Source organism: Peromyscus leucopus, chromosome 22 (genome assembly GCF_004664715.2).
Source record: "Peromyscus leucopus breed LL Stock chromosome 22, UCI_PerLeu_2.1, whole genome shotgun sequence".
In the NCBI taxonomy this organism is placed as follows: Eukaryota; Metazoa; Chordata; class Mammalia; order Rodentia; family Cricetidae; genus Peromyscus; species Peromyscus leucopus.
Genome location: NC_051081.1, coordinates 3879832 through 4024010, shown reverse-complemented (window position 1 = coordinate 4024010; position 144179 = coordinate 3879832). Strand labels below are relative to the sequence as shown.

Below are 144179 nucleotides of genomic sequence, written 5' to 3'. Positions count from 1 at the left end.
GAGGTAGGAATGTATAGTGAAATATGACAATAATCCTAAATATATATCAATATACAAAATATCCTAAACATAGGCAGAACATACATACAGTATGACAAATATAATTTTACATTTGTATCAATATATGAACATTTTAAATAAAAGTAGAAATATGTGTACATTACAACAATTATAGTTCTGCATTTGTATCAATATACAATTTATCTTAAATAAGAATATAAAAATAATTTACATTTGTATCAATATACAAGAATCCATAACAGTAAAATCTATCTAAGGCTAATATTTTTCTAAATCTAAATTAGTTTACTATTATATACAATAATCTACCTTAATATCCCATACCTATTCATTCTCCTTTTTCTTTTCTTAAGGAGAGTCCCAAGCCCAATATTTTCTTCCACCCCCAACCCTATAACCATTATCCATAACCCTGAGAAGCATGCAACCTTTGAGAAAAGGGGCATTGTTTTCTTAGAATTGCTTCTTGCTTTTCAAGGGATGATGGTCTATCTGTGGGGTCCTGTAAGAAAGCTCAGATAGTTAGGTCTCAGTTGGACTAACTGTAGATTCTGCAGCCAGTCTCAGAGTAATGGGTTGTATGAGATTCTGGCTAGAAGGGTATTATGATGGACCATCTTATTATGGGACTATTTTGGAGAGTTTTCAGTCTTGGATTGATCATTGAGTAATGTTTATGAATACCATGGTGTCATTCTGGACTGGGTAGAGTCATCGTTGTGGGGCCCCATCTTTCTTCTGGAGACTTGAGAGACTGCTGTTGGAAAAGATTTAAATACTACTACATACTACTCCATGTTGCAGTCCATCATTGAAGGAGATAAGGCCAGGAAGTTAATCAGAAATGTGAAGCAGAAAACAAGCTGTTTACTGTCTCCCTCACTCACAGGCTCATATATAGCTAGGTATATTTTTTAATGCAGCCTAGCATCACCTGCTCATGGAATGGTTATGCCTGGATCTTTCTGCATTAATTATTATTCAAGATAATTCCCCCAATTATCTTTGTGGAAGTACTGTGTCAGACTGAACTCAGTAATCCAAAGCTCATGGGGCAGGTACTCTGGGTGCCTCAGTCCAATACCATAGAATTCCTTGTGTGAGACTCAGACCACTAAGTCAGCATTGGTGCTGTATGTGCTGTGTTGGGTTGATGACTGTAAGCCAGTATTTATGGAGGATGTACTGTGGCTTAGTCATGAATGTAATGCAGCACTCATGGAGGATGCAAGAACTATTGGCAGCTCATACATGTACCACCATCTATAGTGCAAGAACTTTGGCAGGATCATGCCTACTAACCAGCAAACATGGTGCTTGTACTGTTGGGTGCTGAGGCTAATAACTCAACAATCATCGTTAAGGCTGTTCTACTCAAGCATGCCTGGTTTATGAAATGTGGAATAGTTGCACCAACACTCATGGTGCATGTCTGTAGAATACTCATGCCTGTAACCCAGCATTTTTCTTGCATGTTCTGTGTTGACCCCATGGCTGTCACTCAAAACTTATGGATCATATACTGTGGGAGAATCCAACCTTAATGCAGCAGTCATGGCTCATGTACTGTGTGAGACTGACACCAGCATGTCAGCACCTATGGTACATGTACTGTCAGAGGCTCATGCCTGTATCCAAATATTTGTAATGCATGTACTGTATGAGGCTAACAGAAGTATCCCAGAAAACGTGTTTTTGTTTTTCTAGGAGGGCTATGCCTACAACCCAGAATTCATGTTGCATGTACTGTGGGGTTCCATGGCTTCAATCTGTCCCCCATGGTGCATGTACTGTGGAGGCTTACATCTGGATCTCAGGATTCATGGTTTTGTACTGTGGTAGGTTTATGTCTGTGACCCAGCACCCATTGTGAATGTATTGTGTGAGACTCAACACAGTAATCCAGAACTTAGGCTGCACTGTACTGTGGGCATCTCATGCCAATAACAGAGAATTCTTTGTAAGTGACCTGTGCAGAACTCAAACTAGTAAGTCAACATGCATGTTGAATGTATTCAGTGGGTTCATGGCTGTAAGTCAGCATTCATGGTGCATGTACTATGCTTTGCTCATGGATATAATGCAGCAACCATGTATCATTGTTCTAGGCTGCCTGGGCCAGCCCTGGTGGTGGCCATGTCCCAGAGAGGGGATAAGGAGTTGGCAAGGGAAGGATGAGTGAGTCACGATGATAGAGAGAATCTTGCAGCCTGACTAGCCAGCAGTCAGAATGCTTCTTTATTTATACAGAATTCAGTAAGTAGGATTAGATTCATGTTGTTCTAAACATAGATCATGTCATATGTTTAACCTTTTCTCTTGCACTTCTAGGGTCATAAGTTTAGTCATCACTGATAAACCATGACAGAAAAAACTTATCTTTTGCAATTATTTTCCCTCAAGTCTAGTCATCATTATCTTTTATAATTGATTATCTTTTATAATATTTTTTAATCATCAATCCCAAAAACAATTTTTTAAGAATACAAAGGCATGTGACAGCCTGTTCTAAGGCTGGTACTTCTTGTGGCTTCAAGGATACTAGACAGAGAAAAAACCTCCAAGCCATGCTGGGAAGATTGCTTTGTCCCAACCAGTGTATCATTAACTCTTAATGACCAGAGTGCCCAAGAAGCATCCTAAGGCCAAAGCTGCTGCAGTTATTTTTCAACATATGGCATAATACAATGTTTTGTGTCTTATATATTCACAGACTTTATGTATATATCTAATCCTGACCTTCATTTGTTCCTTGGTCACAAGATAACACAGTGGCTTTGCATGAGCTAAGTTCTCTAACAAAGGGAGGTCCTGACACTTTCCTTTATCATCTTTCCACACCGTTCTTTGCTCATCAATATAGGTCTCTGTGTAGGGCAGAGGTAACTTCTGCTCATCTAACTTTGTTGCTGTATATGCCACATAAACACCTGAGTGTATAGTAGGAAGGGGCTTGTAGTCTGATCTGCAGCCAAATCCTCTAGCCCACTGAGCCTTGGTGACCTTTTAAAGTTTACTTTGTTTTGATTATCTTGTTTCTGAGTAAGTATAGGGGAAGATGTTTCAAGAATATCTCAGAGCCTCACAAAGAGATCTCTGGCTTCTTAATGTGTGTCATAACCTCCCAGGTGTAAGGAAGACCTTCAAGTAGATAAGGATATCTCTCTAAAACCGGGAGGGGTGGTACGCTCAGGACTTTCCTGGAGAAGCATAGAAGCAGTACTCCTGGGAGAAGGCATAAATGATTCTTAAGAAATTTTCCATCAATCCTATATCCCCAAATTGTGAAAATATTAAAAGTCCCCCAAGTATGCAACATGTGGAGATCAAAACCAAAAATGTCATGGTGGCAATTATCTGACTTTGCTCTGCTGGATCTTTGTCAAGTTGCTGTGCTAGGTTTTTGGTGTTTGCTGTTCCCATCAGTTATGGCTGTGCCAGAAGGCTCATGCCTTTATCCCAACCATCCGTATGAATGTACTGTGTGACAATCAAGCAGTCATGGTTCATAAAATGTGGGAAGCTCATGCCAATAACCCAGTACTCAAGTTGCACACGCTGTGTGAGGCTCAAGATGATAACTCAGCATTCATGGTGCATGTATGGTGGTGGTCCCATGGAAATAACCCAACATTCATGGTTCATATGCTCTGGGATAATTGCAGTACTTATGGTACATGAAATGTGTGAGACTGAGATCAGCTTATCGCTATACATGGTGCATGTACTGTGCAAGTCTGACATGAGTAGCCTAACAAACATGATGCTTGTATTGTAGGAAGGTCATTCATGTAACACAGAACTCTTGGTGAATGTACTGTGTTTGGCTCATGCTTGTAACCCAGTGTTTAATGAGGCTTTCTAGTGCTGGGAAGAGACACCACAAACATGGCAACTCTTTTTAATTTTTAATTTTTATTTATTTATTTTTACAACCTGGCTGCTGTGTCTGCTCCATCCTCTACTCCCAGTCCATCTGCCCCCATCGACTCCTCCATTTCTGTTCAGAGAAGGGCTGGCCTCCCATGGATATCAACCAAACATGGCATATCAAGTTGAAGGCTGGATGGGGTCACACAGTATGAGTTCTGTGTTCCCGAAAGCCAGCAGAAGAGTCAAAGACAGCACCTGCTCTCAGTGTTAGAAGTCCGACAAGAAGACAAAGCTACACAACTGTCACATATATGCAGAGGGCCTGGGTCAGTTCCATGGTGGCTCCCTCATTGTCAGATCAGTTTCTGTACGCCTCTGTGAGCCCAGGTTACTTGATTCTGTAGGGTTTCTTGTAGTGTCCTTGACCCCTCTGGCTCTTAGAATCTTCCTTTCCCTCGTTTACAGGATTCCCTGAGACTTGCCTAATATTTGGCTGAGGGTCTCGGCATCTGTTTCCATCAACTGCTGGTTGAAGCCTCTCTGATGAAAATTTGGCTAGGAACCAATCTATGAGTATAGCAGAATATAACTAAGAATCATTTCATTGATTTTTTGTGAGACATATTTAGTTTTATCCTTCCTTGACTTTGATTTCTGGGTCCTGGGTCTCCAGGTACTGTGAGGGATGGTTTCACTCTGTTGGCATGGGACTCAAGCTGGACAAGTAATTACTTGGCCACTCTCACAATTTCAGCCCAACCTTTACCACAGCACATATTAGAGGTAGGACCAATTGTAGGTTGAAGGTTATGTGGCTAGATTGGTGTCCCAATACCTCCACTGGACATCTTGCTTGGTTACAGGAGATAGCCAGTTCAAACTTCATATCCCAATTGCAAGGAGTCTTAGCTAGGGTCACCTTCAAAGATTTATGGGGATTTCCATTGTACTAGATTTTTGCTTGTCCATGAGATGCCCCCCCAAGTTCCAGTTGTCTCTCCCAGTACTCTATCCCACCCTCTTTACCCACCTAATTTTCCTCTACCTGCCCCTATCACCACCTCCTCCATCCGTGATGTCTATTCCAAATCTTCTTCCCAGGGACATTCATGTACCCACCATCCTTGAGCCTGCCTTGTTATTTAACCTGTTTGGGTCTGTAGATTGTAGCATGGCTATCTTTTACTTTACAGCTAATATCTGTAGTGGGTAGCCATTCCAGCTTGGATCTGGAAATTCCAACCCCCATTGAAACTCTGGCAACTGTCACGCCTATGAGGCGGGGTGAGGGGAGGCACCTGGAGACCTGAGACCTGGATAGGCGAGCACTCTCTCTGCTCCAGGACCCTAGACGGGACAGAGCAGAGCCCCAGAGAACACCACTGGACTTCAATATACCTTCCCCAGACCCCACAACCTACCTTTCTCTTTTTTGTAAGTTACTCACTAAATAAATCTTCCTTTTAACTATGAGGAGTGGCCATAATAATTTCACCAATAAATATCCACTTATAAGTGAGTACATACCATCTTTGTCTTTCTGGATCTTGGGTACCTCACTTGAGATTATATTTTTTAATTCCATCCATTTGTGATGTCATGGTTTTTAATAGCTGACTAATATTCCATTGTATAAATGTTCCACAATTTCTTTATCCATTCTTTGGTTGAGAGGCACCTAGGTGGTTTCCAGTTTCTGGCTATTATAAATAAAGCTGCTATGAACAAATTTAAGCAAACAAATGTCCTTTTGATTTGATGGGGCATCCATTAGGTATGTTTTGAATAGTGTTATAGCTCAGTGTTGGGGTGGATCAATTCCCAGTTTTCTGAGAAACCATTATATTGATTTCCAAAGTAGCTGTACAAGTTTGTACTCCCAAAAGCAATGTAATAGTGTTCCCTTTGGTTCACATGCTCACCAGCATAAGCTGTCACTTGTGCTTTTTACCTTAGCCATTCTGACAGGTGTTAGATGGAATCTCAGAGTTGTTTTTGTTCGCATTTCACTGATGGCTGAGGATGTTGAACATTTCTTTCAGTGGTTCTCAGTCATTTGAGATCCCTCTGCTGATAATTCTCTGTTTAGATCGGTAGCCTTTATTTTAAATGGATTATTTGGTTTGATGATATCTAGTTTCTTGAGTTCTTTATATATTTTGGAGGTCAGTCCTCTGTCAGATGTAGAGTTAGTGAAAATCTTTTCTCATTCTTCAGGCTGACATTTTGCCCTGTTGATTGTGTACTTTGTCTTACAGAAGCATTTCAGTTTTATGAGGTTCCATTTATTAATTGTTGTTCTTATTGCCTGTGCTGTTGTTCTGTTCAGAAAATTATCTCCTGTGCCAATTAACTCAAGGCCATTCCTCACTTTCTTTTCTATCAGGTTCAGTGTATCAGTTTTTTATTTCATCTTTGAGTCACTTGAACTTGAGTTTTCTGCAAGGTGGTAGATATGGATCTATTTGCATTCTTCTACATATTGACATCCATCTAGACCAGCACCATATGTTCAAGATGCTGTCTTTTCTCCAGTGTATAATTTTGATTCCCTTAAAAAAAAATGTTTCCATAGGTGTTATGGAATACGATTTTAAGATGTGTTACATTTGTTTATGGTGTGAATCATTTGTTTTAATGATGCAAATTTGTATGGGGTTCTTTTATGCTGAATCTGTTTAACTCTGTGAAGCTGTGTTACTCTTGGCCTGTCTAAAACACCTGATTGGTCTAATAAAGAGCCGAGTGGCCAATATCAAGGCAGGAGAAAGGATAGACAGGGCTGGCAAGAAGAAAGAATAAATAGGAGGAGAAATCTGGGAAGAAAGGGTAGAAGAAGGGGCAAGAACAAGGAGAGGAGCATACTAGGGACCAGGCACTTAGCCACACAGCCAGCCACAGAGAGAGTGAAAGTAAGATATACAGAAATAAAAAAAGGAAAAAACCCAGAGGCAAAAGGTAGATGGGATAATTGAAGTCAAGAAAAGCTGGGTAGAAACAAGCCAAACTAAGGCTGGGCATTTATAAGAAATATTAAGGCTTCATATATATTTCATTGGGAGCTGGGTGGTGTGTCCTCCCAAAAAGCCAATGAGTAAAACAACAACCAACAACACATAGGTGTGTGGCTTTATGATTGTCTCAAGTTTGATTCCATTGATCAATCTGTCTGTTTTTATGTGAATACCATGAGGTTTTCATATCTATAACTCTGTAGTAGAGCTTGAAATTGAGGATGTTGATATCTCCAGAAGTTCTTTTCCTATACAGGATGGGATTTTGCTATTCTGGATTTTTTGTTTTTCCACTTGAAGTTGAGTATTTTTCTTTCAAAATTTATAAATAATTGTGTTGGAATTTCTATGGGGATTGGGCAAGATGGCCATTTATACTGTTAATCCTGTGAATACATGAGCATGGGTTATCTTTCCATCATCTGATATGGTCTTCAATTTCTTTCTTCAAAGACTTATAGTTCTTGTCATGTAGATCTTTCACTTGCTTAAAATTACACCAAGTTATTTCATATAATTTGTGGCTCTTGTGAAGGGTGTTGTTTCTCTGATTTCTTTCACATCCCATTTGTATATAGGAGGATTTTTTTAAGTTACTCTTGTAGCCAGCCATTATTTGAAGGTGTTTATCAGCAGTTTGCATTCCCTGATATAATTTTTGTGGTCACTTATGCATACTATCATCATCTGTGAATAATGAATCTTTGAAATTTCCATTTCAATTTGTATCCCCTTGATCTCCTTTAGTTTTCCTATTGTTGTAGCTAGAAATTCAGGTACTATTTTGAATAAATGTGGAGAAGGTAAGTTCCTGTCAAACAGTTCTTTCATTTGTTTGGCTAGAGTTACCCCAAGATATTTTATGTTATTTGTGGCTATTGTAAAGGGTGTTGTTTCTCTGATTTCCTTCTCAGCCTCCTTATCATTTGTATATGGAAGTGCCACTAATTATTGGAGTTAATCTTGTATCCTGTCACATATTAATGACCAGTGGTAGTTCATTCCTGTTATTTTTTGGTGGTAGTGTGTGTGGACTTCTCTTCTTTGGGGTTTACTGATGTGACTTTATCTATTGCCTGTGTTTTCGAGGGTGTATCTGACTTCCTTAGGTTGGAATTTTCCTTCTAGTACTTTCTGTAGGGCTGAGTTTGTGGATAAGTATTGTTTAAATCTGGCTTTGTCTTGGAATGTCTTGTTCACTCCGTCTATGATGATTGAAAGTTTTGCTGGGTATGTTAGTCTAGGCTGACATCCATGGTCTCTTAGTGTCTGAATTATATATGTCCAGGTCCTTCTGGCTTTCAAAGTCTCCATAGTGGAATTGGGTGTTATTCTGATGGGTTTGCCTTTATAGGTCACTTGGCCTTTTTCCTTTACTGCTCTTAATATTCTTTCTTTATTCTGTACATCTAGTTGTTTAATTATTATGTGGCGAGGGGACTTTTTGGGGGTCTAATCTGTTTGGTGTTCTATAGGCTTCTTGTATCTTCATAGGCATTTCCTTCTTTAAGTTGGGAAAGTTTCCTTCTATTATCTTGTTGAATATATTTTCTTTGAGTTAGTATTCTTCTCTTTCTTCTATCCCTATTATTCATAGGTTTGGTCTTTTCATGGTGTCCCAAATTTCTTGGACATTTTGGGTCATGACTCTGTTGGCTTTAGTGTTTGTGTTTTCTTTGACTGATGAATCTATTTCTTCTACTGTATCATCAACGCCGGAGATCCTTTCTTCCATCTCTTGCATTCTGTTGGTTATAGTTGCATCTGAAGTTCTCATTTGTTTACTCAGATTTTCTATTTCCAGCATTCCCTCTGTTTGTGTCTTCTTCATTTTTTCTATTTCCCTTTTCAGGTCTTGGACTGTTTCCTTCATCTGTTTCATTGCTTTTTCATGATTTTCTTTCAGTGCTTTATTGTTTTCTTCCAGGACTTTATTGTTTTCTTCTGCTTTATTTGTCCTTTCCTCTAGTTTTTTATAGCATTTTCCTCATTTTTTGTTTGTCTTTTTCCTCTATATAAGCCCCTTCCTTCTTCGTGATGTTATTCATAAGACTGTTTTCTTCTGCTTCTTCCAATTTTTGATGTTCAAGTCTAGATATTGGAGGAGGGTTAGGTTCTGGTGATGCTGTATTGCTCTTCATTTTGTTGTATGTACTTCTGCCTTGATGTCTACCCATCTCCTTGTGGTTTATTCTTGGTCTTATCAGTGCACTTGTTTCAGACAGAGCTGACAGATTCAGGAAGTCTCTCTCTTTTGTCCAGATGGGAGCTCTCTTGTCCAGAAGGGAAGTCCAGGGCAGGATGGGAGCTGGGGGCCAGTCTCTAAGTCTCAGGAAGTGGCTGGGGTCTTGGGCGATGATGGGCATGGGGGCAGGGCGTGGAGATTACAGGGTCTGCTGGGGGTCTTGGAGAAGGGGAGCCTTCCCAGTAGGGGTAGAAGGGAACCTGCCTGGTGGCCAGAACCTAGGGTGAAGTTGGGCAGACCTTCCCCGGAGTGGCTGGTGCCCCAGGATGGGATCTAGGCTGACTGTTTCTGATTCTTAGCCTGTGCTTCCTTATTGCTCTATCATCTCCTTCTGGAAACTGACTTTGCAACTCCGCATGATATGACTCCTTAAAGGAGGCCAAATAATGGAGCAAGGGCCGCTCTCTTCAACCCAACTTAAGAGGCAGTAGCTGGCCATCTTTTTGATGGACCCAAATCAAAATTAAGCTTGCTTCAAATTTAGCTAAAAATTGTGTTAGTAGTCTTCTTATCACCCAATAAGATTAACAGTCCCTGCCTGTGGGATGGGAAAAGTTTGACAGTTTTTGTAATCACAAATTTAATTTGTATGAGAAAATTTCATAGCTTGCCTACTGGGTGATTCCATATCCCTCCATAACAATCTGCAAATGAAATTTGAAAATAATGCAGATCTGTAACACTTTTAACACCTGTTTATTAATTAATGGTAATATAATACAGCAAGGATCAAATCCATATAGTTGTTGACTTCAGGTCTTCCCCTGATTTTCTAATTGAGCAAGAAGAGTAAGGTAAGCAATTAGTATTTTATATCCTTTATGGTGTAAATAAATCTGCCTCGACCTGCACGGCCTGGGACCCAGAACTGGTGAGAGACGTCGAGGTTAAGCAGCACTCAGGACACACCGTGGTTCATCATTCAAAGAAAGCTCTTTATTGACTATCCATCAACCTTATATACTCTGCTACTTCCTACTCTCCATGGGGTAAGGATATGATCCTCAGGTTCCCATCCGCATCCCAGCAGCTCAGCCAAACAGGAAGGCCACAAGCAGAGAGCTTATTCTTGAAACAATGTTCCAGCAATAGCTACATCGTAAACATCCTGTGACTTACTGACCACAGGAAAAGAGGAAGGACAAAAGGGCACCTTAGGGCAATGTAGGGCAAGCAAACAGGCTATGCACAAGGCCTGTTCAGCATCTGCTGCCAACATGTCCCCTCCTTTTCTTTTTTAAAACACACAGATAGCCCCTGTCTTAGGTCACCTGTAGCACCCTGTCTGATTTACCCGTCCTTGGGGAGGCCCTTCTATCCCCTGCCTTAGGTCGTCAGCATGGCACAGGTGTTGCCCGTCTTTGGGTACTATCTTTCCAACATATGTAACCACACCTGAGCAGATTCAGGGGGCTGCATAGCTAATAAAGCTTGCTTGGTTGCCCGTTGGCCTCAACTAAACTGGAGATGCCATCGATACATCATGAAGAATCCAAGCTCAAGACCCAATATACACAGGATAAGTAGGGAAATGGACCCTGACCACCTAGTAACCCATCCATCAATTTTTGACATAGCTTGTCACCAAACATTTTTATCAATAGGAGTGACTCTAGTTTCATTAATACGAACAATGGCATGAACTAATTGCAAAGTAAAATTTACAGAAGTTGTATTCCATGGCCCTCTTAAGTAATCATTCAATTCTTTAACCTTAGCAGATGCATTCACAACAATATGAGGGGTTACACACATTTCAGAAAACCCATAGGCACATAACATATGTTGTCAATTGTCCATTTAAAGTCTGTTGGATGTCCAAAGCACCAGCCACTCTTTCCGACAGGGCATTAATAGTAGTAGCCTGTTGCACTCCCTGGGAAATAGCCAATCCAGCTGCAGTGGCTGCAACAGCCGAAGTTGCAATGGCAGCAATTACAGCAGCAGTTATGCCAAGGTCCCGTCTGCTGTGATGGAGTTGCAAGGGAAATTCTGCTGCATTCTGTTCCAGTGGCATCATGACAAAGGCAGGAATTCTCACCACCACAGCATGTGTGACATTAGGACTCCAGGAATTACTTAGGCTGCAATTCAAAGCTGAACAATTTAACTCCACCCCTTCCACACCCGAGCCATTCCAGAGGATAAAGAAAAAAAAGGTATAATTAAATCCTGCAGTAACGTTTCTAGCAAAGCATAAGGGATTACGTAAATTCATGGTGACATTTATGCTTTGCACATCATGTTTAACATTACTAGCTACAGTTCCGATAGTCCAATTAGAGACAAAGACAGCAGGAAACACAGAACTTTCAATACTTACTGGCAACAAAACTGGAGGATTCTTAACCAGGCTCCGTGAAAGCTCCTGTGTAGACCCAAGGGCTAAAAACCATCAGCACCATCGGAATCATGAGGTTCTTTATGTTGAGATTTCTGTGTCTGTTCCACAGGCCGAACACACCATTCTGGTATCCAGATTGGTTTCTCAGCACCTGGAGGGTATACACAAACTGCTCCCTTCACCCTAGCCAATAGCAACACTGGGGACTGCCATGTGCCTGTGGAAAGATCCTTCCACCTGACCAGAACCTCAGAGGGAGAGGGGCCCGAAAAATGCCGTTGAGCAGCAGTACGCCCATGAACATCCACAAGCAAAAAATTTAAAGTAAATAAAGTAATGGAAAGGAGTAATTGTGGTCCCTGTATATCCCTGTACATCTCACCTTCTTTTGTTTTTTTGGAAAAAAGTCTTTAAATGTTTATGCGCTCATTCAATTATTGCTTGTCCTTGAGGGTTATAGGGAATTCCAGTTTTATGAATTATATTCCATTGTGAACAAAATTTCTGAAAACTTTGGCTGGCATAAGCTGTCCCATTATCTGTTTTAATACACTGTGGAACTCCCAAGAAGAGAAAGCAGCCAACAGATGTTTAATTACATCTTGTGCACGCTCCCCCTTGTGAAGGGTGGCTACTATATAATGAGAATACATGTCCACAGACACATGTACATATGATAAAGTTCCAAAACTTGAAATATGCGTGACATTCATTTGACAGATATCGTTGGGACGTAGGCCACGAGGACTAACACCTAATGATGGTACATGAATAAAAGGAGCACAAGTGGCACAAGTAGATGCAATTTTTAAGGCCTCAGTGCAAGTACAGCCAGTACGATGCTGTAAATTTTGCGCATTGAGATGGAATTTCTGATGTAATTGAAATGCCTGATCAAAGGTGGTGACTACACAAGTGAAATGAGTAGCTATATCTGCAGTGGCATTGCCTTCTGCAGCACCCCTGGAAGACCAGAGTGCCCTCGAATATGACCCACAAACAGAGGGTGTCTTCTAGCTCAAATTAACCTTTGAATGGTCTGTAATTGAGAATGTACTGTGGACTGTTTTCCAGTGTATGGAGTGGTTTCAATACTATGCATCATTGTGGCCACATAGCAACTATCAGTATAGACATTTATTGGTTCTAAAGAGTAAACTTGCAAAGCCAATTGTAAAGCTGTAATCTCAGCTTGTTGTGCAGACATGGAGGGCACTGCCACCCGCGTTACCTCATCCCCACTGATGGCCACAGCAAAACCTCCTTTAGATGCATCAGTAAAAATTACACAAGCACCCTTAATAGGCTCCTGATTTACAATATGGGGAAAAATAAAACTATACAATTTATAGCTTTCTATAAGTTTATGTTTTGGATAATGATTATCTATATAGCCTGTGAAAGTATACAAGGAAAGGCACCAAGCTTCATGTTCTCTTTGCAAATAACTTAACATTTCTTGTGTATAAGGGAGTACAATGCACTCAGGAGACTTTCCAAACAAGGATTCCCCCATATATTTAGCTTTCCATAGGAGTTGAATTACTAATTCATAATATGCATTCAAAGTTTTAGATGGGGATGCAGATAAATGCACCCAAAATATGGGCGCTGTTTGCCAAAATACTCCTGTAGGTGAAAATTCAGAAGGAAGAATTAGCAATAATAAGGGTTTGGTATAATCTATTTGTTGCACTTGGAGTTCTTATAGTGCTTGTTCTACCTTTCCTAAAGCAGCCTTGGCTTCTGCTGATAGGGTTCTTAAGGAAGTCGGAGAAGAATCTCCTTTTAAAACATCATAGAGAAGCTTAAGTTCTCTGGTGGGTATTTGGAATGAGGGGCAAAGCCATTGAATTTCCCCTAAAAAACTCTGCCAATGATGCAATGTCTTTAATTCTGTAATATGAAAATGTAATTTATGTGTAAATATCCCTACAGAATTTATAGTATATTATAGTATATCAATATCAAATATTGATAAGGAGCCATGTTTTGTACCTTTTCTGGGGCAATCATTAATCCTGCAGCTGCAAGTGCTTGTTGCACATCTGCATAAACTTGTAATACACAGTCTTGGGTGGATGCTGCCAACAATATATCATCCATATAATGTATAGTATAAACATATGGAAACTTTGCCCTAATGGGTTGTATGGCTTCTGCAACATAAATTTGACACATAGTAGGGCTATTAGACATTCCTTGAGGTAAAACAACCCAATGATAGCGCTTATATGGTTCTTTATAATTAATAGAAGGAACAGAAAATGCAAAATGCTGGCACTCTTACTGAGCCAAAGGAATAGTAAAAAAGCAATCTTTCAAATCTAGAACTATCATATACCAATCTTTGGGAATAGTAACTGGGCTGGGAAGGCCTGACTGAAGAGCTCCCATTAACTGCATAGTGGCATTTACTGCACGTAAATCTTGTAAAAGTCTCCATTTTCCAGACCTTTTCTTGATAACAAAAATGGGAGTATTCCAGGGGGATGTGGAAGGGACAGTATGCCCTGCCAACAATTGTTCCTGCACTAACTCATGGGCAGCCCTCAATTTTTCTGATGGTAAGGACCACTGATCTACCCACACAGGCTCATCAGATAACCAAGTAATAGGTGTGGGAGAAGGCCGCACACCAGTGACCAATACTAAAAATGCCCTAAGCCTCTCCTATCTCCAGGTAGTCTGGTGACCTCATTGGTGGCAGTAATAGCAGCAACACAACCCTGCTCTGCCTTTCCCAGCCCTTTTCCTGGTGTCCATCCCATATCCATCATTATGTTATTAACGAATGGATTTTGTCCCTTTAGAGCTTTAGTAGTGAGGTCTGCTCCCATGGTTTATAACACATCTCTTCCACACAGGTTAGTAGGTAAACCTAATACAACATAAAGTTGAAAATGCCCTCTGGGGTTGACCAGCCCGTGCATTGATGTGTGCCAGCTCTAAGCATCTTTCATGATTCTCACTTTTCCACAAGAGATAATCTCCTCCAGACAGGGCAGCACAGCATAATTGCTGCCAATCACTAGGTGTTAAATAACTAGCTGAAAAGGACTCAAAAAGTGTCACAGTGAATGGAGCCTGCAGACCATAACTTCTCACTGCTTCTTTTAATTGTTTCTTTTCTTTAAATGTCAAAGGTACATGATTCCTGACGGCTTGTCTGGCAGCATTAACAGTTTCAGAAACGGGATAAGCCTTCACAGTATCCTGCCAGATAACTCCCCTCCATTTCCCTTCCTCCTTATCAACCTGATTGTCCCTATCCAACCAGTATGGATTGTGAGGAGGCGGAAGACAGCAGATCGGAGCCAAAGGCTCTTTATGTTTTACTTTCATTTTCTGCCGCTGCCCTTGTAATTCTTCGATCTCTTTCTCTAACCACTCCTCCTCATCAAACAACTCATATATAGACTCAACGTTACTCTCATCATCCTGAACTGCAAGTTTCTTGCAGGGTTTCATAGCCTTCTCTTCCCCTTTTTCCCCTTTTAAAGATTAATTAGTTTTAGCTTCCTGGGCAGTGGCAAAAGCCTGCTCACATTCTGCTAATTGTTCCTTCAGTTTCACCTTGTCAGTTAATAGCTCATCCTTTACCAGCCTCCAAAGAGAAAAGGCTGCAATAGGAAACTCCTCTGGTCCCGTATCCTGCAATGCCTTCTGTAGATCACGTTTCACCTGTTCCCAATCAGGGATATTCAACCCTCCTCCTGTCAGAAACCATGGGCTAGCTTTAGCTATAGTGTCCACAAATATGAGTGTGGTATTAGACTTAATACCTGTTCCTTGTTTCTGCAACAGCTCTCTCAACTCAGTGGCCAACATTAGCTGTGGAATTCCCCATGGTAGTTACCCTATTTTACTCTGTTATATCCAATCCTCCCCCTTCCTTTATGAAGGTGAGCCTCGTACACTTTACCCTTTCTTTCCAAGTCTCGGTGAGACCTCCACCTGCTGCAACCCACATGGCCTGGGACCCAGAACTGGCGAGGGACATTGAGGTTAAGCAGCACTCAGGACACACAGTGGTTCATCATTCAAAGAGAGCCCCTTTATTGACTATCCATCAGCCTTATATACCCTGCTACTTCCTACTCTCCATGGGGTCAGGGTACGGTCCTCAGGTTCCCATCCTCGTCCCAGCATCTCAGCCAAACAGGAAGACTGCAAGCAGAGAGCTGATTCTTGAAACAATGTTCCAGCAATAGCTACATCGTAAACATCCTGTGACTCACTGACCACAGGAAAAGAAGAAGGACAAAAGGGCACCTTAGGGCAATATAGGGCAAGCAAACAGGCTACGCACAAGGCCTGTTCAGCATCTACTGCCAAAATAAGTCCATTCTAAAGATTTAACCTCTTTTCCTATAGTACCTGTAGAGACAATTTAGTGGGTAAAATAAGTAAGTTTAATAGTGGTGAAGGAGTCTCCAGATACACAAATGTCTCTTTTAATATGAATTTAAACAGCTGTAGTTTTTTTCTTTGCATCTGTAGAAAACATGTAGGGACTTTATAAAGCCACCTCTCCTTCTAAAGTTCTAAATAGATTATTTATTTGTCAGTATGAATATGTATGACATGAAAACAATCCTTTCAATACAACACTATGAAAAGTCAATGTAAGAATAGCTCTGGGCATAGATAAACCAGACTGTAAAGCTTCCATCAGCTACATGGTGGCAGTAACATTCCACAAGTCAGTAAAATATCTGTTTACTACATCTTTCATTTTTTTTATTCATTTTACTTACCAAACACAGATATCCCTCTCATCCCCTCCTCCAAAAGGGTAAATTCTCCCATGGAGGGACACTAAGCCTGGTACATTCAGTTGAGGCAGGACCAAGCCCCTGCTCACTTCATCAGGGCTGAGCAAGGTGTCTGACCATAGGTAATGGTATCTAGAAAGCCATATCATGTAGCAGGGATAGATCCTGATCACACTGCCAGGGGCCCCTCAAATAGACTCAGCTCACAACTGTCTCATATGCAGAGGTTCCAGTCAGGTCCCATGCAGGTTCCACAGCTGTCTGTCTAAAGTTTGTGAGTTCCTTTGATCTTGGTTCAGTTGTCTCTGTAGATTTACTCGTCATGATCTTGACACCCCACCCCACCTCCACTCATGTAATCTGTCTTCCCTCTCCTCAACTGGACTCCTAGAGCTTGGCCTGGTGCATGGTTGTGGATCTCTGCATCTCCTTCCATCAGTTACTGGATGAAGGCTCTATGATGACAGTTAGGGTAGTCATGAATCTAATTACCAGAGTAGGCTAGTTCAGGCACCCTCACCACTGTTGCTAGTAGTCTAATCTGGGGTCGTCCTTGTGGATTCCTAGGACTTCCCCTAGCACCAGCTTTCTGCCTGATCACATAATGTCTACCTCTATCAAGATATCTCTTTCATTGCTCTCCCACTCCATCCCTCCCCCAGCTCACGACCATACTGTTCCCTCATATTCTCATCCCCAAAGATAAATGAATTGTAACATGACTTACATAAGGCTGTAGGACTATCGTTATGCCTTTTGGAACTATGTATTATAATTTTATAGCACTTTGATTTAATTATCACTCATATTTTGAAATCCTATCAGGGTTGAATTTACCCCCATGATAGGCCATGCATTGACCATTTTTCTATAGTTATAATACAGACATCAGCTCCAGCATCAACCAGTCCTGTAAAAGTTTTTCCTCTTATTTTAAATGTGATAATAGTTTAGCATTTTCCTTCAATGAGGTGCTTAATGTCAAGGACAAGGACAGAATCTCTAGTTAGTGGGAAAATACAGACCCCCGATAAGACAGGGAACTAGATCAGCTTATAGTCAGGTTGCCTAGCAACAGAACATTGAGTCAGAGCACTTGACCCTCTCACCCTGTAAATATCCTATACAAACATTCTGTTAGCTTGCCCCACCTTATGCGGATGACAGCTTCTTGCTCCCCCCATCTTGTATAATATTAGTGGAACCAGCCTTAATATTATACATCCCAGGGGCTCAGGAGAGAGAACTACTAACGGCGAGGACTATTATCAGGAAATAAAATCTCAGCACACCGAGTTCTATAGTCCACTTGCTTTAATTCCTCTGGCATAATCATCCTTTATACACAGCTTTAGTTCTGTTCTCATGTCTAGCTCCTTTCTTGCCTGATTTCTCTATATTTATCTACTGTCCCCTCTATGTTCTATCTTAATTCCTTCATCTAGTTCTGTCCCTTCTAGGTTCTCATCTATCTAGTTCTTTCCCCTATCAGCTCCTCTCCCATCTCCTTCTCTCTCATCTGGCTCTTCCTCATCTTGTTCTTCCCCATCTGGCTCTTCCTCATCTTCCATCTCGTTCCTCTAGTCTTCTCTTTTAGCTCTTCAATCTACTTCTTCCCCATCTCAGCTCGTTCCTCTCAAGTTCTTACCCATCTCGTTCTTCCATTCTCTTCTCTCCCCTTGTCCTCTGCTTTACAGTTATATATCTCTCCAAAATCACAATCCTCCCCTCCACCCAGGACACTCAGCCTGAACTTCCTCAGGCAGTGATTGTCCACTATCAGGATCAAATGGAGGGTTGATAAGAATTACAAAGAAGGGCACTAGTTGTTAATTACCATTTGTGACCCAAAGGGGAAGTGACTAATGAATTAACTAAAGGCTAAATATGGGTAATATCTAAGAAGAGGGATCTTACGTGCACAACTATAATCTTAAATGTGTTTGGTAAAGGATGTTAAAAATCTGTAAGTTGCTAGGTCAATGGGAGAAAATAAAACTGTCTTCTTTTTTCCTGTGGCTCCTATCTGTCCAAGCTGTCTGCTGTTTTTCTGCAGGGTGGGGGAAAGTGTGCTCAGTCTCTAGGCAACCTGTGTACAGCTAGATGCCCCTGGTGATAGTTAAAGGGAGATCTGGAACTGGAGGTAAGATTTGGGAAAGGAGGAAGTTAAGTTTAATTAGCACATCCACCAGGCCTTCTCAAACAGGTAGCCTGGATGCTTAAGTCTGTTCTTAGAGAGTACAGAGGTATCTCTGATAAGGTACTTTCCTCCATCCGGTGATGGACCTGGCCGGATGCTACCAATAATGATAATTACAGGGAGGCTTGAACTGGGAGTTCTGGCTGAGCATAGCTGTTAGTGCAGAATGTTATCTAAATATTCCTAGAAGTGGTTAGGTAAGTAGTTAGAGGTCTATAAAGTTAGTAAGGCTGTAAGAAAGGAGGGCCTAAGCTAAATTGTGTAAAACTATTACTTAGTGTCCACCTGGCCTAGGCGGCGTCCTCTTGTGAATTTACTGTAAGTCAGGAGACTTGTACGTGGGCTGCTATCACTTGTTAGTCCTTGGAAGTTGGGCGCCCCCCTGGGTGGTGTCTCCTTGTGGAATTTAAGTCAGGAGACTTGCATGTGGGCTGTCATCATTGTTAGTCCGCCTGAGACTAACAATGGGCACCCACCTGGGTGGTGTTTCCTGTAGTCCTTGAAAGTGGCCAAGGGAGATAATCTGATTCCAGAGAAAGCCTTTCCTGAGGCTGTTCTCCAAATACCTGGAATGTGTACGTCTAGAGAGTGATCAGTCCACACTGTTAGCCCTTCTTAGGGAAAAGTCAATTGGGAAAGCTATGAAGGCACACATGATTTTCATAACAGAATAAAGCTGATATATAACAAGCCAAGTAACACCAAAAACTCCTTGGGATTTGGCTTCCTCTGGAGGAATTCCCTGATCCCTCCAGGTAGTGACTTTGCCATAACCAGCTGAGTTCTTATGATATATTTCTGCGGCCCGCAGCACCCCCACGCTGCAGGAACTTTATAAACCCCTGTGGAAGGAAATAAAGTTGCACCTTGATCAGAATCTAGACTTGGTGTGTTTTCCTTTGTATCTCCTGTCCCTACATTCCCTCCTTAGGGTGGTCGAGAACCTGTTGTAGCCCTGCAGGTGGGGCAGCTTAAAGCTACAGTTTTATATGAACTACCAAATTCTCTCTCAAGAACAAAGAACAATAGGAACCCTTAATTGAGTAGCAGCTTGTAAGAAAAGATAGATTGATTATAAGCTGAAGTTGTCACAAATTTTACTGTTGTAGTAGGTAGCCATTCCAGCTTGGATCTGGAAGTTCCAACCCCCATTGAGACTCTGGAAACTGTCACGCCTATGAGGCAGGGCCATGGGAGGCACCTGGAGACCCGAGATCTGGATGGGTGAGCGCTCTCTCTGTGCTGGGACCCTGAACGGTGGATGTAGACCGAGCAGAGCTCCAGAGAATACCGCTGGACTGCGATACACCTTCCCCAGACCCTGCAACCTACCTTTCCCTTTTTGTAAGTTACCCACTAAATAAATCTTCCTTTTAACTAAGTGGAGTGGCCTTAATAATTTCACCAATATCTGGCACTCACATGGGGCAAATTCCAAAGGCCTGGGTGGCTCCTGCCCTCTCCTCCCTGGCTGGCGGGTACCTAAACCTGCCTGCAAAGTTCCATATAACCAAGGAACACCTACATGGTTCCATTCCCAAAAAAGGGAGCAGCTAGTCCAGTCTCAGATCCCTAGCTTAGCCCCAAGACCAGCGAAAGAAGCACTCCCCTGCTCCCTGGCCTGCTCCCTGCTTGCTGGCTCCAGTCTCCACCATCTCCCACTCCATCCAAGATTGCCAGCAGGCCCTGTTTTGGAGCTGTACCAACGCCACCTGCTGGCTGAAAAGTGCTACTACATGCCCCAAAACCACAAAAGGTAAGCATATTGTTTCAAGTAAAGGTACTTGATAATTTTACACCTTAAAATTGACTAACAAATTTTGAGCAATTCTTGTAATATGGCCAACAACATTACCTCACAAGAATTTAAAAACCTTTTTGCCTGTATGATGAATGACATCTTCCTGGAAATATATGACATTCCTAAGCCATATCTGGCCTGTACCATTTTGGCATTCATCATAATAATTCACACAGTGTTCAAACACTGGTTTAAGAACAAAGATAAGTCATTATTGGGACTGATACAAGCTTTAAAAGAGCAATGAAGGCTTACAGAAAAAGATTCTCTCTCTGGAATCTGCTAACCAGGATTTACAGGCTTTCAAAGATAGCAATGAAGGCTTACAGAAAAAGATTCTTTCTCTAGAATCTGCTAATCAGGATTTACAAAACAGGCTTGTACCCAAAATTGATTTTATTGATAATAAATATGAATATTTGATGGAGAGAACACTAACTCTCCAGAGTGAAGTTGTGGCTACTCAGACAGTATGTAAGGAAGAAAGATTATCATTAATTGATAAGATAAGGTCCATGGAATCATGTATTTCTGAGGAACATAAAAACTTCTATGATTCCATAAGAAATATGGAGTCCCTTGCAAGAGAGAAGGTTCACTCCCTAGAACAGACCCTAGGTGCTCGTTTGTAAGCCCTAGAAGAAACTCTCAGTAAACATGACAAGGGAACTAATAAGCAGAAGGTCAAGGCCATAGAGGTTGCAACATCTCCAAATGGTTCTCATACAATGGCCTATCCTGTTATCACCCATGAGAAAACAGCAGATGACACACACCCTCAGCCATATATGACATATACATTACAACCAATTTCAACAAGGGACTTTAAAAATATAAAGGAAGCAGTAGTTATGTATGGGATACACTCCACATACGTAAAACAGATGTTAAATTCATGGTCTACCTCACAATCATTCCAGATGACTGGCATCAGTTAATTTCAGCTGTTCTAGAATATAGCCAGTAGTTACAGTGGAAAAGCTGGTTGAGAGAATAGGCAAAAAATTTAGAACAACAAGGTAAGCTCAGAGGTTTTGTGATCTCCCAAGATCAAATACTTGGTGAGGGCTGTTTCGCTGACAAGAATGTACAAGCCACTTATGAGCATACAATATCCCTATGCCGTACAGCAGCTCTAAATGCTTGGGAAAAAATTCCAGAACCTTGAAAACCAACTGAGGTATACACAAAGATATTTCAGGGACCACACGAACCCTTCACTGATTTTTTACAAAGACTGAATACAGCTATAACAAGAGCTGTGTCAGATAAAGAATTAAGAAAAGTATTAACTGAGTCTTTGGCATTCAACAATGCTAATGCAGAATGCAAAAGAATACTTACACAATTAAAGATCAGATCAGCTCCTTTGGAAGAGTGGATTCAATATACTAATGGTGTTCAGTCTCTTAACTACAGTAATGAGGCTTGGATAGGAGAGACAAATCCCAGAGGTGAAAGAAGGCCCCATAGTACCAAATGTTTTAAATGTGGTACACCAGGTCATATAAGTAAAAACTGTACATAGGGTGCTCCTAGAAGTAATAATCCTTCTAGGAATAGCCTAAACAGGAGACCCCAACCACCTCCTGGATTATGTAGAAGATGTGGCAAGGGCCGACACTGGACCAGTGAGTGCAGAACAAAAATAGATATACAAGGCAACCCTTTACTGGCGAAAAATGCCTCAAGGGGCCTCTTGCAGGCCCCCAAATCAAACGTAGTATGAACATTCCCAGCCACTGTGGAAGAAATTCCTCTCCAGGACAACTGAATAAACCAATGCCTAATGCAAAAACTGATACTGCAATGGATGATATAAACAGCTTTGATAGATGGATCACAGTTTACAAAGAACACTATAAAACAAATATTTTGGCAGACTTCCATAAATGAACAAAGACCAAAGCTTAGAATGTGAATTAATGGCCTGGTTCTGGAGGGCCTGGTAGACACAGGTGCAGATGTGACTCCAATTACACCAAAATCATGGCATCCGAATTGGCCTCTTCAAGAGGTAGATGTCCAACTTTTAGGGATTGGCACCCTATCTCAGATAAAACAGAGTTCAAGATGGATTGAATGCATAGGGCCAGAAGGACAGAGAAGAAGGTTGAAGCCATATGTAGCAAGTGTGGCAGTAAATCTTTGGGGCCAAGATCTGTTACAACAGTGGAATACCCAGATTAAAATTCCTACACTTTCAGAAAAGGAATACAGACCAATGCACATTTCTAGTAATAATATCATGACATGCTATAAAAATCAGTCACCAACCATTCAGGCTGTTCACAAACAGAGCACAACTGTTGTTGAACTCTCAGAAGTACCAACTGCCTTACCTTTAAAATGGCTAACTAATAAACCTGTCTGGGTTGGACAATGGCCTTTGACAAAAGAGAAGCTACAAGCTTTAGAACACCTGGTTCAAGCGCAGTTAAATGCTCAACACATTGAAGAATCTACCAGCCCTTGGAATTCTCCTGTATTTGTTATTTTAAAAAAAATCTGGTAATTGGAGAAGGCTGACAGACCTGAGAGCTATTAATAAAATAATTCAGCCAATGGGCCCTCTACAGACTAAGATGCCCTTACCCTCTCTGCTACCCAAAGAATGGCCTATAATAGCTATTGACTTAAAAGACTGTTTCTTTACCATACCCTTACAAGAAAATGATAGAGAAAAATTTGCCTTCACAGTACCTAATTATAATAATTCTCAGCCAGTCAAGAGATATCATTGGAAGGTGCTCCCACAGGGAATGTTAAACAGCCCTACTTTGTGCCAATACTTTGTGCAGAAACCATTAGAGATAATTCGTGTAAAGTTTCCACAATCCACAGTTTATCACTATATGGACGATACCCTATTAGCTGATCCAAAGTTAGATACATTAGAAAGCATGTTTGAAGAAGTAAAAAAAAAGTTTTGCCTCGCTGGGGACTGCAAATTTCTCCTGAAAAAATACAAAGAGGAGATTCTATTAATTACTTAGCATATAAGATAGAGCTACAAAAAATTAGACCCCAAAAGGCACAACTAAGGAGAGATAAATTGAAGACTCTTAATGATTTTCAAAAGTTATTAGGAAGCATTTCCAACTTACTGGGTATCGTGGGAATACCCAAAGATGGACTACAAAATTTGGCTAATACTCTAAAAGGGGACAAAGAATTAAATAGTCCAAGAGAATTATCAGCCGAAGCTGAGAAGGAATTGGCTCTAGTAGAAAAAGACAATTGAGAAGCACATGTGGATCATGTGGATCCAGAACTTAAATGCATTCTTGTCATATTCCCCTCCAGACATTCCCCCACAGGTATTTTGATGCAGAGGGAAGATATTATATTGGAATGGATATTCCTACCATGTAAACCAAATAAGAAATTAAAGACTTATATAGAAAAGATCTCTGATTTGATTCAAAGGGGTAAATTAAGACTTCGCCAGTTGACAGGAATGGACCCAGCAGAAATTGTAGTACTTTTAACTAATGAGGAAATTTCATCACTATGGAAAGTTAATAAATAGGGGCAGAGTCCTGCAGTAACTTTTTGGGAGAGATTAACAACCACTATCCCAAAAGCAAGAGAATAGAATTCATAAAGAAGTCTAAATGAGTCCTTCTTCACATTGTATGACAAAAGCCAATTTATGGAGTCCTCACATTCTATACTGATGCAAATAAATCAGGGAAAGCAGGATATAAATCAGGAGACTTAAGTAAAGTGGTACAAAGTCCATACAACTCTGTACAAAAGGCATAACTGCATGCCATTCTTTTTTTTGAGTAAAACTGAAATTTATTATAAGCCACAGTCGTCCTAGGGACCTCCATGCTATACATATAGCCTCTATGTTTCTATGGATTGTGGTCTGATTGTTCTTTATTTTATATCTAGAATCCACCTATGAGTGAGTACATACCATGACTGTCTTTCTGGGTTTGGGCTACCTCACTCAGGATGATTTTTTTCTAGTTCCATCCATTTGCCTGCAAATTTCATGCTTTCATTGTTTTTCTCTGCTGAGTAGTACTCCATTGTGTATATGTACCACATTTTTTCATCCATTCTTCCATTGATGGGCATCTAGGTTGTTTCCAGGTTCTGGATATTACAAATAGTGCTGCTATGAACATAGCTGAGCATGTATCTTTATGGTATGAATCAGCATTCCTTGGGTATATGCCCAAGAGTGGGATGGCTGGGTCTTGAGGTAGTTCGATTCCTAATTTTCTGAGAAACCGCCATACTGATTTCCACAGTGGTTGTACAAGTTTACATTCCCACCAACAGTGGAGGAGTGTTCCCTTTGCACCACATCCTCTCCAACATTGGTTGTCATTGGTGTTTTTGATCGTAGCCATTCTAACAGGTGTAAGGTGGTATCTCAGACTCGTTTTGATTTGCTGTATGCCATTCTTATGGTACTGATGGACTTCACAGAACCCCTCAATATAGTCACTGACTCTCAATATGCAGAGAGAGTTGTTTTACATATTGAAACTGCTGAATTCATTCCTGATAATACAGAATTAACTTCATTATTCATACAATTGCAGGAAATCATCAAAAAGGGAACATCATATATATATATCACATATCAGATCCCATACAGATCTGCCAGGACCTCTAGCACAAGGTAATGATGAGATTGATCAGTTACTAATAGGTAATGTGCTAGAAGCCTCAGAATGTCATAAAAAATACCATGTAAATAGCAAAGGTTTGAAGAAAGATTTCTTCATCACCTGGCAACAGGCTAAGGATATTGTGACAAAATGTCCTACTTGTTCCAACTATAACCAAACTCCATTACCTGCAGGGAGCAATCCAAAAGGTATGCAAAGAAATGAAATTTGGCAGATGGATGTGTTTCATTTTGCAGAATTTGGAAGATTAAAGTATGTATATCAAACTGTAGCTTGAGTTGTCCAGCCTTGCCCACAGTCAGGACAAATCTTTGTCACCCGCCAGTCCCACAGCCACTCAGTCCCAACCAAGTAAACACAGAGACTTATATTGCTTACAAACTGGATGGCCATGGCAGGCTTCTTGCTAACTGTTCTTGTAGCTTAAATTAATCCATTTCCATAAATCTATACCTTGCCACGTGGCTGGTGGCTTACCGGTGTCTTCACAGGCTGCTGGTCATGGTGGCAGCTGGCAGTGTCTCTCTACCTCAGCCTTCCACTTCCCAGAATTCTCCTCTCTCCTTGTCCCACCTACTTCCTGCCTGGCCACTGGCCAATCAGTGTTTTATTTATTGACCAATCAGAGCAATTTGACATACAGACTGTCCCACAGCACTTCCCCTTTTCTTTTTTTTTTTAAAGGAAGATTTTAACTTTTACACATCTCCAAAGCCAGCTTGGTATATTTGGGAATTTGGGCGTAGCTTCTCTTACTACTTCCTGCTGGAGGGGGGGCACTGTATCTTATGGGGACACAAAGAAAATTTTAGGATCATGGAGTAGTCCATGAGGCTGTATCATCTGAGCCAGTTGCCTTGAAATGATTCTGGATGTTGGATCATCTGGGCCATGGTGTCATCAGAGACCTTTCAGGTGGTCTTGGCTGGTCAAACCTGATGTATCTTAATCTGGAACAAATCCATAGCCTCTGGCTTTCTGTAGAAAGAAAAGCAGAGCCTCTTTTCCAAAGGAACATATCCTTATATCCAAATTTTGAAGTCAAGGTGCCTTTAAAATATACATTTTGGCATAACTCAACAGCTTTTGCAATCAAATGTTTTTCTTCAGTTACGAATATCAAAGAGAACATAATCCAGATTCTCTGTGTGGTAGCCATCTTTACCTGGCTTATTTTTTATATTACCTTGAGCCTATTGCTTTAAACTGCAGCATTCTAAGACTGAACCAGCACTGTGGCTGCTGGCTCTGCCCACTTTAGCTTCCCAACATGGCGGTGGTATATTTTCCACCAGCTCCGGGAGCCATTAATTCTCAGAAATAGTGGGTCTATGCTTCTATCAAAGCAGCATGTAGCCCAGAAACCTCTTTTTTTGTTTTGTACTACCAAAGGCTAAATCCACCATGCAGCTTAATGTGCCACTTGCAGAGGCCTCATTCCCGCCATACTGCAGGTCAAGCACATGCGCCAGAAACCCGCCATAGTAGCTCAAACACTCTGCTGCCGCTAACTTGAGAGAAACAACTAGGAACTGTTTTTAGCTCCATTTTAGAATCTTTTTTTCTCAGGTTTTAGGTGGAAACTCTTGCCAACACGTTTGGCGTCATTTGTAGCTTGAGTTTTCCAGCCTTGCCCATATCATACCATTGACACCTATTCAGGATTGCAATGGGCAACTCCTATGAGTTCTGAAAAGGCTGATTCTGTGATCACACACCTATTAGAAGTTATGGCCATCATGGGAATACCTGTACAAATTAAGACAGACAATGCCCCACCATATGTCTCCAATAAAATGAGACAATTCTTTGCTTATTACAATATAAAGCATGTTACAGGTATACCACACAATCTCACAGGCCAAGCAGTCATAGAAAGGTCTAATCGAACTTTAAAGGATATGCTAAATAAACAGCAACAGGTAACAATGACTCCAAGAAATAGACTGCATAGTGCTTTATTAACCCTGAATTTTCTCAATGCTGATGAGAAAGGAACAACAGCTGCGGAGAGACATTGGACGACAGACAAAACTCCTGAGCTAAACCAACTGGTTTATTTCAAGGATGTGCTGACCTCAGAATGGAAACTTGGATATGTTCTACATTGGGGGAGGGGTTTTGCCTTTGTTTCTACAGGAGAAGAAAAGCTATGGATGCCAACAAAATTAATAAAAATTCGATTTGAACAGGAAAAAACCCTTAATAAAGAGAAATAAAAGATCATCCACCAATGTGACATCTCTACAAGTTGTAAGAAAATTTTAACAATCAAAGGGTGGGGTAGAGTTCTGTTTTTGTCTTTCCAGGATAATGGAAATACCCATCTTCCAAAAATCATAAGGCCTTGGATATCCAGATGTTTATAGCAGAAAGAAAGAATCTATTGGTACCAATCTACACATGGTAAAATCTCACTGTCTAACATCTACCTCTCTATCAATCTAGAAAAGTTGTGGTTCCAATTCAATTATAAGCCAAGCTGGCTTTGGAGATGGAATTGGCTCACTTCTCTAAACCCAAGCATATTGCTAAAAGAAAAGTTTGAGAGATTCTTCCGTCCTGTATCAGAAGAGACTTCTGGTGTGAGACAGAAGGAAACCAATAAAATGGGACCATTGTCTTCTAAATTCTAATTCTCTCCATGCTTACTCTTGATTTCTCAGAATCCTTTCTTACATGCTATGTCCTCTTTAAATCCAAACCTCCCATTTTTGATAACAAATAAGTTTTTCCAATAGCAATCTCAGAAGTCTCCAGAAGGAAGATGGGGCCCCAACAACAATAACTCTACCCAATCCAGAATGATGCCATGATAATCATCATCATACTACACTTCTTGCCAGAATTTCAGACAATCTTACCCATTACTCTAAAACTTGCTGCAGAACCTACAGTTAGTCTAACTGAGATTTAACTATCTGAACTTTCTCACAGTACCCAACAGAGATAACATCACCCCCTAAATGGCAGAAAGCAATTCTAAGAAAACGACGCCCCTTCTCCCTAAGGTTTCATAATTCTCAGGGTTATGCATGATGGTTATAGGGTTGGGATGGAAGAAAATATTAGACTCAGTATTCAAAAAAAAAGGGGAGGGAAGAAGAAATGGAATGTACAGGTGTAAGATATGATGGTAGATCATTGTATATACTAGTAAACAAATTTAGTAAACTAGCAACCTTAGATAATTTGCACTGTAATTTGTACTGTTATGGATTCTTATATGTTGATACAAATGTAAACTATTTTTATATTCCTGTTTAAGATAATTTGTATATTGATACAAATACAGAACTATATTTGTTATAATGTACATATATTTCTACTCTTGTTTGAAATATTTTTATATTGATACAAATGTAAATTTATATCTGTCATACTTTATGTATGTTATACTTCTGTTTAGGATATTCGGTATATTGATATATATTTAAGATTATTGTCATATTGCATATAACACTATATATTCCTACCTCTGTTATAAATATCTTGTGTATTGTCACAATTTTGAAGTCATCGTTCTTCACCATACATTTGCTTATAGACTGTTTACCTTGTTTGCGTGAAGCCTTAGTCCTTAGGTTATTTCGGTAAATAAAACTTATAGATTTATATTCACCTATGCCTGTCATATCTATAGTTACATTAGTTAGGTTATCCAGATTTACAGATACATAGGTCAGATGGACAGATAATCATCAAACACTTCATAGACCTAGAGAATATGGCATTTAAACAACTTAGAATTCTGTTGACGTGAGACACAATTGCTCCTGGCTGCACCAATTTGATCCTGAGAGAATGTTGGGCTTCTAAGACATTTCCATTTGGAAGTTTGTCTTTTTGGCACAAAATGGCCTACTGGGCAAAGAACTGCCCTTGCCTTGACAGTTGACAGTACGAATGCAATGCTGTCCTTTCTGGACAAGCGGGACACAAGGAAAGCGACCACTGTACTCTGCCAAGACAGGGTAAGATGGTCTTTCAGAATTCCTGCTTCTGAATATGGTCTGTCAGATACTCTAGGCCTGTAGCCAATTTGAATGCACCAACAATGCTGAGAGACATTAGGTGACTGTCCAGGCTGCCAGCTGTCTTGGTCTACTCTTGCAAGATTCCCGAAAGTTGCTTGCATCCATCTACCATTTCTCATTATGTTCCTTCTCAGGTCTTTGATGGGATTGAAGACTAGCAGTTATAGTTACAACTTAGTATATATAATATCTTAGATAGAACATATTAAGTATTAGATTCAGGTTCTTTAGGATGGGACACCTTTTGGAATGATCTTTATAACATACCATTTACCTATGCTCTATACTTCTCTGGATTTTAGTATGTGTTTCTTGTTTGATATTGTTTGCATTGGTTGTAGTTCCATCTTATCTAGGTCATTATCCCTCATTATTCCTGGACAATATTTGATAACCATTCCTTTGTATATAGTCTTGTATTAGTTTAGAACCTTCTCATTTAGACAAAAAGGGGGAGATGTAGTGGGTAGCCATTCCAGTTTGGAAGTTCCAACCCCCATTGAGACTCTGGCAACTGTCACGCCTATGAGGCGGGGCCAGGGTAGGTGTGGGCGCCATGGGCCCTGGCCCCCAACTGGGAGTGGCTGTGGCCTTGCTCGCTTGACCTTGATCAGATGTCCTCCCTATTCAGATTCCCTGCCGGTATCCACCCTTCTGAATGCTTAAGGGAAGTTCCTTGTGTCCTCCCTATTCAGATTCCCTGCCGGTATCCACCCTTCTGAATGCTTAAGGGAAGTTCCTTGTTGTGTATCCTGCATTTTGGGCGTTAACTACTTAGATGCAAGAATGTAGAACATTGGGTCTGGAATGTAGACCATTGACAGCGAACTTCTGCCCTCCAGGGGTTCCTCCATTTGTGCTGTAAGCCTGTATGTATTTAAGGTTTCTTCCCTCTTTCAATAAACGGCATTCAACATCCAATCGTACGGATGACCCGCTGTCTCTTGTCTCTATTTTTTAATCCGCAGCCCTTCGCTCGGACATGGTGAATGGTTATCGGTAATGCGGGCGTTACCGCTACAGGTAGGCACCTGGAGACCCGAGATCTGGATGGGCGAGCACTCTCTCTGTGCCGGGACCCTGAATGGTGGAGGTGGACTGAGCAGAGCTCCAGAGAACACCACTGGATTGTGATACACCTTCCCCAGACCCTGCAACCTACCTTTCCCTTGTTGTAAGTTACCCACTAAATAAATCTTCCTTTTAACTAAGTGGAGTGGCCTTAATAATTTCACCAATATACTGTTTGTCTTTAAATCCTCTAATTCTGTGAATTTATTGTTATTATGGCAATTTCCTTTTTTTGGTCTATTTTAACAATTTTAAGATTTGATCATCCAATTTACTATTATGCAGGGAGTTAGCCATTTCTTCTTCATGATTAGTAACCTCCTTAACTCCCTTGCATACTTTGATAACAGTCCAAATCAATACTCAATTAACCTAAAATTGAACATGGATCTTTCTTCTTCTTTATATCACTATTCAATATTCTTTTGGACTCTGTCTCATAATTCTTCATGTGAAGTTCTTTCCTCTGGAAACCAGGGATTATAATCACAAACTCTTTACATGCAATCTAATAACATGATTTTAATACTTGTCTTCTTCCTTTCTTTAAGAAATGATGCACATGATTGACAGAAGTCAAAGCTTTCAATGGTTCCTGCCCCATTATTCTTACTCACCACCTACTGTGAGGATCTCCTCTCTCTTAACTTGTAGTAGACCTCAGATCTGGTTCACATCCCTGCTTGTTTACTTTTCTACTTGGCAGCCTAGACCTGGGCAAATGAGGCAGAATAAAGCATCATGCAATAGCTATCTTCATTCTGGGCATCAGACAATTTATACTCTGAGGTTCTTCTGAGAGTTAGGCAAGGTCATGAGCAAAGTTCACATGTTTATGCTTTATAAGATCACAAAGACAATTCCAGCTTGTGAATATTTTGAATAAAAAAACCAAGCAACAGAGTGTGTGTGTGTGTGTGTGTGTGTGTGTGTGTGTAATTTAAAGTAAACTCAATCCTATTTAACAACACCCTGGAGGGGCACAAAAACACATTCCAAGAGCAGATCTATGATCAGAAGGAATAGAGGTCACAAATCTCTTGTCCAGTTGTTTTGGAGGTTTCTCCCAATGAGCCACCATGAAGGTGTTGGCAATTAGACCCAGGTCCTCTGCTAAAGAAGCCAGTGCTCTTAACTTGTGAGTCATATCTACAGTCACAATGGAAATGTTTTGTTCCAAAGGATTTCAGAGACTCATTCTCCTTCTATGGTAATTTTTACTTTGAAAAAATGAGAGTTACTGAAGAATAGATTATGCATATTTGTGCTACAATTTTCCAACATTTGTATTAAGTTCATCTGTGCCCTCACTTTTCTCTGAAAATTGGACCCCAAATTTTGCCATGTTTCACTACAGCAATGGCTACTTCTGGAAAGGACAGTCACTTCAAAGCCCACAATCAGACATTTTGATTCTGTAGAGCCTGTATGGTGCCACTCCAGGTCTGTATTCATTCCTTTTTTCATTTCACAGATGTGAGACACTTGCCACTCATTTCAGATCCCCTTTCGATTTCCTTATGCAAATGCAGGGTTATAGACTGATTTGAAAATTAATAGTTTTCCAACTCAAGCAAAATAACTGAATTAAAAGATAGAAATCAAAAGAAATATTCCCTTCCTCCTTGACCTCGTTAGCATTTATTAATTATACACAGTTATTGGTTGCACAGGCTTTTCAGAAATTCCCTTAGTGTGTCTCTAGTTTGGAAAATGTCCCATACTTTCCCTTCTATCATATTCAGGTGTCAAAAGGTCCTTGATCCATTTAGGGTTGAGCTTGTATGTAGCTAGAGTTTTCCTGCCTTGCCCACAGTCAGGACAAATCTTTGTCTCCCGCCAGTCCCACAACCGCTCAGACCCAACCAAGTAAACACAGAGACTTATATTGTTTACAAACTGTATGGCCGTGGCAGGCTTCTTACTAACTGTTCTTATATCTTAAATTAATCCATTTCCATAAATCTATACCTTGCCACATGGCTCATGGCTTACCTGCGTCTTCACATGCTGCTTGTCATGGTGGCGGCTGGCAGTGACTCCCTCTGCCTTCCTGTTCTTTCTTTTCTCCTCTCTGTTAGTCCCGCCTATACTTCCTGCATAGCCACTGGCCAATCAGTATTTTATTTATTGACCAATCAGAGCAACCCACAGCAGGTAAGGATCTAGTTCATTCTTCTGCAAATGGCTAGCTTTTCAGTATGCCCAGCACCAAGAGTTGGAGGTGAATCTTTTATTCAATGTGTAATTATTTTTTTTAAAAAAATAACTTTATATAATATATTTTGGTAATGATTATCCCTCCTCTAAATCTAATATCCTCCTCACATTCTCACCCACTCACTTTTGTCTAAATCAAGTGGCTGAAGGACTGCAGAATTATATGTGGTATACAATATTGGTCCATTGGTCAAGGTGTCTTGTTTTTATGCTGGTATGTGCTATTTGATTATATAATTCTGGGACATAACTTAAAAATTGGGATGATGATATCACCAGAAATATTTTATTGATTATGTTTGCTTTGATTATCTTTGGTCTTTTGTGCTTCCATATGAATATTAGCACTGGATTCAAGATGGCGGAGACAAGCAGACGCAGGTAGGCCTGTGGCGGCGGCCCAAGGAGGTGGATGGGCCCAGTGGCAGCGGCCAACAGGGACATTTAGGCTCCGCAGCAGCTGGCGGAGACATTCAAGCCCAGCCGCGGCCCACAGAGGTGGACAGGCCCTGTGGCAGAGATAAGCAGACGGAGGTGGCAGGACCGGCGGCGGCGGCCTGGCGGCGGCCCACAGAGATAGACAGGCCACGTGGCAGAGACGGGTGGACGCAGGTCGGGGACCCGTGGAGGTGGACGGGCCCGGTGGCAGCGGCCGACAGGGACATACAGGCCCAGCGGCAGCTGGCAGAGACATACAGGCCTAGTGGCAGCCTGCAGAGGTGGATGGGCCCAGCAGCAGTGACGGGCAGGGGTAGGTAGGCCCGCCGCGGCAGCCGGCAGAGACATACAGGCCTGTTGGCGGCCCGCAGAGGTGGACAGACCCAGCGGCAGCTGACAGGGACATACAGGCCCGGCAGCAGAGACAAGTGGACGCAGGTGGGCCTGTGGCGGTGAGCCACAGAGGTGGACAGGCCCAGGGACGGAGAGGGGCGGATGCAGCTTGGAGCGGGGACGCCCCTGGCCCCAACACCTGGGGAAGAGAATATCTCTGTGGGTCGGAACCAGGGCGAGTCTGGGCATTCCGTCTGGGGACAACCCAGGGCCCAACTGCTGATCCTGTGAAACCCAACAACTTGGAGGTGTTGGTGAGACTACCCTGCTCAGCTGAAACCCATCTGGGAGAGGATTCAGATGCCTACAGTTTGAAGTCTGAAGAAACGAGATCAGCTGAGGAGTTGATAAATGAACAAAACGTGACCTGGGAACACAGAAGAAGGCGCTACCCAGCCACTAAACCAGATCACCAGAATCATAAGTATATAATTCACCGACTGAAATCAGCTGTCCCTGAAGAAACAGCCCAATAGCACCAATTTAACCAAGAACCCCTACTAAACCAAGACTAAAAATTAGAACAAGAGAGGCACTCTCAGACACAGACACCACCTGCACCGCACAGAGGAAAAGATGAGTAGACGCCAGAGCAAAAATACAGGCAACAACATAAAGACCTATATGGCAACATCAGAACCTAGTGATTCTACACCTGCAAGACCTAAACATACCATGACAGATGAATATTAGCACTGTTTCTTGAGAGAAATTAGAAAAGATAGGCCAACAACCCTAAGTAATGCAGGTATGAAAATTCTCCATAAAGTTCTGCATAGTGAATTGAAAAACACTCATGAAAAGAAACCCACATGATCATATCACCTTCATCTCTGAGACTAAAGGATGGACAACTTATGTAAATTGACTGATATAATCTACAACACACATAGTCTTATGTATATAAAGCAAAAGGTATTGTCGATAATTTCTCTGGAATAAGTACTCCAACATCAGTGAGAGTGGAAGAGAAGACATGTTACTGGTCAACCAAATGCCTTAAACAACAATGATATAGTTTTCATATTATTACATGGAAAGAAAATATGGGACTGAGGCAAGAACAGATCTACACTTTGGTGTCAACATGTGTCTTGGTCAACAGATGACAGACAATCTTCTGACAACATACTTTAACAGTGAGCACATTAAAGTGGCATCTCTCTGAAATTTCCCAGGGCCACTCATCTTATTTCTGAGAGAGTCACCTTCATGACACATCCTATTCTAATTAGCTTCAGAAGACCTAGTGTTTTCATAGCACCTTACAGAGTGTACTTTCAGAATATTTTTCAAAAGAAAACTATCATTCAATATCTAATTATCACTGTATATGATCAACACTAATTATTACCAAATTTAATGTTTCCTATGCCTGTGGGCAGGATATATCCAAAAAATTACAAGTGATGACATTGATTCTACCATTGAAGAAATAAACAAGAGTCCACATATATTACCTAACACATATCTAGGTTATTATATGTACAGTACTATTTAAAATCATGCAATGATATGAGAGACTTCCATCAGACTTCCACCAGGAATGAATGAGGCTATTCCTAACTATACCTGAAAAAAAGAGAAAACAATCAATAGCCAGTAGTTATAGGAACATTATGGGAAATTCCTTCCAGAATTGGCATCTTTCTAGGTTTCTACATGTATCTTCAGGTGTGGCTGAGTGAGATGGGTGAGTAATTTTTTTTCCTTTGGAGACATTCTTAGGCATTAAATGGGAATGAAGTTATGAGATCAGGTTCCATGAATGTTTTAAAATCTAGACTCCAAAAATGGCTAACCTCAGAGTTTATGGAATATCTGTATATCCATTGTTTTAATAGAGTTTAGGGGAATAAGAAAAGGGGTTATGGTCAAGTTTTTATCTTGCTTAGTAAGTAATTTCCTATAAAGTTCTGTGGATGTTAGAGGTGACTTTGCAATGATGAACAAATATTCACTCCTAATTATCCCTCTTCTCTAGAAGCTACTAGGTCTTTTTGAAATTCATGGAATTGTTTTATTAATGCCACTTCCTAAATTCTTTCTCCTCTAAATGACCTTTTGATGCAACTGTGAGCAATCATGTGAAGTCTTCTTCTTTCTATCAGACAGCCCCTCAGGACACATGTCTGAGTTTTGCCATGGTCTCTTGGATGGTTCCTTTCTGGTGGACTTGGGTGGAGCTGGTCATCTCAAAGAATGAAATGGGTTTTAGATTCCAGTTGGACTTGAGAAGAGAGACATAGAGTGAGAGGAGAGGCAGAGTGTATGCAGCCTTTGTTCAAACACTCAGAGTCAACTACTGGTATACTTGAGTAATCTGTTCAGTTCTAATACTGCAATCAGGAGGGGAATTGCAAAGGTATCATGGTTCTGATTGATATGATTCTACTCTAGTTGTGATGTATTCACAACTGGGGACATGTAGACCTTTGAGGCTGTAGGTCACCACCTCAAACAGGGAGTTTACTGGCAGTATGAGACATTTCATTCTGGACTCATTCCCATGAACTCTAATTTTTTCATACCATCATCCTGAGATTTCTGCTTTTAAAGATTTTATTCAGACTGTAAACCCATCCAAATACCCACATGATGTGTTCTTTTCAGAAATATGGAAGGTGTGTTTTAATTGTCCATTCTCAAAGACTTCCTGTAAAATACTGAAAAATTGTTTCTCCAGGGGTCCTCTGGCATAGTTACCTTGGCATTAATTTGACATGGATTTGAGTGAGGTTTCCTGGTTACCAAATTATCTCATGCCAGTACATCTTCCATGCCACGAAGTGTAAAGGATTTGGAAGACAACTGTAGAGACAACATTTTTCCTCTCTTAGTATAATACCATTGTATAGTCAACAAGATCATGCTTCAAACAGCGTGTTCTCTGTGCTTTACAACCACTGCAGACATAGTTTTCAATCAAAAATACCTTGGAAATCCCAAAAAGATTCTAATTTTCATCTCACTCAGAAAAGTGACACGTAGTTGTTAGATTCAGGAAGTAAGAGAGAGCCAGTTTGATACAGACAGGTGCTTAGACGTACTTCAAATAAACCATTTGTTTTCACAGGACTGCCACCAGTCCAGGAACTTGGTTGCAGATCCCAAACAAAGAGATCACCCCCAAAACATTAGTTAAAAACAAAACAAAACAAACAAGGAAACCACCTTGCTCCTCCATTTTGGCCTCCTCTCCTTCACCTCTTCATTCTTCCTAGAGGCATTTGGAGCTGCAGTGTGTCATGAAGGACACTCCCTGGTACAGTCAGCCCCATCTGCAAGTGTCCATTACAATGAATCATTGGTCTGATTCAAGCCCTCTGGCCCCTGGCCCAGCATCATCACTGGGCCTCATTGAAACTCTTCTTGAATACCTTGCTGTTGCCCTGAGTCATGGAGATTCTGCATCTATCCTCCCAGAGGACCCAATCCCTACATGCACTCCATCAGATAACAGATGGGGTAGATGCTGGGCTGTCCCAACCCAAGTGCCAGGATATGGACCTGTGTGGTAGCTGAGCTAGTCAGTCCAGGCCACTGGAACTACCACCATCAGGCAAGCAGCACAAAAAGCTCTCCTATGACCAGACAATCAGTGCCAGCAATTTCAAGCCACATGTGAGGGGTGGGGCCATCTCTCCTGAGTTCAGCGACCAGCACTTCCATGAAGTCAGGGCAGAGTGCTTATGTTTACCCATACCTCTGTACAGCCATAGGTGCCATTCCTTTGCAGATATGGCAGAAATGTGCAACAGAAGCTACCATCACTTTTGCCTCAGTGGGCCAGTGTCTCTGTTTCTCCATCCAAAGTAGACAAAGCATTGTGTTGAGACATTGGTAACCCAGACTTTCAAACCATGGTGCCTCCAAGTTAATATCCCTCATCCCTAAGACTATATCAATACTGAATTTCAGAACCGTGATGATTCTTGAATAGGAAAGGAAATTTCCAGGGGCTTTCAGAAAAATCAAAACATCAGGTTTTTAATTGTGGCAAACAAAGTCACCAAAAAGGGATTGTAGACAGGGCATTCCTAGAAACAATGGTTTTTCTAGGAATAATCCCAACAGAAAGCCCCTCCCTTCTGGAGTATGCAGAAGGTGTGGCAAACGCAGACATTGGACCAATGAATGTAGATTATCAAGGGAAAGACAGGGTCACCCTTTGCAATTGGGAAACACCTTTGGGGGCCTCTCACAGGTGCACATGTCTAACTTGGTTCAGTCATTCCATATCACCATGGGGGAAACTCCTCAGATCTCTGATGGAATTGAAAACCAGATAGTTATAGTTTTCCTTTTTAACAAATCCAGAAAAGGCACTAACAAAATAGGTACAAATCGTATAAGGTTGGGAAATATCAAAAGATAGTTTGGGGTTGGAAATGCAAGTTAGGATAGAAGGTGAATTAGGTACAACACTCTGGACTCACCAAGATAGGATAGATAATGGAATACTTTCTCTGAATTTGTCAAATGCAAATTGACAAAACCTTGTTAATATAATTCTGTACTTATTATATTTAGAGAAAAAGGGGGATTTTGTGTGATATTTTGTTTGTGGTCTGACAAATAAAGCTTGCTTTGAGATCAGTGGGCAGAGCTAGCCACTAGTTAACCATAGAGCCAGGAAGTGGTAGTGCATCCCTTTAATCAAAGCTCTTGGGAGGATCATACCTTTGATCCTAGCACTAGGAAGAATCATGCCTTTGATCCCAGCACATGGGAGTCTCACACCTTTAATCCCAGCACAATCAGGAGGTGATGACAGGAGTATAATGCTGATGGAGACAGGATCTCAGAATCATTTGTGCCAAGGACTATGGGAGTATACAGCAGGTGACAGCTAGCATTTAACAGGTCAACCCACTAGACAAATAATTCTTGTTGAGGAACCCCATTAGGCAAGTCCGTGGGATCACTGGCTGTGGAAACTGGTTGTTTTCTGAATGCAACTTCCTCATACGCCACCACATACCTCCCTTAAAAGAATAGCTATGGGATTCTTTCCATGGCACACTGGTAGTGTATTTTACATCTTTGGGCACTCATACAGCTGTGGATGGTCAGGAAGATGATCTCTGCCTATCCTGTATAATTCTTGTAATACTAGAATATTTTTCATAACTGACAAAGAAAAGTAGCAGTATTCTCAGTCACAAAGACAGCTGGTTTTAGATTTCAGAACAAATTAAAAAACAGACTATCTGCCCCTGCAGAGCATACACAAACAGAAGGGCCAGGTGTTTATTGCTGTATCAAGGTCAGACTTGAAGCAGCATTGGCAGACATAACCCTCTGCAGTAATTCTCTTTCTGCATTTACCCCAACCACTGAAGCTTCAACCAAATGGCTGTTCTTGTTTAGTCCTAAATTTCAATGTTGTTCTCTGTCTGAGAATGTGAACCACTCAGGCTACATGCTTGGCCAATCATTGCTCACTGACCTATCATTGTGGTCTTCCTAGCCTGAGAGAAACCATGTGATTCCTTATGTATATCAGTTTGGCTCTACCTCTGATTGTTTACTCAAGAAATTCTTTGTGACCCTAAAAATGCAAGTCATGTTGGTGCAGAGTTTGGCTGAGAGAGGGGGAATGTGAAGGAACTGTGTAAAGAGCTGGTGTGTATGTGTGTGTGTGTGTGTGTGTGTGTGTGTGTGTGTGTGTGTGCTGAAAGACAGATGTAGCTGAGTGGGTAGAGAGACATAGAAGATGTAGTTGTATAGCAAAGAAACATGTATGTAGGAGAGAGCTATGTGAGGGAAGAGATGTGACTCTACAGTGAAGAGTCAGCATTGCTGACTCCCCATGGTAGGCCTTACCCTTTTGGAGGAAGGTATGGTGGGTGGGTTAGGGGAAAGTCTAGAGGGAGGGAGCAGGAGGAGAGGTGAGTAAGGCATCCCACCACAGGGAATGGGCTCCAGAAATTCAGAGCCCCCCAAACAGGCCAAGCTACACAACAGTCAGCCACATGCAGAGGGCCTAGTCTGCTCCCATGCAGGTTCCAAAGCTGTTGGTCTGAAGTTCAGGAGTTCCCACGAGCTTGGTTCAATTGTCTCTGTAGATTTCCCCCATCGTATTTTGATCCCACCTTGCTCATATAGCCCCTCTTCCCTCTCTTCAGTTGGATTCCTGGGCCCCCGACTTCCCTTCTGGACCAGAGAGAGGGCTCCCATCCTGCCCTGGACTTCCCTTCTGGAGGAGAGCGCAGAGAGTGCACATCCTGCCCTGGACTTCCCTTCAGGATAAGAGCACCCATCCTACCACTGACTTCCTGTCTGGACAAAAGCTCCCATCCTGCACCAGTTTCCCATCCAGATAGGAGCTTCCATCCTGCCCCGAAGTTCCCATTTGGACAAGGGAGCTCCCATCTGGACAAGAGAGAGAGAATTCCTGAATCTGTCAGCTCTGTCTGAAACAAGTGCACTGATAAGGCCAAGAACGAACCATAAGGAGATGGGCAGACATCAAGGCAGAAGTACATACAACAAAATGAAGAGCAATACAGCATCACCAGAACCTAGCTCGCCTCCAACATCTAGATCTGAACATCAAAAATTGGAAGAAGCAGAAGAAAACAGCCTTAGGTATAACATCATGAAGAAGTTAGAGGCTTGTGTAGAGGAAAAGACAAAAAAAATGGGAAGAACGCTGTAAACAACTAGAGGAAAGGGCAACAATTTAGAAGAAAACAATAAAGTCCTGGAAGAAAACAATAAAGCACTGAAAGAAAATCATGAAAAAGCAATGAAACAAATAAAGGAAACAGTCCAAGACCTGAAAAGGGAAATAGAAAAAATGAAGAAGACACAAACAGAGGAAATGCTGGAAATAGAAAATCTGAGTAAAAGATTGGGAACTTCAGATGCAAGTATAACCAACAGAATGCAAGAGATGGAAGAGAGGATCTCTGGCATTGAAGATACAGTAGAAGAAATAGATTCATCAGTCAAAGAAAACACTAAAGCCAACAGAGTCATGACCCAAAATGTCCAAGAAATTTGGGACACCATGAAAAGACCAAACCTACGAATAATAGGGATAGAAGAATACCAACTCAAAGGCACAGAAAATATATTCAACAAAATCGTAGAAGTAAACTTTCCCAACTTAAAGAAGGAAATGCCTATGAAGATACAAGAAGCCTATAGAACACCAAACAGACTAGACCCCCCAAAAGAGTCCCCTCGACACATAATAATTAAACAACTAAATGTACAGAATAAAGAAAGAATATTAAGAGCAGCAAAGGAAAAAGGCCAAGTGACCTATAAAGGCAAACCCATCAGAATAACACCCAATTTCTCAATGGAGACTTTGAAAGCCAGAAGGACCTGGACAGATATAATGCAGACACTAAGAAACCATGGATGTCAGCCCAGACTAATATACCCAGCAAAACTTTCAATCATCATAGACGGAATGAACAAGACATTCCAAGACAAAGCCAGATTCAAACAATACTTATCCATAAACCCAGCCCTACAGAAAGCACTAGAAGGAAAATTCCAACCGAAGGAAGTCAGATACACCCTCGAAAACACAGGCAATAGATAAAGCCACAGCAGTAAACCCCAAAGAAGAGAAGTACACACACGCTACCACCAAAAATAACAGGGATGAACAATTACTGGTCATTAATATCCCTTAATATCAATGGACTTAATTCACCTATAAAAAGGCATAGGCTTACAGAATGGATATGAAAGCAGGACCCATCTTTCTGCTGCATACAAGAAACACATCTCAAATTCAAAGGCAGACACTACCTAAGAATAAAAGGCTGGGAAAAGATTTTCCAATCAAATAGTCTTAAGAAACAAGCGGGGGGGGTAGCCATCCTGATATCCAACAAAATAGACTTTAAACTAAAATCAATCAAAAGGGATCAAGAAGGGCATTACATACTCATCACAGGAAAGATCCACCAAGATGAAGTTTCAATTCTGAACATTTATGCCCCAAACACAAGGGCACCCACATATGTAAAAGAAACATTACTAAAGCTTAAACCACATATAAAACCCCACACATTAATAGTGGGAGATCTCAACACCCCACTTTCACCACTGGACAGATCTCCCAAATCGAAACTTAACAGAGAAATAAAGGACTTAACTGATGTCATACCCAAATGGACCTAATAGATATCTACAGAACATTCCATCCTAACAAAAAAGAATATACCTTCTTCTCAGCACCCCATGGAACTTTCTCTAAAATCGACCACATACTTGGCCACAAAGCAAATCTCAACAGATACAAAACAATTGGAATAACCTCCAGTGTTCTATCAGACCACCATGGGTTAAAGTTAGATTTCAACAACAAAAACTACAGAAAACATACAATCTCATGGAAATTGAATAATACTCAACTGAATCACCAATGGGTTAAGGAAGAAATAAAAAAAGAAATTAAAGACTTCCTAGAGATCAACGAAAATGAAGACACCACATACCCAGTTGGATTCCTGGAACTCAGCCTGGTGATTGGCTGTAAATCTTTGCATCTGCTTCCATCAGTTACTGGATGAAGGCTCTATGATGACAGTTAGGGTACTCACCAAGCTGATTACCAGGGTAGGCCAGTTCAGGCACCCTCTCCACTAAAGCTAGTAGTCTAAACTGGGGTCATCTTTGTAGATTCCTGGGAATTTCCCTAGCACCAGATTTCTCCCTAACCCCATAATGCCTACCTCTATCAAGATATCTCTTTCATTGCTCTTCCATTCCATCCCTTCCCCAGCTTCACCATCCCTCATGTTCTCATTCCTCATCCCTTCTCCTCTATTGCCCCTCTCACTCCCAGTTTACTCTGGAGATTTCATGTTTCCCCATCCCAGGGCGATTGATGCATTTCTCTTCAGGTTCTTTTTGTTTCCTACCTTCTCTGGAGTTGTGGGTTGTAGTCTGATTATCCTATGCTTTTATAATAACAAGAACATGTCAACAGCTAGTTTATCTTGAGGAGTTATACTGACTGTGGCTTGGGTTAATGATTAAGAAAAACAATTGAGCCGGGCGGTGGTGTCACACACCTTTAATCCCAGCACTCAGAAGGCAGAGCCAGACAGATCTCTGTGAGTTCGAGGCCAGCCTGGTCTACAGAGTGAGATCCAGGACAGACACCAGAACTACACAGAGAAACCCTGTCTTGAAAAAAACAAAGGAAAAGAATTGAGTTCCAGAAGCTAAGTTATCTCTAGTTCTTTTCATCTTAACATTGAGAGATATGGTTGGAGGTTTCAGGTGGTCCTTGTCTCTTCCTCAGGGAGGAATGTTGTTTCTATGTTAACTAACCAGGTATAGTGAAAGCCAAGATCCAACAACTGAAGATGATGTTTCAAAAACATAAACAGCTTGATACCTCCGGCCAGTGGATCACTGATAGTCAGATATGGAACTGGATGCTGCCCTTCTTAACCCCTCTTCTCTTCTGTTTCTTAATCCTACTAATTGTGCCCTGCCTCATAAACCTCTTGTCCAGATTTCTTCAACATTTGATCCAAAAGATTTATAACCAGACTTTTAACCAGTTTCTATTACAGGTTTACCAACCCCTGGCTATGGAGCCAGATACCTGCAGCACCTGCTTACATCCTGACAACAAAGATCAGGCTTGTTCCCCAAGAACTTTGATGCCTCCATTCAACAGGAAGTAGTCTCATGATAATGCTACACCCCCTTTCCAACCCCTGGTTGTTGATTAATTATAAATAATAAAGGGGAATATAGATTAAAAGGGGACACTAAAAGAACATCCTGGCCCTGAGACCAGAGCCAAGGAAGCACATCCTGCTCCTAACAAGTTCAGGAATTGAAATCCAACCAATCCCTAAGCAAGAAAACCAAATAATCACAGAGCACAAAATCCAACCAATCTCTAAATTTGTCTCAAGCTCAGGAATTGAGATCCTACCAATCCCACTCTGAAAATCTCCACCTTGGAAAGCTCTAGCCCTAAGAGGTTTTATATAAACCCTGTACTGTAGTGGTATTTTATTTGTGCTTTAACAAATAAACCTTATCTTGGAGTCAGAGGATAGAGCCAGTCACTATATTAGACATAGAGGCCAGACAGTGGTGGCATACACCCTTAATCCTACCACTAGAGAGGCAGAGATCCCTCTGGATCTCTGTGAGTTCAAGGCCACACCGGAAACAGAGCCAGGCACGGTGGCACATGCCTTTAATCCCAGCATTTGAGATCTCATTTCTCTGCTTGGGAAGGACACATGCCTTTAATCCCAGGAAATGATGGCAGGAACCAGAAAGGTATATAAGGCATGGGGACCAGGAACTAGAGGCTTTTAGCAGCAGTTCAACCCTCGGGAGTGAGGACTCAGAGGCTTCCAGTCTGAGGATTCATGGAAACAGGATTGGCTGAGGAGTCGGCAAGGTGAGGTTGGCTGTGGCTTGTTCTGCTTCTCTGATTTTTCAGCTTTCACCCCAATATCTGGCTCTGGGTTTTTTATTAATAAGACCGTTTAACAATTCGGGTTACACTGTACCTGTTCAGTTTGGAGCTGCCCTTTTTCCACCTTGGCAGAAGCAGGCACTCTCCTGAATTCTTCTCTCCCAATAAACCTCTTGAAGGTTGTTTGTTGTAACAGTTTTCTTCCACCAGAACAGAGTGGGCCAGAGATGTAACAGCTCTTGCCGGAGCAGAGCAGAACTGTTAACACTGTGGCTGGGAAAACCTCACCTTGCTGGGGCAGAATTGTCACACCCCAAGAAACCTGAGCAGAGCTCTGACATTTCTCCAGAGCAGAGCAAGAAGAGCTGTGACAACCTCCCAGGGGAAACCCTCCCCTGCTGGAGGAAAATTGCTGCATTTGCACTAGGGAAATATTTTCCAAAGCAAGGACTGTATCACTTTCCTGGGGAAACCATCCCCCACTGGAACAGAGCTGCAACACTTCTGTTGGGATACCTTTCCCTTCAGAGCTGTAGGTATTCCTTGGCTTCCAACTGCCAGGATACCTCTTCCATCCAAACTGCAGGTATTCCTTAGCTTCCAACTACCAGGATACCTTTCTCTTCAGAGCCATAACACTTACAAGTATTCCTTGGCTTCCAACTGCTAGGAAGGATACCTTTCCCTTCTGAGCTGTAGACATTCCTTGGCTTCTGATTACCAGGATACCTTTCCCTTCAGACCTGTAACACTTACAGCATGGGTATCAGTAGACCTCTTTCTTTAGGAGTTTCCTTGGTTTCTGTACGTTTTATTTAAAATAGATAACTACATTTGAATTTTCACCTCTTTCACACCTTTTTTTTTCTTTTTTCTTTTTCTTTTTTTTTTTCAAGACAGGGTTTCTCTGTGTAGCTTTGGAGCCTGTCCTGGAACTCACTCTGTAGCCCAGGCTAGCCTCGAACTCACAAAGATCTGCCTGCCTCTGCCTCGCGAGTGCTGAAATTAAAGGCGTGTGCCACCATCACCCGGTGCTTTCACACCTTTTAACACTTGAAAGAAATTGGTAAAGAGTTCTACTCAAGTCATGAAGAAGTTTCTGGAATTATAAATGGCCATATTCTCACCATTTTGCAATGCTCGTTCATTTTTGTTGAACAATGACAATTCCCAAAACTAAGCAATTTGGTTCCTAGAACTAACATTTCTATATTCTTGCCCTCCAACCCTCACAGCTGACTCAGAGGTGTCCTGACAGCAGCACAGTCTATGGTGACAGCTAGTCAGTCTTCAGCCACACATTGTAGAACTTCTGCCTTCATTCATCTTCAAGGATGCCTGAATTCTCCTTAGAGCCCCAGCTATACTGCTGTCTCTCTCTGTCTCTCTCTCTGTGTCTCTCTCTATCTCTCTGTCTCTCTCTTTGTCTCTCTCTATCTGTCTATCTCTCGTTCTCTCTCTCTCTCTCTAGCATCAATAATGCTTTTAATAAATCTTTCCTCAAATAAATGTTTTGTTTTTCAATATTTCCCCGATATTTTGTCCGGTGTTTTTTCACTGGGATACAGGAATGCTGGTGGTTTGTATGTGTTGATTTTGTGTCCTGCTACTTTGCTGAATGTGTCTATCAGCAGGAAGAGATTTTTTTGTGGGCTCCAGGATCTCTTGCGCACGGACTCCTGTCATATGAAAATCCGAGTACTTTGACTTCTTTTCCTGACACCCTTTATCTCCTCATCTTGTCTTAGGGCTCTGACTAAGACTGTAGGCACAACACTGAAGAGTGGGAAGAGTGTACACCCTTGTTATCCCTGATCTTAAAGAGAATGCTTTGGTTCTTGTCCATTTAGCATTATGTCGGCTGTGAGCTGTCACAAACAGCCTTTCCTGAAATCTCTTACCCAAAAGGACAATCCACCTCAGGGTTCCTTTGAACCCCAAACATGTAACCTTTCACTAGTTATCTGAAAAAAAAGAAACAAGCAAAGAGAAAACAGAAGCACTCTCCAATGGGTATTGTCATCGCTGAGTTCCTTGACTCCTCGGGAAAAGACAAGCCCTCTCCAGTGAATACTGTCACCACTGAGAGCCTTGACTCCCCAGAAACAGAGAAAATTATGTGCCGTCAAGTGTTCTCATTTACTAATATATGTGATTTTCATGTTTGTGCCGCAGCTGTTCCACTCTTTGTGTGGTGTTGCTTGCTTGGTATTCCCATTATGGTTTTACTGATCATTTCTTTTAAATCAGGAAGCTGTGGAGACTCATAACTTGTCCAAGTTCTAAGAAAAAATGACTATTGAGTACTTGGTCCTAGGTGAGACAATTATGTGAAACTCCTAACTCAGGGAACATCATGGAAGAGGAGATAGAAAGAATGCTTGAGCTGGAGGATGGGGAGGGCAGAGGTGAAAGTGTCTTCTGGACATGGCACGACCAATGTACTGATGAACTAACTGTGCTGTGCTTGATAGGATCAAGCCACAGTATCAACATGGCTGTCCACATCCCAGCAGGCAGAAGCACTGGCTGTACCGACTTACCGGGTTCCAAGAGATAGAATGTGAAGGTGGGGGTGGGGACATTTGTTTGCCCAGAAGAGCTGGAGAATTAGGGTGGAAATGATCGATGCATACACGTATGAAATTCTCAAAGAGTAAATAGCAGATAGGTAAGTTGCTCAGAAAGATAACAAATCATTTATTGAGAGCTATTCTATGTCCAATACATAATGGATGAAAATGCCTGGAGACCCACAAAAAGGGACATAGGAGACAGGTAGCATTTGTGCTACTGAACTGGGACATGCTCTTTTCAAAACATATGGGGCTCCATGGTTGTAAGGCAAGAAGACAAACTAATTTGGGGACAGTAACTGATGTGTCTCCTCAGTGCATGAAACCCTTGGAATTTGTCCCCATCCATTCATGTTTTGAATTAACAAGGAAATTCCCCCATTCGTGAGATCTTGAATTTCAATAAGCCAGAGAGTGATTAAAAGTAGACTCCTGCAAGCACTTACAATCTTCCAAATGTTGCTCCACAATATATATAAAAGCACAAATGATGTTAACCCTGAAAAACACAAAAGACAATAACCTCATCATCAATCAAAAGGACTGATCGAAAAAAATTATCCTGAATGTCTTATTTGCAGGAGCATCTGTCTTAAATGTACACTGAGATTAATATAGAAATAGACTATGAACACTGAAGTGTTAATCGTGGTTGTCCTTCTTCATGACTCACTGAGTTTAACTAGTTACTTGTGTGAACACTGTTGGGGTGTGAGGTTGGTGATTTACTGGAGTGTGGGCAATTTATGATCAGTGGTACACTACCAAGAAATATGACAGCTGTCATAGTTAATTTTACCCATCAACTTGACACAATCTAGAGTCCCTGGGAAGAGAATCTCAGTGTGAGATTTTCAGATCAAGTTAGACTATGGGCATGTCTTGATTACACTGACTGATGTAGAAATAGCTACTCACCATGGGTGGTGCCAGTCCCTAGAAAGGTGATTCTAAACTGTGTAATGGTAGGCAGAGTGTGCTGAGCACTAGCATACAGGCTTGAATTCATTTCTCTCTGCTCCTGACTGTGGATATAAGGTGACCAGATCCTACTGACATGACTTCCCGGAAGATGAATTGTTGTCTAGAACTGTGAGACAAAGTTAACTCTTTCTCCATTGAGTTGCTTTTGTCAAGATCTTCTGTCACAGCCACAGGAAGGGAAATGGAGAGACCCACAGGACCAAGTATTTGATATGCATTAAGTGAATCATGAAGTCACAGTATGAAGTCCCGTTAAGGTAAAAATTGATGCAAAATCCACTTAATACAGCAAATACTGTGTGCATATATGCATATATATATATATATGAAAACATGTATATGTTGTTTGCTTTTTATCAGTGTATTGAACAAAATGTTTCTCTATAATGGTTTCATGCACACACATCACGTACTTTGATCACAAAGTTCCTGTTACCCTTTCTTCACCCCTCTCTACTCCCACTGATCCTCTTTCTCCTCCCAAATTGTTACACTTTTAATTTCATGTCACTTACTAACCTGAATTCCATGAATGACAGATAACATGTGATTATTTGTACTTCTGTGTCTGGATTATTTCACTCTATAAAATGATCTCCAGTTCTAACCATGTTCCTGAAAAATTACTCCATTTTCTTTTTCTTTGTGGCAGAATATAACCCCACTGTGTGTATACCATCTGTGATGGTTAACATTGACTGTCAACTTGACAGATTCTAGAATCAATTAGGAGACAAGTCTCTAGCCATGCCCATGAGGGATCATCCAGATTATATTAACTGAGATGGAAAGACCCACTCTACATGTGGTGGTACCATTCTGTGGACTCTCAGACTAGACTGAATAAAAATGAGAAAGTGAGCCCAACACCAGAGTTCATTTCTCTGCTTCCTGACTGTGGATGCCATGTTGTCCCATGCCCCTGCTACTATGATTCCTTTGCCATAATGGACTGTACCCTTGAATTGTGACAAAATAAACCCTGTCTTCCTTAAGCTGCTTCCATCAGGTATTTTGTCCCAGCAACAAAAAAGGGGCCAAGACACCTTCTTTGACTAATTCACCTACCTGTCACTTGACAACCAGGCGGGTCACAGAACTTGAGAACATAAAGTATAACATTTTTTTGAACCAATAACATCTCCCTGACAGCCTCATTGGTCATTGACTAGGATAAAATCCTTACCATGTAGGTTCTCTTTGCATCTGTGTATGTCACCCAGTTTAAGTTGCACGGTTAATAAGTGATAAAGGTGGTGTGTAAAACCAGGCATTCTGCTCTAATATCCCCATCCTACAATTCTACATAAGCACACTTAGCAGCCAGCAGTACTGACAGGAGGCATTGTTCAGTACTGCTGAGCAAGTGTGCCCATTCTAATCAGCATGAGTGGGAAACACATAGTCCCTTACCGTCTTGGAAGTGGACTGCATAGATAACAGTAAGACCCCTGAAGTCTGGGAATGGGAGCTGGGTTCAGTCTTCCTGGTGATGAGTTTCCTATATGCATCTCGTATCTGAGATGGAGACACAACAAAGCAAGGTATTGGGTGAGTCAGTAAGTTTGCTATACAACATGTGGGCCTGAGTTTGGATCTCCAGCACCCACATAAAAAAAAAAAAAAAAGACAAGACAAGTACATTACCCAACACACCAAGGGACAGAGGACATCATGAAAAATAAGGTGAAAAGAATGTAAGCACTGGAGGAGAGGGGTGCTAGGAAGTGCTGTCTTCTAGACACAACTTGGCCATCAAACTCATGAACTCACAGCAGCTGTCATTGTCTGTACAAGACCAAAGCAGCCTGTACATTGTTTGTACAAGACCAAATTATACCGTGGATTGAGTAAAAGACTTCTAGCCCCTCCCCTTACTGAGAATTGATTGGCAGTTGATCATTCCTGAGACAGAGAACATTTTTCTTCTCCGGGTGCTCCAGTGGGTACCCCCACACCCAAGCATGTATGGAAAACATTAACTGGACTTAGTAGGGTTTTTCAAGTCATGAAAGATAAAGTTGTTTGGACAACATGTTGAGAGGAATATGTGGGAATCTTGGGAAAGAATGGGAATGGGTATAGTCATATTTTATTATATATATATATATATATATATATATATATATATATATATATATATGAAATTCTCAAAAATAAAGGAAACCTGCTCTGATGTGGCCCTTCTATACACTGTGAATATGTGTTGCTCTCATTGGTTGATAATAAAGCTGTTTGTCCAATGGTGAGGCAAGATAAGATTAGGTGGTACAATCAAACTGAGGAAGTGATGAAGAAGGGTGGAGTCAGAGGAGATGTAAGCCAGCCACCCTAGGAACAAGATGCCAAAGGACCGGTAACCCATGAGCCATGTGGCAATGCATAGATTAATAGAAATGACTTATTTTAAATGTAAGAGCTACAACATCCTCAGTTATCAGGCAAACGCAAAGCAAAACGACTCTGAGATACCATCTTACACCTGTTAGAATGGTTAAAATCAAAAACATTAATGACAGCTTATGTGGGAGAGGATAAGCAGAACACTCCTCCACTGATGGTGGGAGTGCAAACTTGTACAGTCACTTTGGAAATCAGTATGGCGACTTCTCAGAAAATTGGGAATCAATCTACAAGACCCAATGATACCATTCTTGATACCATACCATTGAGCATATACCCAAGGGATACTCAATCATGCCACAAGGACATTTGCTCATCTGTGTTCATAGCAGCATTATTCATAATAGCTACAACCTGAAAACAACCTAAATGTCCCTCAACTGAAGAACAGATAAAGAAAATGTGGTACATATACACAATGGAATATTACTCAGCAGTAACAAACAATGACATCAGGAAATTTACAGGCAAATGGATAGAATTAGAAAATATCCTGAGTGAGGTAACCCAGACTCAGAAATACAAACATGGTATATACTCACTTGTAAGTAGATAACTAGATATAAAAGCAAAGGATAATCAGACTACACTACAACTCACAGCTCCAGAGAAGCTAGCTAACAAGGAGGACCCTAAGAGGCACACATGGATCGCCTTGGGAAGGGGAAACAGATGAGATCTCTCTGAGTAAACTGGGTATGGGGGGGGAAGAGGAGAGGAGGTGGTGGATGAGAACATGAGTGAACAGAATGGTTGAGCTGGGGGAGGGATGGAGTCTAGTTGAAGAGAGTGAAGAGGGATTATATGAGCAAGGAGGGGTCAAGATCATGATGGGAAAATCTACAGAGACAACTGAACCAAACTCGTAGGAACTCATGAACTTTAGACTGACAGCTGTGGAACCTGGATGGGACCTGACTAGGCCCTCTGCATACAGGAGACAGTTGTGTAGCTTGGTCTGTTTGAGGGGCAGTGGGATCAAGTTTCACATGATTTCACACATCAGTAATCCCATTTCTGTGGAGGCAGAGCTGCATGAGCTGGCTTTCTGGAGTCCATTACCTGTGGTTGGACGCCTTGCTCACCCTTGATGCAGGGTGGAGGGTCTTGATCCTGCCTCAACTGAATGTACCAGGCTTTGTTGACTCCCCATGGGAAGCCTTACCTTTTTGGAGAAAGGGATGATGGGGTTCAGGGTGGGGAAACTGGGAGAGAGTGGGAGGAGGGATGAGAGGGGGATCTGTGGTTGGTATGTAAAAATGAATTTTAAAAGTTTTAAAGAAAAATGTAAGAGCTAGTTAGTAATAAGCCTGAGCCATTGGTCAAATATTTATAATTAATATAAGCCTCTGCGTGATTATTTGGAGGCAGCTGTAGGACAGCCCAGGACGTAGAAACTCTGTTTACAGAAACCAATATGGTTTTATACATCAGCAATCCCATTTCTGTGGAGGTAGAGACTGAAGGGTGCTTGCTGGGCCTGCCAGCTGACCAGTCTAGCTCAACTGATGCTCCAGGTTCAGTAAGATGCCCTGGCTGAAAAGATCAGATAGAAGGCTAGAGAGAAGACTAGGTGGTTAAGAGCATGCCTTGTTCTTGCAGAGGACCTGAGTTTGGTCCCCATGTCAGTAGGCTCACAGACACCCACAGGTCCATCTCTGGGATCCAGTGCCCTCTTCTGGCTGCTACAGGCACATACACACATTCTTCTGAAAGTACCATCTGCCTTTGAAGACACTGAACTTTTCCCAGCCCTTACAACCAGGTTAATACTGTACCTTGAAATCATTTAAGACTATGTGCAGACACCCACAGGTCCATCTCTGGGAGATCCAGTGCCCTCTTCTGGCTGCTACAGGCACATACACACATTCTTCTGAAAGTACCATCTGCCTTTGAAGACATTGAACTTTTCCCAGCCCTTACAACCAGGTTAATACTGTACCTTGAAATCATTTAAGACTATGTGCTCACCTTCTGTCCTACCATGTGCTCAGCCTGCATGCTTAAGTCTAACCAGCCTTTAAGAGAATAATGCAACCAGGCTTACTGTGCCTTGGATTGCCCATGTTATCACTTTTTAAAAATCTAAGCCAAAGGCATAGCTTTAATGTTAAATTATGTGCCCTCTCCTGTACCTGGCCTAGAACTCTGTGTGTGTGTGTGTGTGTGTGTGTGTGTGTGTGTGTGTGTGTGTGTGTGTGTGTGTGTTGTGATCATTTGCTGAGAGCAGCAAACAGGTTGAAAGCAATCTGAAGCAAAACAAATAGCCTATAAATGTGGAAAACACATAGACACAGATTGATAAGATCTGCAGTTCTGAATGCTCTTTTGGGTCAGCTGGGATCAATAATGTAATTTCTCCCCTTGTAAAACTGTTAAAGCTTTCTGTAAATAAGTCCTTGTCCCTTTTCCATGCTGTGTTTTCTGTACTGTTTGGTAAACAAAGAGTGATCCCTTTGTTAGACTGAGGCAAAACAGACAGACAACACACACAGGCGATAGACAAACCCAACACAGACCACAGGCAGGTCAAAGAGGCCACAGACTACAGACTGCAGACTGACAGGAAGCACAGGGAGGGAGTGCAGAAATCACAGTTTTGCTTTCCCTTGACCAAACTGCTCCAAGAGGAGATCACATACATATGCATATCAATTTAAATAAAATACTAGAGGTAAGGGGAACACGACGGAGGAATATACCAAATGTCAGTCTCTAGCCTCCAGAAAATCAAGAGTACATGTATGAATACACATGTACAACATACATGGACACATACAACACACACACACACACACACACACACATGCACACACACAACATGGAATCCTAGATAGGAGAGTGGGTCTGCTTCAAGCGTATGAAGTGAGTAGTTCTATGCAGAGGCAGGTGCGAGTAGGCAAACGCATACCTGACGGTTCAGCAGACAGTGAATGAGAAAGATGAAGGCCCCCTGCAGGCTGTTGATGATTGTGAACAGGTACGCCATGATGCTTGCTATGGAGCCAATCTGGAAAATGCCCAGCACCCAGGAGCAGCCCAAGATGAAGATCTGGGCAATGGCCTTGAAGGTCAGCAACCTGGAAGGTAATGTTTACAAAATGAATTGTCCTGAGAGCCTCCATGGAGACACCTGACACTGTCTGAAGATGACACCAACTGGCTCAGCACCATGCTGGGGATGCAGACAGAGTGAAATTTGCTGTCTCAAGGTAAATAAATCAGGTCCTGTGGGAAATTAAAATGCTGTTGTCTACAGACACACATGAATTCAGAGATGTGTAGGTTTGTGTGTTGAATAGATTTTTTGTTTAGCAATGAATAGCTAAGCCCATTGTCCAGACACTTAGACCTCATTATGTGAAAGGTAAACCCATGGTTATAAAATACTTAGAGTTCCTATTTCATTGAGGCAAAATTCACCATTTAAAGAACAAAAACTGTGATTCAGTCGCTTTGAGTACACTCACACATAATGCAACCATCAATACTATATAGGTCCAAGACCTTTTTATTACCTTAAAAATGAAATACACACATGCAAGAAAAGAAACACCATACATGCAAAGCAATCATTCTCTTTACCCCCTCCCTAAGGAAGACAATAACCAATTATTCACCAAAATATGAATGAATAGGATAAGTATAGATAAATATAGGCTATATCAGACATGGCATATTCAGCTAATGGACATACCATAGAATAAAACAGATAAAGGTAGGATAGTTTATATATGGTAGCAGGGAAACCCCCAGGAATCCCCAAGGATGACCCTAGCTAAGACCCTAGCAATAATGGAGAGGGTGCCTGAACTGGCCTCCTATAATCAGATTGGTGAATACTCCAATTCACCAATTGGAATGGAGGAGGGATTGTATGAGCAAAGGGGGTCAAGATCATGATGAAGAGACCCACAGAGACAGCTGACCTGAACTAATGGGAGCTCATGGACTCTGGACCAACAGCTAAGAGCCTCCATGGGACCGACCTAGGCCTTCTGCATGTGGATGACAGTTGTGTAGTTTGGTCTGTTTGTGGGGCCCCTGGCAGTGGGATCAGAACCTGTTCCTGGCCCATGGCCTGGCTTTTTGAAACCTATTCCCCATGCAGGGATCCCTTGTCCAGCCTTGATGCAGGGTCCTGCCTCAATGTGATATGGCATACTTTGTTGACTCCCATGGGAGGCCTGTCCCTTTCTGCTTGGAGGAGTGGATGGGGGGGGGGAAGATGGGAGGTGGGAGAGGGAATTGGAGGAGAGGAGAAAGGGGAAACTGTGGCTGGTATGTAAAATAAATGAAAAAAATAATAAAAAATGTGAGATAGTTCATCTATGGTATAGTCAGTTAATGAACTACAATAAAACAAAACTGATAAATGTGGGATAAAGAAAATATGGCATATCCATTCAATGGAATACTATGCTGCCATAATAAGGAATGAGGCAGTGAAGCTGACAAACATGGGTAAATCCTATGAACTTCATAATAAATAAAAATCTAGACAAATGACATTTCTTGTGTGAATTTATTTAGATATCAAGAATAGATTAAGAGAGACAGACAAAGAGAGAGACAGAGAACAGATTGTAAGGCTATTTTGTAAAGCAATAAGATAATAATGAGGAGGAGGAGGAGGAGGAGGAGGAGGAGGAGGAGGAGGAGGAGGAGGTAAGTGAAAACGTGCTGTACTGAGCAATGTTCCAGGCTCAGGGTCATTTAGTGAAGGTTGATTCATTCACTAATTACCTGACATTTATGAGATACTCACCTTCTCTGTACCTCACACTCTCCACATGACTCAGGTTCTCACACTGTCTCAGAGAAAGAGAAAGAGATTCTAGGCCAGACCACCTAGCACACTGAGTAATCTCAGTACCAAAGAACATGGATTTTGGACCTGTTTGTCCTACAGAAGTAGAGTCTGTCTTGAAATAGACAAATATCTTAAAATATTAGTTTTCTCACATTTATGTGTGTGTGTGTGTTTCTGTACATGCGTGTGTGTATGTGTGTGTGTGTGCATGTATGTGTATGTCTGTGGTGGTTTGAAAGAAAATGACCCCCAGAGGTAGGTGCAGTATTGGGAGGGGTGACTTTGTTAGAGGAAGTGTGTCACTGTGGGGGTGGGCTTCCTGGTGTCACAGTCCACTTCTTGTTACCTGCAGAATCAACATATAGCAGCTCCTTCACCGGCACTACATCTGCTTGCATGCTGCCATGCTCCCCACCATGATGATAGACCTCTGAAACTGTAAGCCACCACCTCAATTAATGTTTTCATTTATAGGAGTTACTGTGGTCATGGTGTCTCTTCACAGCAATTGAAACCCTAGACAATGTCCATATTTGTGTGTGTATCCGCATGTCCATGTTTGTGTGTGTGTGCACTGTGCAGGTATGCCCATGTTTTTATGTGCATGTGCTCACACTGAATGTATTGACAGTTGCAATCTATGGAAGGCTTGGTGTCCCAAGCAGTTGTGGCAAGGCTTGACTAGCCACCTAAAGCAAACCACACCACTGTCCCATTTCTACAGATGAAGAAACTGAGCTTCGTGAAGGTCGTGTAAGCAACGTAATGTCACATAGATCATAAATGACATTTATGGAGTGGGGAGCTTGACACGTGGACTCTGTTGTTCTGCACAAGCCCCATCACTTACATGCCATGAGCATACACTAGGTGACCAGAGGCTGGCAGGTGGATCAATGGGTAAAGTGTTGCTTGCTGCACAAATGTCAGGACCTGAGTTCAAATCCCAAGGACCCACATAAAGCCAAGTACATAACATGAACATCTGTACCCCCAGTGCCCCTGTGGTGAGAAGGAAGGAGAAGAAGAATTGAGCCAGATGTCCTGGAAGACACAGTGGTGAACAATAAACAGCTCTATCTCAAATGAGATGGAAAAAAAGACCAACACCCAAGGTGCCCTCTGACACCCCCCCCCCGCCAAGGTGCCATCACATGCACGCATCTGCACATGCACATGATATATACAGAAAAGTGAGTGGTGAGGCTGGGTCAGAAGAAGGAAAGAGGAGGGAAAGGGAGAAAGAGGCTGCACCTGGTATCCTTGAGCGTTGAGACTTCTGAGCTGACACTGCAGATCTTCTGCCTCAGCACCCACAGTGTCCAGGCAAGGAGAACAGAGTTGATCTGCAAAGTCAAACAGAGGGTAGGTAGACGAGACACACAGACTGGCCGTGACCGATCCATCTCACATAAAATTCTGGCCCCATCCAGGATACCAGGCTTCAATCCTGGATTGTCTGTCAAGCCCAAGTAACCAGGACTTGATCTGTCACCGACAACTCCCAGCTGATATCTCTCCTTCCAATTTAGGGTGAACATCAGAAACCCATCATCACCCCGACTGGCCTCATTTGCAGTTAGCCGATCTGCTGCTTCCCTATGCTGCTGGACCCAATGCCCACTTCCTATGCAGTGGAAGCGGTCCCTCCCTGCCTGACCTGGAGTCCACGGTGTAACAGCAGTGTGCATCTCTCCTGCTAAACCACAACAACCTTGCAACAAATCATCCTTTCGTGTTCCCGTGTTGGTTTTAATTTCCACTAGCTGTTTCCCATCAGTTAAGTTGGAATTGAAACCAAGGTTGATATCATAGATTATGACCCTGGAGAGATGGTTCATTCTCTTCAAAGGTGTTCCCCCAGCCTTCTCAAAGTGGTTTGATGGTCTGTATTAACTGTCAACAGCTAGGAAGCAAGCCTCCGGGAACACGGGTAAGGGACTGTCTAAGGGTAGTCTCTGAGTATGTATGTGGGAGGTATCTTGACTAGTGGGAAGACTCAGCCACTGTGGGTGGCACCGTTACCTACGCAGAGGCTTGTGTGTGTATCAGAGTGGAGAAACTGAGCTGAGACAGCGTGCACAGATTCACTGCTCACTGCTCTTGACTAAGGGTATGACCTGACCAATTGCTTTGACTTCCTGTGGTCTTCATTTCTCACAGTGATTGGCTGCAACTCGGAAGTGTGAAGCAAATAAACCCTTTCTCCCTTAAGTGGCTTTGGTAATGGCATTTTGAGGGAATATTAGAACATAATTATAATCATTTTCTTCTCCCTTTTCCTCACTCCAAAGCCTCCTGTATACCCCTCTTTGCTCTTTTTCAAATTTGTGACCTCTTTTTTCATTAATTGTTGTTACATATATACATATATGCAAACATGCATGTATGTTTATTCCTAAATGCAACCTGTTCAGTCTATAGAATGTTGTTTTTATGTGTGTTTTCAGAGGTGACCATCTGGTATTGGATAACCAATTGGTGTGCTCTTTTCCTAGGAATATAATTTCTGCATTTAAGGCTTAGAGGACATTGTGGAAGATGGAGCAGAAAGGTTCTAGGCACCAGAGGATCAGGGAGTTTGCTGTGAGACTGTGTCTCTTAATAATGTCAGAAGCCACACCCCTAAAGTCTCACCAACAGGACTACAGGAGCATGGGCTAAACATGTCAAAGTGGCGGCGGGAAAGACCATGAGGCTTCAGCCTACACAAAGAATGATAAACAACTGAGGGGCACTGAGAAAAGGAGAAATCAGCAGTGCATCTTATCACAGCAACAGGGAAGAAAACTAAGACAGCGGGATTCCCATACACTGGGGACACAGTTTTTCCATGTTGGCGGTATTGACATCTGGGGTCAGGTCATATTTGATGTGAGATGTACAATGCTCCCCTGTGCCCTGCAGTTTACTGAGCAGCATCCTGGACACTGCACTGGATATTCCAGTGGTATCCTCCCTCCTTTTTGTGACAACAGAAAAATATCCCCATATTTTCCCATGAGTCCCCTGGAAAGCAAAATGACCCCAGTGACCAAGACAGAATGGAAAGCTGATGGGACAGGAGAATTATTTTTCCTAACGACTAAAACTTCCAGAAGGAAAAATGGTTTTGAAGATTTGGGAATGGGTGAAATTAACATTTCAGCTTTCTCCATTGGGGTTAACATTCATGGTTCTGGAAGGCTCTGTACCAGGCAGGAGAGACCAGCCTTCAACAGTCCAACCTCTTTGTTCAGTCAACCTGAACCCTGTGTAAAATTAATACAATACCAACCTGCCGGGCAAGATATGCCCATGGGTGCAACAGCAGCATAAATGGTTTGGAAGCAGCCAACTACCTCCTGAATGGGTTTGAATACCACCCCATAGGAAGTATATGTGAGATGTAAAAGTAATTTTTATAGAGATAAACATTTCATTATTATTTTATCCCAATCATTTCTCAAACCTATTATGTATTGAGGAGCAGCAAATGCCAGGCACTGTCCTATCTTAATCACACAAGGTCTGATTCCCAACACCACCCTGTATGACAATCTAGACTGGCATTATGAGGGAGAAGAAAATGCTTTGATACAGCTAGATAAGTGAGCATGCAGGAGAGCCATAAGAAGGACAGTAGGGAATGTGACAGGACTAGAGGGAGAAGGATCATGGTTATGTAGAAATTTCCTCAAAGATGAAACAGTCTGCCCTATAGTCAAGACTCAGGAAATAAACAACCCACAAGTCTCAGGAAACTCCTTGAACTTATAGGATTTACAAGATCCCTCCCCAAGTTATAGAAACAGTAATGACCCTGAGAAGGGAGACTCTAACCTGCTAAATGCCTGATGCCATGAAAGGAGGTCTGAGAACCCTTTCATGAGTTTTCCCCCAGCCTGGGATGGGCTTTCTAATGATGAAGCCACCTTCAGGCCATCTACGCTCAGGTTTACCTTTACCCATGCTCCTATGTGTAACCCTGGTACGTTCACTGGTCTGCCAAGCTGGACTCTATTAGAATCACTACTTTGGTGTATCATGTGTGCCCTATCTGGTGTAAGTAGACATTTGTCCACATGTCCTAGGAAAGGCCATGCCACAACTAGCCAATCCTAGCTGAAGATTACAGTCATTGTGCTGGCTAGTTTCATGCTAACTTGACACAAACTGGAGTTATCTGAGAGGAGAGGGCCTCCATTGAGAAAATGCCCCCCCTAAGATGAGGCTGTAGGCAAGCCTGTAGGGCATTTTCTTAGTTAGTGATTAATGAGGGAGGGTCCAGCCCATTGTCTGTGGGGGATGGTGGCCCTGAGTTCTATAAGAAAGCAGACCAAGCAAGCCATGGGGAGCAAGCCACTAAGCTGCTCTCCTCTGTGGCCTCTGTATCATCAATTCCTGCCTCCAGGTTTCTTCCCTGCTTGAGTTCCTGCCCTCAATGCTTGTGATGATTAACTCTTATATAGAACTGTGAGTAAAATAAAACCTTTCCTCCTCAAGGTGCTTGGTCATGGTGTTTCATCCAGCAATAGTGACCCTAACTGAGACAGTCATCTTGAGAACAGCAGAGAAACCATAGGATCCATAAGGTGTCCTCATCAAATGCCTATCCTGCTTTCTTATAGGACCCAGGATCAGCAGTTGGGGGAGGGGGGATGGCTCCACCCACAGTGGGATGAGCCCTCATTCATCAATCACTAATTAAGAGAATGCCCTACAGTTGCATCTTATGGAAGCATTTTCTCAATGGAGGCCCCCACATTTCAGATGACTCTAGTGTGTGTCAAGTTGACCTAAAACTAGCCAGGATAGACCTCTAGACTGGTATCAACTCTTTTCTCCCTTGACACACTTTTGGTCATGGCATTTTATCGCAGCAATAGTAATGAAGCCAGAACAGTACTTAGCATCTGCAAATATCACTTGGCTTCTGCTAATTTCTCATTTCACTTTTTCTAATCATGACCATTGCCCCTCAGTTCTTGCCTTTTCCTCCTTCCTTTTCTTTCTTTCTTTTGTATATGGTATCTTTCTATGTTGCAATGTAGCCCTAGCGGATCTAAAACTTAATTTGTTATGTAAACCAGGCTGACCTCAGACTGACAGATATCTGTAGATCCTAAGTGTGGTTAAATTCTTTTCAACTTGTCTTCCATTCAACATCTACACCCAGAAGAAACTGACAGATCTATTCCCCCACCAAAACACAAAGCATGGATACAATTGTTGTCCCTCTAGATGTTTCTGCACCTGAGCATGGATGAAGAGTGACAGACAGAGAAATCACACCCAACTAGGTGAAATCTTAAGAACCAAGAATCACAGGAAAGAGTTTTAAGAGTAGCAGGCTTTGAAGTGTGATGACACTTCCTAAATTTGTCTTTCCTTGTACACCAAGAGGTACTTGAACAAATGTTTTCCTTACCACGATGATAGTGCAGACTGGCCCCAGGAAACTCCAGATGAACCCAGTCTTCGTATTCAGCCAGCAGCTGTAGAGGAAAACACAGGAGGCATGAGCATTTGTCTCATCACACTGGCCTGGCATTTGTGCATTCTGCAGAATACTGCAGGGTGAGGTGCATTCGGAAATGCTGATTGTAGGGTGGGTGCATACCAGTGTCAGACAGACCAAGATGCACCATGGGAAAATATTCCTGAGACCTTTGCCTAGAGTGGAGTCCAGGGTGATGATCAGTTCATAACCTTCATAGAAATTTCTTCCTCCATGTAGCTCCCCACTAGCACACTGTGTCATTCAGACCTCAGCTCCAACACTTCCTCAAGTGAGAACTCATTACTGACCATCCTCGGCTAAGAAATACACTAGGGGTCTTATAGTCTTTCCAACCCTCATCTTCAGCATTCCCTGAACCTTAGGTGCAGGAGTTTTTGTAGATGTATCAGTTGGAACTGGGCCCCACAACTCTGCATTTTGATTGGTTGTGATTTTCTATAGTGGTTTCTGTCTGTTGCAAGTTGATAGGTTTCTTTGATGAGGGATGAGGACTACACTTATCTGTGCATAAGAACAAATATTTAGAATATGGTTAGAAATTATGCTGATGTAGTAAAGTATTGGTTGTAAGTTCTTCTCTAGGATCTGAGACTTCACTAGTCCTAAGGGAACTAGCTAGGTTTCTATTACCAGGTGTGATTTCCCTCTTGTCAATCAGGTCTTAAGTCTAGAACAGGTCTTAGAGAGCTATTGGTTACCACCTAGGTATGCATACCACTGTTGCACCTGTAGGGTTATCCTGTCAGTCATCATCATTGTGATTTAAAGGCTTCATATGGGGGAAATCCCAGAAGGTCTCACCCCTACACAAAGAACTACAGGCAACTAAGGAATGCTGAGAGAGGGAGGTATGGTGTTCTTTAGGGAAGAGCACATGGATTAGTGAACCATATCAAAGGGTAAGCCCTGAAAACACACATACAAGCAGCATTATACAGAAGGAGCAGGTTTTACTTATGCATTTAGGAAAATAGTCAAATTAGCCCAACTAGATACTCTCTTCCTAGGAAATTAGACTCATAAGGTTGTAAGTCTTCTATATAGTGAATAATTTGGTAGCCCTACCAACAAAACTAGAGGGACCTACCTCTCCCTTGGGCACAGAAAGAGTTGAGCATTGTTAGAGAATTGTAAAATGCCGTTAAACCAGCATTTAGTGTTCATGATAAGCCACACTTACAAGGGCACATTTTAATATTTTTCTCTAAGTAAGTTAAAATTTTGGGATCTAGGGTGAGTTGACTATCTGATTGACAGCTTACATCCTTCATTGGTGCCCCAGCTGCCTTGAGAAAAGGACTACCAGCCAAGTATCTGCCGTCATGATAACCCAACTACCTTGAGTACCCCACAAAGCCCTACCTTTCCCTAAGCATCTGTAGGCAGCTAATAGTTGCTGGAGGAGAGAGACGAGACACTTTCTTCAGTGGGGCAGCTTCTGGTAAGTTATTCACACTCCTATAAATAATCCCTCATCCATACTCTATAAGTAACTCCAATTAAACTCATTAGGTCACCCCTAAAAATGACATGAAAGTAGAAGTGAACTCATTGGGAAGACGGAGGTCAGCAGGGGTCACTCGTTGTCTGAATTAAGTTAATTGATGTGGGAAAACCCTCCCCACTGTGGGCAGAACCATTCTCTATTCTGGGTATCCTAAACTACATAAGAGTGGAGAAATGTAACTGAGTACAAGCAAGTGAGCATGTGTGCATTTATTCCTCTCTGCTCGTCACTTTGGATGGCATGTGACCAGCTGCTTGATGTTGCTACCTTGACTTCCCCATAATGATGGACTACAAGCTGAAATAAATCCCTTTCTCTCCTACACTGCCTTTTGTCAAAGTACTTTATCATAACCACAGAAATGAAACTTGAGTGCCTGCAACCTGAGTATGTTGAGTCATAAATCTCTGATTTCTACATTCTAGAGCTATAGATGACTAGTTCCTGCAGCTGACAGCTGTAGGCATATGCATCAGCCTTGAACACTCAAGGGCCCACAACTTCCACCCTGGAAATGTTTCTCCTTGCCTATACACATTATCCATCAGGGTGGCATAAAAGGCTTCCATCTGGTCACTTGGTGACATCATTGCTAGGGTGACTGCTCTTAAAAGCCACACAAGGATTTTGTGGTTTCAATGTTGTGCCTATTAGTGTTTGTTAACTCAATACAAACCAGAGTCACCTGGGAAGAGGGAAACTCAGTTGAGGAACTGCCTCCATCAGATTGGCCTGTGGGCATATCTGTGGGTTGTTTTCTAATGCTAATTGATGCAGGAGGTCCTAGCCCACTGTGGGCAGCCCCATTTCTAGGCGGTTAGGCCTGGGCTATACACTGAAGCTCAATGAGCATGGCCATAAGCACAGCATGCCAGAGAGCATCATTTCTCCATGGTTCCTGCCTCCAGGTTCCTGCCTTGAGTTCTTTCCCTGACTTATCTGCCATGATACCCTGTGCCCCTTCAAAGTGTATTTAGAATAAAACCTTCCTCCCTTCATTTTGTTATTATTATAGGTAGTTTTGTCAAGGCAACAATCAAGGTAGCTAGTACAGTTGTCATCACAAAGCCTGGCAACAGGACCTTCATAAAGAAGAAAGTGACACTCACAGATTATGCATCCCATAGCCTTGTGGCTGTACACTGGCCGAGATCATGACCACCAGGCCTGGGAGCCCATAGCCAAAGGCACATAGGTGCAGCATCTTGATGTTGCGAGAGCTGAAATAATTCACCACCTTCAGGTTTCTCACCATCAGGAAGAGCATCACCGCCTCCACCAGCATCCAGAAGAAGCAAGCAAGGAAAAGATAGTGTAGGAATCCTGCGATGATGGCACAGGCTATCTGCAGGGGAGAAGTCTGCATGTTAGGATCTTCCCGTGCAGGCAGGTCAGGGAGAAGAGAAAGAGAGAGATGGCCTCAACTGGTGCTCCTCAAACAATCCAGCCTCTTTTCCTCTGAGCATAATGCAGTCACCCCTTTACCATCACGATGGAGTGGTGAGTACCTGGACCAGGTAGCCATGGCAACCAACAGAACAAGGTCTATGGTGATGATGACGGAGCTAATCAAAAAGGAGGGAGAGGAAGGCCACCTGGGACTCCAGGTGCTACTTCCTCCAGGTCTCCCTCGGCTGAAAGTAACCCAGGGAGAAGTTAGGGTCCATAAGCAATGGAAGGTCAGGGGAAGGAGGAACTCTGTGATGCAGCTTCCATGAGCTCATCATCGATGATGGGGTGGGACGCCACAGTCATGCAGCTGTTTGAGAGTTGCCCACGCTCCTGTAAGTGACCCCTCACCTGTGCTCTGTAAGCAAGTCCACCACACATATTTGTTCATTAACTGGGCTTGTGTGGAATCTTTTCTTTGGTCTGTTATCAGTCAGCAAAGTATTTGTCCCACTCCATGCACCATGGATGAGGAAACCCACCCCCAACAACCTTTTACAAGCCAGGTATGGAAATGCACACTGGTAGCCCCACAGCAGGGAGCAGAGACAGGGGATACTGCGGGATCACTACCAACTAGCCTCACCTAGTTGGTAAGTTCCAGACCAATGAGAGATCCTGCTTCAAAAAAAAAAGCAAGATCCAGGCCAATGAGATGGTTCAACTGGTCAATGTTGTGTGATCACATGGAAGGAGAGAACTAACTCCTACAAGCTGTCCTATGTATTGTATGGCATGTGCACATGTGTGCACACATTCAAACACACATGTGCACACACACATAAATAATACATAACGTTTTGAAGCAGAGGTGGTGAGGCACCTCTATTGCTAAAGTGCTTGCTACATGGGTGTGAGGACTGGGCCAGAGTTCAGATCCCCAGAGCCCATATAAGTGCTAAGTGGGCATAGTGGCTCACCTGCAATCCCAGCCCTGGAAGGAGGCCTGCTAGGGAGATTATTCATATTGCTCAGCTCTGGATTGGTTGAGAGACCTCACCCCAATGAGAAATGTGGAAGATTGATTGAGGATGAGACCTTACATCAGGCCTCTACATGCACATGCATGCTACACACTTGTCTTCACACAGATGAAAGCATGCAAACACACATACACATACATCCCACACACACACAAGGAGAAACAGAAAAATAGAACAATAGGAGGAACCAAAATAATTCATAACATGGTCAAGGAGCCGATTTGAAACCGACACCTGTCACAAGAGGTCCACTCAGTGAGAAGCTGACAGTGCTGGTTAGTTTCTTGTCAACTTGACACACACAAAAGACAGCTGGGGAGAGGGAACCGTGACTGGGGAATCACCTGTATAAGACTGACCTGTAGGCAAGAGTGTGGTGCATTGAGATGGGAGGGCCCAGGTCACTGTGGGCAATGCCATCCCTGGGATGGCAGTCCTGGGCTGTATAAGAAAGCAGACTGGGTAAGCCAGGAGGAGCAAGCCAGCAAGCATCACTCTTCCATGGCCTCTGCTTCAGTTCCTGCCATGACTTCCCTCAACAGTGAACTGTGGCATCCAAGTACAGGCTGGAATAAACCCTTTCCTCCTCAAGTTGCTTTTGGTCATGTTTATCACAGCCACAGAAAGAAAACTAGGACCCTGGCAGAGGACACCATGAAAAGGCCCTGGGGAGGGAACTAGACAGTGATGGGCAAAGGATCATGGGCAGACGGTGCAGCTGGACTGGGCCACAGCCCAAGGGTCACTAACCTGGTTGTCCGTCTTGTCTACACCTACGAGGAAGAGGAACTTGGCCAAGAAGAGACACACACAAAGGTGAAGGTGCATGTAGGTGTTCTGGTTCTGCACAGCGCGACACAGCAGGAAGGTGGCTATGGCCAAGGCGAGGCACACCAGGGAGATGACTGTACCCACATGGCTGATGATGTACAGGGAGAATTCCATCTGTCAGGAGGAAGAATCATTGTTGGCCTGACAACAGAACTGAAATCTATCCTCAGCCCCACAAAGAAAGGAGAGAACACCTTACCCAAACCTGAGCTAGGAGAAGAGTCCCAGGACTTCTGTCCCCTGAACTCATAGTGATCTGAATGTTACCCACAACACTCTGAACAATCCAAAAGCATCCCTGAGTACTCATCCTCACTCCCAACATTTGCTTGGCCCTCCATACTGGAAAGGACATTCACAAACTACAATTCCCATAATCCCTTGCCATAGAAGTCCTGGGTGTAGTATTGATTCTCCATGGAACATAAGCATTTAAGAAGGCAGAAAAAGCCAGGCGGTCAGGGTGCACACCTTTAATCCCAGCACTCAGGAGGCAGAGGCAGGTGGATCTCTGTGAGTTTGAGGCCAGCCTGTGCTACAGAGTGAGTTCCAGGAAAGGTGCAAAGCTACACAGAGAAACCCTGGACCCCCTCCACACCAGGTCAGCCAACTCAACAATCACTCAGTCTTCTATTGTTGCTGTGACTGCCACACACTCGCAGCTCACAGATATGTGCAAGCAGCTGCAGCTGCCCTCAGCCAGACTGTGCACTGCCTGAATTCTCTGCCCAGCCACGCTACCCAGCAACACCAGCCTCACATTTCACAGTCAGCAGCAGCACATCTGGTGAGACAACTGGGAATTCTTAAAGGGGGAATTAGTTTTTTTAAAGTTTTTTCCCACATTAAAAATGGGAAATATTATGGTGCAGGAAGTTAAGTCTCTGATTAGTTTCATAATTGGATGATTTGAAAATGGAGCAATTAAATGAAGGGATAGTCAACTTAGCTGGGAGTGACACAATGTCAATTATAATCATTATTTTGGTAATTCGTGTTTTATCACTAAAAAGGTTGCTTAATATCAGTACCAAATACAAAAAAAAATTGACTGATAAGATACAGTCCTTTGAAAGACATACTAATGAAACTAAGAAAATATTCCCACACAGAGGAGTTTAGAGCAGAAGCTACTGCAATTTTGCATTATGAACCTGAAGAAGAGTGGCCCAAGGTTATTAGAAAACCAACCTTAATTTATCCAGTTACCATTCAAGAACAGCCACCAAATCATAGGCATCCCCAAGGCTATTCAGAAGTTAACTGGGGTCCTATAGAAATGTTAGATTTGAAGAGATTTAAGGAAGCAATGGTATCATATGGCATGCTTTTGTGAAGCAGATGTTAAATTCATGGGCCACTCAGAACAAATTATTCCACAACACTGGAAAGATTTAGTTACAGCAGTATTGGGAGCTGGTCCTCAGTTACAATGGAAAACATAGTGGAGAGACAATGAGGAAAGGCTAGAGGATATGAGATTTCCCAAGATCAAATTCTCAGTGAGGGCCATTGTATAGATGTGGCAAGACAGATTACATTTGATGATCATATCTTGGTCCTGTACCATACAGCAGCTTTGAATGCTTGGGACAATACTGAAGAATCGGGAAAGAGGACTGAGCCATTTACTAAAATTATAGAAGGCCCAAAAGCAGAATTCACTGATTATTTTACAAAGATTGACTTCAGTTATAATTAATATATCAGATCCAGAAGTTAGAAAAATATTAATTGGAAGTTAGAAAAATATTAATTGAATTTTTGGCTTTTGAAAATGGTAATTCAGAATATAAAAGGGTGATAGGCCTTTAAAGACAAGATCAGCACCCAAATATTAATGGATTAGAAATACAGCTGATATTGAATCTCATGCTTATGATGATACTTGGATAGGAGAAGTGACTTCTAAAATTTTTAAGAAAAAATCAAGAGGTTAGATGTTTTAGTTGAGGTAAGCCAGGTCATCTTAAAAGGGATTGTAGGCAAGGTGTTCCTAGGAATAATATTTTTTCTAGAGAGAATCTAAACAGAAGGTCCAGCATTCTGGAATATGTAGGTGTAGCAAAGGCCAACACTGAACTAAGGAATGCAGATCAACATAGGACAAGCAAGATAACTCTTTACCATCAGGAAATGCCTTAGAGAGCCTCTTGCAGACCCCCGTATCAAATTTGGTTCAATCATCCCTGTTAGAATTGAGGAAACTCCTTCCCAGAGCAATTAAAAGACTTAATGCCTGTTCTGGAAAACAATACTGCTCTGGATGACAGAACAGCTTTAGAAAATAAAACAAAATTTTCAGGATAAACCATAAGGCAAATATTTTGGCAACCATCTATAAATGATCAAAGACCAATGTTAAAAATATAAATAAATGGCATCGAAATTGAGGGATTGGTAGACACAGGAGAAGGTACAAATTTGAGATTTTTTTTGTTATACTGTATATATTTCTACTCTTGTTTGAGACAGTTTTGTATATTGATAAAAATTTAAGGTTATTTTTGTTAGAATATACTGTACATATATTTCTACTTTTGTTTAGGTATTGTACCTATACAGTCCATTTAATAATGTAATGTAAATTTCTAGTCCTTGAAAATTATTATTCAAACTATTTAGGATAATAAAGAAATAGTTAATTAATAGTTAGTCACCTATCACAATCAAACTTGTAGTAATGTTAGGTATGTTTTCAAGGTTAAACAGAGATATATTTTAGATATACAGGTGGTTTTCAAATACTTCAGAGACCTATAGAATATGGCATTTAAGATGTTTTAATAACATAAGGTTCTTTTTTATGACAATGAGTTCATGTCTGCTCCTGGCAGCACCAATCTACTTCAGAGAAGATGATGGGCATCAAAGAAACTCCACAGGGAGTTTACTTCCTTTGTGGCAAAAGTTAGCCACTGTGCAAGAAACTGTCCTTGCCTTGACTGCTGACAGTATGCTGTCCAAATTGGACAAGCAGGACACACAAAAAAGTGACTGCCAAACTTTGCCAAGATAAGGCAGAACAGTCCTTAAAAATTCCTGCTTCACAGAAAAGTCTGTCAGATATTCCAGGCCTGTAGGCTGAAGATGGATGTCCCAATGTTATAGAGAAGCTTTGGGTGACTGTCCAGGCAGCCAGCTGTTTCTGTCATTTCTTAATTTGGGAAGTTGTTTGCTCTGTACTACCTGTTTACTCAGGTAATATTATATCCTTCTCAGGACTCTGATGGAGTTGACGACTAGATAGTTATACTTTTCCTTGTTACCAAATTCAGAAAAGAAACTCACAAAGAAGGTGTAATGTGTATAAGGTTGAGAGACATAAAGGAATAGTTTGGGGTTGGTAATACAAGTTAGGATAAAAACTAAATTAGGTACAAAACTTTGGACTTGCCAAGGTAGGATAGATAATAGAATATTTTCTATGAATCTACCAAATGCAAATGGAGTGGGCATTGTAAAATTAAGTCTTAACTGATAATTGTTGTTATTGTATATAGTTTTACTATGTTAGAGTTATAATATTCCCTTTTTATTTAGACAAAAAAGGGGGAAATGTGTGATATTTTGATTGGATTCTGATAATAAAGCTTGCTTTGAAGGAGAGGGCGGAGCTAGCCACTAGCTGACCAAAATCAACTATAGAGGTTTTGGAAGACTGAGGACAGATAGACACAGGAAGTAGTAAGGCGGGGCTTAGAGAGGATCTCAGTCCTTTTTGATGGAGGAACTGAAGATATGGGAGGTCACTGGTGGTTTCTCCACCACTTCTCTCATCATTCATGTTCTTACCCCAATATCTGACTCCTGATTTTTTCTTAATAAAGATTAATTAGATAAACACACCACTCCTCTTTCCTAATACATTAACCAAGGACACTTTCCACACCAATTAAGACAGCTTTCCTCTCTATTAAGTCAATGCATCCCTCTGTGCTCACTTCATGGTCCCTCTAGTGGCTATATTCAGTGGAGACCTTATACTACACCCAGGACCTCAAAAAAACTAGTTTTTTTCATGATCTCTCCAGCGAATGGAGTGTAGACCATCCTTTGGGGGTGGAGATGAGTACCAAGGGATGTCAGTGTATTGTCAGCCTTCTCTGGAATCAAGGAATTCCTGCAGCTCAATTTCTGGTTGATGTCTATAGTTTAGTAGAAAGAGAACTTTGGGGCCAGTTTTCAAGGTTCAGGTCCCACTTCCACGAGTTATTTATTCCATGATGAGGCAGGCCCCTGAGCATCAATCTTCTATCCCATGAAATTGACCAATAAACAATTGGCTTTAAGCAAAAAGTCCCATCATATACTAACTGCTCATTAAACAAGACCTGGGAAACATATTGGGTAGGCCTGATTAGAGTCTGTTACAGTTCATCTTAGTGGTCAATTTAATTGAATCTGAAATCCAACAAGAGATCAGCTGTTTGGGTACCATCAAGAGAAATGTTATTGATCAGGATGTGGAAATACCCATCCTAGATGCGGTTGGCAGCCCAGACAAAAGTAAGTCTAAGGAAAAAGTTTTGCTTTTGCCTCATTGCCTTCACTTCTTGCTGGGGCAAGTTCATCTATTCTGATACTGTACCAGAATCCAGATTTCTCAGGTTTCCAATCTGTACAGAAACACAGGTTGCTCCGAAAATCCTCCAGACCATTAGTGCCAGGCTGATATCCAGCCCCTTGGCGTGAGTGTTTACTGGGTTCTCAGCCTCTCCAGTGTGAAGGCAGCCATAGTTAGAATTCATAGGTCATATCGTGCAAACCAGTCTAATACAGCCCCTCCAACACATGCTCTCCTGTTCTGTCCCTCTTAGGAAGCTTGACTAATGCAGGGCTATTACATCTGACTTTGTGCTTTAGTTCCATGGCTTCTAATCACATCGTGACTTCCTCTATCGTGGGGGTATAACACATATCTCCCCTCCCCCATGGTTACCTGCTGAAATACCCAAGACTGTGGGGAAGCACCAACAATGTTCTATCCAAACACCCCCATTAGGTTTCAAGCAAGATACTCAGGGAAACATGAACAGGCTGCCAATGCTCACTGTGAGCTCCCCAGAAGCCATGATGATGGCCAAGTTTGCCATGCGGTTACAGCTGCACTCTGTGTATGTCTCAGATGCTTTTGTGATCTCACAGCCTGAGCGTGTCCATCTTCCATCCTCCACATTGGGGTTCCACAAGACACAGATGGGCCTCTCAGACTTCTGCTTTGGCTGAAAGATCAGAGACCCCCGTTACCAGAGAACTTCGCTGCAACAAATTCAATGTGAGCAAGCTCAAGCACCATCTGGGACCAGACATTTGAGGGAATGGAAAAACTGACCACATTTCAGTTTGTAGTGGTATTTGATCTACTGTTCGACCACAGTGTGATTTCTACAAGAAAACTCCTCTCAGAGCTGGGGAGGTAGTTCAGAAGATTAAAATGCTTGCTGTGAATGCATTAGAAACTGAGTTCAAATCCCCAACATGCACGTAAAAAAGCTGAAAGTGGCACCAGAGGTCTGTAATTCCAGCCCTGGGAGGCAGGGATAAGAGTTTCCATGAGGCTTGTGGACCAGACAGTCCGGCTAAATCAACAATCTCTGGGTTCAGTGACTGATCCAGTCTCAAAAACTAAGGTTGAGAGGAAGCTGGAGAGATGGCTCAGTAGCACTTGCTGCTCTTCCAGAGTTGAGTTCCTAGTATCCATATTAGGTGGCTCACAACCACTTATAACTCCAGCTTCATGGAATCTGATGCCTCTGGACTCCACAGGCACCTGCACTCACATGCGCATACCCACCGACAGACACACACACATAATTATGAATAATAAATATAAATCTTTGAAAAATAAAACAAGAGCAGTAAAGACCAAACATTGATCTCTAGCTGCCACATGTGCACGTGAGTACAAGCCCATGTGTATGCACACACATACACTCATGCATACCTGCACAGATACATACACAAGTGCATGAACACTTGATACATCAGGAGTTGTCACCACTGAGAAAACTTAGAAAAGGGTGCATAGGATCTCTCTTAGTAAAGGAGAAATGGGAATCCATTTTCTTCACCCAAATACATCATGATCTGGAAACTGTTTCTAAAATAGGTGCCATCTCAGCTGGGGTGGCAGGACTCCTTGGTAGACAGCCAGGGGTCTCAGAAGATGCTGCACAAACCTGGATGTGCTGCAGGGTGTAGACAATGGTCTTGGAGAAGTCCTCCTTCTTCTCCCCAGTCACGATGCCACCAACAACATGGGAGTTTATCTTCAGCTTCCAGGAGGTCTGACCAACTTCAAAGAAGCGTTCATCTAAAACTGATTCCAGGTGTGCAAAGGAGACAAAAGCCACTCCTGGGTTCCCTGTATGTCCCCAAAATTAAAAAAGAGAGAATTGCTTGTTTCTTGGAAATTATAGATTGCACATGTGCACACAGGTACACAATCAACATGTGAGCACAGGCAACATGTGCACACTTAGGCAACATGAACATACACAGACTCTCCCCAGTTTACTCTAAGGTTGAAATACCAGAGAACTTCCAGATCAGCTGAGGCAGAGTCTGAAGACCAGGGAAAGAGGGGATGTGAGAAAGAAAAGGGGAAGGGAAGGGAAGGGAAGGGAAGGGAAGGGAAGGGAAGGGAAGGGAAGGGAAGGGAAGGGAAAGGGGAAGGGGAAGGGAAGGGAAGGGAAAGGGAAGGGGAAAAGGAAGGGGAGGGGAAGGGGGAAGGGGAGGGGAGGGGGAAGGGAAGGGAAGGGAGGGAGAAGGGAAGGGGAGGGAGAAGGGAAGGGGGAGGGAGAAGGGAAGGGAAGAGGAGGGGGAAGGGAAGGGAATGGGAGGGGGAAGGGAAGAGAAGGGAAGGGAAAGGAAGGGGAGGAAAGGAAGCCCCACCCTAAACTCCAGTCTGCTGTTCCCGCTCTCTGAGAGTCATAAAACTCCAACAGATCTAATAAGCCAAACCCCCATGGGACATGTGTTTCCTGGAGCCATTTCAAAGAGGCCACAGGAAAGGCCAGTGGAGCTGTGCGGAGCTGGGGGCAGAGTTCTCACTCTCACCCCATCCACACTCCTCCCTCATCCCTGATATAAACAGGGCGGTCTGTGGAACCCAACAGGCTTCGTGTGCAAAGGGACGTAGTTTGCAAAAAGTGAGTGGAGCAGACCTCATGACTTTTCTTCGGTTTTAAAGTACACTTAAGCTTTAGCTTTGCCTCATCTGTAAATCTTGTGGCAGGGCTGGGGGTTCAGCAGTGTGCGCGCGAGGCCGCCTGCTCACTACCTAGTGCCATACACAATAAATGGTTTGTAAATGACGCCCTTGAGCAATGTAACTTAGAAACCACAGAATCACACACACAGCCACTGTAAAGACACCTGGGGCTGGAGAGGCGGCTCATCAAAGGAAGGTGTCTGTCACTACGCCTGAAGACCTGAGTTCTATACTGTCCCCACACGCTGAAGAAGGGAACTGAACTGACTCCCAAAAGTTGTCCTTTAACCGACATTTATGTGTCTTGGTACATGCATATGCATGTACACACTCACAAACAAACAAACAAAAACAAACAAATAAATAAATAACAAATTAATAAATAATTTAAAAGACACCTAAAAGTTTCTCTCTCTGTCTCTCTCTAATTTAATCTATACGCCATTGTGTTAATAAGCAAATTAGTCTTTAAAACTTGTCAGAGGAGGTATTCAAACAGCTAGTCACATCACATCCACAATCAAGAGCAAAGAGAGAGTGCATTGTCTCTGCCTGCTTGCTCTCTAGACTGCTCAGCTTGCTTCCTCTATCCCCACACAGTCCAGGGAATGGTGCCTCCCACAGTGGGCCGGGTCTCCCCACATCAACTAATGTAAGACAGACCCCCACAGACATGACCACAGGCCACCCTGACCTACTCAGTCCCTCGCTAATACTCTTCCCAAATGATTCTCCCAAGTGTGACAAGTTGGTAATTAAAACTAACCAGCACAGACTTTAAGTCAGAAAAGCAAGAGAGAAGGGAGTGGAAGAGAAAGGGAGAGGAAGAAACGGCGGGAGGCGGGGGGGAGAGATTCCAACCCACAGAGTCCACCTCATGTTGCCCACGCACACAGCCATTTGCTGGCTCCTAGGTACTCCACCCAGGGCGTCATCATTAAGAAAACTGACTCTCCTCCCGCTGCCAACAGCTCCTCACCTGGGGGTCTCCACCCATGCTGGAATTTTTGACACAGAAGAATATATTTTTAAATATGTAAAGTCAAGCATGGTAGCACATGCCTTTGATTCCGGCACCCAGGAGGCAGAGGCAGGAGGGTCTCTTTGAGTCTGAGGCCAGCCCGGTCTATGTAGGTAGTTCTAGGACAGCTAGAACTGCATAGAGAGAACTGTACTGTCACCACCTCCATTCAAAAAACACAAAATCTGCTACTGCCAGGTCCACACACCACACCCTCTGGTTTTGGAGAAACAGCTTACAGCTGAACACTGGAAGGGAGATTCACAGAGGCTCGCACAGACCAACATCAACCACACAGCTTGGGAAAGAAACCAAGAAGCTATGTGCAGAGCCTGAGGATTCATCCCACATGGGCAAGGACGTCCCTAGACAAGGCAGTGCCACTGACCACCCTTCCTGTTATTACCCATCATCCCACGTGGGCAAGGACGTCCCTAGACAAGGCAGTGCCACTGACCACTATCCCTGTCATTATCTGTTCTTCTGGTTGCTTTTTTATTTCTACTTTATTTCATCTTCTTATCTTTGAATGTTTTCATCACAGTGTGAGTACACTGCTCTCAGTGTGAGCAGGCCATGAGGCATGTGTGGAGGTCAGAGGATAGTGTGTGGAAGTCGATTCTCTACTTCCACCTCATAGGTCCCGGGGATGGAACTCGGGTTGTCAGGTTTGGTGACATGTTCCCTTATCCACTAGCTCCCTAATTCTGCATTTTGGGATTTTTTTTCTATCTCTTTTCTCTCTTCTCAAATTTTTGTTCATTTATTTAGATGTATGCATTTTTCAAGAGAGGTTGCTGTGTTTAATTGCATGATGTGAAAGTATCTGTGGTAGGAAAGAGAAGCTAAAAGTTTGGTCATGGGAAACTGAGCCAAGAGGGTAGAGCTTGGTCTGGAACTCCAGCTTCATATCTCAACTAGTCAGTTCCTGCCTGATGTTGCGAGTGTTCACTTTGATGATATCATTTCTAAGTGTTGCTGTTTGTTCTTTGACGTGGAAGCCTCATCCGAGGGACCCCACTCTGCCTTGGGACCTTCTTGATTGAGAAACCTGGTTGGTTGCCTCAGGGGGATGTCCCCAGTTGATTTATGCTGAGTCTTTTGAGCACCTGATCTGATTCTTACTGTCTGTCTGTCTGTCTGCCTACCTGCCTGCCTATCTATTTGTCTGTCTGTCTATCTATCTATCTATCTATCTATCTATCTATCTATCTATCTATCTATGTCTATCTATCTGTCTGTCTGTCTGTCTATCTATCTATCTATCTGCTATTTATTCATTTTCTTTGCCTTACTATGCCCTAACCCTGGATATGCAAATACCAATCTAGTAACACATTTAAAAAAAATGGAAAAACTCAAGGCAACATGGCTGATCCAAAAATCACCAACTCCACAATGACAGGTGCCAGTGAGGGTGAAGTGGGTGAAATCCCAAACAAAAAAATGCAAAAGAGTGAGAACATCAATGCTCAGCTCTAAGTGGGACATTTGTATCACCTCCCTTTCCTCAAAGCTTGGGGATCCGCCTGGCAGAAGAGGAAGGAAGGTTGTAGGAGTCAGAGAGAATGAACATCCACAGAAAACCAGCATTGGCCAGACATGAACTCTCGCAGCATACATAAAACCAAGGCAGACTCAAATCCCATCATGGATAGGGAGAGGCTCATGGAGTCCCAGCCCTAACTGAGGAGCTGTAGGTAGTTGGTGGCTACTGGGGAGCCATTGTCTTCACTGCTGTGTGCCCTGAGAAGCTGCCCATCTGCACAGACGAACCTACACACTTGTACTGACAGAAATCATGAAGTGAACTCCATAGGTTTAAAAAAAACATACAGTTGAGAAGGAGAAATGGTGGAGGCAGGGAAGGGATTGGAAAGAAGAGAATGATGGGCAGGTTTTATCAGAATGCATTGAATGCATACACAAAGTTCTCAAAAATAGAATAAATTAATAAAATCAAATTAAAAACAACATTTAGCAAAAATCAAAGAGGACATGGATAAGCTCAATGAATTCAAAGAGGATACAATTAAACAGCTGAACAAAATAAGGAAGACAAATTGGTCACAAAAGATAGGTTCTGTAAAAAGATAGAAATACTGACAGCATCACACTGAAATTGTAGAAATGAGATGATCAACAAATCAAATTTTAGAACTCAGTGGGAAGCCTCACAATAGAGTGAGCCAGGGAGAGGGCTCATCGCCACTCAAGAGTTCAACAGTCATACATGGCTGGTAGCCACACCCCACTGGGTGGTGACAGCACCAAGCTCCATGTCATGCACCTATTGTTAGACACCCCTCCCATGTAGAAAACTCTGAGTGCATAGGTTGTCTATGCCTCTACTCTCATTAATTCTCCACCATCTATAACTGCCTCACAAAACTACAGATGACTGGTAAGGCCAGTGGACTGGGTGCTCTGCCACCTTGGCGCTCAGGATGGCTCTGTACCTGTGGATTCTGATTCCTTGATGATGGAACAGTCAACTTTCATCTCACTCCCTCTGGCTTTCAAGTTAAAGGACACGTTCTCCCCATTGCATTCTTCATTGATAACTTTGCTTTCAATATCTAAAAGGAAAGGGGGTGGTGTTTCATTAGGACACACAGAAACTGTATCTATTTTGAATTTTATTTCTGCCCAAGAAAGATGCACAGGGGCCAGCAGCCTGGTTCAGTGATTAAGAGCACTTGCTGCTCTTACAGGGGACCCAATTTCAGTTCCCGGAACCCATGCCAGGGGACTCACAACCACCTCCAGGGGATACAATGCCCTCTTCCGGCCTCCACAGATACCTGCACTCATGTGTGTATAACCACAAATAGACACACAGAGACACATAATTTAAAATAATAAAAAAGCATATCTTTAAAAAGAAAATGTGCAAATCTATAGTTGTAATCAAAAGGAATCATGGAAAACCAGTCCATTGTAGGGAAACTCTTGAGTCTTGGTGGATGATAGGAAGTGTTATGTATGGACAACAACCCACCATAACTGTGACTTGGGCCTTGAGTCAGTATGCTTATTAAGTGCACAGCAAAGCAGGCATAAAATAATAAAACAAAAAGCAGAAACAGTAGAGACCAGATCTGACACTCCCACACCAGCAGGCCTGAGAACTAAACAGTCAGCTGCAGTTCTGAGCAGCACAGGGTACCATGGGGAATATCTTCGCCCAGATGAGAGTGTCCTCTGGCCATCCCCACCACAGAAATCTTTATATCACGGGGTGAAGAGTAGTTGAGTCTTCTGCCTTAGAAGGTTCCTGGGATGCTTCACCCCCACCCCATCCATATTCAAGACACAATGTTTTCATGGTAGCAGGAACTCTTTCTATTCTAAAGGCATGGTACTTCCCCTCTTGGGCTATTTTTTCTTTCTTTGAATTCTCATTTCCCCTTCTCACAGAGTTGGAGGACAGCCCATCCCTGGACAAGAGGTGCTAGAGGGCACACTCTATGACAAACATGTTTGAGTCTGAAGGGGGGCTCTTTCCCACCTCCATCGATGGCTAGGTGAGCTTAAACAGCACAGAACAATTTGCTAATGTATATTTCACAGACCTTATCACAGAACAGGGAAAAGCCTTGCTGTAGCTTCAGAAGGAAGCTTTCCCATCTAGGGCTCATTGGGCAATGTGCTCACCTAATGAGCATGGAGACCTGGGTTCCATTCCCAGAAGCCTCAAATAAGAGAAATCCAGGGATGGTGGTACACACTTATGTTGCACAAATCCTAAATGGTCTTATAATAAAAACCCAGAGCCAGGCATCAGGCTGAAAGCTGAAAGATCAGTGAAGCAGAGCAAGCCACAGCCACCACCTCTTACCTCACCAACTCCTCAGCCTGAAAGAACCAAGTTCCTGTCTCCTCCTACCTTATATTCCTTTCTCTGCCCAGCCATACCACTACCTGTCTCCACCTTCCTAGTGTTGGGATTAAAGGTGTGTGATCCTAAGTGCTGGAATTAAAGGTACGTACCACCACTGCCTGACTCTGTTTCTCCTTCAGACTGGATTAATCTCATGTAGTCCAGTGTGGCCTTGAACTCACAGAAATCCAGACAGATCTCTGTCTCTGCCTCCTGAGTACTAGGATTAAAGGTGTGTGCCACCACTGCCTGACCTCTATGGCTAACTCTGTGGTTAGCTCTGTCCTCTGATCTTCAAGCAAGCTTTATTTCCTAGATTACAAACAATATATCACCACACATTTAAAATCCCAGTGCTAGGGCTTATTGGCCATCTTAAGCCACAGGTGAGGTACAGGGCAGGGAGAGACCCTGCTGCAAAAAAACATGTGGATGGCACCTGAGGTAAATTAAAGCCTAGCATGTCTTCTGGCCTCCACATGCATGCACATACATACATTCATACCTGCACATTCATGAATACAGAGAGAGAGAGAGAGAGAGAGAGAGAGAGAGAGAGAGAGAGAGAGACTTTCATATCTTAAGAGGATGCATCAGAAAGCAATAGAATTGAAGACAATTGCAATAGTTTGAATGCAGAAATTCCTCCTAAGAATCCTTATATAGAATGCTTGGTTCCCCACCCAAGACACCAGTGATAAGTAGTGGAAATCTTAGGCTGTGAGCCTGGGACAAAGTTAAGTCATTGTTGGCATCCCTTTGAAGGACTACGGCTCTTGCGTTCACTCTCTCTCGATCTCACTCTCCCTCCCAACTATGAGGTGAGATGCCCCTTCAGTCCATGCTCCTGCCATAATGTGCTGTGTCTCCACAGACCCAAAGCAATGGAGCCCAACCAGCCGTGGTTGAAACCTCTGAAAGCATGTGCCGCTATCAAACCTTTCCATTTCAAAAGCTGACTAGTCTCAGGAGTTTGTTTCAGCCGACTGACACACCAGCAGCATCAGAAGTCAACAACATTGCCAGAGTGAGGTAAAAGCCACTCCTCCCGAACATCTGGAATCAACAGAGCGTTCCGTGCTTCCTGCCTCTCTTTCTGTGAGCCTTCCTCCTGCGGAGCCACCATCATCCACGCCACTGCAGTTGCGCTGGCCTCCTTGCTGCTCCTTACCGTCATCAGCTGCTTTGGAAATGACTCGGTGTGTGTGTTTAATCCCAGCATGCAGGAGGCTGCAGCCGGCAGATCTCAATGAGAGTTAGGCCCACCAGGGCTACAGAGTGAGATGAATAAATTGCACTTCCTGCCCATACGTTGTTGCCATGCCTGAGACCCATCCTATGTTAGTCATGTGACAAGTTTCTGAGAGAACCAGTTTAAAGCAGGAGACACTGGCTTCAGAGGGTTCGACCCATCGTGGCAGCCAGGAAGCAAAGGACGAGAGGGAGAATGCTTACACCCACAAGCTGCCTCTTCCTTCTCCTGTTTGACCCAATGGGCACCATTGGCTGCTGTACAGCCCCACCCTGGCTCAAAGGGGGCCTTTCCCATCCACCGCCATCCCACAAACCAAAACACCTCTAGAGATGGCCTGGCAGATACACCAAGGAGCATGCTTTACCAGTCTCCTGGGTGTCTCTCAATGCTTCATAATTCACCAGCACACTGCCCTGGTAATAGTCCCTGACTACACTACATAAAATAACTTAGTTCTCCTCAATTTCCTCAGTCTGTAGTATTTTTCTTGATAACATTTGATCTATATCACATGTATCAGATGTCTAAACTCCTAAAGCTGATAAAATGCTACCTGCATTCTTATGCCCGGGTCAGAGCAGCGATTGAAAGAGAACTTCCGGTATCTGTGGGACTGACTGACACAAGAGCTGCTCCCAGAATGAAAAGTGCATGCAAAGATCAGTGGCACCCGATACCCCCGAGTGGTCGGTAATCAAACATTTATCAGTCAGGGAAGAATGAGCCATGCTGCGGTAACAAACAGCCCCTCAAGTGTTCCAGGATTAAAAATAACACATAATTCTCAATCATGCTTTGTGTCCTTCGTGAATTGATTTGCAACCTGCTCTTCATCGTCTTAACTCTGAGACACAGCAGGCGGAGAAGCTGAGGCACGAAGATGCTCAGTCACTAAGGGAAAGGAAAAGAACGTTCTAAAATGGTGACTTGACATAGTCACAAATCCCTTCCTACTGCCACACCAAGGAGTACAATCCAGCCTTGGAAGGGGAAACTGGAAATATCTAGACAAGAAAGTGCTTGTCGTGTCTTAAATCATATAGTAGACAACTCACAATGTGTGTTAAGTGAGTTAATGACACACTCTTGGTGTCATGTCCGATCTTGGCCGAGTGGTTGATAAATTGTAAATGTCACTAATATCAGATCTGCTTTGCTGTGAGTTAGAGGTTTTGAATGTCCATGGACAGTCTTGAGAATCCAAGTACGTCATCCCTGAAAAGCAACCTTGCCCTCAAGGGTATGCGTTACCTAGGTACTCCGTCTGAACGGTCTGGCTGACATTCCCTGAGGGTGTCAGAAGGGAGGCTAGCATGATGCTTTCCACAGTCGCCAGCAAGATGGTGCCCAGGGCAGATGTCTCCTCCCTGCTGAGCTCAGTCCACGTGGGGGCTTGCTCCAGAATGAGAGAAACACTCCTAGTTGCGTTCTGCAAGGAAGGAAACATTTGCTAATGGTCTCACCCCTCCCCCTCCACCTCTCCCTCCTCCTCCTCTCCTCCTTCTCCCCCTCCTCCTCTTCTCCCTCCTGCTCCTCCCCATGCTTTTCCTGCTCCTCTTTCCCCAACTCCTCCTCTTCCCCAGGTTCCTCCTCTTCTTGCTCCTCCCACCCCTCCTCTTTTCCCTCATCTTCCCCTCCCCCTCCTCTCCCCCTCCTCTCCCCCTTCTCCTCATCCTTCTTCCCCTACTTTCCCCCTCCTCCCCCTCCTCCTCCCCCTTCTCACCCTCCCCCCTCTCCCCCTTCCTCTCCCCCTTCTCTCCCTCCTCTTCCTCTCTCCTTCCTCCTCTCCCAATTCCTCTCCTTCCTGCTTCTCCTCCTCCCCCTCCTCCCCTGCTCCTCCTCCTCCCCCCTCCTCTAGTTAACAAAATAACCTTTGTCATTTCTGGCACTAGGACAGAAGGTTGCGGATGAGGCAGGAGGAGAGTGTGGTGACACAGCTCTGAAATCACAGGGTCCAGGGCCACATAGCCAGCTGGAGGCCAGCCTGGGTGATAGTGGGACCCTGTCTCATCAACCAAAAGAGCCAAAAATGGCATCTGCTCAGCTCCATTTCTAGATTTCAGGGGTCCCATCATGAATGTTTAAGCCCAGCCTTGCCTTTGCAGGACACGGCAAGCCAGTGCCTGAGCCAGCTTGTAGTCCACATGCTGTTTGACCCAGAAACTTCTTTTCTAGGAATTAATCTCTCCAGACACACTTGAAAATTTTGCAAAAACCTGGCTCTGTGGTGATCATTTAAATTGTTTTCTAAAGTATTAAGTTGCCAGCCAAGCGGTGGTGGCACATGCCTTTAATCCCAGCACTCGGGAGGCAGCGGCAGGTGGATCTCTGTGAGTTCGAGGCCAGCCTGGGCTACAGAGTGAGTTCCAAGAAAGGCGCAAAGCTACACAGAGAAACCCTGTCTTGAAAAAAATAATTAAGTTCTCAAGAAGCTGTTAAACAGTTTGAACGTGGAATCCAGTCACATGCTCACTGCAGAGCTGTTAGGGAAGAATGCTGCATGAAGCCATCTGTGTGAAGAAGCAACAGTGCATGCAGATGCACTAAGGAGAGAAAGTTATGAACCAACATTGATATCCTGTCTAGTGATGCTTGGGAACAGCAGCGAACTCGAAGTGTACTTCTGAGACTCCTATCTGGCCAGAGCACTGAGAATAAGTGAAGGATGAACTCATCCCTAGACCAGACATATATGTCACATCTCTACCCCAACACCCAGAGAATGATCCGATGAGGAGACAAAGAGAACTGAAGAGCTGGAAGATGAGGGAGAGCCTCATGCTGCTGCCGGAGCAACATCACCATGGCAACCACAACACAGCAGCCGTGGATAACCTGCCTAAGACCTGGCCGTCCAGCTTCCCACCATGGATGACAGAGATGCCCACAAGGCCCCATCCCTTCCGGTGACACTAATGACTGTCGATGGCTGCTAGACGGGAGGGGTGTCATCTTCACTAATGGTGGAGTCACTGGAGACTAGGTGGACAGAAGAGGTCTCAGGGGAAGGGAAGGGGGTCCCAGGAGGTAGTGCGGAGAACGACAGATACACAAAACTGTCAAAACTGAAGAAAAACGTTGCTCAAAGTGTTGTAAGTAGAGGGCTGAAATGACTCGGAGGTCAAGAGCACACACTGTTCTTGCAGAGTACCCAGGTTCAGCACACACACGGGGCTGCTCACAACTGCCTGTAACTCCAGCTCCAGGGGGACCCGACATCTCTGGCCTCTGTGGGCCACACAAGCAAGACATATAAAGTTGGCAAAAAAAAAAATAAATGCTTAAAAATGTGAGTGTAGTGTTTGTATTTCTGGAATATAAGAATAAAAACCACGGCCCAGCGGCAGAGACAAGCAGACGCAGGTAGGCCTGTGGCGGCGGCCTGTGGAGGTAGACGGGCCCAGCAGCGGCCCGCTGAGGTAAACGGGCCCGGCGGCAGCGGCCGACAGGGACATTCAGTCCCGGCGGCAGCGGCCGACAGGGACATTCAGTCCCGGCTGCAGCCTGCAGAGACAGTCAGGCCCGGTGGCGGCCTCCAGAGGCAGACAGGCCCAGCGGCAGTTGACAGGGACATACAGGCCCGGTGGCGGACTGCAGAGGTAAACAGGCCCAGGGACGGAGACAAGCAGACGCAGCTTGGAACAGGGACGCCCCTAACCCCAACATCTGGGGAAGAAGCTATCTCGGTGGGTCAGAACCAGAACGAATCTGAACACTCCGTCTGAGAACAACCCAGGGCCCAGCTGCTGATCCTGTGAAACCCAACAATTTGGAGGTGTTGGTGAGACTACCCTGCTCAGCTGAAACCCATCTGGGAGAGGATTCAGATGCCTACAGTTTAAAGTCTGAGGAATCAAGATCAGCTGAGGAGTTGACAAATGAACAAAACGTGACCTGGGAACACAGAAGAAGGCGCTACCCAGACACCAAACCAGATCACCAGAATCATAAGTATATAATTCACCGATCGAAATCAGCTGCCCCTGAAGAAATAGCCCAATAGCACCAATTTAACCAAGAACCACTACTAAACCAAGACTAAAAATTAGAACAAGAGAGGCACTCTCAGACACAGACACCACCTGCACCTCACAGAGGAAGAGATGAGTAGACGCCAGTGCAAAAATACAGGCAACAACATAAAGACCTATATGGCAACATCAGAACCTAGTGATTCTACACCTGCAAGACCTAAACATACCATGACAGAAGAAACAGAAGAAATCAACCCTAAAAATGACATTAAGAAGATGATAGAGGCCCTTAAAGAAGAAATAAAACATTCCCTCAATGAGGAAATAAAAACTTTCCTTAAAGAGGAATTGAAAAACTACCTTAAAGAGGAAATAAAAACTTTCCTTAAAGAGGAAATAAAAAACTCCCTTAAAGAGGAAATAAAAACTTCCCTTAAAGAGGAAATGAAAAACTCCATTAAAGAGGAAATAAAAAACTCCCTTAAAGAAATGGAAGAAAAAACGAACAAAAAATGGGAAGAAATCAAATCAAGCCAAGAAAAAGCAATTAAACAGATGAAAGAAACATTCCAAGATCTGAAAAATGAATTTGAGACAATAAAGAAAACACATGCTGAGGGAATGCTGGAAATAGAAACCCTGACAAAACGAACAGGAACTACAGAAACAAGCATAACCAACCGATTGCAAGAAATGGAACAGAGAATCTCTGACGCTGAAGACATGATAGAGAAAATAGATTCGTCAGTCAAAGAAAACAATAAAGACAAAAAAGTCCTAACACAAAACGTCCAGGAAATTTGGGACACCATGAAAAGACCAAACCTAAGAATAATAGGGATAGAAGAAGGAGAAGAATACCAACTCAAAGGCACAGAAAATATATTCAACAAAATCATAGAAGAAAACTTTCCTAACCTAAAGAAAGAAATACCTATGAAGATACAAGAAGCTTACAGAACACCGAATAGGCTGGATCCAAAAAAAAAAGTCCCCTCGCCACATAATAATCAAAACACTAAACACACAGAATAAAGAAAAAATATTAAGAGCTGCAAAGGAAAAGGACCAAGTAACATATAAAGGCAAACCCATCAGAATAACACCAGACTACTCAATAGAGACTATGAAAGCTAGAAGATCATGGACAAACCTCATGCAGACACTAAGAGACCACGGATGCCAACCCAGACTATTATACCCAGCAAAACTCTCAATCACCATAGGCGGAGTAAAAAAAATATTCCAGGATAAAACCAGATTTAATCAATACCTGTCTACAAACCCAGCCCTACAGAAAGCACTAGAAGGGAAAATTCAACCCAAAGAAGCTAAACACATCCATGAAAAATCAAGCAATAGATAATCCTACACCAACATACACCACAGAAGGACAACACAACACAACCAAAAAAATAACAGGAATTAACAATCACTGGTCATTAATATCCATCAATATCAATGGTCTCAACTCACCTATAAAAAGACACAGGCTAACAGAATGGATAAGAAAACAGGACCCATCCATATGCTGCATACAAGAAACACACCTTAACTCCAAAGACAGACACTACCTCCGAGTAAAGGGCTGGGAAAAGGTTTTCCAAGCAAATGGACCTAAGAAACAAGCTGGTGTAGCTATCCTAATATCTAATAAAATAGACTTCAAACTAAAATCAATCAAAAGAGACCAGGATGGACATTACATATTCATCACGGGAAAAATCCACCAAGATGAAGTCTCGATTCTAAACATTTATGCTCCAAATACAAAAGCACCCACATTCATAAAAGAAACACTACTAAAGTTTAAAACGCACATCAAACCCCACACATTAGTAGTGGAGATTTTAACACACCACTCTCACCAAAAGATAGATCTACCAGACTGAAACTTAACAAAGAAATAAAGGACCTAACAGATGTTATGACTCAAATGGACCTAATAGATATCTACAGAATATTCCATCCTAACACAAAAGAATATACCTTCTTCTCAGCACCCCATGGAACCTTCTCAAAAATTGACCACATGCTTGGACACAAAACAAATCTCAACAGATACAAAAAAAATGGAATAACCTCCTGTATCTTATCAGACCACCATGCCTTAAAATTAGAACTCAATAACAACAAAAATTATAGAAAACCCACAAACTCATGGAAACTGAATAATGCCCACCTGAAACATCAATGGGTCAAGGAAGAAATAAAGACAGAAATTAAAGAGTTCCTAGAATTCAATGAAAATGAAAGTACAACATACCCAAACTTATGGGACACTATGAAAGCAGTGCTAAGAGGAAAATTCATTGCTCTAAATGCACACATAAAGAAGATGGAGCAATCCCATACCAAGGAATTAGCAGCACAACTGAAAGCTCTAGAACAAAAAGAAACAAACTCACCCAGGAGAAATAGACGCCAGGAAATAATCAAATTGAGGGCTGAAATCAACGAAATAGAAAACAAGAGAACAATACAAAAAATCAATGAAACAAAGAGTTGGTTCTTTGAAAAAATCAACAAGATAGACAAACCACTAGCCAAATTAACCAAAAGGCAAAGAGAGAGCACCCAAATTCACAAAATCAGAAATGAAAAGGGAGACATAACAACAGACAATGAGGAAATCCAGAGAATCATCAGATCATACTTCAAAAACCTGTACTCCACAAAAATGGAAAACCAGGAAGAAATGGACAATTTTCTGGATAAATACCAAATACCAAAATTAAATCAAGACCAGATAAACCATTTAAATAGACCAATAACCCCTAAAGAAATAGAAACAGTCATCAAAAGTCTCCCAACTAAAAAAAGCCCAGGACCAGATGGTTTCAGTGCAGAATTCTACCAGACTTTCAAAGTAGAACTAATACCAATCCTCTTCAAAGTGTTCCACACAATAGAAACAGAAGGAACACTACCAAACTCTTTTTATGAGGCTACAATTACCCTGATACCCAAACCACACAAAGATGCAACAAAGAAAGAGAACTACAGACCAATCTCCCTCATGAACATTGATGCAAAAATACTCAACAAAATATTGGCAAACCGAATCCAAGAATACATCAAAACAATCATCCATCACGACCAAGTAGGATTCATCCCAGGGATGCAAGGATGGTTCAACATATGGAAATCAGTCAATGTAATACACCATATAAACAAACTGAAAGAAAAAAACCACATGATCATCTCCCTAGATGCTGAAAAAGCCTTTGACAAAATCCAACACCCCTTCATGATAAAGGTCTTAGAAAGAATAGGAATACAAGGAACATTTCTAAACATAATAAAAGCAATTTATAGCAAGCCAACAGCAAACATCAAATTAAATGGAGAGAAACTCAAAGCGATACCACTAAATTCAGGAACAAGACAAGGCTGTCCACTCTCCCCATATTTATTCAATATAGTACTAGAAGTTCTAGCTAGAGCAATAAGACAAGAAAAGGAGATCAAAGGGATACAAATTGGCAAGGAAGAAGTCAAACTTTCACTATTTGCAGATGATATGATAGTATACATAAGTGACCCCAAAAACTCTACCAGGGAACTTCTACAGCTGATAAACTCCTTCAGTAAAGTGGCAGGATACAAGATCAACTCAAAAAAAATCAGTAGCCCTCCTATACACAAATGATAAAAGGGCTGAGAAAGAAGTCAGAGAAACATCACCCTTTACAATAGCCACAAATAATATAAAATACCTTGGGATAACACTAACTAAACAAGTGAAAGACCTTTTTGATAAGAACTTTAAATCTCTAAAGAAAGAAATTGAAGAAGATATCAGAAAATGGAAGGATCTCCCATGCTCATAGGTAGGTAGGATTAACATAGTAAAAATGGCAATCTTACCAAAAGCAATCTACAGATTCAATGCAATCCCCATCAAAATCCCAACACAATTCTTCACAGACTTGGAAAGAAAAATACTCAACTTTATATGGAAAAACAGAAGACCCAGGATAGCTAAAAGAATCCTATATGATAAAGCAACCCTTGGAGGCATCACCATCCCGGACCTCAAACTCTACTATAGAGCCATAGTAATAAAAACAGCTTGGTACTGGTATAAAAACAGACATACGGACCAATGGAATCGAATTGAAGACCCTGACATTAATCCATGCACATATGAACACCTGGTTTTTGACAAAGGAGCCAAAACTATACAATGGAACAAAGAAAGTATCTTCAACAAATGGTGCTGGCATAACTGGATGTCAATATGTAAAAGATTACAAATAGATCCATATCTGTCACCATGCACAAAACTCAAGTCCAAGTGGATCAAAGACCTAAACATAAATCCAGTTACACTAAACTTAATAGAAAAGAAAATAGAAAGCACTCTTGAACGCATTGGCACTGGAGACCATTTCCTAAATAAAACACCGACAGCACAGACCCTGAGCACAACCATTAATAAATGGGACCTCTCAAAACTGAGAAGCTTTTGCAGGGCAAAAGACACAGTCAATAAGACAAAAAGACAGCCAACAGATTGGGAAAAGATCTTCACCGATCCCACATCTGACAGAGGATTGATCTCCACAATATATAAAGAACTCAAGAAACTAGACATCAAAGCACTGAACAGTCCAATTAAAAAATGGGCTAAAGAGCTAAACAGAGAATTCACAAAACAAGAACTACAAATGGCTGAAAGACATTTAAAGAAATGCTCAACATCCTTAATCATCAGAGAAATGCAAATCAAAACGACTCTGAGATACCACCTTACACCTGTTAGAATGGCTAAGATCAAAAACACCAATGACAACCAATATTGGAGAGGATGTGGAGCAAAGGGAACACTCCTCCACTGTTGGTGGGAATGTAAACTTGTACAACCACTGTGGAAATCAGTATGGCGGTTTCTCAGAAAATTAGGAATCGAACTACCTCAAGACCCAGCCATCCCACTCTTGGGCATATACCCAAAGAATGCTGATACATACCATAAAGATACATGCTCAACTATGTTCATAGCAGCACTATTTGTAATAGCCAGAACCTGGAAACAGCCTAGATGCCCATCAACGGAAGAATGGATGAAAAAAATGTGGTACATATACACAATGGAGTACTACTCAGCAGAGAAAAACAATGAAAGCATGAAATTTGCAGGCAAATGGATGGAACTAGAAAAAATCATCCTGAGTGAGGTAACCCAAACCCAGAAAGACAGTTATGGTATGTACTCACTCATTGGTGGATTCTAGATATAAAATGAACAATCAGACCACAACCCATAGAACCATAAAGGCTATATATATATATATAGCATGGAGGTCCTAGGACGACTGTGGCTTATAATAAATTTCAGTTTTACTCAATTATTGAAAAAAATAGCCAAATGAATAGAAACACATGAACTATGAACCAAAGGCTGAGGGCTCCCAGCTGGATCAGGCCCTTTGAATAGGTGAGACAGTTGATTGGCTTGATCAGTTTGGGAGGCATCTAGGCAGTGGGACCAAGTCCTGTGCTCAATGCATGAATTGGCTGTTTGAAACCAGGAACTTATGCTGGGACACTTGGCTTAGTCTGGGAGGAAGGGACTGGACCTCCCTGGACTGAGTCTACCAAGTTGATCACAGTCCTCGGGGGAGGACTTGTCCTGGAGGAGGTGGGAATGGAGGGTGGGCTGGGGGTAAGGGGAGGGCGTGGGAGGGGGGAGAATAGGGGAACCCATGGCTGATATGTAGAATTGAATGGTATTGTAAAATAAAAAATATATATCACAAAAAAAAGAAACACATGCACTCATACATGTAAAATAGTAAGATAATTTCTAAAAATACAATTAATTATGTAAAAAAAAATAAATAAATAAATAAAAAACACATAGAGTTGTAAAGTAGATACCATGTGCGTGAGTGTGTGTGAGTGTGTGTGCAAGCACACAGGTTACATGCTCACGTGGAGCTCGTATGCCAAGTGTAGCTCGGATACCAGATGCCATTCATCTTGTGACAAGGTCTCTCTCCCTGGCCTGGAACTCACCAAATAGAGTACGATAGGTGGCCAGTGCCCCCAGGGCCCTGTCTCCCGGTGCTGGATTTTCAAATGCATGAGCTCTGGCTAGCTTTTGTGAGTTTTTTTTTTTAATATGGGTTCTGGGGATAGAACCTAGGTCTTCGTGCTTACAGAGCAGCCTTTACCCACTGAGCCACAACCTGAGTCAGATACACACAGTTTAACTATCATATGTAAGCATATGCATAAATATATATTATCTTATTTAGTATGGAGCCGATATCTATGAAATTATAGGCAATGATTATTTCTAGTCTGAGATGAGAAAACAAGGATTCACATTTTATTAGTATTAAGTGGCATCACCTGGATTTGAGCTGTGGCCCTGCAGATGTGGCTCCGTGGCTAAGAGCTCTCAATGCTCACGCATGAAGACTAAAATGAAGATGCCAGCACACACATCAAGTGATCAAGGGGCTCACAGATGGACACTGGAAACTCTAGCGCCAAGGAATCCAGCCCCCCATTCTGGCCTCCACAGGTAACTACAGAGAGAGTCCTGGATCTTGCCCTGTAGACCAGGCTGGCCTCGAACTCACAGAGATCTGCCTGGCTCTGCCTCCCGAGTGCTAGGATTAAAGGTACACACCGCCATCATCACTTTTACACTCTTACAGATACACACAAGGAAACACAGACACATCAATAAAATTATTTTTTAAAAACTGCATTTAACTTTAGAGGCCCAGAACCAAACATTGAATTTTTATTTGGTATACTACAGCTTCTCAGTTAGTGGTCAACAGACAAGTCCACCAGTGTGTGTGTGTGTGTGTGTGTGTGTGTGTGTGTGTGTGTGTGTTCACATGTATGTGCACACAAGTGTACACCGAGAAGGTAAAACAGCTGCTGTATTAGTTGTTTCTTTGTCAGCTCAACACAAGCTGGAGCCATCTGGGAAGAGGAACGTCAACTGAGAAAACGTCTTCATCAAATTGTCTGCAAGCAAGTCTAAAGGGCGTGTTCTTAATTGATGGTTGATGTGGGAGGGTCCAGCTCACTGTGGGTGGTGCCATCCCTGGGCTGCTGGTCCTGGGTTCTATTAGAAAGCAGGCTGAGCAAGCCATGGGGAACAAGCCAGTTAGCAGCCCCCTCCATGGCCTCTGCCTCAGCTCCTGCCTCCAGGTTCCTAGCTTGAGTTCCCACGTAATATACTACAAACTGTAAACTGAAATAAACCCTTTGTTTTTTGATACGAGGCCTCACACTCACTGCCCTCCTGCCTCAGCCTCCCATGTGGAGCACTGCATTCACACTCTGGCACAGTTTCCGCTTTAGCAACATCTTTGAAATGATAAAACTGTAACAAGAGAGCTGGGTTGGGGTTTTATAGGTGATGGGGGAGCCCGGGCTGGGTGAAGCCCTGGTGGCTAGCTGTTTGCAGCAGCCTTGAGTTCCAGCATCACAGGAGAAGGAAATCTCAAAAGGGAAGTGAAACAAGCCAGTTCCATCCAGAACCACACCTCAGGGAAGATCAGAAGTAACTTCACCTTCCATTCATATCTCCAGGTTCACCACAAACTGTGAACTTTGTGCACCCAAAGCTGCTCCAGGATGTTCAAAGCTCAGACACAGGGCTGGGGAGATGGTTCAGTTGGTAAATGCTTGCTGCGTGAAGACTAGAGTTAGGTCCCAGAACCCATGTTTTAAAATAATCTAGGCAACATTATAGCTGAGCAGGGTACATTTGTGTATTTAATAATACATATGTATGTACATATACATATGTAACATGTAGCATTTAATACAGAGTGTAATGTAACATGTAATGTAGCCTGAAACAACTATTACTGAAAATAAAGGCCATAAATTTGAAAGAGAGCAAGGAGCAGTATGTGGAGGGTTTGAGTGGAGGAAAGGGAAGGAGGAAATCATAATCTCAGAAAATAAAGAAAATAATAATAAAAATAATCTGGGGGCAGCAGTGCACCCCTGTGAATCCAGAAGGTGAAGGAGGATTCCTGAGGCACTGAGCCAGCTAGGTGGAACTGGTAAGATTTCCCAGTGAGAAGCCATCTGAAAAACAAGGTGTCTACTCTAAATAAAATATGAAAAGAGCCTGATGAGATACAATAATTAGAAATGGTGCTGAGAATAAATGACTACGCCGTGTGCTCAGCCCTAAGTGGGGTGTCTACCTCACCCTCCCCAAGCTCAAGGAGGAGGGGGCAGGAAGGTGGTACAGACGGAAGGTGGGGGAACTTCTGCCCTTGCTCAGGGATGTCAGGAGAAGCAAGGCTGCTATGTCCTTGTCCTGCAGCCCTGATCAATCAGTGACCCACTTATGTGGTGAATTATTAAAATCCTCGGAACCCATAAGTGTTGTCTCCTTCCTCACGGCACATAGTGGGCTAGGTGCGGCAGTCTGCATGTGTGAAACTGTGGTTTACATGTATGAAATTGCCAAAAAAATAAATAAAATATACTCCATTTTGAAAAAACATACAATCTCAAAATAAATAGTAAAGAAAGTGATATGTTTTGAAACCAGAGGGTGATCATCCAGAGGGAAGTGAATGGGGTGAAGAGATGGGTACCAGACAGGAAGGGATGGAAACACAAGCAAGGGATAATGACACATTCCTGAAAATGTCAGGACAAGACCCGTTATACTCTGTGCTAATGAAAAATCTAAAAGGTGAAGCCATGCTGAGATGCTGAAGACAATACCTGAGGTCAACACCTGGCCTACACACACATGTGCACATACACATGTGCACACACACACATGTGCACACACACACACGTGCACATACACACACACATTCATGCAGTCATGTTTGCACATGCTCAGAGTGGTGGGAAGAGACAGACAGATGAAGAAGGTGCCGCTGTTACCTGTAGGGACACTGGGGTGCTTTTGTTTTCACAGGTGTTATCCAGGATGCCGAAGGTAGAGTTCACAAGTGTGCAAAAGGAGGCCTATGTCCCAAGAGAAAGAGCACATATGAGTACTGGCCAGTCTGTTGTTAATCACGAAGTCTACAAATTGAGCAATAAAGCCCAATATATGAGTGCTGCAAATTTCTGAGTCTTGGTTCTCAGGGAAATTAATGCTCATCGAGTTTTCATTTGGCAGAAGTTGAGGATGGTGGCTAACAGGCTCATTTGCTCTGGAGAGTTCTGGCATGCCCCACCCAGCAGGGAGACCACAGTTCACAATGGCCTAATATTTAGTTAATGAGTAACCAGGTGAGGTGAAGACTCCAGCTATAAACAGAGGGCAAGAAGAAAGAAGTGCAAATTAGACTGATTTTATCAGAGCACACTGTATACCCATGTTGAAACAGCCCCAATATACTCATTGGTGTGGAGAGTTATTTCATTTCTGTTGCTCAGATACAATACTTTGACAAAAAGCAACTTGGGGAGGAAAGGGTTTGCTTCAGTTTACAGTTCCAGGCTACAGTCCATCATTGTGGGAACTCAAGGTAGGAACCTGAAATGGCTCATCCACAGTCAGTAGCATGGAGCTATGCACACATGCTTGCTCATTCGCTTGCTTATATGCTCAGCTTTATTTCTCCACTCTTACACAGTTCAGGACCCTGCCTAAGGAATATGCTGCCCACCATGGGCTCTGCCTTCCCATATCAATTGATTTAATTAAGACAATCCCCCACATACATGTCCACAGACCAACACAATGTAGACAGTCCCTCATTGACACTCTGTTCCCAGGTGATTCTAGGTTGGGTCAAAATGGCAATTAAAATTAATCATCAAGGTCAGACATGTGTGGTGGTGTACACCTCTAGTCCTAGCACTTGAGAGGCCAAGGCAGCAGATACAAGTGATTTTGAAGCCAGTCTGGTCTACATACCAAATTCCAGGCACCCTAGAGCTACATAGTGAAATATTTTCTCAAAAACAAACAAAACAAAAAATACATAATCATCACACAGGTTAATAAAACAAATATATGAATGAACAGCCAGTTCTCAAAAAAAACTGCAAATGGTCAAGAGTTACATGAAAAACAAAAATCAAAAAACAAACAAACAAAAAAAAAAACGTTCAATTCTGGCCATAAATGAAAATACATTTCAAAACAATATTGAGATTCCATCTCATCTGAGTCAGAAGGATACCCTCAAAAAAAACAATGACAGCACTGAGTGGACTCAATGGGTTTACAAAGATCACGTAAAGTTGGAAGGAAATGTGGTGGGGGAATTAGAGTGAGTGGATTTGATCAAAACATATGTATGAAATTCTCAATCAAGAAAATTATACAACAAAATGACAGCAAATGCTAGTGAGAGTTGTGGGAGACAGCTTTGTGTGTTGCTGGTGGGGGTGCAGATAGTTCCATACAGCTGTCATGGAACTCAGTACGCAGGTTCTCAGTGAAAACTCATCACGTGACCTAGCCCGAGGACATGCCTAAAGGAATTGTCTTGGCTGCAGGAAAATGTCCGGAATATAAAGATTCATACCAAGAGAGCTCATTAGTGTTCCTGGGGCTTCAGAAGGGTGTGGCAGCTCCTGTTTGGTGGGTGTGTAGACTCTACTGGGAATGATGAAGGTCCAGCACAAGATACTAACGACTTTTTCTTGACACTGCAAATCCACTGCAAACCACTGAACTGTACACTTTAAGATGGTGATATGATGGCCAATCTCAATTGCCAACTTGATGAAATCTACAATCCCTTGGGAGACACACTTTGGGTATGTCTGTAGGGAATTCCTTTTATTCTCTCTCTCTTTTAAAATTTACTATTTTATGTGTATTGGTGTCCTGGTTGCCTATGTAGCTCCCTGGTATCTGTGGAGGGCAGAGAAGGTGTTGAATGCCCTGGAACTAGTTACAAAAGGTTGTAAACCACCATGTGGTTGCTGGGATTTGAACTTGGGTCCTCTGGAAGAGCAGCCAGTGCTATTAATCTTTGAGTCATCTCTCCAAAATCCCGTGTTGAGATGAGAAAACTTGCCCACTTTGGGTGGCACCATGCCCTTGGCTAGGATTCTGGATTGTACATATAAAGGGGAGACTGAAGCTGAGCACGAATATTCACTGGTCTCTGCTTCCTGGCTGTGGATGCAGTCTGCCTCAAGATCTGGCTACCAGGCCTTCCTCACCATGATGGACTGCATCCTCACCCTGGGGGTCCTTCCTTCCTTACATCACTTTTGTCACGGTATCTTACCACAGCAACAAAACAAGTAACCAAGATGAACAGATTACTTATTGTACGTATTCTACCACAACAAATCACAAAAATAGTATTCCAAAGTGTGTGGAGGTTCCACAGATAATGTGTAAACTCGCATTAATGTTGACAATCTCTGAAGGTGGATATGAAAGTCTTTTACTGGTCACAGTGAGTTTAACAGTTTAGGTTCTCCACTCACAACACATTTTTGCCTGAGAAGTGTTTACATAACTCCAGGGTATAAGTACTATACCTTATATATAAGTATTGTGTGTGTGCGTGTGTGTGCGCGCGCGCGCACGCGTGTGTGTGTGTGTGTGTGTGTGTGTGTGTGTGTGTGTGTGTGTGTGTGTACAAATTAAACATTTACTGGTAATAAATCATGAAACTTAGCCGGGCAGTGGTGGCACACGCCTTTAATCCCAGCACTCAGGAGGCAGAGCCAGGCGGATCTCTGTGAGTTCAAGGCTAGCCTGGGCTACCAAGTGAGTTCCAGGAAAGGCACAAAGCTACACAGAGAAACCCTGTCTCGAAAAACCAAAAAAAAAAAAAAATCATGAAACTTATCTCAAAACAATTACTTGGGCTAGGAAGCAGGTTAGCAATAGAGAACCTGCCTAGCAGGCACAAAACCCTGGGACCAATCCTAAGCATTGTAAAAATGTAATTAAAATGTAAAGGGTTTGTTTTGTATGTGTGTGTATGCACACGCACGCACGTGCACACATGCACGCACACATGCCCACATGTACCCTGTAAGTGTGGTAGCTTTGAAGGCCAAAAGAGGACACCATATCCCTTTGAGGTGGAGTTACAGGCAGTTATGGGTCACCTGATATAAGCAGAGGGAATCTAACTCGGGTCTTCTGTGAGACCAGACACATTCTTCACACTGACTCAACCCTCCAGCTCCCTTGCCTCTTGTTTTTCTTTAAAAAGGAATTCCTCGAGTCTTGTCAGGCAAATACCCAGTTTTCCCAACTAACTGATTATTATTTTTGGCCAATGAGGTGTGACTAGAGATAATACTTAGGAATATTTTTTTTTGGTGGGTGTGCCAATTTAAATCATTTTTTAGACTTTTCATTTTCCATTTGGGATACCGTGCTTATAAAGAACAATGTTTCATTTCCTCTCCCTGTGCACATGTTCCATGTTCAAGCTCTGCTGGGAATGCCCAGTAATCTATTGTAGCAGCTTAAATTTAAAACAACCAAATAATTTGCTGAATTTGGGTCCTCCAAATGTTTCCCTGTGGAACAAAGCCACACCTCTACTTGGACTGATTTAATCCACTTCCTCAGTGGTGGGCCCTAAAGAAGCACCACCAGATGGAGGTGCTCCCCACTGGGGAAGCATTCCTCCAGGCACGCCACCAGCACTCTGGTACAGCTTGGTATTGATGGGGTTGCAGACTTTCTCCAGTTCTTTCTGCCGACATTCACATTCTTCCTTCTCTGCGGTCTGATTCTTATCCACCCAACTGATGATTTCATCAGTTGTCTAGAATCTTCTGTCTGTCCTCATTATTGACCTTGCCTTGAAGTTTCTTATCTTCACATGTTACTTTCTCATGCTAAATGCACAGGGTTCCAGTGAATTCTTGGGTGGTACCTTATCTCTTGGCTTGTCATCTTCAGCTTTGGACTTCTCGGTTTCCTGGGTCATGAACTCAATATCTTCCTTGCTCAAGTGGCTCTTGGTGGTGCTCATCGTGTTCCCCTTCCCTGTGCTCTTATCTACAGCAGAAACTTTGAGGATGCCATTGGCATCAGTGTCAAGGTGACTTCAGTCTGAGGAACACCACTGGGTGCTGGACATATGACATGAGTTCAAGTTGTCCAAGTGGGTTATTACCCTTGGTCATGGCCTTGTCACCTTCATACACCTGAATGAGCATACCTGGCTTATCAGAGTAGATGGAGAAGGTCTTTATCTGCTTGGTAGGAATGTCAGTATTATGCTTGATGAGGACAGTCAGGATTCCACCGGAAGTTTTAATACCAAGGGAAAGAGGGGTGATGTTCAAGAGCAGCAAATCCCGAACATTCTCAGACTTGTCTCCAGATAGAATGGCCTCCTGGACAGCTGCATGATAAGCAAGAGCTTCACCAGGGTTAATGTTCTTATTCAGTTCTTTGCCACTGAAGAAGTCTCACAGAAGCTTCTGAATCTTGGGGATTCTTGTAGAGCCACCCACCAGGATAGTATCATGGATCTGTGACTTATCTAGTTTGGCATCTTGAAGAGCCTTTTCTACAGGATCCAGAGTGCCATGGAACAGGTCAGCGTTCAGTTCTTTAAATCGAGCACAGGTAATGGAGGTATAAAAGTCAATTTCCTCATTAAAATCTCAATGCCCACCTGGGTGCTGGAGTGGAGGGTACATTTAGCCTGTTCACAGGCAATATGAAGCCTGACAGCTCTCTTGCTCTCACTGAAGTCCTTCTTATGCATTTATTTAAACTCAGCAATGCAATGGTTGACTATTCAGTTATCAAAGTCTTTTTCACCCAAGTAGGTGTCTCCAGCTATTGATTTGATTTCAAAAGTTCCATCTTCAATAGTGAGGATCAACACATGAAAAGCATCACCTCCAAGGTAAAACTCAGCATGTTCCTTTCAGCCCCAACCTTCTTATCTAAGCCATATTCTTCTTTAACTTTTATTGATTCTTTGTAGATTTCACATCATACTTTCTGATCCTACTTATCCCCTCATCTCCTCACATCTGCCCTCTGCCCTTGCAACATCACCCCCAAATCTAAGTCAAACTTAAAGAAAAATCAAAATCCAAACAAAACAAAGGGATGAAAAGAAAATCTTGTCATGGAAGCTGTAGTGTGGTCCGTTGAGTAGCACAGTTTACCCTTTAGTCCATTCATCTTTACTTGCAAGTGTTCCTTGCCATGAGTCACTGGTCTGGCTCAAGGCCTCTGGCTTCTGCTGCACCACCAATAATGGGCTTTCATTGGGGTTCCTCTTGGATAGCCTGTTGTTGTCCTGTGTGCTGGAGATCCTAAAGTTTTTTACCTGTACATTCATCCCCTTCACATGTTCTAACAGTTCATAGAATCAGTGGATGTTGGGGTGGGCTGACTCATTGTCCTGGTTCTGGGCCTGGGTGGTAACTGGGTTGGTCAGCCTGCTAAGCTGTCCCTCACCATCACTTCTCAGGTGAGCTCTCCAGCACTGCCTAGACTAGCTTGCCCAATGCAGCCTGCAGCAAGGAGTGGGGCCAGTTCTCCTGCTCTTGGGTCCTCATATCTGGGTCCCTCACACTCACGTGACCAGGGCTAGCTCTACTTCTTTACCCAGCAAGGTGCAGATCCTCTCTCCTGATTGCTGTAGGGGGAATATGAGGAGGGCTCAAGGTCAGCTCTCCTCCTCTCACATTCTCAGGGATGGCTCACTTGAGCCTCTAACAACAGCTCTAGAGTGCTGTCCAGGTGGGATGCAGGACCCACTCTCCTGTGTGCTGCAGGCAGTGTGGGGGCAGGGCTAGTTCTCTTACTCTCATGACCCTATTTTTCTCACCTACCACAGGTAGCAAGGGGTAAGTGGGGATGGCATCCTTCCCTCAGCCATGCCACTGAATGTCTAAGTTCTTAATGTCTATGTTCTTAAACAGGAAAGTAATTTAATTTTTCCTTGTCCTCTCTCCACTACCTAAAATACAGATCTGATGGCAGGAGCTGGAACAGTCATTTTGGGCCACAGTGAGGGAGTCTTGTGTGAAGAAAGGAGTAGTTTCTACTTTTAAAAACAATACAGCCACTGTGAGTTTTGATATTTAGCTCTTGGATTTATTTCGTTAAGATTGCTGAAGCAAGAGCTAACCAATGTGGCTTCTTGAAAAATATCATGAACTAAGAATGTTCAACAACAATTACATATTCAGTAAGAATACACACCCAGCCCTAAAAGGGGCATCAAAGACACACACACACACACACACACACACACACACACACACACACACACACACCGAGGCTTGAGGAACATAGTGAACCAAGAGATGGAAGGAAAGTAAGAGCAGAGGGTGGGGAGGAAGGCAGTGAGATATTATCTTCTGGACAAGACATGGCAGTAGTGCTCATGAACCCATAGTGGCTGTGGGTGTCTACACAAGAACAAGCCAGCCAAAATTCTAGGCAGAGATTGGGGAGGTGGTCTCCAGTCCCCCTCACTGAAAAGCTCTTGGCAGTGAGAGCTTCTGGGAGAATGAGAATCATTTTTTCTTAAGGGTGTGGCATCTGGTGGGGTCCCATGCTCCAGTGAATGCCCCATACCCATGCATGTATAGGCACCAGTGACTGAATTCAGTGGGTCATCAAAGAAAAACAGGACATGGAGTTGGAAGAGAGCTAAGCTGAGGGAGGTTGAGGGTCAGGGAAAAGTTAGGGGTGAATTATTATCATATTTAATAGTATGCATGAAACTCTCAATAATAAAGAAAAACAATATGTTATAAAACTTACATAGTCAAGATCCCTGGCTTGCCCTGCTAGGCACTGATGTATCTGCTCACTGTTGGCTATCAAGTCTTCCTTACACTTGAAGGGGATCCCTGGGAGGAAGAAAAATCAACCACAGCAAACAGTGAGGTGTGACTACAAGGAAAAGCCAATTCTATGTCCTTTGGTCATAACATCCAGCCTCAGCCATAACACACAGCAGTGACTAGGACTAGACTGCAGCTACACAGCAGATTAAGAATCTCTGAGGGCGTGGCACAGGTTTAAAGGGAGCAAGTCAGTATGCAGAGTACGATGCCCAGTGCCGCAGTGACCATTCTGTGTCAACTATCATCTCAACAGAATCCAGGATCACCTGGGAGATAGGTCTCTGGGAATGTCTGTAGCAGATCATCTTAATTAGGCTAATTGGTGTGGGAAGACACATCATAATTGTGAACAGGACCATTCCCTGTACAGGAGAGTCTGAACTGCACAGAATGGGGAAAATCAAGCAACAGCAGCATGCATAGCTCTCTGTAGATGTGATGTAACCAACTGCCTCAGTTTCCCCACCATAATGGATTACACCTTGAACCAAGAGCAGAATAAACCCTCCCTTGGGTTGGTTTTGTCAAGTTATTTTTCACAGTGACAAGAAATTAAGATATCATTGTTACAAAACTCTAAGACAAGCTGGTGCATGCCTGAAGGCAGAATGTTTTTCTTTCAAGAAGAATATTACCAGGAAGAGATAGCAGCCTAGCTGTCCATCAACAGATGAGTATATAATTGTGGTAGATATATACAGTGGAATATTATTCAGCCATATGAAATTTCTAAGAAAGTGAATGGAACTGGAAAATGTAATATTGTGGTAACAGAGACTAAGAAAGACAAATACTATGTACCATCACTCATGCACAGATCCTGATTCCCACAGGTTAAATATGTTCAAGTGGATGTAAGTGTGGGGAGGAAACAGGAAATTTGAAGGGTCTTTAAAGAGTAGGTTGTAAAGGGTAACAAAACACATGAGATCTGAGAGAGATGGAAAGAGGGAGAAGAAAAAGTGAGGAAGGAGAGGAGAAGAAGAAAACAGTGGAGAAGAGGGAAGAAGGGAAGGGGAGGAGGAAGAGGAGGAAGATGAAATGGGAGAAGGGAGGAAGAGAAGGAGGGGAGAGAGGAAGGGTTTGCATCTGAATGATGCTCTTCTCACTATTTCCTCAGAACTAACATAGTTTTTATATTGTGTTAGGCACCATAAATAAAAAAAATTAACAGCAAGAATGAAGAGGTATAATAAACATATATTTCCAGATGGTTCTTTGTGAGGAGGACAGAGAAAAAAATGAAATAAGGAAGGAACATTTGGGAGACAGAATGGCACTGGTGACATCCTCACCCATGTGGTGGGAAAGATAAATTCATGTTGTGCTTCGTTGAAGCTTCTGAAGCTACATATATTCTGTTTATTTGTGTGTGTGTGTGTGTGTGTGTGTGTGTGTGTGTGTGTGTGGTGTACACGTGTGTGAACATTTTCATGAATGTATATATGTGTGTGCATATGGAAGTCAGAGGTGGCACTGGGTCCTCAGTCACTCTCTGCCGTCATGGACTCTAATACTCTGGAACCATAATCCAAAGAAAATCTTTCCTGTAAAAGTTGCCTTTGTCATGGTGTTTCATCATGGCAACAGGAAAGTGACCAATACACAGGGCCACACCCTTAAAAAAACTGACCCTCCCTGAGCAGCTAGCAACCACCCCTAGCTCATGAGCTAGGCTCCATTCATGCTCAGTCCTGTAACTCAGCCAAAGACCTTTTAATATCTATTACTTGAAATGTTTAACCTTTTGTTGTTCTTGAGAGAAAAAAAAACTAAATGCTTTCACAAGACACCAAAGCACCAAAAAGACCCAACTCTGCCCATGGTTTCAGGTTACATCTAAAGCTACTCACTCTGTGTGAACCTCTATGTGCACATACTATAACCTGGGACAATGTGACCTCAACTCTTTCAAGTTTATATTTCAAACTGCATGTGGTCCTGCACACCTATGGTCCAAGCAGTTGGTAGATGGAGGGATGAGAAATGGGGTTCAAGCCCAGCAATAAGTTTGAAGCTAACCTGAACTATGAGAGACTCTGTCTCAAAAAAAATAGTTGATACAAATTCCGTTCAGTAACTTGTTATTGAGTGTACCAATGAATCCTTAGAGGAGTGAATAGGTAGGAAAATACTGCATGGGTGAAATGAAAGTAAGCAGAAAACCCAGTTATTGGAAGAGAAAAAAGGTTTTACGAGCAAAGCCAAGACACAGCTCCCCTTGCCAATGCAACAAAACATTACTTTTGCAGCTAAAGTTGCCATGTGCCTGGGATCCTTCTGGATCCGGTCGAAAGCTGGGAAGGCAAGTGCAGATGTAGGAGCCTGGAACATTTGTGCAGACAGAATTTTGTCCACATGGTGATGGATCTTGGATGCATTCATCAATATCTGCAATAAAATTCAAAGTATATAAAGAAATTTAGAAAAACAGGGGGCAGTGTATGTCCCAGGCCTTCTGGGAAATCCTCTACTCACCTTTACATGCCACTTCTGGGTCTGTGAAATTCACTTGCCCATTGCTCGGTGCAAAGCCAGGATGGCAAGTGCAGAAGTAGCTCCCAGGAGTGTTAGTACATGATGAGTTGGAAGGGCACACAGCATCACACTCATCGATATCTGCACAGTGGAGAATGAGTATGGGGGAACAATGACTCAGTGGGCAAAGAGCTTGCAGTACAAGTATAAAGATCTTAGACAGACCCCCAGCAGCCGGTTCCCCCCGGTTTCACTTCTGTTGCCATGATAGAATACCCTGGCAGAAAGCAGATTAGGGAAGAAAGGATTTACTTTAGCTCACAAACTCCAGCTGGCAGCCATTACTGGGGGGAAGTCAAGGAATGAACTTGAAGCAGCTGGTCATATCCATGGTCAAAAGCAGAGAATGAATGTATGTCCCTATCTTTTACTACACGCAGTTCAGAACCCCTAGCCTGGGGAATGCTGCCACCCATAATGGGCTAAGCCTTTCCACATTAATTAATATGTAATCCAGACAATCCCCCATAGACATGCCCATGGGCCAACAGATCTAGACAATCCTTCATTGAGGCTCTCTTCCCAGATGATTCTAGCTTGTGTCAAGTTGACAACTAAAGCTGATCATCTCACATATAATAGTAGGGAGCTCAAGGCTGGGTGGATGGACCCTGAAGAATGGCACCTGACATTCACCTCTTGCCCACTTATGTATATACGCATGTACTACATGGACACACATTTGTACAAACACACACATGAACACACACATAGAGATGCATACACCAAAAAAAGAAACAAGAAAAAGGAAACGAAAATGAAACTGAGTTGGCCAATGAGCTAGATACTTATTATCATTAGCTAAAAAACCTTCTTCCCAAAGCTATTTTTCTCAGACATTTGTCACACTGACAGAAATGGTCTTATCTGCTCACATTTCCTTTTGGTCTTGATAGGGTTCATAGGAACCAACAAAGCCAAATTAAATTAACTCTAAGGTCTCTTTTTTACTTTTATTGTGTTTCTTATAACAATACCATCATCAACTATCAACAAGTCATGAGAAATAGAATATTTTAAGTCAATATAAACAAGCGTTTCCCTCACAGAGACTGGAAAATGTATACTGGGCTCCACTGTATAGTAGATATATCAAAGATGGCTACTGTCTACCCTTCCACTTCTTAAACACACATGGCTCCCCATCCTAGTGTTTTTTTCCAGTTACTTTAATAAAGTATCCTGGAAAAATGACATATATGGGAGAAAGTATTATTAGATATATCATTTCATCATTGCAGAAAAATCAAGGCAGGAACTTGAAATAGTCAGTCACATCCACAGTCAAGAGCGAAGAGAGCCAAAGGCATGAATGCTCAGCCTTCAGCTCACTTTCTCCACTCTCAAGTAATCCAGGACCTAGACTAGAGAATGGCATCATCCATGACAGGAAGATCACCTCACATCAATTAACATGGTCATGACAACCTGTGGGGCATTTACCCACCACCCCCACAGCTCCCCAGAGTTTTCTTGAGTGCGAGCAGCAGGAAATATTAGATAGAAGGATTTATAGCAGAGAATCTTGCGGAGATAAACAGATAGAAAATAAAGGATAGCCTCAAGAGGGCCTGGAATCTATTCCAACGGGCCCTGACTGTCTCTGCCCCGGGGTTTTTATATAGAGATGCCAAGGGGTGGAGCAAAAGACCTCCTCCCCCAGCACAGCCAAGTGCAGACCATCTCAGACACCTGCACTCAGGCCCGTGGTCCTAATCATCCTCTATGCGGACCTGCTGGGTAAAGCCATGAGGAACCCGAGAACGGGCTCCCACAACAACCCTCCACAGACATGCTATTCTAGTTAGCATTAACCACTAACTTGACACAGCTTAGAAACACCTAAAAGGAAATCTTCATTAACTGTATTCATCAGATTGGTCATCAGATTGTCTGTGAGGAATTGCCTTCATTGTCTTAATTGATGGAACCAAGTCCACTGTGAGTGGCACCATTCCCTGGGTAGGGGGTATAACAAAGCTAAGCATGAGCTGTGAGCAATCCTTAAAGTGACTCAGCAAGTAGTATTCTTCCATGGTTCCTGTAGTTGCTGCCCTGACTTTCCTCAGTGATAAATTGTGACCTGGAAGTCTAAGTCAAATAAACCCTTTCCTCCCCAAACTGCTTTTGGTTGTGGTGTTTGTCACAGCAACAGAATGAAACTAGAACACATACCCACAGATCAGCCTGACTTGGAAGATTCCTCATCAAGACTCTCTTGCAAAACAGTTCTAGATTGCCAAGCTGACAAAATTAATCAAATGACATATAGAGTTTTTCCCCTTGGGAATCTAGTTTGGTTCTTGACTGTAACCAACAAGATGAGGTGTTAGTGGTGTTCTGAGATCCACAAGCCCAGGCTCTCAAATACCTGGCATATTCTGCATTCTTCCTCTTGGAAACACACATTTTCTGAAGACAGGAGCTATGCTATGAGGAAGCCCAAAGTGTCACAGTGGAAACTGGATGCCTCAGTAGAGTGCCCAGTCAGAGACTACCTGTTAAGACCTACCAGCCACTGTAGGCACAGGCCCTAAGGACACTAAATGAAACAGAAAAACTAGCCCACTGTTAGCAAGAACAGATGTTCATTGCTATAAGCCACTATGCTCGAGATTCATTTAATACCCATTGACAAGTCCTCCACATGGCTGAGGAGATTACCTATACAGTTACTCTCTACTGGATGACCAGGGATCTGGGAAACTGACAAGGAGAATCCAGATGGGCAGGAGCAGTTGTAGGAACCCAGGGTGTTGACGCAAATCAAGGTGAGGCCACAAAGAGTTGAGTTCCTGGAGCACTCATCCACATCTAAATAGAAAGTGAAAGTTAGGAGAAATTTGAACCAGGAAATTGTTAGCATGTAAACCTCTGGCTGGGACTAAATGCACTTTGCATTATGATATGGCCACAAGCCTGTGGTGACCAGGGGGTAGAATGGGATGGCTTGGATATGAATGACCCCATAGGCTCTGGCATCTGGACATTTAGTCCCCAGTTGATGGTGCTGTTTAGAGAGGTTCAGGAGCTGAAGCCTTGCTGGAGGAAGTGTGTCACTGGGGGGGGGGTGAGAGTACATAACTTCACCCTATTTCCAGTTTGCTCTCTCTGCTTGATGCTTGTGGGTGAGACATGATCTCTCAGCTTCCTGCTTCTGCTGCCATGCCCCCCACCCCTGGACATGCTTCCCACCCCTGGACATGCCTCCCACCCCTGCACATGCCTCCTACCCCTGGACATGCCTCCCACCCCTGGACATGCCTCTCACCCTTTGCCATACCTTCCCACCATGATGAACTCATCCCTCTGGACACATAAGCTCAAATTAACTCTTTCTTCCTTAAGGAGTCTTTGGTCAGGGTGTATTTTTTTCCAGGAACAAAAAAGTAACTAATGCACCATGGGACTGTAAGGACCTGAAGCCATGTACAGATAGATGTGGCAGTACATGTTTAACCCCAACACTCATGCATCGAGGTGAAAGGCAGAGAATCCTCAGAAACCCATGGGCCAGGTAGCACTGGTGCATTCTGCAGTGAACAGCCAAGAGACCCTGTCTCCAGCAAGGTGGGAGGCAAAGACTGACACCAGAAGTTATCCTGACTTCCACACACATGTCAGGGCATGCGCACACTTATGCTCATACACATGGGTGTGTGTTGCATCCAGCACTGGCAGGTCCTGGAAATCTGGCTGAGGCGGTGAGGGAATGAAGAAAGACAGGACATATGTACAGAAAAGTCGAGGTCAGGTGGGCTGTCCTCCCTCTGACGAAATCCAGAAGCTCAGTGAGTTAATTGCATAGAGCACAGGGGAAGGAGTTGGCTGATCTCGGTAGGTATGCAGTGCAGCAGCAGAAACAAGAGACACCCTGTCTCCATACGGTGGAAGTCAAGAGCTGACTCCCAAAAATTGTTCTCTGACCTCCGCACAAGCACTGTGATGTACACATGCCCATACTCAAAAAAGGAAGGAAGGAAGGAAGGAAGGAAGGAAGGAAGGAAGGAAGGAAGGAAGGAAGGAAGGAAGAAGAGAGGGGAGGGGAAAGGAGGGAGGAGGAGGAGGAGAAGGAAGAAATCTTGGCTTTAGCTTTTGAAATGAAAGTCTTGAACTCATCCTAAGCCCAAACCTCTTATCACTGTCTTTTCAAGTAGGTTTTACTTGAGTTCCTGGTCAACACTTTCACCTACCTTCACAGGATTCTTCCAGGCCCTGGAATGTTGACCCTCCACTACTAAATTCAAATCCTGAGTCACATGTACAGCGATAACTTCCAAGAATGTTGTGGCACGTTGCATGTTCTGGGCAAGCATTGTGTTCTGAACATTCATCCTTATCTGATGAGTTGGGGATAAAATGCAGGAGAATTTAAAAGGGGATTAAGAAGTGAGGACTACACACTAGAGATGCGATGTGTGCTAACTGGTAGCAGACAAAATGAAGACTCTCCAACACAAGTGGGCTCTCTTTCTTCCTGGTCACTCAGAGGTGTGTTTCTCAGCCTCCCTTGCAGCTACACATACACATAAGAATAAATCCTGGCAAATAGAATGTAAGCAGAAATGTTGCACAGTTTAAAAGCATAATTATCAACATTCACAAAAATAGCCATAATCCTTTGTGCCTCCTGTAACCACATCTCAGGGTGTGGATAACATGCCACGTGGTCTCTCCACTATCCCATGGGGAAATGACACTTGGTTCCCCACCTTCTTGAATCCATCTTGTGCTATTACTTGTATTGGCCAAGAGAAGGTACAAGTGATGAGGGTCAGCTCCAAACTTCGGGCCACAGGAAGCCTGATTGCCTCTGTTCTTCTCTGGGACTGACTGCATTTCCACATGGATGAGGCCCAGGTTAATGTAAAGAATGGCAGTGTGCATGGAGAATGGACAGAAGGAATGTTAGAGCCAGAGGATGGGGAGGGGTGCTGTGAGATACCACACCTTCTGCACATGTACATGAGCTCACAGCAGCTGTGGCTACTCCTGAGGGCCCACCCCTCTCTGAGCAGCTGTTGTTACTGGGGATGGTAGGAAGGGAGATTTCCTTGGTGGTACAGACACTGTTAAGTTTTCCTTGGTCACATCAAACACATTCAAGCACAACAGAGCCACAACAAAGGCAGGAAAGGAGGGGAGAGATCTGTTGGAAAGAAGAAGGGGGTGGCAGAAGGATTTATGAATGGTTAAATTTTAAAAGAACAGGAGTGTAGATGGGTGACCCAGCCTGGCAGGTGCAAAGCCTTGGGTTCTGTCCTCAGCACAAACAAAACCACATGAGAAATGACAAGGACCAGGTGCCACAAACCTTCACAAGCAAGGCCATTCCAAGTGAAACCAGGTTGGCAGGTGCAGCTGTAGCTTCCCACAGAGTTAGAACAGTTGGAATAATCAGGGCAGATCCTGGCCGTCAGACACTCATCAACATCTGCAGGGCAGAGGAAGAGAGTGAGTGAAGACAATCCTGTGCTGACCACCAAAGACCCACAGAGAGCCTGAAAAATGTTACCTTTGCAGAGATGACTTGAATTTCCCAGGATCCAGCTCTTCCCAGTGGGAGGAGAGAAGCCGCTAAGACAGCTGCACCGGGCCCGCCCTGGCATATTGATGCAGATCGAGTGAGGACCGCAAGGCGAGTCGCTTTGAAGACATTCGTTAACATCTGAGCGAACAAAAAGGTTGGAGTGACAAACTGCTCTCACCCTACAGACAATGGCTGGACCTCCATCTACGTGTTCATCATCTGGTGTGACCTTGGTGAGGTCTAGGATCTCTCTCTTTAAACCTGAGCAGTCTTCTAGTTGGGTTCTCAGCTCATAAAAGTGGGTTGCTAAGTCAAACACCCCACCTTGTCCTCTCGAGATACTCAGACTTGGAGCACAGCCACCTGTGAACTTTTGCAGGGAACAAGAGTCAGGGGGAAAGTGCATGGGGAGGAGGAGAGGGGGGGTGTGGAGGTAAGTATCCCTGTGTGCAAACAGATGGGTGGACAGGTGAGTAGAAACAGAAGGGAGAGAGAGTGAATCAAGGAGGAAGTTGAATGTAGACAGCTTTCCTATGTATGGCCAGATGGATGAACTGAGGGGCATAATGGATGGGCATATAGATAGACAAATGGATGCGTGGATGTAGCACAAATCTTAAATGGTCTTATTAATAAAAACAAACCTGGAGCCAGGTATTGGGGTGAACACTGAGAGATCAGAGAGACAGAACAAGCCACAGCTAGCCTCACCTTGCCAATTCCTCAGCTGATCTTGTTTCCTCAGACTGGAAGTCTCTGAGTCCTCATCCAAATGAGATTCTCAGCTGAACTGCTGCTAAAAGCCTAAAAGCTTAACAAGACTCTAGTTCCTGGTCCTCATGCCTTATATACCTTTCTGCTTCCTGTCATCGTTTCCTGGGATTAAAGGTGTGTGTCATCATGCCTGGTAGTTTCCAGTGTGGCTTTGAACTCACAGAGATCCAGATAGATTTCTACCTCCTGAATGCTAGGATTAAAGGTATGTGCTACCACTGCCTGACCTCTATGTTTAATATAGTGGCTATTCTGTTCTCTGACCCCCAGATAAGTTTATTGGGGTGCATTATATTAACCACAGGTGGATGGATAGGCAAATTCATGAATGAGTGTATAGATGAAAACGGGAAAGAAGGGAGAATGTAAGGGAGAGAAAAGGGAAAGTTTGTGCACATTTAGATATGTATTTGTACTAAAGGATAGATATAAAGGAAGGGTGCTGGGAAAGGAGGAGTTTGGGAGGATGTGACAGGAATTGGGAATAACTACACCCAATACCCAGCCAGCATGAGCCTGACCTACCAAACCCTGGAAGGCTTTGATGGCATGTGAACGCTTGAGGAGTGATTTCTTCTGAACTGAAGCACTCCCTCCCCAGGGAGGAGGGGGTTCCCATGACTCAGGAAGTCAAGACACCTTCCACATCAAAATCACAAGGCCCCTCCCCATGGTTATATGAGCAATAAACAATTGGGCTGCCTGAGCCTGGGATGGGGTGGGGATCATTTCTCTGGCCTGTGACCAGTGCCCTACATGAGGTGAGAGCAGATTCTCATTCATGCCTCCCCAGAAAGTCACACAGCAGAAACTCACCTTGACACTCCACTCCTGGGCCCCTGAAGTTGCGTTGTCCATTGCTGGACAGGAAGCCTCGTTTACAGGTGCAGTAATAACTGTCCTTGGTGTCCGTGCAGGTGGCGTAAGCTGGGCATGTGGTAGTGTCTTCACACTCGTTCACACCTAGGTAGCATGGAAAGAAGAGTGTGGATGTGTGTAAAGCACTAGAGTGGGGCTTACAAGGAGTCGCATAAAAGAATGAAGAAGCCACGCCCTAGAGTCTACTGCCTATCAGGGTGATCTTCTCCAGAAAGTGGTCTTGTGGATATGAGAGATGAAGGTAAATGGATGGAGTAACTGGTCTTTATAAGAACGGCCTAGAGACCAGCACATTTGTCCCTGGGTTGAGTCCTCCAGTGTAGGTGTCTCAAAGAGCAGAAGAGATGTCCAAACCAGCACAAGAGTGAATGACAGCGGAAACCCGGGAATGAAGAAGCCAGGTGATGTAATTCCTCCAAAGACCATGACTGCTGGGCTACTCAGTCCATCAAGGCCAACATGAGTCAAAGGCTGAGTGAAGATCTTGAAACTATGCTAACAGAATGATCCATGACCTCAAAGGTCATGCCAGCAAGCAGAGGAGTGAAATGAGGAGATTGACCCTGAGTGGAAAGAGGAGAGACTCAACATAGAAGACAAAGGTGACTCAGGAGATGGGATTCTGAAACACAGTCCAGTGAGCAAAGCTGGAGTTCCTGGGGTGGGTTGGTGGGGAGGAGGGATGGGGGGGGAGAAGGCTGTAAGAAAAAAATAGACATTTTGAGAGGAAAGCAACTGAAAGCCATGACTCAGATTTTTAAACCACAGTGGGAACCATGAACAGACACTACCAAGCAGAAAAGTAATGTCAGGATGGAGGACAAAATTAGAGAACCCTGTCTGCTGTCTGCAACTGCCATCAAGGGAAGGTGTTGCCACTGCCCAAAGATGGCACTCCAACTTTAAGGGCCCAAGAGTGGAATGTCAAGGTGAGTTTCTGCCGTGTGACTTCCTGAGGAGAAACAAATAAACCTCTACTCTGACCCCAGATAGGGCACTGGTCACAAGCCAAAGAAATTATCCCCAAACCACATTCAGGCAGCTCAACTGATGACCACTCACATAACCATGTGAATCTGATGTGGAAGGTGTTTTGACCTCCTGAGTCTGTGGTAGATGCTCACATCACTTATTCTCAGGACTTTGGCTAGTGGTGAGTGTCTGCAAGACCCATGAGCCCCTGACCAAGGCTGAGACCACAAACCTACAGACATAAATGTAAATTGACAATGTGACCATTTATCAAAACAACACCAGTTGGTTCCCACTTAGGTCCCTCAGTCTTTTGACTCAGTTTACAGTATCATGCATGGAATCCCTGCCATGGAGCAGGGCTCACAGCCCATCAGAAAGTGGTTTGTTTCACCCATAACCACCATGCCAAGAAATTGGGGGATGAGGTGCACTGAATAGAGCTGGGCCCTATACATACAACAGTAGGTTCTCAGCGGGGAATGAATGGAGAGAGGCTTAGCAAAGGGTGTAGAGAACTAAATAATTAAACTTTATACCATGTCAGATGGTGAGCAAAGATCATATTAAAAATGAAGAGAACTAGGGAGGAGAGAATTGAAAGGTGGGAGGAGGCATAACTTTTTAGAAGGACTCCCATACAGGGCTTCCTTCCAAGTGTGACATTTAGCAAAATCCTCAAAGGAATGAACAAAAGACTTATGGAGCCCGGGCCAACAAGAGGGCCCAGTTGGTAAAGGTGCTTGGGCTAGTCCTGATGACTTAAGTTCAATCCCCAAGATCCACATGATAGAAGGAGAGACAGACTCCCTTCACATTGTCTTCTGAGCTGCCCATGTGTACATGCAAATAAAGATGTTGGATGGATTAGATAGATAGATAGATAGATAGATAGATAGATAGATAGATAGATAGATGGATGATTGATAGATAGATGGATGATTGATAGGGAGAGATGATAGATGGATGGATTGATAGATAGATAGATAGATAGATAGATAGATAGATAGATAGATACATAGATACATAGATACATAGATACATAGATACATAGATACATAGATACACAGATAAATATAGGTAGGTAGATAGACAGATGATAGGTAGATAGATAGATACATAGATATATAGATACATCGATAGATAGATACATAGATAACACAGTAATAATACTTCTTTTAAAGATGAGTTATGGAGACATATAAGTAAATATAATAAATGTAAAGGTGCGGCAGCAAAACCATTCCTGATCCTACAGGTAGCAAGGAGGTCAGCATAAATTTGAGGCCAGAATTAGTGAAGAAAAGAGGAAAGAGCAGAGAAGACCCACAGTCCGATCACACAGGGCCTCCTAGGTTGTTGTATGATTCTGATGTTTTTATGTATAAATGAGTGTGGTGATTCGTCTTCATTGTCAGTTTGACTGAATTCAGAGTCACCTGGGAGACATCTCTGCATGAGTCTGTGATATACTTCCAGGAAGAAACACCTCCTGAAGTGGGTTGGCACCTTATCAACTGGGGACAGAGACAGAGCAAAGGCACAGGGTCATTCTGCTTCCTTACCACAGATGTGGTGTGAACAGCTGCCACCACACCTTTCCCTGCATTAACAGACTGTATCTCTTCAAGCCAGGAGCCAAAATCAATTCTTCCTCCCTCAGGCTGCTTCTTGCTGCGTGTGAGGTCACAGCAATGGGAGAAGCAGCTAGTGGGATGAGCGATGGGGACCGCAGCAGGGGTTTGGGTACAGGAAGCATGGTGATGATTTTAACAGCCCTTCCAGCAACTGCTGGGACCATTAGCTTTGGAGATCCAGAAACAGGATGGTCAGGGGTGGAGCGATTGCCCTGTGCCTGTGAGTGGAATGTTCAGTACAATCCAGGCGGGAACAGGAAGAGCCTGGGATTTGAGTGTGCTTTGAACGGGATGCTGATATGAGTGGTAGATGGAATGGATTCAGATATTGGCAAGAACCAGCTCTTGTGCCAGAACCATGCTGTTTATCTAGCTGCAGCTCTGTGGGAGAACGTGAAATCAGGAAAGGGACACCTCCAATGCTGTCCGTAGTCTGAACTGCCTTTGGCTCTCCAGGCCTGTTGTACAGAGTTTAAGATTTCTGTGAGGAATAGTGCTGGTGTTTTCATGGGGATTGCATTGGCTGTGTGGGTTGCATTTAGCAGGATGGCCACTCTGTTCACTCTTCCCACCGTGAACACAAGAGCCCCTTCCAGGAGTGGACCACACTTCCCACTGTGGGGTGACGGCCTCAGTTTCCTGCTTTGGTGTTTTATAACTGTCAGGGTAGACTCTGTTCCCTTGTTGGTTAGATTTAACCCCAGGTGGGGTGGATTTGTGTGAGTCTGTGTGTGTGTATGTGTGTGTGTGTCTGTCTGTCTGTCTATGTACGTGTACATGTGTCTGTGTGTGTATCTGTGTGTGTGACTATGTGTGCCTGTGTCTGTATGTTTGTGCATATGTGTGTGTGCATTCCTGTTTGTATGTATCTATGTGTATGTATATATGTGTGTCCATATTTGTCTGTGTGTGTATGTGTGCATCTGTTTATATGTTTCTGTGTGCATGCATGTGTGTGTGCATATGTGCATATGTTTGTATGTGTGGTGCATATGTGTATATATATATGTCTGTGTGTCTGTGTGCATATGTGTGATGTGTGTGTGTGCATGTGTATGTGTATGTGTGGGCATATGTGTATGTGTTTGTGCACGTGTGCATGTCCTGTTTGATTTGGTTTGGTTTGGAGCTATTGTGAGTGGATTTTGTTCCTTGATTTCTTTCTCAGCATCATTTGTGTAGGAATTCTATTTATATTTTTAGTTGGGAAGAGAGAGATCTGTGGAAGTAGGGGATGGGGCACAAGACAAGGCATTTGGGGAGAATATACATGTAAGAAAATGTCATAGCAAAACCTATTACTACATATGACTCTGTGTGCTAACAGAGAAGCATTGAAAAGCAGTGAGAAGCATTGAAGCAGAGAAGCATTGAAAAGCAAGACAAGGCATTTGGGGAGAATATACATGTAAGAAAATGTCATAGCAAAACCTATTACTACATATGACTCTGTGTGCTAACAGAGAAGCATTGAAAAGCAGTGATGGTGTAGACATCAAATGGGAGGGTGGAAACCATGGGAAGCGCCCTACACCCCAAAGACAGATTACCACTGCCCTATCCTCCAAACACAGATTACCACTGCCCTACACCCCAAAGACAGATTACCACTGCCCTACATGTCTCCCTTGCGTTCCTGTAACACTGGCTCAGAGTCACTTCCTGGCCCTGCAGTCTACCCAGTGTTTCCCACCCACACATGGGGCCTCAGATCTCTCTCCAGCTTCCTCTTTCTCTGCAGTGGCCACATTGCACACTTCTAGGACCTTCTAATTTTTTTTTCTTTTGGGGCACTCTATCCTAAACCTCTCAAACTTCAAGTCCTCCCCAAAACCAGAATAAGAACCCTGTCCTGGGAGCCTGGGCATCTGACAACCTCCCCAGCTCACAGCCTGTCTTGACCTGAAAGCCAAAGTCTCCGCAGCCCTGGGTCCTCTGTACATGCTGTCCTGATACCACGCTAGCCTCCTGTCTCCACAGTTTGATCTGGGCAGCTTGAATACTCCCATCTTCAACAGATCCTCTTTTTAAAGTCCTACAAGAAGAGGTGATGCCTTCTTTTTAATGACATAATTCTCAGAGGAAAATAAATGAGAGGAGGGTGTGATGGCTCACTCTGTCTTTCCAGGACCTGTGAGGTCAAGAAAGGAGCATTCAAAATATAAATTCAAAACAATGGCTACATAGTGAGCTCACGGCCTGATTGAACTACCCAAGACCTTCACTGTATGCAGTGGGTCATTTTTTTAAAATTGAGAGCAACTGAAGTTAGGAGGGTGTGTTAAGGGGAAGTGGGTGGAAATGGTATTTCATTGTTTGGACATGAGAAGTTCTCAAAGAATTAAATCATAAATAAATAAATGTCTCAGTAGGTGAATGTGCTTCCCCCAAACCTTATTACCCAGATTCAGTCCCAGGACCCAGGTGGTGGTGACAGAGACTCCCCCCTCCTGGGCTGCCCTCTGACCTTCGCACGCGTGCTACATGTGTGCATGTGCATACGCAGACACGAGTAAATAAAAAGCTAGTAAATTTTTAAGTTTTGATAAGCTGAAAGTGTACCACAGTAGAAGCAATAGCTACTTGATCAAATTCAAGTCTTGGAAGGCAGACATGGTACAAATCAGGGGATGTGAAAGATTGTAATATTTCAACTCTTCCCTGAGCCTTTGTTTCTGGTCCCTATACTTCCTGTTAGTACCCACAGCCAATAGAGCACATGGATCTTTAGTGTTAAAAGATGAACTAACACCAGTTGTGAAAGTGTACGCCTACAATCCAAGACACTTGGAATATGAGACAAGAGTTCACAAGTTCAAGGCCCATCTGGACTATATAGTGAGACACAAACACACAGACACACACAAACACACATACACACATACATACATACATACATACACACACACTCACACCACACACATACACACACACACACCACACACACACACATGCACACACACACCACACACACATACATACACACATACATACTCACACCACACTCACATACACACTCACACACACTCACACACACCACACACACATACATACACACACACCACACACACACATACATACACACACATACACACTCACACCACACACACATACACACTCACACCATACACACACTCACACACACACTCACACCATACACACAGTCACACCATACACACACTCACATACAACACACACAACACACACACATACACACACATACATACACACACACACACACACACACATACACAGAACAATTTTAAAAACCTTGACTCTCCTCTCCCCCCAGCAATGGTCCTACACATGTGCACATGCAGGCATGTTCTCTCCCATCCTCAGTTCCTAGCTCCATGTCCTCAGATTGAGTACAGATCCTGGAGTAACTGCAGAAACCAGGAAGGTAAAAATGGGCCACAGGGGCAGGTACCCTACAGAGGAAAAATGTCGGGATTCAGATGTTTTCATTGGGAAGACTGGGTAGAAAGGAGGGATAAGTAACACTCAGGATTCTTGGAAAAGCCATAAAGAATCATTATTTTATATTTACCTAAAATTATATATAATACATATATGTGTGTATGTGTGTATGCACCTATAAAATAAAGTTGCACCACCTGAGCAGACAATGCTTCCCAATGGTAAGATGTCCCTAAAGGTGCATCAGTGGCACTCCTATCTCAGACGTAACCAATGGCTGTCTGATTGGACGTAGGGCCCACTACACAGAAGGGAAAGCATGCCTGGGAAGCCAGCCAACTACCCAGGGCTTATGAAGTCATGGATCCTAAAAGAGAGCCCATTACTGCCACTTTACCAGACCAGTATAACCTCCAAGTGCATTCTAAAAACGCGTTCACATTCCCACAGATCTCACCCTCATCAAGAAGAGTCTCTTTGAAGCAGAGGAGGACTGTCACGGAAAACCACAGCACAGCAGGCCAAGGTGCAGACATAGCTAACTGATCGTGGGAGGCCCAGCCCCTGAGGATACGTCTACATCGCAACCCCTGCACCTAAGGCTTCTTCGGGGACACCGAAGAAGACAGGGTGGGTGGTTTGCAAGAGCCAGGGGGTGAGGAAGTCTGATGAGAGATCCCGTCTCCAAGAAGTGACAGAGACCCTTCGCCCGTGACACCTCAGCAAGACAGCTGCCTAAGCATGGCTGAACAAGGAGGACACCAAAGACATGCTAACGTGGGATTCAGGACCTCACAGGCTCCCACCCCTAAAGATGTAGACAACCAAGGAATGTGGAGAGAGGGAGAGTCACTCTTCCCGAGGAAAAGCCCCCAATTGATTACCCCATGCCAAGTGGTCAGTCCTGAGATCATATTCATACAAGTAGAACTAACTGGACTGAGCAGGCTGCATGCATGTGTGTATATATGGGTATGTGTGGGTGTGGGATGGTGTCTATGTGTGTGTATGTATGTATGTATGTATATAGGTATATTGTGTTGGTATTTGGGGTGTACTTGTGTGTATGTATATGTATGTGTGAGTATATGTGTGTGTGGAGGGGTATGTGTGTGTGTGTGTGTGTTGCGTACATATATATGTATGGTATGTTGGAGTTGTTTGTATGTGGGTGTGTATATGTGTATGTGTGTTGGTATGTTGGGGGAGGGTGTGTGAGTGTGTGTACACATATGTATGTGTGTTGGTATGTTGAGGGAGGGTGTGAGTGTGTGTGTGTGAGTGTGTGTATAATGTGAGTGCCAATAACACAAGAACAATTAAAGGAAAAGGCCAGGAATGTGAAGAGTGGCAGGGGAGTGACATGGGAGACCTTGGAGGATGGAAAGAGAGGGCCAAAATGATGTAATTATATTTAATTTTTAAATTATTTTCACATAAAAATAAAAGGAAAAATAGAAGATGAAGTTAGGAGGGAAAATGGTGGCGAATACAGAGGAGGAGCTGGAGGGAAGGGAATTCAGGTGTTAATATTAAATAAAATACAAAAATGTAAACAACTTCTAAAAGAGAGCACAGAACTGGGAGGCAAGTGTGGGGGTGGTTCTGGGAGGAGGCAGAGGGGAGATGGGAGGTGAATGTGACCAAAACGCACGGTGTCCTTGTATGAGACTCTCAGAGAAGCAATACAGACACCATATTTCAGCTAAGTTTCAGATCCCTGCCTTTGTTAGCTGCTTTTCTCGATGCTGTGACAAAGTGACAAAATGCCTCTTCAGGAGGAAACCCGGCGAGAAGACCAAGTGGTCCCCTGCACCTGCAGTCCAGAAGTACAGCGATAATGATGCTCCACTCACTTTGAGGCTAGCCAGCCACAGATGGAGATCCCTATCAATATAAGCCAAAATAAACCTCTTCTCTTTATGAATTGACTCCGATATTTATTCTTGTCAAGACCCAAAACAAGTTCACACCCAATGACCAGGTTTGATTATGGCATTCCAGAGTAACAAAACAGGAAAAGACTTACTAATTCCTTATTACTATCTCAAAAACAAGGATTAGAAGACTAGAAAAGAGAATTTGAATTAATACCTCAGAATATGGGGGGCCTTATACCAGAAGAGAGGAGTCACAGCACCCCTGTGACATATGCACATCAATTTCTAAAGCCCACACTTGAGGATAGTGAAGATCAGAGAGGTTATGTATCTTGCCTGAGGTTACACAACTATTTCAGAGCACAAAGGAAATATCCTGGAGCGGACGTAGATACCGTGGCTCTGCCTGTAACTCAGTCCCACGAAGTGTGAGACTCGGCTGCTGGGACATGAGAGCTCTCCAAAACACATCCCACTCAGACCAGTCCTTTGTTCCCCATGGCTAACTTACCCTGCAGACTTTGTCCCAGTGTGATCATCCCGCATCTGTGCACACCACTGCAGCCTGTGAAGAGAGGGAGGAAAAGGCATGAACTGCTGACGTGGTTTGTGCTCAACCAGCAAAATTACCGGCAGCCTGACCCCATGTAAGTCGGCTTGGCAAAGCTGGACGGAACCCGCAGAGGGAGCTTGGCAAAGCTGGACGGAACCGCCGAGGGAGCTGTGCCACTTTGCACAGTCTTCACAGAGTGCTCCTGATGTCTATGCGCTTTGTTTTCTCCAGGTTTTTCTTTTTTAAGAGGTGCAGTGTCACAGAGGCTGGAAGGAGCCCCTGAAACTGGAGTCACAGGAGCTTGTGAACTGCCATGAGGGTGCTGGGAAACGAACCCATATTTTAATGTCTTCTCAAGGACCAACTTAAAATACCATTACATTCATTTATTTAATTATATTTTAATTTATTCTTTGAGGATTTCATACATATATGCAATAATTTTGATCATATGCACCCCATACTACTTTAAAACTCTCAGACCTCTCCTTGCTCTCTGTGACCACTCTCTAGTTAAAAAGTAATCCACTGGATCTAACAAGTGCTTTCTAGTTGCATGTGGGCACAGGGCCATCCACTAGAGCACAGGCAGCCTTCCGGGGCATCCCCGAAGCAAGCGGACTCTTCTCCTGGCAGCCATCAACTCTCGGTAGATCCTTAGCTGGGGATGGAGCCAGACTAGGGTGCTGACTGACTTGACCCTGTGCAGGTCTCGTACAGGTGGCCGCAGCTGCTGTAAATCCTGAAGAGCAATCAGAAGATACAGCTTCACTCCAGCCCTCCCCAACACCCAACTCTAGCTCAGGAACTAATGCAGAAGATGGGGCACAGAACCAACTTCTATGTCTCATAGGATCAGACTGATCACTGTGGGATTGAAATTTCACGGGAGAGCAGTGTGGTTAATTTTAAGAGTATGTATTTTCTTAGTTAAGGTTACTATTTCTGTGATGAAACACCATGACCAAAAGGCAAGTTGGGAAGGAAAAGATTCCTTTGGCTTACACTTCCATATCACTGTTCATCATTGAAGCAAGTCAGGAACTCACACAGGGCAGGAACCTAGAGGCAGGAGCTGTCATGGAGGGTGCTGCTCACTGGCTTTCTCCCCATGGCCTGCTCAGCCTGCTGTTTTTTTAAATAAAACCCAGGACCACTAGTCCAGGGATGGCACCACCCACAGTGGGCTGGATGCTCCTGCATCGATCACTAGTTAGGAAAGTGCCCTACGGGCTGGCCTGCAGCCCAATCTTACAGAGGTATTTTCTCACTTGATGAGAGGAGAAGCAGAAGAGGAAGAAGAGGATGAGGATGAGAAGGAGTGAGGAGGAGCGGGAGAGAAGGAGGAGGACAAGGGAGGAAGGAGAGAGAAAAAGGATAGGAGAAGGGCTGTGCCTGTAACTCTGGGTCTAGGGGAACCCGTGACACCTCTAGCCCCCATGGGCACCTGCACTGATGTGCACACACACACACACACACACACACACGCACGCACGCACGCACACACACACACACACGCGCGCGCGCGCGCTTGTGTATGTGTCCCTGGCTATTCTTATGTCAACTCGACTCAAGCTAGAGTCATCTGAGAAGAGGGAGCCTCAACTGTTCTTTTGTATATAAGACGCATGTTCACGTACTATATATAAACATGAAGGCTACCATTTGCTGTGCCTCTAGGTGACATTTAACCTACAAAACCGTGTTTAACCACTTGGTCACCAGATGGTGGAGCTTTTGGGGAGGTTTAGAGGTGAGGCCTTGTAAAGTGGCTGAAGATTTGTGTTCCAGTCCCACTTCCTAACTCTCTGCTTCATAGTCTATCAAGAAGAAAGCAGCTCAGCCCCACAATCCAGCCATGAACTCTGCCAAGCCTTCCCCAACAGGGCAGACCCCACCATCACAGACTGTGAGACAAAATCTTCCTTTAAGTTGTCTCACAGTTTGTGTGGTCATCATCACCATCACTGATATGTGTGTGGTCACCACCACCATCACCACCTGTCAAGTCACCAACATTACCATCACTATCTGTGCAGTCATCATCATCACCACCACCACCACCACCACCATCACCACCATCACCACATCACCACCACCACCATCACCATCACCACCACCACCACCATCATCACCACCACCACCACCACCATCACCACCACCACCACCACCATCACCACCATCACCACATCATCACCACCACCACCATCACCATCACCACCACCACCACCACCATCACCACCATCACCACATCATCACCACCACCACCATCACCATCACCACCACCACCATCACCACATCACCACCACCACCACCACCACCACCACCATCACCACCATCACCACATCATCACCACCACCATCATCACCACCACCACCACCATCACCATCACCACTACCACCATCACCACCACCATCATCACCCCACCACCATCACCATCACCACCATCACCACCACCATCACCACATCACCACCACCATCATCACCCCACCACCATCATCACCATCACCATTATCACCACCACCACCATCACCACCACCATCACCATCATCATCACCACAACCATCATCACCACCACCACCATCATCACCGCCACCATCATCACCACCACCACCACCATCACCATCACCACCACCATCACCATCACCATCATCACCATCACCATCATCACCACCACCATCACCACCACCATCATCATCACCACCATCACCACCACCACTATCACCATCACCATCATCATCACCATCATCATCACCACCACCATCATCATCACCATCATCATCACCATCATCATCACCACCATCATCACCATCACCTGTGTGGTCACCATCATCACCTGTGTGGTCACCATCATCACCTGTGTGGTCACCATCATCACCTATGTGGTCACCATCATCACCACCTGTGTGGTCATCACCACCTGTGTGGTCATCATCATCACCACCTGTGTGGTCATCATCATCACCACCTGTGTGGTCATCATCATCACCACCTGTGTGGTCATCACCACCTGTGTGGTCATCATCATCACCACCTGTGTGGTCATCATCATCACCACCTGTGTGGTCACCATCATCACCTGTGTGGTCACCATCATCACCACCTATGTGGTTACCATCATCACCTGTGTGGTCACCATCATCACCACCTGTGTGGTCATCATCATCACCACCTGTGTGGTCATCACCACCTGTGTGGTCACCATCATCACCACCTGTGTGGTCATCATCATCACCACCTGTGTGGTCACCATCACCACCTGTGTGGTCACCATCATCACCACCTGTGTGGTCACCATCATCACCACCTGTGTGGTCACCATCATCACCACCTGTGTGGTCATCATCATCACCACCTGTGTGGTCACCATCACCACCACCTGTGTGGTCACCATCATCACCATCTGTGCAATTACTGTGATCATCTCCATGCCTCATCACTATCTTTATCAACGCCATCAGAGTAATCATTGTCATAGGTCTTTTTTTCTTGGCTGGTCTCAAACTCACTGTGTAGCTGAAGATTACCTTCAGCCTTTCATCCTCCTCCCTCTGCCTCCCTGGATGGGCGTCTGTCTAGCCTAATGTCTCTCTAACACCTCTCTATATTTAGTATCTACCTGTCTGAGACTGAAAGTGTGTACCAACACAGCTCATGCAGTGCTGAGGAAGAAGCCCGCGGCTTTATGAATGCTATGAAAATAGATATATGATAAATATATAGAGAGAGATAGGTAGGTGAGAGAGAGAGATTGATAGATGGTAGATTAGATAGGTAGATGATGGATGGATAGATAGACAGACAGAATCAATACAGAGAGCTGTGAAAGAGACATTCAACTAAACAGATGCCCACCCAGACAGTGGGTAGAACACTGACCATGCACAAGGAGCTGATTTCAGATTTTCAGAAAGCAGGTAAATTTACTCCTCCTGCATGTCTATAATAGCAGCATGCCTACAGCAAAATTCAAGGCAGAAACCACACAATCCACAGAGGCCCAAGAGCCTTCTAGACTGGGCTATAGAGGAGACTCTTTCTTGGCAGGTAAAAGGCATGAACCAACACCTGAAGTTGTCTTCTGACCTCTAGGGTCATGTGTGGGCACACACATGTGCACATGCACATACACATACACACAATTTCCTAATATGTTGGGTGGTTTTTAATTATGTCTTCACCAATAACACTTTATGCACTGAGAAAAGTTATTTCAACTCTCCATGACTCAGTTTCTCTCATCTCTAAAACAGGAAATCTCTATCTCCCATCTTTAAATTTAAAACAAAAAAAAAATCTTGCAAACATGCAAGAAAACCAGGGAAGTGGAAGATCACGCAGTGAGACACCCTGGTGCCTGAAACAAAAGCAGCAGGAGCCAGTAAGGGATGCTGCAGCCCCCCACACCATCCTGGTCTGGTCCCAGTACAGGACGTGTCTTCCCTGACTCCCCACTGCACAACCTCAGCCACAGCCCAGTTTCTCAAAGAATTCGCACTCGCCTGGAATTCTTTTACCCGTCTTGAACAAGACCAGAGCTGGACCGATTTTACATTCTAGTTCCGCCCCTCATTAGCTAAGTCTTGTCCAAAGTATTTCTTTTTGTATTTGTGAGTGTGTATATGTGTTGTGTGTGTGCATTGCATGTGGTGTGTGTGTGTGTGTGTGTGTGTGTGTGTGTGTGTGTGTGTGTGTGTGTATGACCTCACACATCTTTTCTCAGGTGCCATCCACCTTAATTGTTTAGAGACAGATTCTCTCACTGGCCTGGAGTCCACCAAGTAGGCTAGGCTGGCTAACCATCAAGAACCAGGTCTCTACTTCCCCAGCAGTGGTGGCTCACGCCTTTAATCAGGAGGCAAACAGGTGGATCTCTGTGAGTTCAAGGCCAGTCCGGTCTCCAGAGCGAGTTCCAGGACAGGCACCAAAACGACACAGAGAACCCTGTCTCGAAACAACAACTCAGATCTTCAATCTGCACAGAAGGCACTTTACACACTGGGCTATTGCTCAAGCCCAGCAAGTCACCTCCTTCACCGCCCTGGTTCTGCTCTGCAAGATAAGGCTGATAAGGGCTTTTCGAAGATGAAGTGCTGTGCAATGGTAAAGGAATGGTTGCCATTGCTGTGTGGGTTTCTGTTGCCCTTGCACCGTCCTGGGGGACCTGGATGCACACACAGGAACCCCAGGTGTTTACTCGGTGCTGCATTCTGGCTAGAACTGAGATGGCTCACAAACACACACATACCAAATGAACAGCCCCAGGAAGATCTACCCTGGTGGATGGGCTTCCCTGAGTCGAGGAATCTTGTCAAAGGTCTCCCAAGGTAGGGCTTTGCTGCGTACAACAGACCTGAGACAGCAGCCTATGGGCCAGACCCTTCCAAGGCTGAGCCTTCTCCCTGGCATCCATTTCCAGCCCTCACCAATCCCTCCCCGGCCCCATTCAACTTGACACTCACCCCAGAAGAGGAGCAGCCAGAAGCCCCACATCGTACTGTGGCAGTCATTCAATGAAGAGAGCCTTCCCTTTAAAAGCTTGCTTTGTGAAGAAGGGAAGGGGTGGAGCCAGGGTTGCTCAACGCAGCCAGACGGAGCCCCAGCAACTTTCTGCTGAGTTACCACCATCAGAGTGGACAGCCCGGCAATCCCCTAATTTCTCCCTTACATCTGCCTGGTGCACACATTTCTCCCTCTCCTCCTCCCTGACCTCCTGTTGTCCTCCTCTCCCTCCTCTCCCTCCTCTGCCATCTCTCACCATCTCCCTCCTCCCCTTCTTTTTTTCAGCACCACCATTTATCTCCCATCCCTTGTCCCCTCCTTCCATTGCATCAACCGAGTGAGACCACATGTGCTGCCCACAGAGAAGCACATCTCAGCTTTCAGGAGCTCAAAGCCACCCTCACAGCCTCAGGCACCGTGGTCCATGGGCTTGCTGCCGAGAAAATTCTGTTCTGTCATTATGTCAACCTCATAGAATACACACACCACACATCACACCACACATCACACTACACACACACACAGACCGTACACCTCACCACACCACACCACACACATACCACACCACACTCTACATCACACCACACAAACCACATACCACACCATACATCACCCCACACACCACACATACCACACACCCTACACCACACACACACACACACACACATATGTATCACACACAGTGAGACCATATACCTCACCACACCATCCCACATACATACCACACCACACCATACATCACACCACACACACACACCACCACCACCACACACAGCACACCACACACACACAGAGACCATATACCTCACCACACCACACACATACCACACCACACACACCACAACACACACACCACAACACACACACATATCACACCATAGTACACACACAACACAACACACACATACACACCACACTACACACACAGCACACCACACACACGCAAACACACTACCATACTCTGATTGCCCCCCCCATAGCAACCACTCCAGTCCAACCCCAGCCCCCAACATGTGTGCAAACACCCCCTCAGAAATGCAGAAGCCAAGTCATGTGATGGATGGAGTCCCCTAGTTGTAGGCTCTAACACAAAGATCCTGGTCAAAGTAGCTTGTCAGAAAGATGACCCAACAATAGACCAATTCGGGGTCAGTGAGAAAAGGAAAGTAAAGAGCCAAGAATGAGTGTTCTCTGCGAGGCAGAGCTTATGAAAGCATCCATCTTACTCAGGGTCATCACTGCTGCAAGGAAACACCATGACCAAAGCAAGCTGGGGGGGAAACAGTTTATTTGGCTTACACTTGCACATCACTGTTCACCATCACAGGAAGTCAGGACAGGAACTCAAGCAGGGCAGGGACCTGGAGGCAGGAGCTGAGGCAGAGGCCATGGAGGGTGCTGCTTACCAGCCTGCTCCTCATGGCTTGCTCAGGCTGCTTTCTTATAAAATCCAGGATCACCAGCCCAGGGATGGCACCACCCACAGTGAGCTGGGCCCTCCTCATCAATTACTATATAAGAAAATGCCCTACAGCCAGATCTTATTAAGGCATTTTCTCAGTTGAGGGTCCCTCCCCTCAGATGACTTTAGTTTGTCCAGGACATCAGAGAGCACACTCCCCAGAGTGCTCCTGAGGGATGTCAATGTTTCCACTGCTGTTAGTCATCCAGTGCAGTTTGCTATTGGGGGTTCCAGCATGACAACACTCTGAGCCTGGGCCCCACAAGCAGGTGGTTGGTTCCAGTTGACACAGTTCCATCACAAATAAAACAGCCTGTGGGACATCAGGCTAGTGTGTACTGGTCAGTTAAGGATCACAGGTATGATCAAACAAGAGCAGCGTTAGATACAAACTACCAAAGAAATGCAAGTTCAGGGTCTAGCTCTTGGAGTGAACACTCAATTTATGGAGGCTTTTTGGTTGGTTGGTTGGTTGGTTGGTTGGTTGGTTGGTTGGTTGGTTGGTTAGTTGTTTGGTTGTTTGGTTGGTTGGTTGGTTAGTTGTTTGATTGGTTGGTTGGTTGGTTATTTGGTTGGTTGGTTGGATGGTTATTTGGTTGGTTGGTTAGTTGGTTGGTTGGATGGCTGGATGGTTAGTTGGTTGGCTTGGGGGTTTTTGTTGGGGTTTTTTTGTATTGTTGTTGTTGTTTGTATACTTCCCTTGCTCTGTGAACTGCAAAATCTCTCCTTTTGCTCTGGGTCAGAACTCTGACATCCCGAGGAGTTTTTTTTTTTTTTTTCATTAGGCAATGTAGATGCTCATAACAGATCACAGGGAGTAACTGACTATCAGATGCTCACTCAGCCCTAAAGAGGACATCAGCATCACACCCCCAAGGTTCAGGGAGTGTCATGGAAGAAGGAGTGGAAAGAAAGTGGGAGTTTCAGGATGGGGTGGAGTGCTGTGCAGCGCTATATTTCAGGCATGGTGTGGCAATAACATTTACAAACTCACAGAAGCTGTGGTCACATGGGCAAGAACTGTGCGGAACTGAACCCATCAATATGGGCTGGGGGGAGAGCTCTCAAGGCTCAACCACCCCTTCCTGAGAATCTAGATGCACTCAGTTAGTGGTAGCTTCGGGGAGTGCTCAGAACGCCCCTCTCAGAGGTTATATTGGCAATTAATGGTTGGTGGAAGAAAGAGAGACATTCTTGTTAAGTTGTGTGGCCACCGGTAAGGTGTCCAATCCCATACCCACTCAAATGCCAGCAACCCCAATGAAATTCACTAGGTCACCAAAGAAGGCATGAAAATAGAAGGGGGACTTGGTGGGAAGAGGAGGAGGACTCACAGGAAGAGGAGGGGATTAGCTGGAATAAGCAGGAGAGATGTGTTCGAAACAAGGGGTGTGAATATGCTCAAACTACATCATAATGAGACTCATCATTAATCACAGTATCTCCTAAGAAACATGTTTTAATCTGATGTGATCATTACTTGAAAGTTTCAGTAATATCAACCTGCTTGTGTGGTAGGGAGTTCTCACTGGTGACACCATCATGACTGGCAGCTCTCAGGCCTCATCAGAGAAGTGCATTTGTATAGTACACAGCGGTTAACACAGCAGTCAAAGTGCAGAGAAAGTGTCAGCAGAGTGATCAGCCACAAGTGTGAGCTATACTGTTATTGGGTATTTGCCAGAGAAGACTGCTCAGACATGGGTTTAAACCAACAGAAAGTGTAGCATGAATCTTAAATAGTCTTATTAATAAAATCAAACCCAGTGCCAGTTATTGGGGTGAACACTGGAAGATCAGAGAGACAGAACAAGCCACAGCCACCTCACCTCACCAATTCCTCAGCTGATTCTGTTTCTTCAGACTGGAAGACTCTGAGTCCTCATCCAGAATGAATCTCAGCTGAACTGCTGCTAAAAGCCCAAAAGCTTAACCAGCTCTAGTTCCTGGTTTTCATGCCTTATATACCTTTCTGCTTTCTGACACCACTTCCTGGGATTAAAGGCTCTTGTTACCACATCTAGCTATTTCCAGTGTGGCTTTAAACTCACAGAGATCCGGATGGATCTCTGCCTCCCAAGTGATAGGATTGAAGTTGTGTGTGCCACCATTTTCTGGCCTCTGTATCTAGTGGCTGTTCTGTTCTCTGACCCTAGATAAGTTTATTAGGGTGCACAATATTTTGGGGAACACAATATCAGCACAAGAAAGTTTATTAACTGGCTGGCAACTACACTGGGTGTTCAATGTCCCAGGGTAGCCCCAAGCCTTTTTCATGGATTGGTTGACATACTTCTGTTAACAAGAGCAGTTAGCCAGAAGCAGAACTACAGAAGGCAAAAAGCAAGGTTAGTCATTTAGAGACTTTCCCAGAACTATATGAACTTTGAAGGATTTGGCCTTTGTTTTTATTTTTTAGCATGTGGAGCTGTCTATGTTTACGGCCTGATTGGCACTTCCATCATGGAGTCAGTGCTAAGGTCTGAACCTGTTACATTCCCCACTGGTCTTACTTAATGAATCAAATTGTGGACTCATCCTGCTCTAAAGAGGTGTAGTTGGTCCTAAGGACCATTTATTTTGCTAATTAGGGTTTTGTTAGAGTTCCTTTTAATGTCCTGTTTATTCTTTTTACCTGCCCAGAACACTGAGGTCTATGAGCACAGTGAAGTTTTCAATCCATGTGTAAATATTTACCAATTAAGCCAGGCAGTGGTGGTGCACACCTTTAATCCCAGCACTCGGGAGGCAGAGCCAGGCAGATCTCTATGAGTTCAAGGCCAGCTGGTCTACAGAACAAGATCCAGGACAGGCTCCAAAGCTACACAGAGAAACCCTGTCACACACAAAAAAAAAATTTAGCAATTATTTGAATTAAATGGCTCCAAAATCCAGACCATTGTTGGACCCCCTTGCTAGGGGGAGGCCAAATCAGGGGACCAGTTCCCAGAGGAGCTTTTATTCTGGGTGGGGAAACACTTTTACTTGCCTGGAAAAGGTATCTATGAAAACTAGCAATCCTCCCTGGGCAGGGTGGATCTTGGTGAAGTCATTTTCCAAGAGTTCTTGGGGGTCTTGCTCTCTCATTTGGATGAATTTCTGGGTAAGAGCTCTCTGTTTTGGATTTATTTGAGCACAAACCTGGCATCTGACTGAGACATCCATTGTTAGGCTGTGCAGTCTAGGTATAACATACCTTTTTCTTAGAAATTCAGAAAGTTTTGTGAACCTCAGATGAGTAGCCTGGTGAAGGTTAGTTACCAACAGTCCTGCCAATTGTTTCTGAGAGAATGACCTATGACCTTCCCTCTATGTCCTCCAGAAACCTGTGCGATTGAGCTGTGCCTTTCTTCTTTACCATGGAGTCTCAGGCAATCATGGGTCATGGTATGTCATAGGAATATCAATAGGCCCCATGGGTCTTAGGGTCTTTTGTTGGGCAGCCAACTCAGAACCCAGCAGTGGAGGACAGCAACTTATAGGGGAAGCCAAAGAGCTTCTAGAAGAGCCAAGATTTTTCAGTGTCCTTTTTCCCAGTGAGAAGCCTCTTTCTCAGTAGATCATACTGTGGACATGCCTGACAGTATAAACATAGTGACTGTCCATGTGTGCGGTGGAGGACTTTCCTTTTCCCCACCTGAGACCCTAGGTCAGATCTATCAGTTCTGCTCTCTGGGCTGAGGTACCTGGCATGGGCCCCAATCACTTACGTTAAAGTAACTATTGTGACTCCTACATACCTGGTTCCATCTTTCAAATCATGACAGATCATCACTGGGCAAGAAGGTGGCAGGATTGGTGGTGCTGAGTTTCCCAAAATGGACTGGAGGGTGGTCCCAGGGTAGAGTCCGATACTGGGTCACAGGTGTTAGACCGCCAGTGTTGTGGTGCTCGGAGGAGGAGGAGGACCTCAACTGCATCATGGGTCGCTATGACTATAAGATCCTGACCCAGAGCTAACTTGTTTGTTTGTTTGTTTGTTTGTTTGTTTGTTTGTTTGTTTTCATTAGACTGGCAGCAGCCACCACAGCTCTTGGACAGGGCATTTCCAAGGCCCCAAAGTTTGCGTTAAAACCTCTTTTGTCTTTCATTTTATGGGCAAACAGAAGAAAAGGTTTGGGCACATCTGGGCTGGAGCAGAAGGCACAGGTGTCTTTCTTTAGTCTCAGTCCACATTAGGGGCTCAGGGCCCCCTTTGTGTTGATGTACAGAGGCCTTGCCATTTCCAGAAACACTGGTACCCAGAGGCATCAATATCCAGCTGCACCCAGGAACTCTTGAACCTGTCTCTTAGTCTTTGAGTTGAGATCTGAAGGATGGCAGCATTGCTATTCTGAGACAGGCTCCTTTTGCCTCCCCTCAGCTGGCAGGCAGCATAGGTAGCCTCTGGTGTACAAGTTGAGTTTTCTTGGCTCACATTCTATAGGCCAAGGTTTGTAACTCTTGCAGCAGTCCATCGGTGGCCCTTTTATAATCTACTTTCCTGGGAAACCTCTCATGGAAGGTCAGGAGATCATCATTTAGTGTCTCATCAGACAGGGTTGGAGAATTTTTTTAATCTTTGGGGTAACCTGGTCCAGATATGTTTCCTACTATAACCTCCATTTGGATCTGTCCATTTAAGATCAAAGATGGGTTCACTCACCTCTGCCAATGGGAGGCTGAAGAATGCACGTTTTAGGTCCAAGACAGTGCACACCTGTTTCTCTGAAAGAATTGGACTCATGAAAAATCAGGGCCCAGGTTTCTTCACGGGCAGGAGAGGTATACTCTGAGTGATTGACAAGGCACCAGGATGCCTATCTCTTCAAACCAGGCAATTTCCCTTTTTACTCCAGGGACACTGTGTATTGTTAAATCTGGGTGAGGGTAGCTGAACTAGTTGGTTGAACAATTACAGGAACTTGGTGTTTGACCCGTCCTGGGAGGCAGGTTTCTTCCCATCCCCCTGGGAATCTTTAATGCCAATCTGAGAGATAATCCACTGTATCCTTTGATTGGAGACAGAACTTTCATCTAGGAGACGTCTGTAAATCTAACTGCATCTCAGCATCAGAGAAGGTGATGGTGGCTTTCAGTTTATGCAAAGGATCTTGTCCCAATTAGTTCTCTGTTGTTGTACACCTTTTGAGCTATCTCCAGCATCTGTGGCCTACTTATACCTTTAAATTTTTCTGATTTTTATAACTTTTTTCTAATATCTGGTGCTGACTTGGTGCAAAGGAAATCTTTTTAGCAGCTCTCCTTAATCCTTTTAAAAAGGACCTAGCAATAATTGTTTCAAGTCTCCTTGGTCAGTGTTGGACAGAAAGGAAAACCCGTTTTGTCCAAGATACATTGTCTGGCAGTGATCCCCTGCCCAGCCCAGGGCATTTTTGTTCTTGTTGGTGGGCTGTTTTGTTTTGTTTTGTTTCTCTTTTTTTTTTTCCAGAGAATGGTAGGTTTTGAGTGTTCCAATTATCCAGATCATTGACTGAAAAGAAGACATAAATCATGAGAGAGAAAGGAAGGGAACTTTCTCTTTTCCTTCAGGCTCAGCCCAGGGGAACTTTTCCTCTTCCAGAGGGCTGCTTAGAGCAGGCTCAGAGCAGAGGAAAGAAGGTTCACCTGGGGGGACTATTTCCTCCTCCCTGTGCACATTCTGCTGAGAGGGCAGGGGGTTGCGGCCTAAACTAGGGCTCTGGCCCCTCCCCACCCCCACACAGGGACCAACCTTGACCGTGAGCAGGAGTCAAGCAATAAAACAAGCAAGTGTTACTGCCCCAGAGAGGATGGTTTTGGGGCTTCTCTGGGTGACCTAGCAAAGCCAAAAGGATTTTGCAACAGGAGAAGGCATAGGTCTTAGGCAGGGTAAGGGAGAGGTCTCACACAAGAGAAAGACACTGGTCAATACCAGGAAACAAAAGTGACAGAAACACATAGAAAGACACACAAGGACACACATGCACACACACAAACACAGTAAAAACAACTAGGGGTGGTCATCACACGCGCGCGCGCGCGCGCGCACACACACACACACACACACACACACACACACACACACACGAACAGAGGGGTTCAGTGATGTGTCACATGGTCCTTGGACACTGGCTCAGCATCCATGTCTGACTTCTCCTATGTGTCCAAACAGAAGGCACCTCTGGAGGTGACAGACCAGGCAACTTTCTAATTTGTTTCCTTTTGGGGGTAGAGGTGTCAGACCCCTCTGAAGTGTCGGGCAGCGATCGGTCAAAGGCAGCCCTGGGGACCTGGGGCATCTCAAGTTGGGAACCGCTGAGAGTCCTCTGACTGTTGCACCCTGTCTCACTCCAAGGGGCTATGAGACCCCTGGCACCTCAAGGTCTGGCCTCTGGGATCTTCATGGGACCCCCAGAAATGCTGTGGGTATTCACCAGTAAAGACTGCTGGGACATGGGTTTAAACCAATAGAATGTCTTTATTAGCCAGCCTGGGACTACACCGAGTGTTCGGGATCCCAGTGTAACCCCAAGCCTTTCTCAGGATGAGTTTTTAAGTACAAAAACCATGTTCTGGGCTGAGATAATTCTGTTAACAAGAACCGTTAACCAGAAGCAGAACTACGAACTAAAAAGCACGGTCAGTACATTTAGAGACTTCCAATAAATATGGACTTGGAAGGATTAGGCCTTTGTTTTTATTTTTGGACAGTGGTGTTGTCTACTGCTGAGGTTTACAGCCTGAATGGCACTTCCATCATGGAATCAGTTGGGCTAAGGTCTCAGGACCTAGTAAGGTCTGGTGCCGTTACGATATCAGGTCACCTCCTCAAGACTCAAAGACCATCTCAGAAAAGGGGCCCCAAAGACTGTGAGAGCCAGAAGTTGGAAGGACTGGAGCAGAGAGCGTCCTTCCAGACATGACAGGATCCCATTACTCCTGAGCCCACAGCAGCTGTGGTTACCTGCACCAGATCAAGCCAGCACGAGGAGGGAGGGGTTCACAAGCTCCACTCCTGATTGATAGCAGTTGGTGGCTTCTGCAGAAATGAGAGTCTGTGTTCTCTAGGGGGCTCACAGGCTGACCCCACACCCAGGAGTACACGGACAACGCTATAAGACTTGGTAGACATGAAGCTGGGAAGGAGTCGATCTGGGAGGGTTTAGAGAGTAGAATGATGTGCATCACCAAAGTAGATTGTGACGAATCCTCAAAGAACTACTAAAATGTCATATTAAAAAGCTACTGTGATCATATTGCTTATTCCACCTGGGAGGGAGGCAAAGGGAGCGGCCGGGCAGACTTCTTTGTTGTGTATGAGGCACATGCACCCTGGCCTCCTCCACAGGTCAGGAGGCAGCTTGCAGGAGTCTGTTCTCTCCTACTGTGTGAGTCCTGGAGACAGAGCTCAGACCATCAGTCTTGGTAACAAGTGCCTTTACCCATGAAACATCTCACCAGCTCATGAATTTGTTCCTTAGATGCCCTGAGAGATGAACACAACCCCAGACAGCTGGAGAGTCAAATCATATCCCAGCACTCACATGTGGAAACTGGGTTATTTAATGGTAGGACACCAGAGCAATAGTTGTGATTCTGGGCTAGAGGCCCTGGACAGCTGCCCAAGGGCTGAGCTTTGATTCTCCAGCACAGAGAGATACAATAAGCTTGACCTCCTCCTGGTGCTTACATGCCTGGAACATAGCCTGGCATAAGAAATGCTCCAGGCACTCTGGCCAATAAGATATGGCACCAAGAAGTGTCATCAAATCTCAATTCTTGACAGTCCCAAGGTGTCCACAGGTGACGACTCACCTTTCTGAACTTCACCTTTTCCACATTTTTATTGATTAATTCTGTTATTTGATGATTTAATATGCATGAAAATTGCATTCTGATTAGTACTCTCTTTTCCCTCCTATTCCTTTCCATTCATGATTCCACCTCACCCCTACCTGTCCCTTTCCCAGACTCCCAATTTTTAGGTTTGTTTTATGAAAGCTTAGCTTGACCAGGGCCCCTCTGGATTGGGGCTATGTGTTGGAGCTTGTTGGGGCCATCAGTGGGTATACAACAAAAGACAACGACTCCTTCCTTTCCAAATCTGTCAACAAATAGTTCAGCAGTGAGGGATGAGATCCTGAGCCCCTCCCCCATCTGGCCTGTTCTTGTGCAGACCCACTGTGTGCACCTACAGCTGCTGTGGGTTCATGGTTGAAGTGACTGTCTCTTCCCCTTGAAGGTGACACTTCTCGGCCTTTCTCCCTAATGTACAGCTCTTACATTCTCCGGCCCCCCTCTTAACAGTGTTCCTTGACCCTTAGAAGGGTCACACAGAGGTGAGCACTCATCTGTCACTTATTCTCAGCACCCTGTGAAACCATGAGTCTCTACGTTTGCCACCATTCGCAAGAGACTTTTCAGGTCAAATCCCAGAGTAGCATTTGTCTGAAGTCATAAATGTAAATATTTAGAAGGTAGCTTGATGCTGGGTCAAGTTAACCATGGCCTGTGACTTCCCCCACCTTGGATTTCTGATGAGTTTACAGTACCAGGTATAGGTTTCCCCCTGTGGAGTGGACCTGAGAACCAACCAGCGAGCATTTGGTTACCCTATAACAATATAACCACTACTGTGTAAGTGGGGACGTCTTGCTGGTAAGGTCAGTCTTGCATATAGGATTCACAGCTGGGTAGGACCACTGACATCACTCAGCAGCCAGCACAGCACCTTTCAGGACTATGAGAGCTACTTCTGGGTCACCATTGGGCATTGATCCACATAGACCTGATAAAGCTTAAAAAGGATTCTTAACGCACAGAAACGGAGCCACGCTTGGCTTCCTGGTCTCAAAGTCTCATGCCAGTAGCAGCACAGAGACACATCTCCCAACAGTTGCCTACAAAATGGAGCTGGCCCCCAGCCACCATGAGCTAAGGGGCATGGTGAACTCCTGAAGTCTCTCCCACAGGCTGCAGTACAGAGAGGCTTCTCCCAACCCCTGCCAATGCCTGTAGGTTTGAGAGCACAGCCTCGGGCTTAAAAACACAGCTGTACACTACTTAATACTGCTTCCCAGAACTGGAGAGGTAAGTGTGACTCATGACTGGTTGGTGCCTGCACCATGTTGAAAAGCTGAGTGGGGCAGAGCCAGCCACCAAAGTCACACGTTGGTCCTAGCCAATGCAGCTTAGCAGTTTAAAAACTCTCCTGGTCAGAAAAGGATTACAGATACACAATAAAATGGATTAAAATGGGAAAAAAACTCTAAACAGCTTACAGTGTGTTTAAAAATATACAAAGACTTGAGAGAGAAAAGAAAAAAGATAAAGTCCTTAAAAAAGAAATAGAGTAAAAAAAAGCCACATAAGAATGGAAAATGCGGCCGGGCGTTGGTGGCGCACGCCTTTAATCCCAGCACTCGGGAGGCAGAGCCAGGCGGATCGCTGTGAGTTCGAGGCCAGCCTGGGCTACCAAGTGAGCTCCAGGAAAGGCACAAAGCTACACAGAGAAACCCTGTCTCGAAAAACCAAAAAAAAAAAAAAAAAAAAAAAAAAAAAAAAGAATGGAAAATGCACAGAGAGTCTGGAAACTGTATATCATTGTGTTGTCTTTGGGATTTTTAACTGCAGAGAGACATTTGATTGTGGGAGCTGCTAAGTTAAACCAACATATATATTTTAAAGGTATCTTGACTTAAAATTTTGAGTCTAAGGATGTGTTGCTTTGGGAAAAGGGTTCTGCTTTTGTTTCCACAGAAGATGAGAACCTTTGGATTGCTTCCAGGCTAATATGGTTTGATTAACCAAGACCCTTTGGAAGGTCTCTGATGACAGTCATGGCCCAGATGATCCAACATCCAAAACAGCTGCAAGGCAACTGTGATGATACACCCTCACAGACTACTACAGCCAAGATTTAACTATAATTCTAAATTATCTCAGGATTCCTGTAAAATTGCCAGTGCCCCCAATCAGCAGGAAGCAGCCTAAAATACTATGCCCATATTCCCAAAAACTGGATTACAGATATCTGTTTTTGTTTAGGGGGTTTGGTTACAAATTGTTATTGGTCATAGTCAATCTCCTTCTAAAAGAAGAAAGGGGGATATGATACAAAAATGATGGGAAAAATCTACTTTTATCCAAAAAAAAACTGTTAATCTTACATATTTTACATCAGTATGGATTTTAGTTTATTGATACAAATTTAAAGTTAATTTTGTTATACTGTATGTATATTTATACTCTTGTTTAGGGTATTATGTTTATGCAGCTCATTTTAAAATGTAATATATAATTAAGAAATACAGATTAATAGTCATCTATATTAGCAAGCTTATGGTCATGTTAGGTATGTTTTCAAGGTCATACAGAGATATATTTCAGATAGATAGGCACTCTTCAAACACTTCAAAGACCTACAAAATATGGCATTTAAAATGCTTTAAGAACTTAGACTTTTCTTGGACAGTGAGTCACGTCTGCTCCTGGCAGCACTGAGAGGATGTTGGGCATCAAAGAAACTCCATATGGAGTTTGTCTTCTTCTTGGCAAAATAAATAATAAATAAATGAATAAATAAATAAATAATAGATAGATAGATGAATAAATAAATGAATAAATAAACAAATAAACAATGTCCTGTTGGACAAAGAACTGCCCTTGCCTTGGCTGCTGACAGTAAGCATGCTGTCCATTCTGGACAAGCAGGACACAAGGAAAAGCGACTGCTGAACCTTACCAAGTTGGAAATGAACTTGTGACTGACCTCGATTTCCTGAAGACCACCTTAACCCCTGGTACGGTTTCCATCTTGAACATCAATAGGCAACTGCAGCATATTTTCCAGGCTTCATTGGCAATGGCTGAAAAGATAGAAGATTAAAAAAAGAGAAATGCATGGTTTTCTCGGTGTATTGTAATCTACCTGAACAATCTACCTGAACCCCAAGAAAATACAGTTTCTTCCTTGTTCAATCGCAGAAGCTTTGTGGAAACCTAAATGAAGACAATGGAGGAAACCCACTCCCAGGAACTTTCCCAGCTAATAAACAGCTGGACAGAGAGACTCTGTGCTTTAGAGAAGAAGTGTGACAACATCCAGAAACCACTGAACAGGATTCAAGGAAATCTGTAGACAGAGAAGAAGTCTACAGATACAACAAAACAATAGTTCACAGTGAAAGGATTATTGCTGTTTCTGATGGATTATTACAAGAACTCTGACACTTTATCCAAGAAGGCACATAGTTGGTTAAAGAATCTGTAAGCAGTGTGATTCATTCAACAGCAACCTGGAAACTGTATCTCAGAAGACCAAATAGAGGTGTGAAGCTTTGAACACAAGCACAGTTCATTTTTCTGAACAGGGGTCACAGTGCTTAAGCAAGAGGAAGGAGGAACTTCAGAACTTAATGGAGATAATGTCTGGTGAAAAAAATTAAAAGCAGGAAGTCTAGAGCTCGATGAAACTATAAAAAACTGGTTTGACAACATATAATTGCTTTCTGCAATAGGATCTGAAACTAGATATCCCAACAGGTATGACACCAGAGAGGAAAAATTATTTATATCCATCAGCACTGGTGAGGACTGAACCATAGGAATAGCTCCTTGATCAGATGCAAAAGAAACAGCCTCAGCTGTTAATGATGCTGAACTGCTCAGAAATGATGGAGACCAGTCAGGATATAGATGAAGAAAAGGAGGTTCTGGAACAATGTACTGAAGAACTTTTAAGTCAAGTGATATTTGTATATACCAGTGTGGAATGCTCAAGTGGTGGTGTTCCATTTTTCTAGCATAAAAAGTCACATGGAAAGGACAAAGAAAACAGGCATTAACCCAGTGGAGCAGTCTAAAGTGGAAGAGAGCTGAGAGCACTCTGTCACAAAGAGCAGATTGCCACCTCGAGCCTCAATAAGTTTCTAGTTAATCTGAGGGTTAAGGTTATCTTTTTAAAAAAAATTAAAACCCAGAACTCAGCAATTTGAACTTGTGTACAGATTACAATGGAATGGACTATGTCAAGATATCACTGTAAATGTAGTTGAATTGAAAGTCCTTTTTATCATCCTTGTAGCTCAAGTATGTAGTGTAACAAGTAAAAAAAAATAATTTTTAAAAAGGGAGGGACCGGGCAGGACTGAGAAACTTCAGTTTACGCTGAGCCTCACTTTTTTTTACATCATTGCATGAACTTCTCCTGAAAGTCATAAACAAACATCTACTCACCCCAGATAGGGCACCAACGACAGATCAAAACAATTCCACCCACACCCAGCTTGCTGAGCCAACGAGTTTATTGGGCTTAGTTACAGGCCAATGAGTGAAGGTGACTTTCAGGGGTGCAGGTGACCCCAAAGCATCCTCACCAGCAACACATCTCACCCTTGAATGGATGACAGCTTCCCCATAGTGACAAAATTAACCTCTATATGCTCTAGCACCTTCAGGAGCACATGTGGCTGGGGCACAGCTGTCAGGAAGGCTCCAGAGGGAGGGACTGAGCCGAGGCAATGGTCTGATGACCTGGAGTCGGGCTCACCCTCCATGCCATCTGCACATCTCCGCAGGTCTCCTTAGCATCCTCCCCAGTGGGACAAGTTCCTGAGAGTTTTCACCACAGCACCAGCAGTGACAATCCCTTGTTGAGCAAACACAAGATACAGCTGAAGGTCCTCTGTGGTAACAAAGTATAATTCTTTTTTTTTTTTTTTTTTTTTTTTTTTTGGTTTTTTCGAGACAGGGTTTCTCTGTGTAGCTTTGCGCCTTTCCTGGAGCTCACTTGGTAGCCCAGGCTGGCCTCAAACTCAGAGAGATCCGCCTGGCTCTGCCTCCCGAGTGCTGGGATTAAAGGCGTGTGCCACCACCTCCCGGCCCAAAGTATAATTCTAAATGTCTTGTTAGCATATATCAGCTATGCATAATAATGGGTTTGATGATGACATCTTCATACCTATCTTAAGGTACTCTGATCACAATCACCCCCTGCTGTGAGGGAATGCCAGTCGGCCCCATCTCCAAGGTCTCTCTCATGCAGCCATCAAGGCTGTTTCTAGCGATGATGCACTCAGAGGACAGCCTGGCTCCACGACTGACATGGTGGCAGGGCCGCTTGGCCAGCGCTCCACCGCTGAGCACAGCTGCAACCCTCGGCTCTTTTGAAAGTGGGTTTCACCAAGTAGCCCAGGCTGGCCTGGAACTCACTTCACAACTGAGACTGGCCTCAAAGTCATCATCCTCTTGCCTCAGTCTCCTGAGTTCTACCACACTTGGCTAAGCATCAGTTTCTTCTCTGGAGAATGGGGGCAATGATCAGCTCTACCGCTAAGGACATGATATTGATTGTCAGCTTGACAGAATCTAGAATCACCTGGGAGATGAGCCTCCTTGCACACCTGTGAGGGATGACCTAGGTTGGGTTAGCCTCTGGATGATTAGGTTCATTAAAGTGGCAAGAACCATGCTAACTATGAGTGGCACCATTCCCTGGCCTGAGGGACCTGGACTGAGTAAAATGTAGAAGGTGAGCTGAGCGTAGGCATCCATTGCTGTCTTCTTTGACACCCCCGTCGTAATGGACTGCACCCTAGAACTGTGAGCCAGTAAAACCCTTCTTTAAGTTGCTCTGTCGGGTATTTTTAATTGCGCTTTTCACGGGAGCAGAGAACACGGGTACCGTCGCGCACTGTTGCCCGCTGTGGAGAGTGGAGGAAACCGGGCTGGTGCAGGTTCTCTGCTCCCACTGTGGGCTCCAGGGGTCAAAGCCGGGTTGTCAAGCTTGGTGGCAAGTGCGTTTACCTGCTGAGCCGTCTCTCCAGCCCGTCAGAGCATTTTCTTACAGCAATGAGTCCAGGAACTGGTAAGTCCCCCAGCAAACGGTGTCTGGGGCTATGTGCTCCGTGAGCAGCACTGGCCTTGGTCATCGCATATGAATGATGCTGAAACTCCTGGCACCTAGGGGTGAGCGATAATTTGTCCCCTCGCTGTTGAATACAGACAGCCAGAGCCAGGGGACACACACCAAAGCCAGAATTGTGACGCAGGCTGGGATGGAGATAATGGCCTTCCGGAGGAGCATAAGAGGAAACCTGGAAAATCTCCAGCCCAGAAGCCCCGCCTGGTGCACCCACATTCAGGGTGGGTCTCCCCACCTCAGTGAGCCTAACACTGCCCCTCACAAGCATGACCACAGGCTAACCTAATCAAGGCATCACAGGCAAGCACAGAATCCGTACCCTGGGTCACTCTGGCTCCTGTCAATCAAGCTTAGCAGAAAGAGGGTGCTGGATAGGGCAAGGCTCCCACGTATGCCACAAACTTCAAGGAGAGCCGGATTCTGCAGGACCTTTCCACAGTCCTCCAGCTCTAGGATTCCGTCCATGTTTAGAGTGCATGCGTGCATGCATATGTGTACATGTATGTGCGTATGTATGTGTGGGGGCCTATGCAGGAGTGTGTGGTGTGTGTGGGCATGTATATATGTGCATGTGTCTGCAAATGTTTGGTGTGTACATGTCTGAGCACTCCTGTGTGTGTTAGTGTGTGTGCATATGTTCCTGTTTGTGTGTGGATGTGTGCAAGCACGTTGTGTGTGCACATGTTTATGTGTGAATGTGTGTGTCTTTGTATGTGCGTGAGTGTGTGTGTGTGTGTGTGTGTGTGTGTGTGTGTGTGTGCGCATGTGTGTGCTACCTTTGAGTATGGGGGTCAGAAAACAGCCTCAGGCATGGGTTGAGGCAGGTCTGTCTTGTTCCTGCTGCTCCATACTCCAGGCCAGCTGGCCCACGAGCTCCGGGATGATTCTCCCGTCTCCGTCTCCTATCTTGTTATAAGCATGCTAAAGAAGCTGGGACCCCTCTGTGAGTCTGAGGCCAGCCTGGGCTACTTAGTGAGGACACAGTGAGACCCTGCAGAGGGTGGTGGAAGCTGGGGTCACCGGCACAAGCCACAGCATCAGGATTCCATGGCAAGGCTTTTTCACCCACTTAGTCACCTCTCAGCCCGCGCCACGTTTCCCCTAAGCAGCCCCGCTCAGATGTGGAGGCTGCTCAACCTAGATCAACTGTGACTTCCCAGCCCCTTGCTGGGACGGCATCTCTTCTCAGCTACAGCGGCCACATGGTACAGCGGCTCTCTTGGGTTTGTCCCTTTCATTTTGCTGAAATTTTCACCGGAGCATCTTCTCAATGTCCCTCCCTTATGTCTTTCTTTCTTTGCTGGTGACTTTGTAGCCCAGGCTGTCCTGGAACTCACTATGTAGACCAGCCTGGCCTGGAACTCACAGAGATTCACCTGCCTCTGTCCCGCTAAACCCAAGGGCTGGGATTAGAGGCATGGTCACCATGCCCAGCTCCTCCAGGACTTTGTAAGATACTTCTGAACATGCAAAGCTGGGTACGGGGAAGGTCCCAGAAGCCCAAATAGCCACAAAGAGGATTTCCCCAGGCACACATCAGTAATGTGCAAACCACAACCAATCACCCGAGGCCACTGCCAAGCGCTGTGTTCTTCTCTAACTCTCTTTTTAAAGTAAATTTTCTTTATCCATGAGAAGTTTATACATGCAATGAAATACGATTATACCCGCCCCCATTCCCACCTCCAGCACCCTCATGTCCCCCACAAACACACCCCTTCTCAACTTCATGTCTACATTTTTAATAACCCACTAAGTCCAGTTAGTGTTGCCCGTCAGTGTGGGTGGGGAGCACACAGAGAAGCACAGACACCCAGCCAGGGGCTGCGCCCTCAACAATGGTGGTTTCTTCCTCCCCAGCACCAAGCACCCGCCAGTAACTCTTCAGTAAGGGGTGGGGCCTAAAGAGCACCCCTCACCTATGCCAGAAGTTTGCCATGCTCAATCTTAATGCCGGTCTCATTTGGGTAACCACAGCTCCAGTGAGTCCCAGGGACCCCCTGTCTCTCTGCATCCCCAGGGCTGGAACTGTAAGCACACATCACCATGGCCTTGCGTCCTCCTGCCTACCATCTGCCCCATAACGACAACTTCATTTCAATATGTCATGCACTTTGTCTGCATGTCCACAGATTCTCTGATACGTCCTCCTTCACACAATTGGGCTCATTCCCTCCCTCCTTTCGTCCAGGCTGAACTCAGTGGTTTGATTCTAATAGTCATAAAAGAGAGAATGTGGCCGTGTCTGACCACTGAGACGAGGCTATGGTGGCATGTGGCTTCTTCCTCCTCGCTATGACAGTTGTTCACTAACATTGTGAGGATGTTTGAGAACAGTTATGGAGGAGTCTGTGTGTCTTAGCCCATTTTGTGTTGCTATAGCAAAATATGACTGAAGACATTGCAAAGACAAAAGGTCTGCCTAGCTCACAGCTCTGAAGATAAAACATGATTCTGGCATGTGCCCAGCTTGTCTGAGGACCTTTGGACAGAGAGCATCCGAGTACAAAAGAGATCACATAACAAGACAGGAGGCAAGAAGCTGAGAGGGAGACAGGGCCACTCCCACAGGAACCAACCCAGTCCCAGAGCGCTGCGTTAATCCTTCCCAGACAGCACCCACCGAGACTCAGCCGCCTCCCACAGGCCTCTGTGCTGAGCACTTCTCCTGAAAAGATGTGAGCAAATGTCTGTTCATCCCAGATTTCTCTTAAGTTCTTTTTTTATTTCTTTAATAAAAATCACTTTATTGTGAAGAGCTTGCAATTAAAAAGCATCCAAAAAGTAAAGACACCATAAAGTGAGATCAGCCAGACCCAAGGCTGCACGCCTCAGTGAACATGGGCACACACCTTAGAACAGCCGTTCTGAAGCTGGGGAGTCTCCACTTTGGATTTTACACTTTCACTACCAATACATTCTTATGCACTCCCTCACCACAAAAACAAATCCACGACAGAGTTAAAACTGAAACAATCAGCTTCCTGCCTCCGTTCACGACTCATGTGTACTTCACAAAACTTTACCTTAACTTGATGTCTTCTCTACACATTGTACTGGCTTCCCATCGAGAGATAAATGGATAATGAAACCAGGTATGGCCGGGCAGTGGTAGGTAGCACATGCCTTTAATCCCAGCACTCAGAAGGCAGAGCCAGAAGGATCTCTGTGAGTTCGAGACCAGCCTGGTCTACAAAGCGAGTTCCAGAAAAGGCACAAAGCTACACAGAGAAACCCTGTCTTGAAAAACAAAAAACAAAAAACAAAAAAAAAAAGAAAGAAAACCAGGTATGTACAGAAAAGGAAATTTCATCTCAAAGAAAACTGAACTCACAAAATTAACGAGAAACTGGATGGACTTGAAATGTATAATATTAAGCAAGATTACACAACCTAGTCATTTTTAATAATTTCTCAATTTAGATTAATTTATTAAAATAGATTTCTTCTATTCTCATGCAAACAAGAAATAAAAATAAATATATTTTAGAAAAAAATAAGCTATGAAATTTGGGAGTAAGATGTGTTCAGGGTGCCCAGAGGCTTAGAGAGGGGCATGGGATGGATATACGTATGAAATTTTCAAAGAATAAATAAAAAATATTATTTAAATTTTCAAAAGGAAGTTATTTTTTCTGAGATGGGCATGACGGTAAACCTTTGTGATCCCAGCATTCAAGATGAGGGCTGGAGACCAGCCTGGCCCTCACAGTGAGACCCCATCTCAGGAGAAACTGTGTCTGGTGCTAGAGATGTGGCTCAGTGGTTAAGATCTCTGACTGCTCCACCAGATGGGCCTGCGCTCCAGTCCAGCGCCCGTCCGGCTGCTCACACCATCTCGGACTCCATCTCCCGGGCTCTGACCTTCCGGACAGTGTGGGTCAGATGTGAGGTCACTGGCGCCGTGTAAGGTGTGCCCTGGCCGGGGTGGAGTTCAGATGTGTAAAAGGAGCAAGTGGGGGCCATAAAGCAAGAGCATGTGGGGTACATCTGGCTACGGACAGGAAGATGAGTCCGAGAGAGAAGCTGAAATCCAAGGCTAGACTACGAGGTTGGGAGCTTCTCTACTCTCGGGGCTAAAGTCGGGGTGCTGGCGGTGCCCTTTGGAGGCTGCGGGGAAGAATCTGGCTCCCGTCTCCATCGCCTTGTGGTTCTCCTTTAGCCTCCAGAGAGAGCATTGTGGGGGGTGAGGAGGCTCAGCGTAAAGGCGATTGCAGCCAAGTCTGACTGTCTGAGTTCGATCCCCAGGTCCCACTCTGGAGGGAGAGAACTGATTCCAGAGATGCCACGGTGGTATCTCTCCCTTTCTCTCTGTCTCTGTATCTCCCATCCCTGTCTCTCCAATCAGCCTCTCTCTCTCTCTGCTCCCTTTCTCTCCCCTCCCTTCTCTTTCCTTTCTTTCTCACATATCTCTCCTCTGTGTGTCTCTCTCTGTCTCTCTATCTCTCTGTATCTCTGTCTCTGTCTCTGTTGTCTCTCATTCTTGATCATATAAGGACCCTGTGATAACATTGGGCCAAAAAGTCCTTAACACACCCATCTTTTTCCATGGAAGAGAAAATACTCGGCCTTGACAAGGACATAGGAATTGGGGAAGTCGGGAGTCACACCTTACTCTACCTGCCCCAGGCAGGCCCTAGATGGTGAGAATCATTGAAGACAGAAGACTCCACACACGTGTTAACCTAAAGGATGCCTGGGGCTGTCCAGCCTCCACTGCAGAGATCCTGGGGGTGGGGGGAGGGGGAGGAAGGGGAAGGATGCAGCAGAGGAAGTGAGTGATTGTAGCCAAGCAGTTTCCACAAGCCAAAGCCTTTTATAACTTTCCCAGCAGTGGAGAAAGCACCAGACAGTCACCGCTAGAGAAGTCTGCTGAGCAGAGTCCCCAGGCCACTCGCTGTCACCCTGAGGAGAGGAAGGGAACCGGGAGGAGGACCCCAGAGGAGATCTCCAGGGAAGCCCCCTCTGAACTGACCATGCCCCTCTAGCACTCTAAGCCTATCCATGGCTCCCCACTGCCCTGGAGAGGACATCTGAGTCCACAAGGTCCTAAGGCCTGTGTATGGGCATAGTGTAGTCTAATGTCTTATTCAAGATCTCTGTTGCTGGGATAAACATCATTGGGACCAAAAGCGGCACAGGCAGGAAAGGGTTTATTTTATCTTAACAATTCCCAGGTTGCACTCCATCACTGAGGGAAGGGAGTCAGGGCAGGAACTCAAGCAGGGCAGGAACCTGGAGGCAGGAGCTGAAGCAGAGGCCCTGGAGGAACACTGATGACCAGCTTGCTCAGCCAGCCTTCCCTGCAACACAGAACCACCTGCCCAGATGTTACACAGCCCTCAGTGGGCATGGCCCTCCCACCTCAAACATCAATCAAGAAAATGCCCCCACAGGCTTGCCCACAGGTAATCCCATGGAGGCATTTTCTCAACTGTTCTCTTCCCAGACAACTCTAGTCTGTGTCAAGTTGACAAAAAAAAAAAAAAAAAAAAAAAAAATCCAGGATGTCTATATCTTGAGTCATTGCCCCATACATCTGCCAAAACTTGAGGGCCTCTGCAGCGGATTCTGGGAGTCCTTGACCAGGCACCATGCACTGACTGCTGCACCCATCCCCCCAGCCGCTCACAGCTTCCCCCTTCGCCCTTCGCTGACCAGCTGCAGAAAACCACAGACCTGAATTACAGCCCCTCTCCGAAGATCACAGAAGCACAGAAATCCACAGGCCCTGAGGGGCGACAAGCTTCCCTGGGGCTCTCCAGGTCCCAGGTTCCCTGCGGAGCCAAGCTGAGGCTTAGCTGAGACCACATCTTAGCTGCCACGGCAGCTTCATGGCCAACCTGCCAGAGTCAGCTGGGAGACCCGGAGACTCAGCTGGTGCTGAGGTTGCCTGTAAGGTGTTTCTGGAGAGGCCTGAGGGGGAAGACCCACCATGAATGTAGCTGGTGCCATTTCACAGGCTGGGGCCCCAGGCTGAACAAAAAGGAGAAAATGCACATCCAAAAAGAAGATGTGAAAGTCAGATGGGGTCTTGTTAGGAAGGGAGTTTCAGCAGGAGAGGAACAAAGTTTGAAGTCCCTTGTATACGCGTATGAACTGTCAAATTTCAAAAAATTGTTTAATGGGTGGGAACAGAGAGAGGGGGCTGAGCACCTGCATTCCTCCCCCTCCCCCTCCCCCCCCTCCCCCTCTCTCTCCCTCTCCCCCTCCCCCTCCCCCTCCCTCTCTGTGTTCCTCTCCCTCTCTGTGTTCCTTTCCCTCTCCCTCTCCCTCTCCCCCTCCCCTCCCCTCCCTCTCCCTCTCCCTCTCCCTCTCTCTCTCTCTCTCCTCTCCCTCTCCTTCCTGACTGTGAGCACAACGTCACCAGCTGCCTCACACTCCCACAAGGTGGGCTGGACTCCTCAAACCTCCTGACTTAAGTGGCTTTTGTGACACTTAATCATAGCAAAGAGAAAAGTCACTACAACACTGGCTGAGAGGTCCCCCCAGCTCCTCTTCTGCTAAGAGTGCAGCCTCGGGGACGCCTTGCATAAATCCCTAAAATGGACCGTTTCACAATCTGCTTTACATTGTGTCATTCTGGATTCAGTAAAGTACTCGTATACACACACAGGAAATTGTGAATTGAACACTCCAAGTCAGAACTTGCCAACACAACAGGTATGTTCACTGTATATTCATATGACATTTTCTCATTTAACAAATGTTTCAGAATGCAGAAATATACTTCGTTTTCATTACATATTAAAATTTCATAGATAAAAGTTATAATCTTTCAGGGATCGCCCACTGACGGAGAAATGGCTGAGATCTGCATGAACAGCCTGGACATGAGTGGGAGTAATGAAGGGCAAGGGTTGAGGAAAAGAGAGTCTGTGGGAGCGGGAGATCCCAGAGGGATCAATAACAGAGAGGGAGAACAAGGAATAGGAGACCATGGTAAATGAAGACCATATGAGAAAAGGAAGAAACAAAGTGCTAGAGAGGCCCACAGAAATCCACAAAGATACCCCCACAATAGACTGCTGGCAATGGTCGAGAGACAGCCGGAACTGACCTACTCTGGTGATGGGATGACCAAACACTCTAATAGTCATGCTGGAGACCCCATCCAACGACTGAGGGATCTGGATGCAGAAATCCACAGCTAGGCCCCGGGTGGAGCTCTGGGAGTCTAATTAGCGAGAAAGAGGAGGGTTTATATGAGCGAGAATTGTTAAGACCAAGGTTGGATAAAGCACAGGGACAAAAAGCCAAACGAATGGAAACACATGAACTATGAACCAGTGGCTGAGGGGCCCCCAACTGGATCAGGCCCTCTGAATAGGTGAGACAGTTGATTGGCTTCATCTGTTTGGGAGGCATCCAGGCAGTGGGACCAGGTCCTGTGCTCAGTGCATGAGCTGGCTGTTTGGAACCTGGGACTTATGCAGGGACGCTTGGC

The 144179-nt window shown here is 43.9% G+C and overlaps 1 protein-coding gene and 1 pseudogene across 2 annotated transcripts; both read right to left on the bottom strand.

Annotated features, from left to right (window-relative positions):
* Window positions 1-46188: 46188 nt before the first annotated feature.
* Adgre1 (adhesion G protein-coupled receptor E1) lies at window positions 46189-121441 on the bottom strand. Of its 2 annotated transcripts, XM_028861207.2 has the most exons (22): window positions 121346-121440; window positions 115842-115895; window positions 107359-107505; window positions 105754-105906; window positions 105553-105672; window positions 104432-104578; window positions 102903-103052; window positions 100179-100319; window positions 99945-100091; window positions 97615-97703; window positions 90813-90896; window positions 79195-79372; window positions 75265-75384; window positions 70751-70935; window positions 69623-69793; window positions 64488-64682; window positions 62415-62650; window positions 59706-59772; window positions 55550-55641; window positions 52394-52562; window positions 48490-48594; window positions 46189-46591 (listed from the first exon to the last, which is right to left on the bottom strand). In XM_028861207.2, exons 1-22 carry the CDS (start codon window positions 121374-121376, stop codon window positions 46586-46588), a joined length of 2787 nt encoding a protein of 928 aa, XP_028717040.1. In that variant the 5' UTR covers window positions 121377-121440; the 3' UTR covers window positions 46189-46585. The 2 variants fall into 2 exon arrangements, with proteins under 2 accessions (XP_028717040.1, XP_037053768.1); XM_037197873.1 differs by lacking the exon at window positions 75265-75384 and having other exon boundaries at window positions 121346-121441.
* On the bottom strand, window positions 94189-95868 carry LOC114686540 (annotated as a pseudogene).
* Window positions 121442-144179: the final 22738 nt, after the last annotated feature.

Excerpts from the sequence above, each read along its gene's own strand:
- Adgre1 (XM_028861207.2), bottom strand. The coding sequence starts at position 121,376 with ATGTGGGGCTTCTGGCTGCTCCTCTTCTGGG. Across the intron at positions 100,320-102,902 it reads AGTAGAGAGTAACTGTATAG|ATATCGATGAGTGTGATGCT; the intron begins GTAATCTCCTCA and ends TCCACTGTGCAG. Across the intron at positions 70,936-75,264 it reads CAAGGAATCAGAATCCACAG|GGAACCCAGGAGTGGCTTTT; the intron begins GTACAGAGCCAT and ends GGGGACATACAG.